The 139,917-nt window shown below is 43.4% G+C and overlaps 5 protein-coding genes and 3 pseudogenes across 9 annotated transcripts; 2 read left to right on the top strand and 6 right to left on the bottom strand.

The window, feature by feature from the left end:
* Positions 1–15,990: 15,990 nt before the first annotated feature.
* Positions 15,991–22,319, bottom strand: LOC107497321 (membrane-spanning 4-domains subfamily A member 15). Of its 2 annotated transcripts, XM_016118998.2 has the most exons (6): positions 22,068–22,319; positions 20,036–20,158; positions 18,486–18,542; positions 17,644–17,736; positions 17,160–17,273; positions 16,057–16,173 (listed from the first exon to the last, which is right to left on the bottom strand). In XM_016118998.2, the coding sequence occupies exons 1-6, from the start codon at positions 22,290–22,292 to the stop codon at positions 16,057–16,059; spliced, it is 729 nt and encodes a 242-aa protein (XP_015974484.2). In that variant the 5' UTR covers positions 22,293–22,319. The 2 variants fall into 2 exon arrangements, with proteins under 2 accessions (XP_015974483.2, XP_015974484.2); XM_016118997.2 differs by lacking the exon at positions 20,036–20,158 and having other exon boundaries at positions 15,991–16,173; positions 22,068–22,318.
* Positions 22,320–22,558: 239 nt separating this feature from the next.
* Positions 22,559–22,677, bottom strand: LOC118603107 (annotated as a pseudogene).
* A 14,301-nt stretch (positions 22,678–36,978) lies between these two features.
* On the bottom strand, positions 36,979–50,267 carry LOC107497318 (membrane-spanning 4-domains subfamily A member 8-like). The gene is made up of 7 exons (XM_016118994.2): positions 50,105–50,267; positions 49,088–49,310; positions 46,771–46,893; positions 43,435–43,491; positions 42,410–42,538; positions 37,554–37,667; positions 36,979–37,380 (listed from the first exon to the last, which is right to left on the bottom strand). The coding sequence occupies exons 2-7, from the start codon at positions 49,304–49,306 to the stop codon at positions 37,276–37,278; spliced, it is 747 nt and encodes a 248-aa protein (XP_015974480.1). The 5' UTR covers positions 49,307–49,310; positions 50,105–50,267; the 3' UTR covers positions 36,979–37,275.
* Positions 47,501–47,619, top strand: LOC118603527 (annotated as a pseudogene).
* A 6,437-nt stretch (positions 50,268–56,704) lies between the features above and the next one.
* Positions 56,705–75,817, bottom strand: LOC107497314 (membrane-spanning 4-domains subfamily A member 12-like). The gene is made up of 7 exons (XM_036221609.1): positions 75,777–75,817; positions 72,808–72,905; positions 70,580–70,720; positions 68,661–68,783; positions 65,566–65,685; positions 62,517–62,637; positions 56,705–56,895 (listed from the first exon to the last, which is right to left on the bottom strand). Exons 2-7 carry the CDS (start codon positions 72,853–72,855, stop codon positions 56,861–56,863), a joined length of 588 nt encoding a protein of 195 aa, XP_036077502.1. The 5' UTR covers positions 72,856–72,905; positions 75,777–75,817; the 3' UTR covers positions 56,705–56,860.
* LOC118603742 lies at positions 61,457–61,575 on the top strand (annotated as a pseudogene).
* An 8,186-nt stretch (positions 75,818–84,003) lies between the features above and the next one.
* LOC118602978 (membrane-spanning 4-domains subfamily A member 12-like) lies at positions 84,004–100,173 on the bottom strand. The gene is made up of 5 exons (XM_036221608.1): positions 100,084–100,173; positions 99,117–99,260; positions 93,483–93,539; positions 86,370–86,489; positions 84,004–84,131 (listed from the first exon to the last, which is right to left on the bottom strand). Exons 1-5 carry the CDS (start codon positions 100,171–100,173, stop codon positions 84,024–84,026), a joined length of 519 nt encoding a protein of 172 aa, XP_036077501.1. The 3' UTR covers positions 84,004–84,023.
* A 10,154-nt stretch (positions 100,174–110,327) lies between these two features.
* MS4A13 (membrane spanning 4-domains A13) lies at positions 110,328–131,359 on the bottom strand. Of its 4 annotated transcripts, XM_016119068.2 has the most exons (7): positions 131,087–131,359; positions 128,809–128,927; positions 126,499–126,639; positions 123,407–123,463; positions 122,310–122,429; positions 118,878–118,973; positions 110,328–111,174 (listed from the first exon to the last, which is right to left on the bottom strand). In XM_016119068.2, exons 2-7 carry the CDS (start codon positions 128,860–128,862, stop codon positions 111,115–111,117), a joined length of 528 nt encoding a protein of 175 aa, XP_015974554.1. In that variant the 5' UTR covers positions 128,863–128,927; positions 131,087–131,359; the 3' UTR covers positions 110,328–111,114. The 4 variants fall into 4 exon arrangements, with proteins under 4 accessions (XP_015974554.1, XP_015974552.2, XP_015974555.2 ...); XM_016119066.2 differs by lacking the exon at positions 110,328–111,174 and having other exon boundaries at positions 118,724–118,973; XM_016119069.2 differs by lacking the exon at positions 110,328–111,174 and having other exon boundaries at positions 118,724–118,973; positions 128,853–128,927.
* Positions 131,360–139,917: the final 8,558 nt, after the last annotated feature.

The following is a 139,917-nucleotide window of genomic DNA, read 5'->3' as shown; positions in this document are numbered from 1 at the left end:
GTGCATTCTGCAGTCTGCTGTCATATGACGCGGGTAGGTAGGTGCCAGGAAGTGAGGCTCTTTGGGACATCTATCAAAAGCACTCTTCTCCAGGGAGATGCAGCTGCCTCGTGCCATCCCACAGTCAGCCTTAGATCTTTCAGAATGGAGGATACACTGAGCGTTAGCATGGCCGGCTCTGGAGCGTGACAGTCTCAGCTCAGCTACAGCCTGGAGGTGCGATTGGGGGTATCACTTTTCCTCTTCAAGCCTTAGTTTCCTCTTGCGTGTTGTGAAGACGGGCTCGAGATGCTCACGGAAAGACTTTTGATGGGGTCGGACACTCAGTGCCGGAGCACGATGCCACTGGCTTTATCAATGACATCACCGACATCATCAGAGCCCCCCAAAGTCCTCAGCATTAAACACACTCGTGTACTCACTGGTGTACTTTTCAGATGTGAGACAGGTGAGCTGAATAAACTTTGGGGCTGTTCCGTTGAAGGATTTGGAGTGTGACTATTTGGGGCAAGAGCTGGCCTTCACCTCTTCTGCAGGTGGAGGACTTTGGGGGTGCCCACAGCTTCCCTTCGGGGAGTCTGCCGAGAGGTGACAGGTCCGTGTGTCCTGGAGGCTTCACACAAACACCCCGTTTGTTCTGTTTCTCTGGAGAACGAGTACAGGTAGGGGCGAGGAAGTGAGAGGGAGGCGACCACGAACACCCCATAGGGACGAGAGATCTGAGCGAATGAGAGACTGGGGAGCTCGGTGGCTACAGTGCGAGACATTGGGGCAAGGGGACGATGCCCCCAGAAAGACTGTGGGGTGCTTTCTGTATGACAGGTTGAGTGAAATCCCAGGGGTGTCCCCTTAAGAAAATATACAAATCCTCGGCGCCTCTCGAGTCCAACTTTTGGCGCGCTGATGCTCGTTTGGGTTATGTTTGCTGAATGAGCGAAGGAACGCACTGCCAGAGTTGGAAGGACCCTCTGGGACCTCGTGTTTCAGAAACCCGAGGAGAGTGGGGCACGTCTACCCAGAGGACAAAAGCTCTTCTGAGAAGCATTCTAAGACTTTCCTTCCCTGTGGGCACGTGTGTGTGTTCAGCAGCATGAGAACTGAGTCTTTTGTTTGCCCTAAAGGCTTTTTTGTCTGTGCTATAACTTTTAGGGTCGCTCAAAGACTTTCCCTGAGCTCCCCGCCACACGTTTGGAAGGTGAGTCAAAATGATGAAGAATGAAGCTTACAAGGAAGGACTTCCTCTCAGCCCTTCTTTGCCCGCTGCTGTCTGAACTCTCTCCTTCCCTTGGTGAGGATAATGAAATAGTATAGTCCCACACAGCATATTTACATCCCGATTGCTTGCTGCCTGTGGACTTGTCTTCACTGGACGTTTTTCTATCGGAGAGTTGCCTGGGGACCTTGGGTTGGGATGGGTGGATGGGTATTCACGTTCATGAACATGTTTTTATTTAATGGCTTGTCACCTAGCGGCAGCGTCTTCGTAAGGGAGTTTGACTCATTAAGTTAGAAACAGGTAGATATTCCTGCCCACTTGTCTACACACGTGGACACAATATGTTCAGGGTCCCCAGATGCCGGAGGAAGAACCGGGACTTGCCTTCAGTTCTCCCAGAAGCCCTTGCGATCCCACGATCCTTTCAGATCCTTCCATCCCTGCTTCCCTGTGACCCAAACGTCCCCCTCGGCAGACCGGGCAGCGGTGGTCTGAGCCCTCAGATCATATCCCTTGGGCCACAGTATTCCCTGGGGAGAAGTTTGCCCAGGATCATACCTGGAGTCTGGGGCTGGCTGTGACCTCAGCCAGGTCACCTCCATTCTCTGGCCTTCACTTGCCTCATCTGCGATATGAGGGGGAGGTCACAACCCCGTCCCTGCTCTCTGAGCGTCAGGAGAATGAGCTGCTGGAAGCCCCTTGCCAAGGCAAGCTGTTGTAACCGTCCTCAATAGCGCCTGCTAAGCTCCAGGCTCCTCCGGGCCCCAGAGGGGCCACGCCTTCACTCTTCCTCTCTGGGGCATCTGATGCCCCCACCGGAGTCCAGCCCGCCCACGTGGTTGTCATCCGCAGAGTTGACACTGGCGCTGAGCTTTCAGCTTTTGTCAACGTCTTCCTCAGCCCCCTGCCTTGTTCATTATGGGGCCCTCCGAGCAGCACCTCCCAGGGAAGGTCCAGCAGGGCTTACCACGGCCACTGCACATGGGGTTCAGGAGGGCAGACTTCTGTCACCTGCCCCGACTCCCATTGCTCTTGTCGTCCCTCCTTTTCTTTGCCTGCCCTGTCCACGCCCTGGGAACAGAGCAAGGGTGTCCCTGTCCTGTCCCACAGAGACCTCGCTGATCCACTCACCCGCCATGTGTAGCAGATGGTGGCCTGGGAGCCCAGGAAGGTGGACGACGAGGCCATGCCGAGCTCCAGGATGGAGAGGATCAGCAGCAGCACTGAGGGGATCTTCTGCGGCACGCGGAAAGCCGGCAGCAGGGAACCCCTCGGTCTGCACCTGCTTGGAGGACAAGGGGTCCCCAGAGTTAGTGAGCAGATCTGACCAGGAGAGCATGCACCAGGTAGTGGGGCGAAAGCTGGTATGAGGATGGATGAAGGAAAGGGATGGATGGGTCAAGGAAGGGCTGGGTCAAGGAGGAGCAGCTTTCAAGGAGGGGCGAGCCATCAGGCCGCCACCGAGCCCCTGCTATGTGCTCAGTTAAATTCCAACATGTTGGTAGGTAGGCACTCTTAACAGCCCCATTTCACAGAGGATGAGACTGAGATTCAGAATAATTACGGTACTCATCCAGAGCCACACAGCCTGGGAGCTAGAGCTGGGATTTAGACACAGCTGTCCGGCTCCAAATCCCATGTGATCAGCCACTCGGCCAGACTGACTTCCCACAGCAGCAAGTACAGAAAGGTCGAGCGAGAGAATGAATGCACGGCGGCGTGTCTAGCGTGTTTGGCAGTGAGCCCCCGGCGACCTCTGCGAGAGGGCTGGGGTGTGGGTGGGGGGTGGGGAGGTGGAGACAGTGAGGGGCTCTTGGCGGTGAAGGAGGAGAGAGAGAAGACTCAGGCAGACCGGGCTGCGGGGTCTTGCAGGCTTCGAGGAGGCAGAGACTTCGGCTTCTGCAGCCGCTGGGGGAAGACGGGGTGGGTGGAGGAGAGCGACGGGACTAGGGTCGTCTAGCAACGACTTGTCCTCTGCCGGCAAGGAAGGCACAGGCTGGGCGGTGTGGAGAGTCAGGAATGTTTGTGGCCACGGGCAGGAAGTCGAGTTTGGGGGCTGCCGGGGACGCCAGGCCGTGCGGGAAGGTCTGGGATGCTGGGCAGCAGGGCTGATGACGTGGGCCAGACAGGACAGCGGTGGGCAGTGCCTCTCACCTCCTGCTCCCTCCCTTAGGACATCGGCAGATGGACCGCCACCTGCTTATTCTTGCCACATCTGGGGTCAGTGCAGTGACTCCACAATGTATTCATACGTCATTCCACAGATCCGAACTGGGCCCCAGCTGGGAGAATACAAGACTCCTGATGAAGTTCATCCCCTCCAGACCCTCCCCTTCTCCTCCTGCTCTGCAGGCTAGTTAACAACACCTGCCTGCACAGCTGGTTCCCACTTACCTGCTGTCTGCAGGTATAGCTCCTGCTTGGTTACCGACATCCCATGACATGGGCAGGGCCGGAGCATCACCTCCCAGTCTGCTCAGGTCAGACAGGATGCAAGTCAGTGGTTCGGCATTTGAACCTCACCTTCTGGTCCCCATAGTCAGTGCTCCTCCCTGAGCAAAAATAGGAGACATTAAAAACAACAACAACAACCTCCACCGCTAAGCACCTCAAACTACAAGTGAACCCAGGAACAGAGCCCTGGGAGCCCCCCCCCGGGGTCTGAGACTCGAGACTTTTGCAGAAGCCTTCACCTGACCGCGGGGCCCAGCAGCCTGGCCACCTCCTAACCTCTCCCCCCATCTCTCCTTCTCTTCCCTGTCCCCCGACGTGCCCTGCTCAGCCCTGCTCCCGAGCCACAAGCCACCCCTACGACCTGCAACCCACGCCCTCTCCCCTTCCCCTAGCTGTGTTTCCCGGTCTCGCTTGATCATAAGAATCATCTGGGTGCTTGATAAACGTGAACAGTTAGGCCTCACTCCCGGCCGTGGGACCCAGACTCTCCAGAAGGCTGTGGGACTCCCTGCCTCTGGCACACCCCCAGGTGGTCCTTCGGGTCAGGCCAGTTTGCAGAAACCTGGCCCAGCCGAGGCCTGGGTCCATGCTGAGTTTCTGAGGTCTCCCGGCTGCCAGCCCTCTGTACTGACTGACTTCTCAGCTCTCACATCTGAACAGGTCAGCTGACGTTTCGGACCCTCCATTTCCCCTTCGAAAGTGGGGAAAATATCTATCCCAGGGGATCTCGTGGGATTAAATGGGAGGCTACATGCAAACTACGTGCCTGGCACAGTTCCGGGCTGCAAACACCCTACCTTCTTTCCTGCCACATGCAAACCAGCTGCAGTAATAATAGACTAGGGTCCCTCTGAGGTTTGAAACTGTACTTAACCTTTGGGTCTCGTTGCCCTGTTGTAAATGGCCTCCCTTCCCAGATGCCCACCTGCCCTTGGCAGAAATGGCTGCATCCCTGCCCCCTCGCCCCCTAAAAGCCTGTGACTTACCTTTTATAAGTCAGGTGATGGGCAGGCCAGCACCCCCACCATCTGCCTGCCGAAGGCATCTAGAGTCCCAGGTTCACTGTCAGACTAAGCCCATTGCAAATGCTGCTGGCTCCCTTCAAAGGACAGCCAGTTTCTAGTGCCGACTTTGACTTACAATTTCTCCTGCCAACTCCTTTCCATTGGGTGGCTCCCTGAGATTGCCAGGGAAGCTGGCACAAACCATTGTCACTTGCAGTTACGCGTCTGTCTGCTTCATGCACCTCTTGACACCGTGCAATCGAGTCGAATTCAGGCCTAACGTGGATGCAGCCGCGACCCCCGCTCCTCGGCTTCAAACGCTGCGCTCGTCCATAGCTGCCTCACGGCCCTCACGGACTCACCTCACGACACACACAGGCTAGAAAACGGCGCTGGTAAAATGCACTTATCGTAATGAAATACCACCTTCCTCTGCTTTAGCTGCATAAGATTTTGCTTTTAAAACGTTCTGCTGCCACCGCATGAAAGACGCTTGCCCGCTTTGTCCTGCCTTCCCAGGTGCTGCCGACGTGGCCGCAGTGCGGGGGCACCGGGCGCCCGCAGACGGCCGTGGTGGCGTGGTTCCAGGGCTTTCGTAGCGTCGCCTTCTAGTCCCCAGACCGGTGATCTCACTGGCCTCGGCGTCCCCGGCTGCGTGAAGGGGAGGGAGACTGGCTGACGTCCTGCGGTGTGGAGGTCATCGGTGCTCGGTTCTAAGGTGTCTGGTCTATTTCCGCAGTCGTTCTTTCAAATGTTCACCGAGCGCCTACTGCAGACAGGCCAGTACCTGGAGGACCTGCACGTGGAGACGGTCCCCCCTCTGCGCACTGACAGCCCGGAGCCAGCGGGCTGGGCTACAGTGACAGTGGGGGGCCAGGATCCCTGCCCGGGAGGAGGCTGTGGAGCCGGGGTAGCGAGTGAGCAGGACTCCACCAGGGACCCAGGGTCGGGAGGGTGCCCTGCAGGGGCTCCTCTCCTCTCCCAGACTGCCCCGGCAGACACTTCGGGCACCGGAGGTGCGTGGCGGCACGCGAAGGCAGCCCGGCTGCGAGGAAGCCTGTGCAGGTGGAGCTGTCCCCGCCTCACGCTTCCCCCCAACTCACGTGTTAGACGAGGGGAGAGCAGGGCCCGGGGCGCTGTCCGGGGGAGGAATTACTGCAGTGAGACCGAGACCGGAGGACGGCAGCAGACAGAGGGGGCCGGAGAAGGCGCTGGGCCAAGGCTCCCCTTCCGTGAACTCTCTCTGCCCTACCCTGCAACCTGTCCCAAACGCCTGGGTCCCCCAGGCCGCCGGGGGGCCCCGCACCCGGCCCATGTTTGGCTCTGGTTCACAGAGGCAGCCCCCCCACCCGCCCCCCGCAAATGGATTCCAGGACCTCAGCACCACCAGGTGAAGGCTCCTGACTGTGGACGCCAGGTAACCCCCCGAGGGACACGGGTAGCAGAGCGATGACAATGTGGAAGTCCTGGGGGTTGGGGGGACGGTGAGCCACAGTCAGGGGACTGGCCCTAAAAGAGATCACTGGTGCCCTGGCCCAGCTGGCTAGCACGAGTCCGCGTCCCGCCTTCTGAGGGGTCCTGGCGGGTCTGCGAGAAGGGGCCGCTCTTCCGGAAGGCAGGCGGGCGAGGTAATTGTCTTACCACCTGCAGCCATGCCTCTGCCCCGAGCTTTGGGGCGGGGGTGGAGGGGCAGTAAGGGAAGAGAAAGGAAAGGGAGGAAACGTCTTCCGTTGAGGACTTCCTACCAGCCGACACTGACCCGTGTGGGCGTAGGCATAGACGGCCTCTCGCCACCTCTCACGGACTTTTCAATTTTAGGGAGAGCGTTAAGCGAGGAAGCTGCAGGCCTTCGTGCAGTCGTCCATCCCTGGGGCTCGCCAGCAGCCTCCGCATGTGCCTCCCTCCTGCCCGCACCCCAGGGCTCCAGGACACTGACCGCCAGCTCCTTGAGAAGGCTGCTCCTTGTCTGGGGCTTCCCCAGGCCTGTCCGGAGGCAGGCAGCTGGGCCGGGTCCCCTTCCGGGGCGGACCTGTCAGGCCCAGCCGGGCTGGGCTCAGTGCCTGCCATGGCGCAAGGCTTCCAGTTCCAGATCTGGGAATCGTTCTGGCCACTCCGGTGGCTTCCGCCGGCATGGGCCCAGGAGAACGGCCGTGGGCCAGGGAGACAGCCTGACTCAGAAGCCGTCTTGTTTCTGGGGCTTGTACATCTGTTCTCCGGGCCATGACCTTCTCCAGAACAGTGGCTGCCCTGGCCAGCCATCCCTGAACTTGAATTGACCTGAAATAAACTGGTCCCCAGGGACGGGGAGAAACTGCCACTTTTAGCCTCTGTGGGGTTCGCAGGAACACAGCTCCTTCTAGGGCAGAAGAACGAGGACCAGACAAACTTCCCAGCCATCCAAAGACAGAACTCACCCAAGCTGGCTGAGCGCAGGCAAGCCCACGGAGGCCGGTGTGGGCAGCGGGGTGAACGGGCCTCGCCTACCGGCCCAGAAGGAGCCCAAAAGGGCAGATGGGAATCAAATAATTGTCCCACCACTTGTGGTGATGGTATTGCCTCCTGGGTGTGGGGCATTGGGGTAGAAAAAGGAAGGAAACTTCTCCTGAGGACTTGCTATGAGCCGACATTGAGCTAAGAAGTCAAATTAAAAAACAAACAAACAAACAAACCAATAAGCCAACGTTTACAAGTACTTTCTCTGTTCCCAGCCGTGGAATGAGTATTTTATATGCATTATCTGATCTGATCTTCAGCTCAACCCTATCAGATAAATTCTAACCTCGGGACCATTGGGAGACGAGGCTCAGAGGGGTTAAGCCACTTGCCCGAGGCCACACCACCCGTGAATGACTGTGCTGGGGCTCAGCCCGACAGCCTGGCTTCAGAGCTTGTGGGCTTACGCCCCTCACGTACAGTACCGTCGCCCCGGTGAGGGGACAGGAGTGTTCCGTGTGTTTTAAAGCGTGCGAAGAAAAGTTTAGGGAAAATCGTAGGAGGCTGAAAGCACCACCGGCCGAGGAGCCTGGCCATTATGTCGTATGTCGATGCCGTCAGGGGTGCGTCTGAACTGGGGGGGCTGCCTGGTGACTTCGTGAAACAAAGCTGGAGTCTTTCTCAGGTGGAGTGGAGCGGGCGGGTTGGAGGAGAGAGAGAGGCGCCCACTGTAGGGGGTCACAGTGGGAGATGGTTCTCCGTGGGGACGGGGCTAATGAGCCAATCTGTTAGAGGGAGTGGGCTGTTTTCACTCTTTCTAGTGAAAGGAATGTGGGGAGCACATGCCCCTCGATTTTAGCTCCCATCGTGTGGATTTAGGAGATGCCGTTTGAGCGTCCACATTCTGCAGTTTTCCTGACACGGAGGAGGTGAAGGCGGAAGGGGAAAAAGCCCCAGGAGGCGAGGAGGGACCAGTGGCCTGGATGACTCAATCCTGACTAGGGTGGAAAGGGAGGGACAGTGTCTGGGAGCCAAAGGGCCAGACGGGGCCTCAGGGTCGGCGAGCACCACCAGCTCTGTGCATGCAGGCGCTGTGCATGCAGGCTCCTCTCCGTCCCTAGGAAGTTGGCTCCGTTCCGTAGAAAATGAAACCAAAGTTCAGGGAGGTCAAGGGCCTTGGCCAAAGTCACAAAGCCAGGAAGCGGCTGGGACCGGGGGAGTGTGTGTGGTCTGGTGCCAGCGCTTTGTGCCTGGACTGCTGGGACCCCTGATCGACATCTCCGTCCCCGCTGGCCTGTAGGGACAGCCCCCGATTTAGTGGAGAGGGTTGAAAGGGGGCCGGGCTGTTCTCCTTCCTGGGCTTCAGAAGCTAAACCCACAGACACATTACTACGCGACTCTCCTGTGACCGGCCCAGCTATGCTTGGGAATTCGTCCCTCTCTCCATTCCCAGCTCTCCGGGGCCCTTCCGACAGAGCTCGCTGGACCGAGGGATGTTGCTGGGCGCGGGGTTCTGTCCCAGTTAGCCGCGGGCTGCCACTGGCCGTCTCCCCTGCACCTGCGAGGACCGAACGTGGACGCCACCGGGGAGCACAAAGGAAGGAGAACGTCTGGGCAGCAGGGTCTTGGACGGACCCGGTTGTCCAGGGGGACGGCGCGTGCCTGGTCCCCAAGGTGTGCCTTCTCCCAGCATTCACATTCCAGAGCTGTGGCAGTGGGGCAGGGGTCCCTTGAGAGGACACAAGGTCATGAGTGATGAGCCTCAGGCCGCACACTGGTACTGGTCCATGGCCAGTTGGGAACCAGGGTGCACAGCAAGGGGCGAGCGGCTGGCGAGCCAGTGAAGCTTCATCTGTACTTGCAGCCGCTCCCCAGCACCAGCATCACCGCCTCAGCTCCGCCTCAGAGCCTCAGGCGTTAGATTCTCCTAAGAGCCCCGCCCCTGGTGCCGAAAAGGTTGGGGATTATCAAGTCGCACAGTGTGACAGAGGAGCCCCGGTGGGGAATGAGATTCAAGAAGCCAGAGTCGCCTTTCTCGAACTATGTTCCGTGGAACGCTGCTCCCGACAGGTCAGCAGCAAAAGGGTTTCGTGATCACGTAAATGTGGGAAACCCCGAATCTCTTCTTGACCCCTTTAGTGGAATTTCTGCAGTGGAGCACTGTTTTCAATGTCAAGGGCATTTCCCAAGCTTCATTGGCCGTGGAACCTCTTTCTCATCGTCCAGCGATTCTACACGCTTGGGGTTCTCTGGGGAACACGTTTAGGCAACATGGCCTTAAGCTTGCAGACCTCTGGTTCGGGGTTTGGGGGCTTCCTCTGCCCTCCTTTTGGTTTTCTCGTGTGCACGTCATGGTGAGGGCAGGGACTGGACTGTGATCTGTAGGGTCACTTCGCACTCTGAACCATTCTCTAAGGGGCTGGAGAGCTGGGGTGAGGGGACCCGGGGGGCGGGGAATTGCGGAGGGTGGGGCTTAGATAACCGGAGGGAACAGTCTGTTTGAGGTGAAGGTCATGAACTCTGAGTCCTTAGAAGGCTTATACCTGAAATAGAGACCTTTGGGAGGAGTGAGGGGAATCTTTTTCAGCCTTGACCGTTCCTCAGTCCCCTCGGCCGGCTCAGGACTTACTGGACCAGCCAGCCTGGCACACCCAAGTAAACCAGCCAGGTCCTTGGTGCTCCCTGCATCCTGCTGTATACCGTTTGTTCCCTCAGCTCCAAGAGGGCAGGGCGGGCAGGGAAAGGGCTGGGCAGGACCCTCCAGCCCCAGCAGAGTGGACGAGGTCATGAGTGATGACCATGAGAGGACACACCTGGCCCAGACCCTGGTTCTCTCCCTGGAGCTTTGACCTGGGGCAGGCTGCTCACATCTCAGCATCTTTGACTCTTCTGCTGTCTCCTGGGGAGCACGTGCTGGGTGGGGGCAGGTGCTGTGGCGACTGGGTGGGACAATGTCTGCAGCCCGCAGGGCCTGGCACCTAGCAAGTGCTCAATAAATGTTAGCCAGCGTTACCGCCAGCCTGCCTCGTGCCTGGAATCCTGCCGACCAGGCGCCATCTAGTCCTCGTCTGGTCCTTGGTTAGCCCTGACACATCCTGTCCTCATCATTCAGAGGGGTGACAACAGGGGAAGAGGGGCATGGGCGCCCCGGGCTCCTGGGGACTGTGGGGGAGGGTGAGGAGAACACAGAGTGTATTGAATAGAGGTCTGAGATTTATCTCTAGAGTTCTGAGCCGAACACTGCAAGGCCTCAGGCGGCAGAGAGTAACATCTGTCACAAGAGCTCTGTGGTCGAGCAGGCGGAGGAAACCTGAGCAGAGGACGCGCTGTGCCGGCCTAGAGGACAGGGCCCTCCTGCAGGTGTGTGCGTGTGCACCTGTGTGCGTGCACATGTGCACGCACGTGTGTGCGTGCATGTCAAGCAGAGAAGGGCGGGAGTTGAGAGGTTGTCGAGTCATGTGATGGAGGGGCAGGCGGGGGACCACAGGTCCCCTTTGAGGATTGGGGCTCAGGAGATGCCGGTTAGAGAATAATGGCGGATGTGCCCGAGCCAGCTGCCCCTAGAGCTTCAGGACGGAGTTCTGAGGTAAAGACAGGGTCACCTGCAGAGAGCTGGGGGCCTGCGGGAAGTGGAGGCCCCCACTCTGGGCCGTCAGGAGGCCTGGATCCAGTCCTGACTCCGAGTGGTCCTGTGCAAGTCCCGTCCCTTCTTTGGGGCTCTTTCCTTAAAACTGTCTTTCTGTAGGCGAGTTTCTGGGATTGGAACGGAAATGGCCGAGGCCCGTCCCAGCTCTAACGGTCAGTGACTGGCAGCAGGACGGAGCTCTGGGCAGTAGATTCCTCCACGAGTAGGTGCCGTTGGTGGTCCCCAACTCCCAGACCCTCTTCCCAGGGTGGGCACCCCTTCTACTGCATTTCTGGCCACTGCAATCGTGCCAAGGGCTCACAGCCGTTGCCTTCACCGTGCTTAAAGGCACGGCCCAGTCGCCTCTGAGCAGCCGCCCACGTAAGGTCAGTGTGAAGCGAGTGTACAGACTAGACCAAATTCATCCTTGGCTCTTTTCACCTGCCCTGTCCTGCTTCTCTTCCCGCAGAGAATTCCCTCAGTTGCACAAAACCCTTGCCTCAGGCTCTGCTTCTGGAAATCCTACCAAAGACACTGCTCTCCTGCTCCTGCCATGGGCGGGGGAGGGGACACTCCCCTGTCCAGGGACCTCCACGTTGAGCTCCTGGCCACGCTCCGCCCTCCGGATCCCCCTGGGCTCCACAGGTGGCACCTGAAGGTCAGAACATCTTCCCAGTGGTGGACTTTGGATCGTTCCCCTCCTGGCTTCGCCTCCTTCGTGTGAGCTGTCAATGTCTCTGTGATTCCCCAAACCCAGAGCCCGGACACATAGGCACTTGATAAACACCTGCTGAATAAAACATTAAATGAAGCCACCACAGCAGATGAGGTCACCTAAGGGTTGTGTAGAGTGCACAGAGGGGGAGCTCAGGAATGGACAAAGTTATTATTATTACGACATGGATTTTAAAAAGCCTGTTGATTTTGGTGACACTGAGGTCAATGACAACAGCTTTTGGAAGGAGGAATTTCAGTGGCGTGGGTGGGAGGTGAGGAGGTGGACTCTACTAAGGAGAGGAAAAAATAAACCCATGGCCATAGGGCTTTAAGGGGTCTAGATACGACTTTTTAAGCCACAGAGAATGAAACACATTGCACGTTCACATTTGCAGAATTTAAATGGGCAAATGTGTAACTGGTGGACAGATTCTGAGGTGCCACCCCCATCACCCTTTCCCTTGGGTGTGGGTGGCATCTATGACATGCTTCTAACTGGTTGGGTGCTGCAAAGACAATGAGATGTCATTTCCATAGTTATGTTGTTACTTAAGATTTTATCTTGCCAACAGGCTAGCTCTAGAGACTCCCTCCCTAGCAGGCTATGAGGAAGTAAATGGTCCAGGTGCTGGAGTCCACATGGCCAGGTGCTGATGGCAGCCTCTGAGGACCGAGGGAAGCTGACAGCTCATAGCCAGAAAGCAATTGGGGCCCTTAGTCCCACGGCTGCAAAGAAATGAATTCTGCCATCAACCAGCATGAGCTCGGAAATGGGTTCATCCCCAGTCAAGCCTCCGGATGAGCACGCAGCCTGTGAGACCCCAAGCAGAGGACGAAGCTGTGCCTGGGTCCTGAGCACAGAACTGTGAGATAATGAATGTGTGTTGCTTCCAGCCGCTAAGTTTGTGGTAATTTGTTACATAGAAATGGTTAATTATTACTGTAACTTTGTTTCTTTTTTTTTTCTAATTTACAAATCGCGAGGTAATCACATAAAGCGTTTAAATATGCACAGCCTGATGAATTTTATGTACACCTGTGTAACCATCACCCAGATCAAGGCATAGGGCATTTTCAAAGTCCCAGAAGGCTGCCTCATGCCCCGCTGGGTCAGTATTGCCACTTTCTGGGCAAAATCGCTGCTGATTTCGTTCACCAGCAGTTTATTTTGCCTGTTCTTGAAATTCGTGTTGATGGAATAATACCAAATGTTCTCTCACTCAGGGATGTATCTGACTGTCAGGTGTATTGGTCGTTTGCTCTTTTTTAAATTTATTCATATTTTATGAGTACATCACAATTTCTTTACCTGTGCTGTTGTGGATGAACATTTGAGATGCTTCAAGTTTTTGCCTGCGATGAGTAAAGCTGCCATTAAAAACTCGGTACCTGTCCTTTGGCGGACATAGTCACTCATTAATCTTGGGTATATATCCAGGAAAAGAATTGTTGGGTTAAATTGTATGCTTTGGTTGGTCCTGCCATTTTCAATTGAGTTGTCTACTTTTCCTTATTTATTTTCAGGAGTGATTTACATATTTCCACACATAACTTTCTGTCAGATATTATGTGTTTCAAAATTTTCCAATCTATGAAGCATTTTCATACTTACGGTGTTTTTTTTTTTTTTGATAAACAGAAGGTCTTAATTTTAATAAACTCTCATGAATCATTTTTTCTTTTGCAAAATATTTGTTTATTTTAAGAAATCTTCGCTTATTCCAATGTACTTAAGAATATTTTTCTAATTTTTTAGAAAATTGTTTTCGTCTTTAAATTTAGGTCTATGACTCATCTTGAATTAAATTTTATGATGGTATAATGTAGGAATTAAAGTTTTTTTCTATCCCAATATCCAATTGCTCAAACACCAGTTATTGAAAAGAACGGCTTCTGTCCTCTGAATTGCAAGGGAGCCTTTGTCGCAAATCGGATGAACTGTCTATGTGAGGGGCTGTCTGTGGGTTCTCTGTTCCATTGATTTTAATGTCTGTTTGGGCACTAACACTATGTTGTCTTGGTTATTATTGCTTTATAGTAAGTTTTGAAATCTGGTAGTTTAAATCCTCCAACTTTGATTTTCTTTAAGGTTTTCTTGGGATATTTTAGATCCTTTGAATGTCCATATGAATTTTAGAATTAGCTTCCCTGCAAATAAATGGTTGGGATTTTGAATGGGATTCTTTTGAATTCATTGATAAATTTTGGAGACAGATGGCATTTAACAAAATTTTGAGCTTTCCAATCCATGAACATTGTATATCTCTTTATTTATTTCGATCCTGTGAATGTCTCTCAGTAACGTTTTGTAATTTTCAGGATTTGTCTTCGTGGTAATTACTTCTCCAGCTCGTGGTAATTACTTTCTCTCAGTGGTAGGAAGCTTAATTTTGCCAAATGCGGATAACCGAGTCACTTCCTGTGACTTCTAATCCACAAGCTCTGATCTGTCCTTGCCGGTCTCCTACTGGCGGCCACTGTCTCCACTCTCACTTGTTATAAAGCTGCCGAATCGTACAGTCCACACTGCACATGGGGCCTCAGCCTTTTGCGCTCCCCTCTTGGAGGAGCAGCGAGCTTTCTGGTGCTTTTGCTTATGTTCACGTGGGAATGTAGGACTCTGTGTCACGCCACCAGGCACGGCCCTCAGCCCTCTCGGCTCCGCGTTCCGGTTCCCTGCTGTCTGGACTTGGGACACCAAGGGCCTTGTGGTCTCCTCAGGTTACAGCCTGGGATGCGAAACTCTGTAATTCCTCTTATTCGATCTGTGGTTTTGGCCCCCACAGCTCCCGAGGGACTCAGTCAACAGGGGACAGACATAACCCCAGCTTGAGGCTAAGCCCTCATTTCCTCCTTGTTCTCCCTCCCCGCTCCCTCTCTCCAAACTTCTCCCCTCTGTTCAAAATGTCTCTGATCTATGAGAAAAACCAGTCTTACATCTGCAAACACATTTTCCCGGACTCCATGCTTTGCCGTCTTAAAAGCTCGGCTCTTAAGTCCTCAAGTCTCCTCTCTTGATTTTGAAAGCCAAAGCTTGTCATAATGCCCACCCCAATTCTGCACTGGCATGAACATGACCCTGGGGGTGAGCACCTCCTTAATGAGGCCTCGTTTGCCCCACCCTCATCCCAGCTCTGTGGCCAATTGGCGCTTAGTTACCTAGCTGACTACCCCTCCTTTGGGAAGACCTTACAGAAGAGGCATCATTAAAATAGGACTTTGAAAGAGGAGCAGGAGTTTGTTAGGTGAAGAAGCTGGGGGGCTGAGGAACGCAGCCCCACCCATATTTGCGATGAAGAAATAGGGGAGGGAGGGGAAGGGGTTGATAGAAGCACTTGTGTTTGGACTGCGGAGCCATGTGGTCAGACCATGGACTCGGATCTCAGCTGGAGCTGGGTTCAGATCCCAGCATTGTCTCTTACTAGCTTGGTGGCCCCAGGCACTTGATTTAACCTTTTTAAGCTCCCATGTCCTCAGCCGTAGAGTGGGGATATGCATGCCTGGTCCAGGTGAGGACAGAACAGGTGTAAGGATCATATCACTCAGAGCTCAGGACCCAGAGATTTTTTTTTTTTTTTTTTTTTTTTTACTCTGACAGTGGGACAGTTACCCAGAAATATGGAACAAACCTTAGAAGCTCCTGAGGTAAAAAAGAAAAAGTCATTGCAATGAGACCAGCTCAAAAGGTAAGCCACACTGTTTATTTCCCTCTGTAGTGTAGACGAGATGAGCCAGCCACCAGGGATTCTGACACCAGGTAGAGGTGTCATCCTAGCCCCAGACCCAGCCCAGCCCAGCTCATGCTAACCTTTAGGGACGGCCTTGCTTCTCAGGCTTGGGGGAGGAGGAGAAGGTACTGAAAGGCACAGGGAGGTCCTGAGCCCCCTGGGGAGGGGCCCCCATCCCTGTGCACTCGTAGATGCTGACAGAGTGCAGTGGGCCGGCTTCGGCCCTCCCTGCAAGCTGTCCGGCCCTAGGAGGTGGGCAGGGCTGGCGTTAACACCCACTCCATCTCACAGACAAGGAGAGGAGCTTTTCTGTAGCAGTCGGGGGGGACAGGGCCTGACTTAGACCAGGAGTTGAGGGAGCCTGGGGAGCTGGGAGGGCCTTATACATCATCGGGGGCAAATTTTTTTTTTTTTCCCCAGGAAAACAGGCTTAATGACATGGCAGGAGATTTCAAAGACAGAACTGGTCCTGGGGCCTGGAGACCTGGAGGTCAGGCCACTGCCAGCTGTGTGGCCTCAGCAGCTGGGCTCAGTACTCCCTTCTGGAGGATTCTGGGCTCTCTGAAAGTAAGGACCTCCCCCAGGCGCTAGGGCCAAGGCAGCCCCCCAACCTGTCTCCCACTGAGGCAGAGAGAAGTACACATCACAGGGGAGCATTTCTGGAGGGTGACAGGCAGGGAGCTGGACATCAACTAGCTCTTCTAGGAAAGAAACCACTGTGGGAAACGTTTGGACATACATGCCCAGGGAAGACCACTCACTCAGGTGCCACATCTTTGAGGATTGGCGGAAATTGGGGGGGAGGGGGATGGGGGTGGGAGTGGGGAGAGGCTGGGCCCAGAGGGGAAAGGCTGGACTCCGACAGGCAGGAGTGACCATCTACTCGGACGACTCCTTGGGCACATATGCCACATTGTCATAGGCAGGGGGCGGAGAGGCCGCGGGGCTGGGGATGTTGAAGTCTGTGCTGAAGGCGCTTGGCAGGAAAATCACAGGCTGCAAAGCAAAAGAAAACTCCGTGACAGTCCCCGGGGCGCCCTCCCCGCAGGGAGGTGTCGCAATAGTGTCCCCTGGTGGGCATTCTGAGAATAGCGCCCTAGGAATGAATTCCGTCGAGTCCGAACCGGCCGACTCAGGGCTGTCATTCGTTCAACTCATATTTCAAAAAATATTTACTGGGGCCAACTATGACCCAGGCGTTGGGAGTACAGAGTTAACAAAACAGAGGGAAAGTGTCATTTCTCGAGAAGCTAAAGTTCTTTCGGGTCGGCCCTGCGCTGATCCAAGTTTTCGTTCCATAGCCCTGGGCTCCCGGCCGCCTCCCCGCCTCCAGCCCGCACCCCTCTGCCCCCTCCACCCGCCTGCATCGGACAAACACTCTTGATCGATTTCCCTGAGCCCTGCCCTGCTCACCCTCCCCTTTGAGTATATCCGTCTCCGCTCTAAGACTTTCAACAGCTTCACCTCTCATTTTGCACCCCTCCCCCCCTCCCCCCCCCAGTTCTCCCGCCTGCATTTTCCTGCTCGGAGCAGCCTTTCTCCTCCAACCAATTCCCCATCCCCTTCCCATCTTCACCGATCTCCAGTGTTTGGGAAACTAAACTCAATTTCCGCCTGAGTCAGGCTGCCCTTTCTCATGCTCCCTGTCTCCTTCACGGGCCGTGTGACCTTCCGGAGGGCCCTAGTCATCTGAGTGCAGAACTCCACCTGGCCCCCTGCGCGCCGGAGCCTGCCATGCTCTGCATCAAGGCTTACAGAGCAGCGGGTCCGTTGGTGCTGGCGCCCCCTTGTGGCCATAAGGAAAATAGTCCCATCTTCCAGCAAAGACTTTCGGGTCCTCTGAGATTTGTAAGAGTGAGCTGCTCATTGCAGCGCAGTCCCTCCAGATTCCTCCCCAGAAGGAAGCGGGGAGGGGCTGGCAGCCGCGACCCTCCGCAGCCACAGCCTTCCTCAAAGGCCCAGGCTGGGGTGGAAGTACTCACTGCGTTGGCTTGGGCGCGGGTCGCTTGGCACCCAAAGTGGGTGACAATGACTGCGATGAAGAACTCCAGGATGGTGAAGATGGTAAGCACAGCCAGGTAGCCCCTGCCCACGTCCTGGGGACCAAAACTCACAGTTAAGGCAAGCTGGGAATTCTAGAATAAAAGAGGAAAGGGGACCCAGATCGAGAATAAGCTGCCCCTGGTCACATAGCCAGTTGGTGGCAGAACGGGACCTGCTGCCCGTCCTGTGCCCTCCCCTCGCTGTATCAGGCTGCCTCCCCATTCCCAACGTGCTCATGCTTGGTGCAGGGTCATGGGGTCAATATAGGTCAGTATACTGATGGGGCCTATTGAGCCCTGCAGGCCCTGCCAGCGCCCAGGGCCCTGGCCCCCTGGTGCTGCGAACTCTCGCCTGCCCCAGCCCCTGGGTTTGCATCTGGGGTCCTCCATGCGTCCCCACTGCCGGGGGCACCCGACGACACACCCAGCTAGTGACGCCAAAATCCATGAGCAGAATGGCCGTCCCGGCAAAGGCCGCCATGGCACTGAGGATGTTTGTCCCCAGGCTGCTCCTCACCTGGACGAGGGAGAGACAGGAGGGGGTGGGGAGCAGGGGGAAGAGATGAGGAGGAGGAGGGAGGGCAGGAGGCAACAGCTGTCCTGGTCTCAAGCCTCCCGCACCCCACCCTCCCACAGCCAGGGGGCAGTGGCCCCGATGACCGGAGTTCTGGTTGACCCCTCTCCTTTCCTCTTATGCTACCCCTGGCCCAGCTCTGCAGTCTCCTGTCCCAAGCCTGGATTGCCTCCCCGTCGCCCGCGGAACGCATCAGAGGCTTCCACTGCGATCTGGACCTAGCACTTCTCGCCATCCGATTTCTTCCCACTTCCCTTCCCAGACCTGGGCCCCGGTCCAGTGGAACCGCGCACGGCACGATTTCCTCGGCAGCCCTGCTCACGGCCCCTGTTGCAGGCTCATGCTTTTCCTTCAGCGTTTCTCCATCCTTCCCGCTCACCAGGGCCCAGCGTAAGCGCCGCCTCCTCCAGGAGGGCTTCCCGCATCTTCCTGTTCTCTGAATGACCGTGAGCGCTTCGCCTGCAGACCCTCACCCCCTGCCCTGTTGTGTATTTTGCAGGCGTGTCTCGGCTCGTCCTCTCCTGTGCATAAGGCTGTCTGGGCTGTCTGGGTGCTGGTCTGCTCCTGGCATTCAGCAGCCCCCCAGGGAATGCTTGTTGAAGGAGCTGAATGAGTGAGTAAATTTGGGGTCCTAGTGGAGTGGAATCCTGCCATCGCCCCACTCTGTCCCTGGGTCCCCTGATCAGACTTACCAGGCAGCTAGTGTGGTTCTTCTCGGCTGCCACTGAGAGGGACCCAGAGATGATGAACTGTGTGGGGAGAGGGAGCCTGGTGAGGCTTTGGCCAGACACCGGGCAGGACGCACTGTGCCTGGGCTATATCGAGGCCACGAGGCCACAGGTACTACGGAGAGGGCAGCAGCCTCTAGGTGGCCACCTTCTCTGCCTCCTGGCCAGACACCTTGGGACCTCTCTGTAAAGGTGTCTCCCGGTTACTGGATAGGGGCCCCTGTCCAGCTGGAGTTTGCAAGATGGTTCTCATCGACATCATAGCATCAGGCACCGTTCCTGCAAACATTCACTCGTCAGACATGTACTGAGCAGCGGGTCTGTGCCAGGAGCATAAAACAGAGTTGCGTGAGACCGGACAAGGTCCCCGCTCTCGTGGGGCTTCTCTTTTAATTGGGGGAGACTGACACTTAGCAAAATAAACCATCGAGAGGTAGGTATGGGTGGTAGTGACAGGAGCTGTCATGAAAGAAATCCCTGGGGGCTACTTGAGGCTGCGTGGTCAGGGAAGGACTCTCTGAGCTAAAATGCAAACGAGAGGACCAGGAAGGTGCCACTATAGCTGTCCGGGGGGTGTGGACCGGGGTGGTGGCAGCGGAGGTGGGGATACGTGGACAATTCCAGGCTCTGCTTGGGAGGGCGAGCTGTCGGGACCTGCTGGCGGGTGGACAGGGAGTGGGAAAACAGGAGAGTCAGGATGACTTGGAAGGTTCTAGCAACTGGACGGATGGAGGTGCCATTTGCTGAGATGAGGAGATTGGAGGGGGGAATAGGGTTGGAAACGGGGTGGGACTCAAGAGATTGATTTTCACTCATCGCCTCTTCAGCATCAAAGGACGTGTCAGGATGGGAGTAGGGACAGAACTAGGGACCTGGTTGTTGGATAAGAAAGTCGAGGCCTGAGACTGAGTGACTTGCCTAAGGGACTTGGTGGGAACACCCAGGGGGCCTGTGATTCCAACTTCACTGTCCTGACCCCAAAGCTCCTGCAATCCCCAGGGGGCCGGGAGGCTCAGGTGCAAACGCTGAAGCGCTTTCTCCATGGGAGATTACGGACGCCCCAGCAGGGGAGGGGGTGCAGGCTGGCGGGGGTACAAGCAGAGAAATGGGCTCAGGGGCTTCCAATTGGTCAGGCCGGAGTCCCGGGGAAGGAGCTAATGATGGGCTGGGCCCCACCACAGGGAGCTGGCGGGTTTCTGCAGGCCAGGGTTTGGTTGTGGGGTGTGAGGCTTAGGATCCAGGTAACACAGGTGATCAGTGTCCTCCTCCCCTCCCCCAGCCCCTTCATCCCATCCTTTTTGGGAAATTTCTCTATGCCAGGCTCTTCGCTGGGAGCTTTGCATACATAGAAGTGGGCTCTGGCTCAGGTTTAGGGTTAGGGTCTGCAGTTAGGAGGTAGGTGTAGGTTCAGGCCCCCACCTAGGGGCGCCTGGCCCCAGGAGAATGTGGGGGGGGCGCAGGGCCAGGGGGACAGGTGAACCTGGGCAGGGTCCCCCAGACGGCCCCGCACTCACGCAGGCTCCTCCCCAGAAGGGGACGCCGCCTTCGATGAAGAGCATCCCCACGTGGCCGCGGCGGACGGCGAGCAGCACGCTGCCGAAGCCCAGGTGGATGAGGCCGATGAGGATCTGGACGGTCTGCGGGGAGCGGGCGGCGGCTCAGCCGGGCTCCACACCGCCCCCTGCCGGCCGCGGAGGGCAGCGCGCAGAGCCCCGTGCTCGCGCGGCCCTCTGCTAGCAACGCAGACATACACACCCCGATTCTGTTATTTTGGGGAGATAACATTATGACAACCACCAACGACAGCTTTACGAGGTCCCCCACAGCCTGCGGGACCCAGCTGCCTGTTCCACGTCCCTACGGGTTTACGTCCTGGTTTGCGGTCTCTCAAGCATGGCTCTGCTGGGCCGCTCCTTGGTTTTCTCCTGCCTGCATTTCAGCGGCACCGCGTTCCCTGCACCGAACGCCTCAGCCCTTCCTTCCTCAGCCCGCTAACGCCTGCTCTGAACATCTCCTTGAGCATCTTTCTCATTTCAGTATCTATCGTTGCTCTATCCAGACGTGAGGCAGAGCTGACCCTACCCGGCTGAAATCTGGACTTTAAAAAAAATTTTTTTTTTTAAGAGGTGGCCTTAAAAAAAGAGGTCTCATTCCCAGAAGAAGTAGGATGGTTTTTCCAAAGATGGGGACGTGTGGGCTTCTGGTTGAGTCCCACCCTATTTCTTTCTAAGTGATTTCCCGTAAGGATTGGATTCTAGAACTGAGTGGAAGAAGACATTGGCGTTTCCCAAATTCAGCCTCTGCCTAATCCAGCAGCCCTTTCCAGGCCTCGACTTCTAAACAGACACCCTCAGTGACCAGGGGCTCACCACCACCCAAACCAGCGTGGTCCTCGTGTGGGCAGCTCTGGCTAGTGACTAGCTAGAATCGTATTCCTGAGGTCACGTGGAAAACAGACGTCTTTCCAACGTAGGATCCTGAATTCCAGCACGTCCGTCCGAGGCAGAGCTCTTGGATGCTACGGAGGTGGTGGGGGGAGGGGGAGTGGGCGGTTGAAAGTAGAGCTTGGCAGTCAGGTCATCCCAGGGCGCAGGATGCCAATGACCAGCCGTGTGGCCTTGGGCCAGGGACCTAGCCTTGGCGAGCCTCGGTCTCCTAATCTGTCCTATGATCCCTGTCTCACAAGGCGGTGATGAGAATCTGAGAAGGCAATGCCTGCGAACTCCTTGGCATAGTGCAGGCACCTCTCGGGGGCACTCAGTGAACAAGAGCTAGCGTCCTCACGATCATCGCCATCGTCGTCATCACCACGACCATGGCTTCAGCGGTATTTTCTTCATTTTCTTCCACTTGGAGCAGTTGAGGCCAAGGGACAGATCGAAGACACTATATATGTAGGTGTAGATGAAAATATGTATCTATCCATCTACCTGTCTAGCTACCTACTGTCTGTTATTTTATTCCCTCCCAGAGACCAATATCTCAAGGCCACCGGAGATCGGAAAAGGTCTTCGAGGCCATCTTCCGCGGCGATCAGCCTGGTGGGGAGCTGGCCCTCGCCCCCCACCTCAGCTTCGTCTCCTCTCGCGCCCTCGCTCATTATATTCCAGCCACGCCGACCTTGGATTTCGTCCTTGAACGAGCCACACTCTTTCTCACTTTAGGGCCTTTGGACTTGTTCCCTCTACCGGGGAGCCCTTGTCCCCAGATCTTCCCCCGGCTGGCGGCTGGCGGCAGCCCAGCAGCTAGGTTTTACCATAAGCGTCATCTCCGCAGAGAGACCTCTCCGGCTGCTCTCGCTAGTGTCTGCCCTCCCCCACCCATCATTTTTACCCCATTACCCAATCTTAGTCAAAATTAGTGTACTGGTTTACGCTCTGTGAACTCCACTGGAGAAAGGTCTTTGTCTGGTCCCCAGCTGAATCTTTCAGACCTCATTGAGTATTTACAGGCCTTCTGCCGCCTCTCCAAGGCATGCGCGGGGAGGCTCCCTCCTGGCCCAGCGCCTCCGCCTCCGCCTCCGCCCTCTGGAGAGGCCGTTCTTACCCCTAAAGCTTTGGGCTCCCCAGTCAGGAATGTCTCCACCGGCCGCAGGTCGGGCGCCTGGGTGGCCCTTGGCGTCTGCGCCCCTAGCGGTGGGTCCTCAAACTGCATGATCCCGGGAGGTTGGCACATGGAGGTGGGCAGAATGGCCGGAGGAGGGCGGAGGCCACCGGCGTTGCTGGGCGGGATGACGACGAATACGCCATTGCTGGCGGGAGCTGCGGACATGGTGCTCAGAGACCCTGGGAGACAAAGGCTGGGGAGACAGTGACAGCGACGATGCTTACCCATTTGCAGAAGCCCGTTGAGTTCATGAAGAATATGCTACTTACCCCTGCTCACTGCAGCCCCCTGAGGGTGTACCCCAAATCTCTAATCGTCAAGGGAGGAGATTCACTGGGAGAAGGGAAGGGAGGTCCTAGGTCAAGGGCCTCTAGAGGAAGCAAGGCCAAGACTTGAATTCTAGAAGCCATGGTCTTTTTTGTTTGTTTTAGCGCCTACAGCACCTGGTCTTCCTTTATGGTCTCCCATCCAAACACTAACCAGGCCTGACCCTGCTTAGCTTCCGAGATCAGCTGAGATCCGGCTCCTTCAGAGTAGCATGGCGGTAGACTAGAACTCACAGTCTTAATCTCTGCTGTGTTACATGGAAAGAACCTTTAGAAGGAGCATGGATTTCAACCTTCTCCTTTCCCCAGAGAGGGCAAGCCACTTGCTCAAGAACACACAGCTTTTACGAGGCAGAGCTGACGCGGCCCTGGTCTCTCCATCTGTGAGGGGAACTCTCGCGCCATTTCCTGTCCCTCAGTCCTCGCTGTAAATAATCCCCTGGGTAATTTCCTGCTGTAGGAGGCTTTCCCTTTGGCCACCCAAGCAATCGCCATTAAAGTAGCTGAAATATGCATGCATTATGGATTATGGAAATGTATATGTGTCCCCCCCCCCCCCCCCCCCCCGCAAACACTGGGAAGACCACCCAGGTGTCAGGCGATGGCTTTCCTAGGAAACAGCAGAGTGATGAATCCGCCAGAGGACACATCCTTCTCACGGGCATTTATCGGTTCGGCACAAGGTTTTGGGAACAGAAGCCGGGGTTTGAATCCTGGTGCCCCTAGTTACTGGGAGGCGTGGGACGAGATGGACACCTCCCCGTGCCTCAGTGTCCTCCCCTGTAAAGTGGGGGTGCCACCTCCTAGGGTTCAGTGGGAATCAGATGGAAGCGACACACAAGCCCGATGGAAGCCCTCCAGGGCAGAGTGACCGTGAACAGGGGTCAGACGCAGAGTCCCCGCCTACGGAGGTGGAGGGGCCCAGATCTAGTCAGAAGAGCAAGAGAAGCTTGCAACTCAGTCCAGCAGACGATTATGGAGTATTTACACTGAGCGCAGGACTTAGGGGCTGGGAATACAAAAAAAACGAATTAAGACCGGATGTCCTGCCCTCACAGGGTGTCTCTGGCAAGGAGGGGCAGGTGGGTGGAGGAAGGGAGTCGGAGCCTGGCTGTGCCGCTCAGCTCAGGGCGGTCATCAGGGAGGCCAGGACCCGCCCTCGCACTCACCTCCCTCGCTCCCCGTTCCTTCGCTCTTCTCTTTCTCTCTCTCTCTCTCTCTCTTCATCTTATTTTCCTTCCCCACCCGTTGGCCATTTCCCTCCCTGCCAGACACACTGGGGATCAGTAAACAGTTGCTGAGGACTGTGCTCAAGATGGCCTGGCCCGAGAGTCCGAGAAAACGGGATGAGAGAGACAGATGACAGCGAGCAGGAGGGTCTGGGCCCAGGAGCGGCCACCTGCCCCCCGGTCTTTGCTTCTTGGGGTGCGACCAATGGACATCTAAGCCCTCATCCCATTGTCAGGGGCAGACGGGCACGGATTATTAACTGTGTGTGGGGACGAGGGATCAGGGGTTCAGAGAAGGTGAGGGCGTCTGCCGTGGTCACACGGCGCCTCGGAGGAAGAGCTGGGACAGGCCCTGGACTGCCGTCTCCCAGAACGAGTGCTGGCGTTATGGGATTCATCCGCTCCTGGGTTCGAATCCTGCCTTGGTCAGGGTGAAGGGCCAAGGCTCGTACTTGGCTCCTTGAGGTAATAATGGTTCTAAAGCGCTCACAGTTCACGGAGCGGTGACTGAAAAGCAAACGGAGACTGCAGGAGTCTGCCGACTGCCCGCTTCCTCAAGCAAAGAAACCGTCCACGGTCTCACCACCATCTCGAAGGGATATTTAACACAGAGAGGGAGGAAGGACGTCGCTTTAGAATAAAAGGACGAAACCTTTAGGTGGAACAAATTTACCTTGGTGAGGCCCTCACCATTTCGCCCAGAGGGTTGGTCTTTCACCGGGGACAGGCGAGGACAGTCCAAGGGCCGTGGCGGTTTGTGGTGTGTTTGGGAGCATTGTCTGGGGCCCGAAGGGCCTGCGCCATGGCTGGACTCCTCCTGGTGTCTTGAGGGGGCCTGAGCAGCCCCAGGAGGGGGCACTTGCGTCATTAACAGCCTCTCTCCTGGGCAGGTGGTAACAAACACACTAAAACCGAGACCTCACCCTCCTTAGGCGGAAACACCTATAAAAATAGCCTCTCCGCGGATGAGGCAGGTTGAGTGACGATCCTGGGCAAGAAAGTGTCACTTCGTTCTCGAGACTCGCCATCTCCTCTCCCAACACAGCCCCCTCCAGCAGCCACCGCCAGCATCTCTGCACCTCGGCCGGGGACCACCCACCCCTTTGCCTATTCCAGAGACCACCGGGCCCAGGGGCCCGGCCTTGTGTCACCAGAAAGAGAATTCCCTAATACCCTATCATCCGGGGACAATGCTACACACGAATGCATGTGCGCCAGCGACAGGCCGGTGGAAAAAAGGAACGCTCAGGGTCCCCAGCTTCCAGGAGCTTCTATAAGATAGCCACCAGGGGGGATGGCTGCCTCTGACAGAGACACGGCAGACACTCACGCATCCGCACCGGGGCATGTGATCAGTAGCCGGGCGGGCCGTGGTAGCTTCGTGCAGTTCATGCGGAGCGTTTCCTCACCACGGCCCTGTGACGTAGATGTCCTGCGGCCATGTGTTGCTGACCGGTAAACAGGGTCCGAAACAGCAGTGTGGTGGGTGGATTAGGCCGTGGGCCTTGACGTGGGGCGTATTTGCCAGAGGTGTTAAAATAGAAGTTTTAGCTGAGACCTGATCCTGGAGTGAGCTGTGCCACGGATGGCCCAGAGGGACTTGCAGAACTCAGGCGGCAGAAACGACTTTGACACCCTTCCCCACATGGTCGGAAGTGGACATGAGAGCAGATTTTGGAAGGGGACACACAGAGCCTGCGGGCTCCGTGCCTGTGGGGGAGGGGCTGCATCCCCGTTCACCTCCCGGCAAGACGGAGAGGCTGCCTTAGGAGATTTAAAGACATTGATATGCATCCTTTGCATCTTGGGGGAGGTGCGCACGAGAGAGACTCGCAGTGAGGGGGGGGGGGGCGTCTCTGCACATCCCATAAGACACCTCTGCAGAGAAGTCAGCTTAAACAACTGCCAGTCTCAGGGAGGCTGGCGACAGCTTACACGAGTAGCCGGCAGGCAAATGCACATTTCCGTCCCCCTCCTCCTCCTTCCTGTGGCCTTGGAGAGGGTGGAACTCGCAGGTAGCCCACCTGGGAGGGGGGAACGCTGCTGAGAAGGGAGGGGAGGCCCACCCAATCCCCTCCTCACCTGCCCTGTGCTGCACTGAGGACCGAGGGAGTCGGGGCCGTTTGCCTGGCCTGAGAGCATCCCGAAAAGCCACGGGACTGCCCAGTTTCATCCTGACACAGGCGCTGTGAGTTTTGAAAGGGAGAAAGCCCAGCCAGTGCCCAGCACAGGGCCAGGCACGCGGGAGGCATGCAGTGCCTTTTAGCTTCTCCTGTTAATGACCTCAGGAGGCAGGTACTAGTATTCTCATTTGAGGAAACTGAACTCAGACATGTTAAGCGAGGTGTATGATCTCAGGCCAGTCGTTCACTCTCCATGAGCCTCAGTTTCCCCATCCACAAGATGAGGCAGAGGCATGGTCACGGTGGGTCCCCGTGTCTGCCGTGTCTCTGTCAGAGGCAGCCATCCCCCCTGGTGGGTCCCCGAAATCACCCCCAGCAGCTCCCAGTTTCTCTAGAACTTAGGTGAGGTGAATGTGCTTTTCCTGGGAGTGCCTCTCCAGGGCCCTCCTGGGCAGGCAGAGACATGGTAGTCAGCCCACTGCATCCGGGAGAGAGGGCTCATAGCCTGTCACCTTGAAGATGAACAAGGTGACCCGCCCAGGGTCGCACGGTCAAGGTAAGGGATAGAGCTGGGATGCAAACCTAGATGCTCTGACTCCAACGGCTGCTTTTCCCTAGCTCCCTGTGGCCCCGCAGATCCAGGGGCCACACAGCTGGGACACCGGAGCTGCACCAGGTGACCTCTGCAAGTCCCCGGACGCTGACCCCACTGGCTTCCCTGGACTGATCTGAGGTCACCTGGTTCTTCGCTAACTCACGAACCTCACGGCCTCTGGCCGGGCAGAGCCCTTTCACGGGCCACCCAGAGTCGGAGGCTGAGCAGCCCCTGAGCAGCCAGGAGTGAGCATCCCTGGGCATCGTCTTCGTGGAGAAGCAGCCATGTTCATTTGCAGTTTGGGCATTGCGATGTGTTACCAGCTGGAGCAGGGAGGCTCTAAGGAGCATGGCTTGGATGACACACAGGGAACCACATCTGGGGGTGGGTGCAGGGTGGGGGAGCGCAGGGGTGGGGGGGGCTGCCCATCTGCACATCTGGGAGGCGGCAGCTTCGCTTAGTGGCTGAGGTCGTAGGCTTTGGGGTTAGCCTGGGAGGGATTCACCCCACCACTCTGCGAGCTTAACCACCTGCGTGACCTCTCTGGGCCTCAGTTTCCCCATCTGGCAAATGGGCGGCTGTGACGTTGGAGGGAGGAGGGTTGCTCCAGGCTTCCCAGGTCACAGCTTGCCTCTGCCCCCCCCCCCCCCCCCCGTGCATTGTCAACAAGGCAAGAATTTGCTCTTTCTATCAAAGTCTGACCCTGTGGCATTGGGCTGGTGGCCAGCCATCCAGGTTCCTCTAGTTCAGCCCTCCTAGGACTGCCTGGACCTGTACCACTAGCGTCGAGGGGATGCAGATTACGCAAACACATGGTGGGGGGTGGGGGGAGCAGGCCTCCCACGCCCACACCCATGAGGCTGGACCACGCCCACCACCTGGCCCTCCGCAGGGCTCCACTCAGCTCTGCTGCCCACCCCCCACCGAGGGCCTGGGGGTGCGGGGGTGGCACAGCCCCTCCCCCTCGCTGGGCTTCCGTTTCCCAACCTATAAATGAAGGGCGAGACAATAATGTCCCTGTGTCTGTTTGCAGCTCAGGATCCCTGGCAGGCCCTTCTCTTTTCCTCGGAGAGGGAGAGAGCGGGGTGCCTGTGTCTGGGTCGGAGTCACACCTGAGGGGGGGGGGCAGGGGGTGGAGAGGAAGACTCCATCTCCCCGGGGTGGGGGGAGAGGGTTAGGGTTCTGGGGTCTCTGCGGAATACCCGAGTCATCTCAGTGACTGGATGAGGAGACAGGGCAGGCGCCCCTCCTTCAGCACCCCGTCGCCCGTGCGCTGGGGCCCGGGGTCCTGGGCTGGCTTGTCCCTGTCTGTGGGCGGCCAGCTCTCTCCGTGCCCGGTGGGGGCAAGACCCTCGGGCCGTCCCCTCCTCTGGCCCGGTCTCTGCCTCTGCCCTTGTCCGCGACCGGACGCGCCCCGGCCCGCTGCCCCCCGTTCGGGCCCCGGGACTGGGCAGCCGGTCGGGCGGCGGGTACTCACCGGGCCGCCGCCGCTGTGCCCGCCGCTCGCTCCCCGCTGCCTCTGCTCTCCCGCGGCTGCCTCCCCTGAGTTCACACATATTCATGTGAAAGCCTTGCTGTTCGTGTGGGGCTTGGGGCTCCGCTCTGCTGTGAGCTGCTGCCTCTGGAAAGTTCTCAAGTCCCGCCCGGCTCGAAGGCCTCCAACCCCTCTGGTCCCACCGAGGGGCTGAGGAAGCCGCTGGTGCGATCGTTGGCCTCCAGCCAGGACCCCCGCATGAGAGGGTCTAGTTCCTGCCTTCAACCTACAGAATGGGAGACTGAGGCCCAGAGGGGCAAGTGGCCTGCCGGGGTCCCACTGTTAGTGTCAGAGCTGGGAGCGGCACCCACACGGGCCCACACCCTCACGGCGCTGAGGAAGGACAGAAACTCGGGGGCTAGTGAGGTGGGGGCAGGGAGCTGCCCGACTCCTCCACCCAAACTTGTCTGACATTAGATAAGAGGAGCCTGGTGTTAGAGGCAGGGGCAGAGTGAGTGTGTGCAGGTGTGAGCATGCGTGTGAGGGTGTGTCAGTGAGGACATGTGTGTGAGTGTGAACACATGTGAGCACGTGTGAGTGTGTGACTATGTATGTGACTGTATGCCAATGTGGGTGCATGAGGTGTGAACACGTGTTTGTGGATGTGCATGTGAGTGTGTCTGAGTGTGTGCATGTGCGAGTGTGAGTATGCATGTATGCACACAAAGCGGTATTCGCGTGGCATATGCACAGATAATTCGTGCATCAGTTTCTGGATTCAGTGTCTTACCAGAATAGCCCCTGAGGCCTGTGTGCAAAGGCAGGAAGGCGGCCCGCACCTGTGGGCTCAGGATGGTGGCGGGGGCTGCTCAGGAGCAGCCTGGGCGGGTCTCAGCTAAACCAGGGGTAGAACCGTGTGGCAAGCAGACTACGAAAATGACCCTAGCCCTGCCCCCCTCCATGTACCCACACCCACTGCAGCTAGAGCTGGAGTCCGTCCTTCCAAACTCTTGAAACTGGGCTGCCTCGGGACTTCCTCTGCCAACAGAATGTGGCGGAAGTGGCCATGTGCCAGTTCTGACCTGAGGCCTCCGGAGGCCTCTCCTGCTTCTGTCCAGCGCTTCCTGCAGTGAGGAAGTGTCATCTCTAACCCCTGCGAGCCTCAGTCTTCTCAACTGGCAAATAGGCACGAGATAACAACCCCTGTCCTCTCCACCTGCAAGTGGGTCATGCAGGTCTAATGGGCAAATAAGGGTGGGGTTACAAGTGGGTGGGATGGGAAGTGCAGGAGCCTTGCTAGCACCCTTGAAGCTACCTCCAAAGGAAGTCACTTCCTATGCCATTGGGGAGGCTAGAAGGCATAAGGTCGGAGTCCCAAGGGCAGGTGTGGGGCTCCATGGGACGCCACCATCGGGCTCTCGGAGAGGACAAGAAGCATGACAGATGCTCGTCCTCCCATGAGGCTGATCCGGTTATGACATCGCCTCCTGAAAGCAACCCTCGGCCTCCCAGCTGAGACGACACTCTTCACAGATGGGACTTGTTTATGTTCAAGGTGTTGACCCAAAGGGTAGGTGTTTCTGTCACCACTGGAACAAAGTCATGAAGGTGATAAGCTCGTCTGAGACCCAACGCTGTGTCCTAAGGGCAAGGGCGATGTTGAGAACTCTAAGTTTGTAGTTAGGGGAAAAGCAGGTTTTATTGAATGAATCTGAATTTTTCTTATGGTGAACTTGTTTTTTTTTTTTTTTTTTACTCAACTCAGCATGCAATCATCAATTCAGGCTGGTCACATTTCAAAAATGCCAAGTTAAAAAAAAAACACCCAGTGGATTAAAGAAATAAATTAATAAGTTCTTTGACACGTCCGATGATCTCATGACAGTGCTGGAGATACCAGCTCAGAAAAAATAATGACACGGGTGGATCTGGAAAGTCACCCCCTCCAGGGACAGTCCTGCTTTCTAGCCAGACGATGTCTCTGAATAATCGTTTAGCTGCTTCGATTTCATCATCTGTAAAATGACCACTGTCATAGTTCCTACTTGATAATCGCTTTTTGTCATCATCATCAAGATGCTGTCTGAGAAATACTTATAAATAATAAAGTGCTCTAAAAACGTTTACTGTGACTGATCCTTGTAACTGTGGAGGGAGGCTTTGAACTGGATAATCGGAAAACCCAAAAATTATAACCTAGTTCCAGACGTTTTAGTTCAGGAACTAAAACCTAAAACAGCTGAAATCTAAGAATGCAGGAAGGAGGCACTGGTCAGTACGGTAAGACGTAGAAAATAAATGAAAACGTAGAAGGATTGAAGGAAAGAAACAGTGTCGTTATTAGAGGTTCTGCACAGAAATTCCAAAAATATCCTACATGTAAATTACGTGAACTAATAGGGAAGTTTAGCAACTTAACTACCTATAAGATCAATATGCAAAAGTCAGGTGTCTGTCCATACACTAGGAAATGAGCAGTTTAAAAATGTAGTTCTAAATTTTAGTTACACGAGAAAAGTAAAATTTACTTAAGCACGGAAAATAAACAAATATATATTTAGAAAAACAACCTAAGAAAAGATATGTAAATTTTTTTTCTAGAGAAGTTGCTCAAACCTTATGGAAAGACGTGAAAGATGACTTTGTTAACGGGAGTGGTGTGCCAATTTCGTGGGTCAGAATTCACGTCAAAGAGTCGTGAAGTCTTCTGAGATCGATGTGCAGATTCAGAATAAGTTAAATCGAAACCTCAACCGAGTTTTTCATGGAATAGAAAATCGAGATGGCTGATCGAAAGCGAAGATTAGTTAAGACACCCCTGAAACGAAGGAATTCAGGGCAATTCTAGACACAGATTTTCCTGCTGTCGGAAGATAGAGCGCTCCTGTGAAACCTCTCGTCTGCTGAAACGCTGTAAAAGTGAAGAAGCAGCTAGCTACCTTAGGACACGTCTTGCTGACAGATGTGCAGATAAACCCAGATAAAGCACAGACACGCACAGACCTGGTTCGGAGCTATGGGGGTTGATGCTGGGATGCTGAGTACGGTTCTCCGGGAAGAAGCTGGGTGGGGTCCCTCTCTCTGCTGGGGGTGCTGCTGCCTCTGTAACGATTCCGCTCCTAGCAGAACGAACACCGGATGCTAGCTGTTTTTGCCTTTCACCTCTTATTGTGAGAGTGAAAGTTTTCTCGGGATTTCTTTTGGTTCACGGAAACAGGTACTAAGGTAGGTCTTTTGTAAAAGCAAAGTGGCGTAGAGTGAACTTTCGACAAGTGGGGGGTACCGGCATTCAGGTTTACTATAAAGCCGTAGTAATTAACACAGTGCAATATATAAGTGAAGAGCAGACAAGGAGACACATCGACCCTATTAGAGATCCCGGAAACAGATCCATATGTGTACAGTTATCTAATATGGGTGGTTGGCTTTATAGTTAAGTGGAGAAAGGAGAATCTGGTGAATAAATGGTGCTGGAACAATTAATTATCCACAGATAATAAAATCAAATTGACTCTCACTTTATGACATAAACCAGAATTAATCCCCTATAGGAAAAAGAATTTAAGTGTAAAAGGGAAACTTTAAAAATTTTAGAAGAAAATATAGAAGAATCTCTTTATGACCTTGGAAAGGAAATTAGTTCTTAAGCAAGGCACAAAACGCAAGAACCATAAAAGTTTTGACAAATCAGATCACATTAAAATTAAGATCTTTTGTTCACCAGAGAAAGCAAAAGCCAAAAAATTGTATTTGCAACTTAACTAACAAAGGGGGAACATGCAGAATATACAAAGACTCCCCACAAAATCAAACAGATATAGACGGGCAACCAATAGAAAAATAAGCAAAAGAAATGAACTGGCGTTTGATAGAAGAGCAAACTGGCCAATGAATGACATGAAAAGCTTCTTGTATAGTCAGAGACAAAAAATCAAATCACGGTGACAGGTGGTACTATGTCTGCCACAATGGCAGGACTTTCAAAACTGGACGCTATCAGATTTGAGAGATGTCATGCAGCACAGGAGCTCATTGCTGGTGGAAATGTTGATTGCTGTGACTTCTCTACCTAGCAAAGCTGAACTTTGAGTTCAAACATCGTGCCCAGTCATTTTACTCCTAAGCGTCTAATGCAGTACTTCTCAAACTTTAATGCACACATGAATCTCCTGGAGAGAGTGTTAAAATGCAGATTCAATAGGAAAGATTCTGCATTTCTAACAAGTTCTCAGCTGATGCTGCTGGTTCAAGGACCGTAATTTGAGCAGCGAGCATTGGTTGAATTTTACTTCAACCAAATGGCAATATCTTTCAGTAGCCCTCAGAGGAGTCCCTGGGGAAGACTTGGTGCAGTCAGAGGCACCTGACCAGGGAGTTCTGGTCTCCTCACGCTTTCCTTGGCTGTGAGGCAACATCTCAGGGCATACCTGGACCACTTCACAGACAGCTACCTTGGGGGGGGTGTTCCGCCATGTGTACCCAGAAGCATGCATAAGCGCGGTCACAGTGGCATAGTTTGTACTGCACAAAACTGAAGACAACCTAAATGTCCATCGACAGTAGAATGCACAAACAAATTAACTAGTATATTTGTATGTTAGATACTATACATTACTGCAAACTATAGCTGTCTATGACACAGATGAATCTCCCACAACAAAATGTCCTGTGGAAAAAATCTGTGGCATTTATGCTAGGACAGAGTCATCAGCATAAAGATGGGATTTAAAGCCCGGGGACTGGATGACATCACCAAGGATGTGAATATAGCAAAAGAGAAGAGACCGAAGGACTGAGTCCTGGGAAATTCCAATACTAGAATTTGGGGAGAAGAGAAGGATTCTGGGGAGGAGAAGATAGCCAAGGAAGGGGAACCCCCAAAAGATTTTGTGAATGTGGGTCCCTCACAATAAGGGCAGAAAGGTTTAAAGGAAAGGCATGACCAAATGAATTAATGCTGCTGGAAGATCAAGTAGGTTGAGGACTGAGCACCTGCTAGTGGAGTTAGCAACATGGAGCCGTTGGGACTTCGACAAGAGCAGTTTTAGGGACCAGGTGGAACCACGTGACTAGGGTGAATTCAAGAGAGATGGGAAGAGAGAAATTGGAGGCAACAAGCAGAAATTGTTTGGAGGAGATTTTTTTTCTGTCAAGGGGCGTAGAGAAATAGGGCGGCGGCATCTCTAGGTGGTTCTGGGATTAGAAGGGGGTTTCATTTTCCAGAAAGGAGACATGACGACATGTTTGGGTGCTGCTGGGAGTAATTCAGTGGGCCATGAAAAGCTATGGTGTGGGAAAGAGTGAATACACAAGAGGAAAGGAGTCTGGTGCCAGGTAGAAGAGCCTGGAAACTTCCTTTGTAGTAACCAGTGGGAAGGCAGACCATGGGTACAGAAATATGTCTCCCGAATATATCTTGGGGAAACAGGAAGCAAACTCATTGTGTGAGGGCACGAATTAGGGAGCAGGTATTGAGATTTCTATAAGGGGGATAAGGAAGGAAATAGTTGTTTAGAGTTTGGGAGAGAGTATAGACTAGGGAAATGAAACACAACTGCTAGACCATTACTTCTGGCTCTAGACAGACAGCTGGTTGGATTAGATTAGGGTTTGGATTTTGTCAGATGGTACCCCAAGGCGGAGGGAGCAAGGGGACTGAGAGTGATTTGAACGATGAGCCGTGGAGTCTAAGATGAGTAATGGAGGGAAGGCGGTAGCAGCCAGTGAAAAGGCAGGAGATTGATGCATTGTAAGTCCTGTTGGAGTTGAGAATTATAGGACTTGGGGCCACGAGCTGGAAAGGTAGGAGGTGGAAGTTGGAGAAACAGACATTGAAACTGAGGTTCTTGGGGTGGGAGGTGTAGTTGTGAAAATGACCAGGTAAAGGTATGACCATGGAAGTGGGTGGCCGAAGTGGGGTGGTAGCAGGAATCATTGAGGGAGAGGAGGATTCATTTCCTTACATTCGGAGAAAAAGGAGGTTGCAGAGGGTGACTCTCACAGGCATTTTTCTGTTCTCCTTCCTCTTCCTTATTTGTGTTTTTCCTTCTTTGTGTGGGGCTGGTGGTCGAAGGAGGAAAAGCTCTTTATTGCCTGGTTGTATCTTTCCATCTAGTTTATTTCCTCTTGGTTTGGGTTTGTGTTTTGTTGAGTAATATTTGCTAAAGGCTGCATGTAACCCAGTCCCATTAGAGACTGGTGGGTGCACCACTGTTGACACTTACTTACTGTACCCTTTCAAGTTGCCCTTCCTTTGGCCATGGTCATGTGTTTATAGCTCGCATCACCAGGGGAACCTCCCCTGATGTTCAAGGGCAAGACGGGGTGGGTGGATCACAGCCAATTCATTCTCATCATGAGCAAGTAGCTTGGAACAGTATGTTTCTAGGACACCAAGGACACTGCCATCGTCACCTGCTTTATTTCTGTCCTGGGGCCAGCAGTGCGGACATGACAGGGTGGGGCACTCAAAGGACAGGGGACAGGGATTCAAATCCAGCTCCGCCAGTTCCTAATGGTATGGACTCAGGCCAATTATGTGACCTGTCTGAGTCCCAGATGATTCAGACAGCTCGTTCTTAAAACATAGATTAATGCCACTCTGTACTATTAGACTATAAAACGAGATAATGCAGGCGAAAGGTCATTAAGCAGAATAACCTGATAGACATGAAGGACTCAATAAATGTTAACTTCTTCTTTTTTCTCCCAGAAGATTGAGTCCATTCAAAAGATATTTGTGGAGCACCTACATCCCATAGTGGAGGGTGGGGGGTATCTTTGGATGGCGGGATGACTTCTGGCTTGGGGCTGGGGAAGAGTCCTCTGTGGAGTTATCATGGTCTCTTACCCAGGTGAAGTGTAAGCTGGGCTGGTCTTGCCTTCATTGCCCTTTGCATTGGTATAGCTCCTTTCTGTTGATTCCTGGTTGGCAATTAACTTTATGAGGCATAAAAAGTGTACTCGACAATACTTTCACTTGGGTTTGAAGGCGGGAGAAAGGATGACCAAAGGAAAGGGTGAGACCTGGGCCTCCAAGAGGCCTCAACGGGAAATAGACGTACTGGGACTGAGTCTTATCCAGTACTCCAATGGCTCGACTCTGAGGGGGAAGGGCCATTTCTTTATCTCCCAGGTGATAACTTGGGGCGGGAGGGTCTGATCTGGATTTCCACTTAGGCTTGGTTCATTCTTTAGAAGAGGTTCTCAGTAGAGTTGTCTAAGGATAATTCTTTCATAAGAAATCCCAAATTAGGCAACGATGAGTCCCAGGACCCAGGGACTGACTGGAAAGTGGTGTAAACATGTGGCAGCACTTTTGAGCACTGACGGGCGCTTCCGAATCTCACCATGTCACCCGGGACGGGTTTGAGTGCATAGACCGAGAAGAGGGCAGAGGGCAGTGCCACGTTGGGGAGCAACGCTCCAGGTACAAGGGGAGGAAGAGGAGTGGGTGCCGGAGAGTGAGGAGGGCATCTGGAGAAGCGGAAGCGGAACCCGGGGACGGCGGTTTTGAGGAGAGAGTGGATTATTAGGCCAAATCCTGCAGAGATCGAGAAGGCTAAGGATGGAAACAGAACCACAGACCTTGGCGTTCAGGAGGCGTCGGTGACTTTGGTGGTGAGAGCAGTCTCGTCCCTGGATGGGAAGTGGGGAGGAGAAGCCAGGCGGAAAGTGATGGGAGTTAAGGAGCAGAGACACCGTCTGCTGGCCTTAGTCACCCTGCTTCCCCACCACGCATGCCTGCTTCTGCAAGGAGCGCTGGACCGATCATCTGGAGTTCTGGTCTCGCCTGAGCTCTCAGCTGCGCCAATGACCGTGGGAAAGGTTCTGCCCTCTCTGGCTATGTGCTTCCCTCTATCCATAGATCTCCAAGGTCTCATCCAGTTTTTACGCATCATAGCTCTGGAGGGGGTGGGAGCGGATGGAGGTGTGCAGAGAGAGGCAACAATAAAGTACAAGATGGAGAAAGGGCCAGACTCGTTCTGACCATCCAGCCCTCCGAGAAGAGTCCAAAAGGCCAGCTCCTTTTGGGGGGCCCAAAATGCTAACATCTCAACTTACCAAACAGATAGGTGAAGGGTTGGTCTAGAATCAGGATATTACATGCCCCATATTCCGTTTGTTTTGTCTGTGATTTCCTAAGGCCCACTCAGTTCCGGCAAATGGAAACTCACTGGAGGGCTTGACCCTCAGCCATTTCCAACTAGCTGATGGGCACCCAAAGGCTCCATGGTCAGAGAAGATGCAGGTGCAGGAGACAGAAGTCTGAACAGAAAGCCATTCAGAGGAAACTTCTTAGATAAAGTCAGAGCCTAAAAACATTTAGGAGTGTAAAATCATGTTCATCATGTAGTAACCAAATGATCTATCTATCTACCTTATCTATCTATCTGTATGTATGTATGTATGTATGTATGATTGCAGGGCTTCTGTAGCAAAGGAAAACTTGATGGCCCCTGGACTTTAGAGATTATTGGTATCTGTTGGCCTGTGACCTTTTGAAAGCCAATTGGCCGTCACGGATAATAATATTTAACTTAATGTCTGTCAATCTAGGTTAGAGACATAGCCATTTACCTTTGAACTGGTCCCTGTCCTTTTATAAAGGTCCACTAGCCTCATAACTTTGGGAGCTATCTTTAGATAATGTTTGTTCATGAGTACGGTTGCGTCAGTGGAAATAGTATATAAAAGATATAAAAGAACTGATGATTTTAGTGGATGACTCACTCTCTAAAGATATTTTCAACAGTGTGGTCTCTTACTGCACTAAAATAAACGAAACCAAATCAGACCGAACCAAACCAAACCAAACATCGCTTCCTCAACCAGGCTTGCCCTCCGCTTTCCTCATCAGTGCTAGAAGAAATCAAATCCCTCTCAGTTCTCCCTCCGGCTATCCCCGCATCCTGCCCCGTGTTAGAGAGAATTGCTTGCGCATTGTTCTTTCTGTGAGGCCGGACATTCCCCAAAGTCAAGGACTTCTTGTGTTCACAAGTGTTTACCCTCCTCCTGCTGTGAATGGAGCCTTGAACATATCAAATGCTCGGTACGTATTTATTCAATGAGTGAATAGTTGAAAGAAGGAAGCTCTGGTTGCTTAGACAACAGGTTTCTCTAACACAAGTTCATGCAGGGAAGTGTACGAACATCTGCATACAGAATCTCTACTCGTGGCTACCTTAGGGAGGTTAAAATCCAGTTTAAGTCCCTGTCTTCTTTTTGATAGAGGAATAGCATGATTTTCATGGTGAATTGAAGGACGTCCAGGTTGCAGGCAGCCGGAGAGACATTTCCCTTAAATTGTCGGGGAGGAAAAAAGTGAGTTTCAGAAGCCCAGGAAAGGGAGGTCTTCTGCTGGTCCCAGTGAAAGATGCTTCTAGAACCTTTAGCTTTGCTTATTTGTAGGCTTGCGCCACAGTGGAATAAGCCGGTGGCGGGTTCGCTGCTTCTGGGATGACGACGGAGTGTGTCACAAGGACACTGGGTACGGCCACGGGCACCTGGAAAATATGGACACAAGAGGCTCAGTAGTAGGGGTGCAGGAAGGACCAGGGATGCTCGAGGCCGTCAGACTTCTCCCACTCCTGGGCAAGAGTGGGAGGCATGAAGACCGCTCTCGTCTCCACCCTCTTTGGGGCATCTTTCCACCCACTGAGGAGCCTCCGGCACTCACGTTGTCGTGTGAATAGCAGGCCAGTCGGCAGCCAAAGTGGGTAGTCGTGCACGCAATGCAGAACTCCAGGAAGGAGAAGATGAGCAGCATGCTGGAAACAGCCATTCCAGGGGTCTGGAATCGGAACGAGTAGGGTGGTCATGAGCACTGCTCCGGGAGTCCGGGGTCGGGCTCAGAGGTATGGCTCTGCAGCGGACCACGGCGACGGCTTTGAGGAAGTCCCTTAACCTTGTCTCAGCCTCGTGGAGAAAACAGCTCGCCAGGTTTTTGTGAGGGTCAAGTGTGTTTGTAAAAGAGTTGTCGTTTTAATGCGAACTACGAGTGTTCCTCTCAGGGGTAGTAGGATGGTCACTGTTCAGGGAAACACCTCAATGACTGGTTTCAGGTATGGTGGGGGAGACCTGAGGGTGGGGGCTGGAGTTGGACCGTTGGTCAGTGAAACTGTTCTGTGTCAGAGGTGGCTAGGGGGTGTGGGCAAGCCACAGGAAGGGAAGTGAGACGATTAGTAGGGTAAGATGGGCCTGATCAACATGGCGGGAAGGTGGAGCCCGCAGAAAAAGGCATCCTGTGAGAAACTGCAACTTTACAAAACAAGGACATCTAAACTGCAGTCATCAGTAGTTTCCTGGAATCTGATATAAACCTTCACCATCCCTCTGAACCCATACAGAGCTGAGACAACCTTCCTAGCTTGTGACAATGGCATTTTGCGGACAGGAATAATTGGGGCTGTCTTTAGCTTGGGAAACGGGTCAGTGAAAGGATCCCCAAATTGAACGAATTCAGCAGTGGTAGATTTCACCTCAGCACCGGGAGATATCTAAGACCCCCTCGCTATTGTCCAAGGAGGAGGGGGTTTCCCACTGTATCTGGGGAGAGAGTTTGGGTAGAATCCATTTTAATCTTAAAGGACAAGGAATGAATAACCTTAATTACCATTTGGATTCCGATTACATGAGATAACAAATATGAAAGTAAAAGTGAATGGCACATGGTAGGTACCAAACAAATGTTTGTCAATTATTTTTTAAATGCCATTGGTGTTATAGTTGGACACTCGTAGAATTCTCTCTTTTGGAGAGACTTTCCGCTCTTCCCTCTCACCTAAGCAAGCAATCATTTAACATCTGTTTGGTACAAGTGGCTGATAAAGGACCCTGACAGGCACCAACTAGCGAGGGAGGCAGCTAGGGATGCTGATAATGATAATTCACATCGCTCCTAGCAAGAGCTAGAGACGAATCAAAAAAAGTACCTCAGGGGCACTAAGGAGAGACAGAGATTCGTTTCTACTAAAAGATTTAGAAAGGACAGGGGTCGGACAGAGTGTCCCAGGCAAAGGGAAAGGCAGGATGATGATGTCTCGGCAAATCATAGGGATGGCCTTTATAAATGACGCCAGTCCTTCTCCAATGTGTTTATAAATAAAACCTTCTGATGGGAGGGAGGGGGGGAGGATGGGTGAAAAAGGGGAAAGGGTTAAGAAGTACGAATTGGCAGTTATAAAAATAGTCACCAGAATGCGAAGTACAGTGTAGGCAATGTAGTGGATAATACTGTAATAACTGTGTACGGTGTCAGATGGGTACTAGGCTTTTGGAGTGATCATAAGTTATAGAAATGTCTCACCATTACGTTACACACCTGAAATAAATATAATATTGTCTGACAATTGTAATTTTGAAATTAAAAAGGGTCCCTCGAGCAGCGTAGGCATTCATTATTTGACGGGCATTAATTCCTGCTTGTTGCACTCCTGGAGCACCCCAGCCTTGGGAACAGTCATTTGCAAAGCTGTGAAGCCCAGCCCTCCATGTCCTGATGGGGTGCTGAGGCCAGAGGTGGGGCGGGAGGCTGGGACGAGGGGGTTCTCTCTCCAAGGTCAGACACTGGCAGAGCTGAGATCGGAAGCCAAGTTTTCTGACTCGGAGGTTACTGCTCTCTGCATGCCAGGACCCTGGCTGTGCTTCTGGGGTTCATTCTTTTCTGAGTCTCTCTCCATCTTCCTCTCTTAGCACTTAGTTCCTCCGCCAGCGTTTGCTTCCTAATTTCTTACACTGGGCAATCTGTGCCTCCCCGGTAGGCTCCTCTCCAGCAGGAAAAAAATACCTAAATCTTCAGCGTCTGCCTCTCTCAGTGGGTGGGAGTAACCGGAGTTCGGGGTGACTGAGGGATCCAAATGGACATGAGCTGTGGGACACGAGGCGCTGGAGCCAGATCTCTGGGGAGCAGCAGGCAGCTGCCGGCTGAGGACTCTGGACTTCAAACCTCAAGCAACCAGAAGTCATAAAATATTCTTGGGGAGGAAAGAACTCGAAGTACTTTCGGTAAATGATATGGGCTTGGTAGAGAACGAGTTCTCTGAGAGAGGCTTTTCTTAGGAATCTTGGAAAGAAAAGTCCTGGGAAGGCCCGTCTGACTGAATACAAACAGCAGTTAACAGCTACTGTTTGCCAAGTATAGACCATACCTGGTGCATTCGCTTATCCATTTGACAAGTGGTTCTAGAGTGCCAAATACATGCCAGGCACGGTTCTAGGGATTTGAGATATGGCAGTGAACAAAACAGAAAAATATTCCTGTCATTATGAAGCGTCTATTCCAGTGGGAGGAGACAGACAGGAAGCATCAAACATAACAGATCAGCAAATCGTAGAGCTCATTAGGAGGAGTTTTAGGCCACGGGCTAAGTAGATCGGGGGCAAACGTGGGTGGACGCTTGCGACTTTAGGTACAGCTGTTCAGGGGCATCACTGAGAAAGTGATTACTGAGCAATGACCTGAAGGGAGGGAAGGAAGGAGGGAGCTTTGGGGTAACTGGAGGCAAAAGCATTCCGGGCAGGGGAACACTTCAGGCCCCAACGTGGCGACAGGCCGCGTGGTTTGGGGGAAAGTCAAGGAGGTGAGTGTGCCTGCAGGAGAGAGAGCCAGAGGGCACGAGAGGGCTGGAGTCTGCAGGCCAGGGCAGGGGAGTTGGGAGCAGTGAAGGTTCTGAGCAGAGAAGTGATCAAAAAAGACCCCTGGCTGCTGTTGTGATAAGTGTGGGCGCAGGGAGGGCAGTTAGGGGGCTGCTGCAGAGGCTGAGCCGGCAGGTGGTGGTGGTTTGGGCCAGTGTGATCGTGGAGGAACTGATGAAAATGGCTGGATTCTGGATGCAAGTTGAAGGTCAAACCAGCAGGATTCCCTGGGGAGTTGGTTGGGAGGTGCGGGAGGAGGGAGAAGGGGGGCGCCGATGATTTTACTAAGGTTTTGTCCTGAGCAACCGGAAGGATGCAGTTGTCATTGACCAGGATAAGGAAACCTGAGGGAAGGTTTGGGAAGTAAAATCTGGAGGTCAGAGTTGGATATTTTAATTTCAAGACGATGAGCAGATAACTGGAGACCAGAGACCAGAGTTGGGGAGAGAGGTCTTGGCAGGGGCTGTGCATCTCCGGGAGTCACTGTCATTAGAGGTGTTTCGAGTCGCCAGACTGGACAAGATGGCCAAGGCAATGAGCACAGAGAGAAAAGGAAGAAGACCAAGGACTGAGCCTAAGAGATGGGGGAAAAGAGAAGAACCAGAGGAGACAGAGAAGGAAATAGAGAAAAGAGGAACCGGGTGGTTGGATGGGACTCGCCGCAGGGCAGAGTCTGCGAGCCACAGAACGCCCATCAAAGAGAAAGATGACTGACTGGGGACCTTGAGCAGAGGGAGGTTTTTGGAGGAGGGAGGCTGGGAGTATGGTTAGCGTGGGCTCAAGGGAGATGATGAGAGGAGAGAACTGGGGAATTCTTTGAAGAATTTTTCTGTAGAGAGGACCAGAGAGATAGGATGGTGGCCGACGCAGGATGGAGAGAAGGTTTTCTTGTTTGTTTGTTTTTTTTAAGACAAAAGAAATGAAAACGTGTTTAGATGCCGATGGAAAAGCTTGAGAAAGGGGGGGGACATCGATGTAGAAGGCGGGGTGGGGGAGGGGAGAGCGGAGAACTTAGAGCGCCAGCCTCGAGTGGGCGGGCTCTGTTGTGCAGATGGAGAGATTGGGTTTATTGGGACTCATCTACAGCTACACTTTTCAGTGTGGCAGTCACGAGTCCCCTGTGGCCCGTTGAGGACTTGAGGTGTGGCTAATCCCAAATTTAGATGTGCTGTTAAATGCAAAATAAACACTGATATATCAAAGGTGTGACGCCCAAGAGGCAAAATACTGAATTAACAAATTTTTACATGAATTACATATTGAAATAATATTTTGGATCTATTGGGTTAAATAAAATGTATTATTAAAATTAATTTCATTTTTTTTTTTCAATGGACTCTGCTGGTCTATAGCACAGGATGGCAAATTATGGTCTGTGGGCCAAGTCTTCTCTGCTGCTTGTTTTCGTAAATAAAGTTTTATTAGAACACAGCCACGCCCGTTCATTTTCGTGTTTTCTCTGGCTGCTTTCCTACGACAGGATAGGGTTCAATAGTTGCAACCGAGACCAAGCGGCCTGCAGAGCCTTACATATTTCCTCTCCGGCCCTTTGCAGAAAAGCTTTGCTGACTGCTTTGTCTACAGCAGAGGGCAGGAAGGGGAACACTTGAGCAGGGGCGTGGATTGGTGGGTACGTGAGCATTCTGCACATAACCGCATTTAATCCTCTCAATGGTGCTGTGAGGTAGGCACTGTTTTACGAAGGCAGAAACTAAGACTAAGGGAAGTCACGTACTTAAGAGTATCACAGCAGTGAAGCTGCTGGTCAGGGACTTTAAACTCTGCCTTGGTTCTGCCGGCGCTACCCACAGCGCCTGGCGGTCAGTCAAGCCCTTTTTGGTGATTTTGTAAACTAGCTAACCTGAACCCAGAGGAGGGATGGCTGAGAGAGATACTCACCACACCCCAGTGGGTATAGTAGTCAGTGTAGATATCTTCGGCATTAATAGCTATGTCTATGATGCAGAGTATCACTCCTGTCACAGAAGAGAGTGCGCTGACGATGTTGAAGCCCAAGCTGCAATTCACCTGAAGAAGACACAGAAGGTCAGGGTGAGAGAGGAAAACCATTGTCGCCGAGATAAGCAGAGACTCAACGAGTGTCCCTTAACGTGAATCCCCCAGAACCCTAGTTCTGCAGCAAATAAAGAGAGATGTTCTGTTCAAAAAAAGGGTTTGGGAGTAAATTAACTTTGGAAAAAAACCTGAGTCGAACAAAGTTAAACAGCCTTTGGTGCGGGACTTCTCAGAGCCTTTAGCATGGATTATGGAATAGAATATTCCATAATTATTCTATTCCAAGTGCTCCCAAAAATAACCTTTGGAGATTTTCAAATCGATCTGGCCTGGTGGAGGGACCTGGCGGTCCTGGGGCTCCTTGCCCGAGACCAGCTGCTTGTGAGAGAAAAACAAAGAGACTTTCTTGGATCATTGCTAGGGGATCACAAAGCCTGGTCCATGTTGATGTGCAATGTTGGTTGGCTGGATTCCTCAGGGAAGCTGGTACCCGAGGCTCCTTTGGCTTCTCTGCAGGAATGGCTGGAGGCCAGCTCTGTGAGCTGCAGCTACTCTCAGGAGCTACCCTCCTGCTGGAGGGCTGCCCTGGACACTGGGCAGCTTCCTGCCTCCTCCAGGAAGAGCCTCTTAGAAAAGCTATTGTCTCTCTGTCTCTACACTCCGATGCCTTAACTAAGGTGTAGCTGTGCTGACCTCCTTTCTCCCGAATCCTCTAGACTCTTTCTTCCTTGTGACTCTGGCCACGTTCACATGGTCCTCTACGTGAGTGTGAATGAGTGTGGGTGTCAGCACCCCGCGTCTGGTTATAAGCAGGTGCAAGGATGAGGGAAGGAAAGACTTCTTTTCCCCCTCATATGTCTCTCCAGTAAGTCCCCAGTGGGGATAGCCCATCCCAGCATGTGACTTACCAGACAAGATTTGGACTGTTTTTCTGCTGCCACCGAGAGGGATCCCGAAATGATAAACTAGCGCAGAAAAGAGGGAGTTTAGAAAGAGGTCAGAGGTTAGGGCCCCCATCCTCAGGCTTCCATGATTCTGGTCACATACACACACACACACAAGCACACACCTTCCGTCACACATGCTGGACTCCTCTACTGGGACCGTCAGCTCGACATGAGGAAAAGAACAAACGAATGAATGAATGAATGAATGAGCCGTTTTGTACCACATGCCGGGGATAAATAGAGAATTCAGGATTCAGCTGACCTGGTTTTAAATTCTGGCTCGAAACTCACGTGATCTTGGGTAAGTTATTAATTTCTCTAAGTCTCTATTTCCTCATCCGAAAAATAGAAAAACAAAACAAAAACCAAAAGCCAACAGCTATGTCTCGCTAAGAGTCATCGTCGTGAGATAATCCGTGCCTCGCGCCTGGCGTTGGGCAGATCTCGCACGTAGCAGATCCTGAACATGGTAAACACCGGAAGTTGCTTCTTTCCTTGTCTTGTATTTTCCCACGTGCACACCTCGTTGGTTTCTCGCGTTCACCTCAGGAGTCAGGCATGGGACTCTGAGGGGAGACGGGGTGGGGGTCCCCAGTCTCTCTGCTGCCCAACACCAGTCCTGGCCCGTCTACACATCTGGGCGAGCACCTTTCCGTTACTCGGAAAATGTTGCATCTCTACAGCGCTGAACGTCGGCTATGAGGAGGATGGGGCAGATCGCGCGTGTTTATTTCAACACCGGCATCCTGCAGGCGGAGCGGCTGCTAGGGCGACCTGCTGTCCGTGTAACTGGTCTGAGATGGTATTGGTTACGGTTTAGTCAAAGCTTCACTGAGCGCTAGGCGAGATGCAGTTTGGACCTTGCCTTGCTTAACTGCATGATGGCTTACCATGCACTACTTTTAGTCCTATTGTACAGGTGGGCAGACTGAGGCTTAGCAATTTTAAATAATTCACCTAAGTCCATCTAGCAAATAGCAGAGCTGGGAATCAAATCCAGGTAGTTGACTCCAGATCCCACGTTCTTTTTCAGTTTTGCAATGAATCATGCTACACTGAGCTTTGATTTAAGACTTTCCCAATCATGTCACCCATGTCCTTAACCCGCGCCTTACACTCCCTCCCACTCACGGTAGATGCACGTGAATGGGTATTTATGATGAAAACTCATGCCGGCTGCCTCCGCCTTCTAAGGGGGATGCCATTTTTCCTACGAGTGGAAAAATAAATCTCAATCTCACGCCCCTCTGTTTACAGAGACTTGAAGGGAGAGGAAGGGAACAGAAGGCTGGACTTCCGACGTCCCTTCCGGTCTTTCTGAGGTCCTTCTGGTTGAAGGAGGACATGAATGATCTTCAGAAAAGGAAAGGATAGTCCTGGAGTCAAGAAGGCAACAAAGAGCAAAACTGCCCTGTAGGAAGAAAGGGGGAGCGTCGTGAGGGCTGACGGGGGAGCCGAGCAACCTGGTGAAGGGAAGCCAGCCAGCAGGGCCTTCGAGGCGCCAGGGCAGCCACCAGGCACTGACGAGTGTCCAAGAGAACCTAACACCGAACAGCAGTTATTTTGTGGCTGTGGTGTTAACCCTCTGCACGGCCCCGAACGCCACCGAGGTCTGTTAGACAGACACGGGAACCCATGGTGGAGGGGAGACATGGGGGCCAAATTCCAAGTCTGGGTCTGTGTGGAACACAGAGAAGACCTCGGCCCTGGAAGATGAGACACGAATGGGAACAAGAAGAGAGCAGCCACTGAGACCAAAAGCGCTCCCGAGAGCATCTGCCACTGTGCGGGAGTTGCGCGTGGACGAGGGTGGGGGATGGCTCCAGGCTATTTTGTTGAAATCTCATGGGATAGCGTGACTTGACCGACATCCAGGTTACTCGGAAGTTTTGCCACGTGTGAGAAAAGTTGCATTTGAGTCACAGGTAGGTGTGCGAGTCAAGAGGCAGACCGTGTAAGAGCAGGGAGCAAAAGGAGATGGGGGTGGAGAGGGGAGGAGGCGGTACCGTGTGCGTGCGTGTGTGTGTGTGTGCGCGCGCGCGCGCACGTGCGTGCGTGCAGGCAGGAAGACACTAAGGGGAACGCCATGCGAAAGAGTCATAGAGGCGACATTGGAGAAGAGAAAGGACCTTTAATGGAGTCACGGGTCACTCCTGGACTTTTCCGGGAAAAACAAAACAAAAAACACACCTAACATACCAAATATTTTGTCCAAATGGGGACTCTGAAGCTCATCCGGGTCCCCTCTGCCTAATGGCTGTTCTGTGTGTGGCCGGGCAGCCACTCTTCACCACAGGCGGAAGTGTTTTCCTGCTGAAGCTCAGGCCGCGGGCCCACTTTGGACACTTGAGGGCTATTCTGAACGCATCCTTCTGGGTGGATGAACTAGAAAAACTTTTCCTGGCCTGAGTTGGGCCGGATAGAAAAGGGGGGTGGCAGGCAGCTTGCAGGGCTGTCCTTTGGTGTCATGAGTTCAATTGTGTTCTTTCAGAATTCACCTTTTGAAGTCCTCAACCCCAGTACCTCAGAACGTGACTGTGTGGACAATTCCTGACTTACGATGGTTTGGCTTATGATTTTTCGATGTTACGAAGGTATGAAAGCAATACGCATTCGGTCGAGACTGGATTTTGAGTTCTGGCCTTTTCCTGGGCTGGCGGTGAGCAGTAGGGCACTCTCCCATCATGCTGGACAGCGGCAGCTCCAGGTCAGCCAGGCGACCCCGAAGGTAAACAAGCCACACTCCACAGTGCAGTATGGAATGCATTTTCGACATGATCTTTTCAATTGACTGTGGGTTTATCGGGATGTAATCTCCTCACACGCTGAAGGGTGATGCATTTGGAGACAGGGCCTTTAAGGAGGGGGTTCATGTGATTAAGATGAAATGGGGTCACATGGGTGGGCCCTAATCCAACACAACTAGTGTTCGTAAAAGGAGAGAGATTAGGATTAGGGCACAGACACACGGAGGTCATGTGAAGATGCAGGGGAGGCAACGGCCATATGCAAGCCGCGGAGAGAGGCCGCGGAAGAAAAAACCATGCCAACTCCTTGATCTTGGACTTCTTGCCTCCCGATCTGTGCGATAACAAACGTCTGTTGTTTAGCTACCCAGTCTGTGATGGCCCAAGCCGACTTATAGGCTTGGTGACCGAGGCCTGAGCTAGAGTCACACCCTGCATGCTGTCTCGGCTGTAAGACTTCTGTGGCTAACAGCACAACTTGACAAGGTGGTCCTGAGTGTGTGTTGACACTTTCTGGGAACTCGCTTGCAGAGGGACTCACGTTACTTACCCAGATGCTTCCCCAGAAGGGAAAGCCTCCGACGAACGAGACGGCTATGTAGTACCCGGGGAGGATGCTCGCCATGACAAAGCCCAGGCCAATGTGTAACAGGCCTATCAGGATCTGGATGGCCTGCCAGAAAGAGCCACAAGCTGAGACCTTTGTTTCTAAGGCTGGATCCGCCTGTCCCTGCTCCTTCCCCCCCTCCCCTGCTGCCCCCGCCCCCCCCCCCGCCAGCTTTGTGCCTCCTTTTAATTTTAATAAATATTTTGTTTTTCTGGTCTACAAAATAATATGGAAAATAAAAAACATGAAACGAAACTTCCTGTAATTTACTTCCACTCAGAGAAATCAACTGCTTAACATTTGGGTGTTTAACCTTCCATTGTTATTTTCAAACATGCACTGATAATATGAAATGGCTCTGCAAATTTAGCTTAGTATTTCATCGCGAATATGTCCTCATGGTATTGAGCATTGCCCTGATTCCATCGCGTGGATGCTCTACAGAGTAGTTGGAACAGACATATCAGGCAGGTAAGATTGTTTTTGTGTTTTCATATTATAAAATAACACTGCAATGAATATCCTCGTAGATAAGTATTCGTGCTCATCTCTTATCTCTTTGGGATATTGTCATCCCAAAGAATTGTGTCTGACTCTACCCCATCGAATTAATATGCTCAAGGGCTAGCCCCCAGTCCCCGAGGAAGTGGTCTTACTTGAAAATAGGGTTGCAACCTACGGCCATGCTACCCTGAAGAAGCCCAACTCTGTCTGATTTTGGAAGCTAAGCAGGGTTGGGCCTGGTTAGTACTTGGATGGAAGACCACCTAGGAGGACCAGGTGCCGTAGGTGTAAAAAAGAAAAAAAAAAATAAGGGATTGTATACTGATAAGGTCCTTGCAATCTGTGAGTTCAACAAAGGGTTGCCTTGCTTAAAAAAAAAAATAAAAAGATAAGAAAATAGGGTTGCAGCAGATGTAATTAGGTAATATGAAATGTACTGGAGTCAGGTGGTCCCTAATCCTATGTGACTACTGTCCTTGTAAAGAGGATGCCCTACGAAGACACTCATGCACACTGGAGAATGCCCAGATCGGAGAGATGCTGCCACAAGCCTTGGCCGACCAGAAGCGGGGAGAGAGGCCTGGAACACATCCTCCCCTAACGCCTTCAGAGAACATGGACCCGTGGACAGCCTTGATTACAAACCTTTGGCCTCCAGAAGTGCGAGACAATAAATTTCTGTTGTTCTAAGCCACCCAAATTATGGCACTTTGTTTTGGCACCTCTCCAAAACTTATATTCTTTCCCAAATTATACACACACACACACACACACACATACACATCCATATACATATATGTATATACTACAAACATGGCAGTGAACACAAATATATTATTTCTTTAAATTTGCACAAGTGGTGGTAAGTTATACCGACTGTCTGCCCTTATTCCTCCCCCCCATTAATGATATATCTTGGGGTTATGTCCATATCATTATATAAGGAGCTTTCTTTTTATATCCCCACCGTTCATTCTTTGGATGTATAATGTATTGATTTAACCAGTATTATATTGATGGGGATTTTGGCTGTTTCCATCCTTCGTTGTCAAGCATCCAGCTGAAACAAATAAATTCACACACGTTTTACGTGTGCACACCTGCAGGACAAAGTCTCAGAGATGGGATTATCGGATATTTTTAAATTTGGCAAATAGGAGTTGCCTTCCATGCAGGCTGCCTCCGAGGACTCGCCCACGAGCCACATGCGGGGGCGGAGCTAGGGTCTCAGCTCCGGGCCAGGCCTCCGGGGTCAGAGCCCATGCTTGCCCTCATTAGGCTATGCAATGAACCGGGCCTCCCTTGTCCTACTCAAGACAGCCTTTCAGGGGAGAGATGACCGCAAACTTTTATGTTGATTGTCTAACCTGCTTTTGTTCTTATCGGAGGAAGACTCCATTCAAACACATGGGGTTTAGACTCTGCGGATCGGGGCGGGGCAGGGCGGTGGGGGGCGGTGGAACCCGCTTCTTCCCAGAGACCACATGAATCAGCAAGGATGCTGGCAGGATCAGTGTTCCAGTTTACTGATTTTTGTTGTTGTTATTGTTGCTGCTTTTCTTTCTCTTTTCTAAAATGCCTAAGTCAGAAAATACCAGGCGCCGTACGGAGGCCCTGGCTGCACAACGCGGCTTTCTGATAAATCGGGGTCTGGCAAGGCCCGGGCTGCCCATCCTCCTTGCCGGATCTAGAGTTCCTGTGTTTCTAAATCTCCGCCCCCCTCGGACTCTGGCCTGCGGTATGCAGTCCCACTTACCCCTAGGACTTTGCCTTCTTTCAAGGCTCTCTGGGCAGGTCGCACGATCGCGGTCGGCTGCGGACCAGGAAGGTTTCCGGGAATTTGGTGGACTTGGGGTTGGTTGCGTGGATACAAGGGTTGCTGAGACACGGCCCCCGGCATTGTGGGATATGGGTTTTGGGGTGTCACCACAAACACAGAGTTGGCCGGGGAGCCTGCTGAAGTCATCGGATTCATGGTGCTAAAAAAAACAAATGGGATACAGTCACACTTGTGCTAATGTTTACGCTGATAAAGGACTTTTGTTTTTGTTAACTCGTTTGAGCATCTTATCCCCCTGAGAGATTATGAATCCCGTTTTAGAGATATTAGGGACCAGTTACGGGACAGTTACTAAGTGCCACGTGGTCACTGCTTTATAAATACATTTCTTTCCATCCTCACCCTTGCCCAGTTTGACAGATGAGAAAAGGCAAGGCCCAGACAAGTCAAGCACTGCAGAGGGCAAGGGCTGTGTCTTTTTTCATTTTTGTATCTCTCGTCGTGCTTAGCTTGGCACTTTTGCATACAGTAGCACTATCTGATAACGGAATTTCAGAGCCAGAAAGTCTCTTGGAGGATACCAAGTCCAATGCTCTCAATTTCTGAAAAAGGAAACTGAGGCTGGGAGAGTGGACATGAATTCTCCCAGGCCCCAGTCATATAAATACCAGTTCAATGGAGGTCATTGTCCTCAAAGACGCCCATCGCATTACAGTATATATTTATTGGATGTCTCAGGCTGCTCAATTTTCTAGGGTGCTTTTGAATTCTGGTCTGGTTTTAAAATTTTCCTCTCTCTCTCTTTCTCTCTCTCTCTCTCCCTCCCCTCCCCCCTCTCTCCCTTTAAGCAGACCCCAAAAAACTAGTACATTAAACCCCGCCATGAGCTTTATTTACGCCACACCCAGATTTTATCACTAGTCTCATCTGGTAGAAGAACTTTATCAGCATCCCTCGGTTACCCGTAGTAACCATTAGATTAAACGTACTCACTTTGCTCCGCCAGCAGCTAAGTCTTTCTTGCTTCTCTTCCCTGTGCTTCGCTGTAAGCAACTGGCTTTTCTCGAGACAAGGGATGCACTAGGTTCAATAGGTTGGGCGATGCATTAAGAAAAATCCAAAGTCCTCTCCACTTCCTCCTCGGTGCCCCGGGGCTCAGCTTCCCCACCTTTATTTACTTCCCGATTTGGCCAAAGAGCCAATTAAATGCAAATCAGTTGGGTAGGTATTTAATGGTATCAGTGTGCAGAAGAAAGGGTTGTGCTTGGTGCTCTGGGAGACACAGGAATACACTGGTCTCTCAGGGATAAGGAACATAGCTAGGTATGTCGCAAGACGGAAGGATGTCAATGGCAAAGGAGAGAAACAAGAGCTCCACCCCCCGACCCCGCCCCGCCCCGCAGGAGAGCAGAGGAGAAGCTGAGTTATTGGATTTGAAGAGATTAGGGAAGACTTCAAACAGAAGGTGGAATTTTGAGCTTGATAAGCCAGCCATATGAGAAAAGGAGAGTCAAAGCGTGTGACATGAGAATTGCAATCAACTTAAGTCTATTTTTTACCTAAGTTGGAGCCTGTGGAAAATCAGAAAACACTCATGGGTGGGCATATGGGCTGCGCAGGTATCGCTGTTCTAGGTAATAAGTGTCTCGACTCACCTTTGCATCCCTGTTGGCGTATGATTGGCACGACACCAATTTCAGTGAATAAACAGGTGAAGCCGATGGGATGAACTTTGTGAAACGGTTAACAGAAAGAATATAATTACAGGCAGAGAGAATGGAAGCGGGTAAAAGCGTGAAGGAGAGAAGGCATAGAATATATTTCGGGTGTGGTGAGTAGTGTTTGAAACACTTTGCGGGTGAGGACAATGAGACAAATGAGGATGAAAAGGTAAATGGAGCCAACCCCTATGTCTTTACCTATCTTTTTGGTTTCAATTTCTGGACCTTTGTCCCTCAATTTTTAAAAGTTCTTTATATATCAGGGATGTTAGGTCTTCGTCTGTGCTATATCTTCTCCAAGTTTGACAATGTCTTTTGATTTTGTTTTGGGTTTTTTTTTTTTAGTGTGCAAATTAAAAAAAAACAATTTTTATATAGTAAAATGTACCAATGTTTTTGCTACTGTTACAGACTGAATGTTTGTGGTCCCCCTCCCCTAATTCCTACGTTGAGACCTAATACTCCAGTGAGATGGTATTTGGAGAAGGGGCCTTTGGGAGGTGATTAGGTCATGAGGGCGGGGTGCTCATAAATGGGATGAGTGTCCTTATAAAACACCCTAGGGAGCTCTCCTGCCCCTTCTGCCAGGTGAAGACACAGCAAGATGGCCCTCCATGAACAAGGAAGTAGGCCTTTGCCAGACACCACATCTGCTGGTGACTTGACCTTGAACTTTCCAGTTTTCCAACCTGTGAGAAATTGTGGTGGCTGAAAAATTGACTCTTACCGGAAATTACTGTTTGACTATCGCTATGGGTACGTAGGCCTTTAATTATAGGGACATAACATTCTAAACAAGCTTTCTGCTTCTGTAGCCCCGCTTACGCACCTGACCTGTGAGTTGACAGGTAATGAATAGAAGAAAGATAGCCCTTTGTGTTTTTCCATATAAACTTGTCTTAATTTGTAGACCTCCATAAAATAGCGTGACAACGTTTTGAAAAGATGACTCATGCAAACCCATCTGCATTGAAGGAAGTAATAAGAGGCATCTTAATGGGGCCTTATTGGTGACTAAACCGGAGTCCTTTGGAGACCAGCCTTAACTAAACATTGTAGAAGACAGAACTGTCCATTTTCTAAATTGTAAAAGTGGAAAATTCTCCAGTAAGCTAGTCACAAGAAAAGACAGGGAGTGATATTTTCAAGAGCTAGCTCCCTAGAAAAAAAATCAAACAACATCACCGTCAGGATGCAGATAACAGAACTGTCTACCAGGCCCCGTTTGCTATAAGATTTAAGAGTCCCCCAGAAACAATATATCTTTGTAGTAGACGATAACAGCCAACTTCTGCTTCTACAATCTGCTTAACGTTTAACTATGGTGTAGTTCTAGGAGATGTCTTGTGCAAACATGTGCTAATGTCTAACTTCTGCTTCTGTAAACCTGCTTGCTTGTTTGATGTGGTTTTAGGCTTTATAAGCTGCCTCCTCTGGAAGCTCGGGGCTGATTCTCTAGTGGGGAGAGTCAGTCGCCGGCCGGCTAATAAAGGCTCATAATTAATCTCAATTGGCTCTGTGGGTCTCAGATTTAAATGCGCCGCAACATAAATGAGTTCTCATTCATGGTACCAACTTCCCGGGAGGAAGTGAAGACGCACGGGAGAGGACCGTTACCCAAACTTACTGTAGCAAATGCAAACGTACTCCCTTGGCCCACTCTGCAAGTCACCTTCAGTTTCCATACCTCCTGACAATTCCTGCCTCTCTCTTCCTGGGGGTGCCTGGGTGTGGGCAGGCCAAATGCGCTGGGAGCTTCATACCTCAAGAATTTCTCTTAACAAAGGAAAACTTCTTTATCCCCCCCCCCCCCCCAGAGGGATAATCCTGAAACTAATTCAACGTTACGGAAAGTCCTTGAAAAGACTGAGCCCAGTTCCCAGTTGCCCGTAACAGGAACCCATTCGTGAATGCTTCCTTTATTGGCTTTCCTCCCTTCCTGGTTCACTTCACCACCCTCTCACCATATCCCAAACCCCCACATCAGTGTCTGCTTTTGTGGGAACCCAAAATAAGGTCCGTATTGCCTTGGTTTTTGAAATAACTGCCAAGAATAAGAGAATATGAGTTTCTAAAGACTGAAATGGTTTATGGAGGCCATATATCTAGTTTAATCCTCCCCATCCCCCAGATGATGGCATCCCTGCCAATGCTGGATGCTTCTAGGAGTGGAGGACTTGTTGCTACTCTCAGTTCTCTTTATACAGACAAGGAGTGAATGGGTTATCATCCCCCTTCGACCTAGAGGGACATGAGTATATTCCTAAAAGATTCAGTCCCTTGACACTGATGACAGCCACCCTGGGTATGCTGACGGCTTATGTATACTTTCATGCAGTTTGGTATCACTCAGCAGTGTCAGAGTGTTTACTTGAAAGAAGACTGATGAAGAAACTGTTTATAGAGATGTGGGCAGGGTCATGGGGACCAAAAGAGATGTCGACATACTTGCGAACTAATAACAGAAAAATGCCACTCCTCTAAGAGTTAAGGGACGAGGGGCATGAACCATGTTACCACAGTTACTATAGCAGCAGGAGCTGTAGCCAAGGATGTGAGCTGCTTAAGGAGAGCTGAGGCCTTAGACGGGGCCGCTCAGCTACAGCTAACACGGCGTCCAGGAAAGGGAGAGTGAACCCTGACTTCCCTCTCTGACTTCCAGCTTTATTGGCTGAATACCGCCAGAAGGATCAGAACAAAGGAATGGAGCCGATGCAGTCCACACAGGCTACACAGTACAGGGTGCAGAACAGGATAGGGAGGGCTGGCTGGCTATGCTCCACCTGCCTCTCCCGACCTCCTCTCCATCTTTCTCAGGTTTATTTTGTCCCTCAGGACTGAGATTTATATGGGTTTTATTAACAAGAGCCCTTGCCCTCTGGCTTCCAATCAATTTCAAACAACAGCACACTCCGTCAGGAGACTGGAGGAAAGAAAGGGCAAATTACTTAGTCTCCCAGTTTCTTCCCTGTGCTGTTGCCAAAGGCTGGCCAGTCCCTTGACCAAAGAGTCACCACATGACTCTCTTCTTCTGAGATCTGGGGGACCACTTTTCACTTGCCTCTTCAAGCTGGGAGGATTATGATTTGCTTCTGCTCTTAACTTTGGGATATTATTCTCTCACTTGTGATTTCTCTGCACCCTGACCACATTTTATAGAAAACTCTTGTGTTAAATGTCCCTCCAGGGATCCCATCTGAGTGCTCCATCTCAATCTTACCCGTTACCTGACTGCTCTAAGGGCAGAAAATAGATCTGAATGGGCAAGTGGAGACCTGTCTCTCTTACCCTGAGTCAAATAAAAGCAAACGTGACACCTATGACCCTATTTTTTATTTAAAGGAAGAACGTGGAGGCCTGATCACAGTAAATATATGACAACCTGTCATCCTCTAAAAAAGGCCTGGCTTATAGAAAGCTCGTGACAACTGTGTGAATATGACATTTTTCTATTGAATGGATATATTTTTCCACTTTCTCTCTGGATAAGAAAGAGTGCATACAATCTTCAACTTGCCCAATAATTAAAAAAATATATATTTTTTCGTTGTGAAAGCTCTCATGAACTGAGAGTTGGGAGTGGGGAATCCATGAAGATGCTAATATGACAAGTAGAGACTGCGGTCTTTTGATTGGAAGTATTATATCTGCAGGACCTGCATATTTTCCAAAAAAAGAACATTGAAGAGAACCAAGGTGTATAGTGCTATATCGGTTTTGGTTCTAGAATTCTCAAATCTGAATGCTTACGGTCTCCTGTTCGCCAAATAAATGCAAGAGTTTCTTATCTCTAGTTCTAAGATGAAGATGGATTTATGAGGGTTGGGAAAGGAAACATTTCCTGTAGATGGAGCTGGATGGCTGGTTCATCCTTGGAGAGCATGAAAGGATAAAGGCTGTAAAGTCTCCCAGAGCAGGGGAGCTGCATTGTGATGGATTTCAAGAAACTATTTAGCTCTTACATGCAAATATAAGGCAAAGGCTTTCAAAATCTCCTAAGAAGAGAAAGAATAAGGAATTACATAAGAAAGTTTCTTCATGCTGGAATAAAATTAAAATATGGGTTCTGTAGTCACTGTTAACAGAGAGAACCACATAGTGAATTACACTCTGTAATTTATACAAATACGTTAAACAGGTTAAAAAATTGATTGTTAGATGACGGAATCTTGTAATGATTTTCTACTTCGAAAGGATGCTCCCTAGTGAAAACCTAAATAGTAAAGCTGTAGTTTAGAAGTAAAGATTACACTTCCAAATTGTAAAATAAAATAATATGTAAATATTATATGGAAGGACAGTTTAAACAGGGTCCAGTTTTTAAAAGCATAACCCCCCTTATTTGCCTAACAATTTTTTTTTTTTAAAAGAGACAATTTAACTTTGTCTATGATGGTCTCAGTTTCTCTGCCTACTCATAACATAAAGAACAAAAACTTGCAAATTGACAACAAACTAACAATTAATAATAATAAAGATGAGATTAAAAAAATAAGACAAATATATACAGATGATTGCAGTATATTTTTTTTTATTGAGCTCAGTTTTATTACATGAAATATTGAGTTTCATAGTTAATTCAGTTTTTTCATATTCTTGAAAACAACAATGGACTTTTTCTTGCCCTGTTAACTCCCAAAGATATTCTTGATTTAGAATGCTAGCTCTTGTCCCCGTTGCCCAACCTGAGTCTCAAAGACTTATCAGTGGGGAAAGAGATCCTTCCCATCCCCCAAAGTCTAGACACCCACAGACTTTACAGCTGCTTTTCTTCTCCCACAGCTTCGGAGAGTAGAACGATTCAAATGCCACATGCTCCTACTGCAGAATGCTGAGACGAGAAGATAACACCCTCTCATGATCTGACCATCCTTCAGGGAGTGGGGAGAACGTAGGGTTAGTTTTCTAGGCCTGTTGCAACGAAGCATCACAACGTGGGTCACTTAGAACAACCTGCCTCATTGATCTGAAGGCCGAAATGTCAAAATCAAGGTGTTAACAGAGTCACGCTCCCTCCGAAACCCGTAGGAGAAGGAGGCTTCTCTGCCCCTTCCTAGTTTCTGGTGGTTTGCTGACGGTCCTTAGCATTTCTTGGCTTGTGGATGTATCGATCCATTCTCCATGTTGACTCATATGTTTCCCCATGTGTCTTCACACCATCTTCCCTCTGTGTCCAAATTTCCCCTTTTTTGTTAGGACACTAGTTACATGAGAATTGGGCCCACCCTAATGACCTAATTTTAACTTGTTACCTATATAAAGACCTCATTTTCAAGCAAGGTCACTTTCAGAGGTACTGGGGATTAGGATGCTAATATATCTTTTTTTGAGAGACACCTTTCTACCCCTAACAGCAAGCTCTCCAGTGGTTTTTTGGACTTAGAGTGTTAAGTCCATCTTCTGCTTTCAGAAGTGGACTCTGGTCACCGATTCTTGGGAATCAGGAAATATTCCACTTGCCTCCTCTATCATCACGCTACAGATATAATGGCAAGAGCTAATAAACAATAAATGTTAATAATTTATTGAAGGATTCCCATGAGCTGCGTAAGTCCTTTTATTGATATATCCTCATTTAATTCTTGCATTTACTCTGTGGGCTACGGACTATTACTTCTGTTTTATAAATGAGGAAATAGAAGCGCAGAGAGATCAAGAGTCTTGCTATTGCTACTTCGACCTTATGCCCGATTCCAAAGTCAGAGTATTTCCTTCTTTCGGACAAAGGAGTCCCTTCACTCAGGCCAATTTCCTCCAACTCGAGATAAAGTGGGCATTCACCTTGACATTCCAACCTCTCTCCTGATTAGCTATCTTTATTCGTGTCAACTCAGAATAGTTTTTAAATAAGGAAGAGTCAACTTGTGGTCAAATCGCATCCTTTATTGAAGGAGTAGGAAAAAGGAGTACCGGAAGGACTTCCTTACAATGCATTTCCCGTGAGGCCTCTTGAAAACATTACGGAGTTCTTCACTAATTCACAATTAATCTTTCGTTCTTGATTGGAGTCACACTGGTTCTTTGCAAGTTATGAACTGCCAGAGTAGTTCGACAGCGAAAGACCTGGAGGGAATCAAGTCACAGCAAATTGATCGTGATAATACTCTAAAACAAGAGCCTCTTCCTCAGCCACAGAGTTAAAACGAGACAAAATAACAGCACAAAACAGACAAACAGTGTAAACCTAGAATATGACCATAATGAGAAGAAGCACTTACTCTGTCTTGGGACACAGTCTAAGGCTTGTTAGATCTGTGGTCCATCAGAAACTAGAGGTTTTAGTGAATTGCAATGACCATATAAAACTAAAATATTACTCTTCACAAAGTGACTAACTTTCAGCTAAACTCTGGGTGTAGGGTGAGGTAGTTCTTTGACTTCATGTCCTAGATCGGAAGGTAGAATATCTGAATAACCAATGAAATGGAGACTTATCCGGCTCATATACGGGATCTAGGGGAGTTATCACAGAAGACATTCTAATGGACACGGTTTCATTTTTTTTTTCTTGTGTTTTTTCTTTTTTTGTGTTTTGTTTTTAAGTTCATAGCAGAATAGCCTGTTGTATTAGCACAGGCACACACACACACACACACACACACACACACACACACAACCCTGAAAATACATTGACATTTTGAAGAGTTTTATAATCAAGTGAGATACAGATCAGTATTTAAAGCTAAGCTTAATAGTTGCTGAGCAGTATGAAGATTAGAAAAAAAGAATAGGTAGTTTATACAGTTAATTTTAGTGGAACTAAGACCTAAGTTATCCAGCAACGTTGGGCGTGAAACTAATCTATAAATAACATCAATAAACTTCCTGAATATCTTTCAAATTTATCCTCTTCCCTTTATGCTCTGTGGTTCAAGTTCAGGTATCATCACTTGGCTGTAATGTGGCCCGTTGGAGCAACCTTCTAATTTTCCCTGTCTCTAGCCTTGTTCTCCAATTTTATCCCTGCTCTTCTGCTAAATGACTGAGGACACCATGATAGACTCTCTCAAAATTACTACATGTTTATCTCAATCCTCATGGCAGCCCTGCCCCTTTTACCACTATCCAGTTCAGAGATGGGCCGGCCTCTGTCAGCTGGACCCATGGGAGGTAACGAGAGGCCTCATTTTGACTTCTTAGAAAGAGAAGCCAGTTTCCCCTGGTCCATGGGAACCAGGAAATGCTGCCCTAGCCTTCTTATGGTCACCAGAATAAAGCTGAGGACAGTAGAGGAAGAAAGAACGAACCTGGGTCACTGATAAGTCACTCAGCAGATGAATCAATTGGGCATGGAATCTCCTCTATTCGTAGACTCACTGCTACAAGACATAACGTATTTCCTGGTTAATTAAGCAGCTTGAGTTGGGGAACCTGTAATTTGCTGCAAAAAATATTGTAATGGGAACAATTATGCAGCCCCGGAGTCTGATCAAGAAACACTGCTGTTAAAAATGCTTTGAAAGCACCTTGATACTTACTAAATTCTTCAGTAAGGTGATTTGAGTCCTACTAGGATTTGGCTGCGATTTGCCCTCCACCCTCATTTTCCAGCATTCTCCTCCACATACTACCCTATAGGAATTTCACAAACATGGTATCAGGGTAATACTAGCCTTGTATATGTTAGAAAGTATTTTCTTCTTCTATGTTTCGGGACGAATTTGTGAAAGATTAGTATGACTTCTCTAAATGTTTGGTAGAACTTATGACGTAGCCATCTGGTACTTTGGTATTCTTTGCAGAACTTTTTTTCTTATTAGATCAATCTCTTAACTTGTGATGAATCTCTCCAGATTTTTATTACTTCACTTTCAGTAGTTGGTGTGTTTTAAGGAATTTGTCCATTTCATGTTGGTTATCTAACTTTTCGACAAATTATTCATTTTTTTAAAAAAAATTTCTGTAAGGATTTTAGTCATGTTCCTTCCCTCTTTCAATCATAATTTTAGTGATTTAACTCTTCTCTCTTTTCCTTTTAGTCAGTGTAGCTAATAATTTGTCTTTTTGTGATACTTAAAAAAATCAACTTTTCATTTGTTTTTTCTCTGTTGGTTTTCAATTATTTTATTTTTCCCACTTCAGTCTTTATTATTTCCATTTTTCTCACTTTGGATTTAGTTTTCTCATATTTTCGTTACATAAGGTGTAAAGTTAGGTTTTTGCTTTGAGACATTTCTTCTGTTTTTCAATATAGTATTTACAGCTATAAATTTTCCTCTAAATGCTACTTTAGATGTATCCAATCAGCTTTGCTATGTTGCATGTTTTCATTCACCTTAAACATTTTCTAATTTTTTTTATTTCTTCTTTGACATTTTGATGATTTAGGAATATGTTGTTTCACGTATATTATGATATTTTCAAATTTTCTTATTTTATTGATTTCTAATTAAATTCCACTGTGGACAGAGAACATATTTTGTATGGTTTTCATGATTTTAAATTTATTGAGACTTGTTTTATAGCTTAAAATATGGTCTATCCTGGAGAATATTCTATGTGCACATGAGAAGAATGTGTACTCTGCTGTTGCTGGATAGAGTGTTCTATAGATGTCTAGATGGTTAGAAGTTTTGTTCAAGTCTCTCGTATTCCTTTTACTTTTGAATAGCTGTTCTATAAATCATGGAATGTAAGGTACTGACATGCCCAACTATTATTTTTAAAATTTTGTGTATCTTCTGTCAAATCCGTCAATTTTTGCTTCATGTATTTTGGGACTCTGTCGTTACGTACATATATGATTGACTTTTTTTGTCATTATGAAAATTTATTTATCTCTAGTAACAATTTTTGTCTTAAAGTCTCTTTTGTCTGACATCACTAGAGCCACTCCAGTTCCCTTTTGGTTTCTGTTTATATGGTATATATTTTTCCATATTTATATTTAACCTGTTTGTGTCTTTGAATTTAAAGAAGAAAGGGTTTCAAAAATAATACATTTATACTTATATTTATATTTACCTAGGTAGTTATCTTCAGTGGTGACTTCTGTTTCTTCTTGTCAATTCTACTTACTTTCTGGAATCCTATTATTTCAGTCTAAAGGACTACCTCTAGAAGTTCCCGTAGGAGATATCTGCTATAGCAACACATTCTTAGTTTTTCTTCTCTGAGAATGATTTAATTTCTACTTCGTTTTAAAAGGACAGCTTTGTCGATTATGTAGCTCTTGGCTGACAGTACGTTTCTTTCAGTGCTTTGAAGATGTCATCTCGTTCTCTGCCTTCAGGCCTCCGTGGTTTCTGGGGAGAAATAAGCTGCTGATTTTCTTGAAGATCCCCCTTTCAGGATGGATTCCTTGTCTCTCGTGGACGTCAAGATTTTTCCTTTGTCTATCTTTATGGCATTTTGTTTGTGTTATGTCTAGGCTTGAATCTCTTCTAGTTTATTCTGCTTGCAGTTTGTTGAGGTCCTTGGATATTAATTAATGTTTTTTTTTAAATCAAATATTTGAAGTTTTTCAGTATATTTTCAAGAAGTCCTTATGCTATGTTTCCCGTTTTCTCTCTCTCTTCTTACGTGACTCCTCATTATGACATTTTGGCGTGATTGATGGTGTATCAAAGATGTCTGAAGCTGTACATTTTTCATTCTCTTTCACAGCCTAGATAATTTCAATTGATCTGTTTTTAAGTTTGTGAGTTATTTCTTTTGTTAGGTAAAATATTTGGTGGAGCCTCTTGAGTGAATTTTTCATTTTAGTTATTATAGTTTTCTGCTCCAGGATTTCTATTTGGTTTTTTTTTATTGTTCTTATAAATTTATTGGTATTTTCTTTATCATGAGACATTGCTCTCACATCTTCCTTTAGATTTTTTAGACATGGTTTCTTTAGTTCTTTTAGCACGCTTTAGTTAACCAATTGGAACTTATTTTTTCTACTAAGTCTAACATCTAGACTTCTTCAGATACAATTTCTACTCATTGCTTTTTTCCTTGTGTTTAGGTTATACTTTTCCATTTCTTTGCATATCTCATAATTTCTTTTGTTAAAAACTACATATTTAAAATAATACAATGTGGCGATATTGGAAAGTAGATCATCTCAGGGGTTGGTTCTGTTGTTTTTGTTCTGTTTAGTGATGTCTCTGAACTAATCATATAAAGTCTTCATATTTGTCACGTGTGGACATTTCTGTAACTGTTTTGTTAGCTTAGTTGTTATTAAATAATTGGACATGGGTTTCCTTAACTGCCTTGAACCAAAACATTTCCCGGTCTTTCCCGAGAAGCTATATGTGTGCATGTTGGGGGTGCCGTAAGCTTTAAGGCTCTGAGAGGCAGTTTACACCTCTGCCTCAGCCATCACTGCCTGCTTGCAGACAGCTTCAGGTCAACCAGAGCTGGGAGGTTAGGGAATTCTCAGGCCTTTTTTTTAGCATGCACACATCCCTGCATGTGCACACGGCCTTTTTTATTTCCAGCTATTGTCACAGTTTCAAAGTTCCCTATGAACATCTTTCTCCCCAGTTTTTCCCAACTTGTTTTCCCCGACTCGTATGCCTTCTTTAGGCAGATGTAATGCTAAATGCCATCGGTTGTTCTGACAAATGTTCCAGGAAAAAAAAAGCTGTTCCCAGTGACCGAGCTTTGAGTAAGGTCAAGTAAAGAAGAGCCTTGTGTCTATGGCCATGCCACCCCGAACAAGCTCGATCCCATCTGATCTCAGAAGCTAGGCAGGGTCGGGCCTGGTGAGTACTTGGATGGGAAACTGCCTAGGAAGACCAGGAACTGTAGGCATAAAAAGTAAAAAATAAGGGATTTTAAGCTGACAAGGTTCTTGCAATCTGCGAGGTCAACCAAGGATTGCCTTGTCTAAGAAAATATTAAAAAAATAAAAGGTGAAAAAAAAAAAAAAAAAAAAAGATGAGCCTTGCCAGTGAGGATTTCTGGGGAGCTGCCAGACAAATTAGTAACAATTCTCTGGGAATGGGGCTTTTCTGGGAGCTCCAATCCCATTTCTCCCCGTTTTGTGGTTAGTAGGCCGGTGTTTTTCACAGGTACTGTGGTTATAAGTTTGTTTCGTATAAAGACTATGAAACAGACCATGGGGAGTGGAGTAATGGGGATGGGAAGAGGGCAAATTACAACACAAAAAGACTCTCACTGTTCTCGCCAAGATTCAGCCGTTTTTCTTAAGTGCTCCTTGAATTGTTTCAAGTTTTTGACTAATTTGCAGAATTCTAAAAAAGTTGATTTTGACAACTTTTGCCAGTGTTCCCATTTATATAATGGAGGAACGGCTTTTTAGAGATTGGTACTCTTAGATTCCAGAACTGCTCTCCTTAGGGTCCTCTAAAATCTTTATTTTCTGAAGGCATTTGAAGATCCCAAACATTGGAAACCAACATTTCATAACTAACTTTGAATTAGCCTTCAGTTTCCCCATCTTACTGGTATGACCAGCGACACTTTTCAGTCTATATAGTTCCTCTATTAATCCCCTGGGAGATGTAAGTCTAAAAGACATAATTCTCTCACATAGTTTTGCCCAAGATAAGTTGTTTGACTTAAATTTGACACAGGATGCAGCAAGAGACATTTCTGCATATTTTCAGGTTACTTTAGTTGAGAAGTAATACTTTTCCCCCCAATTCTAGCTAAATGTTAGTTCCTTAAGAGAAGCTTCTTAGTAGAAGCTGTTTTATCCTGATCTGAGAGCCAGAAACAAAATTACTCACCCTCTTCATCATTTGGTACTTGAGTCACTGCTGTCACAAACCAGTCGATGACTATGTTTGTAATGACCAGTTCTGTGATGGCACTGAAGAGTAAAAACTGCAAAAGCATACTACCAGCTAGCTGAATTGAAAAGGAAAGAAATATTCCTGGTATTAATCAACCATTTAAAAATTATACAAGAACGACATTTAAAAAAACAGGGACTAAATATCATTCATCTCATCAGTCTCACACAACTATGGTTATTTTTGGGTATTTTCCATAACAACAAAACGTGTTTTAATTTAATTTACTGAGTACTTGTGTAAGTACCATTTGTTATGCTAAGCACTATTAATTCTAACAACCACCTTACAAGTAGGATACTTTTACTTCCGTCTTATACATGACAAGACCGAGAAGTACAGAGATGACCTATTATACCAGGAGCTGCTGAAATTCTTCAGGGGTTGACATTGGGTGTCCATCCTTTTTGCTCCTTACACTCTCTCTCTCTGTTTTATGCTTTTCTATTCCGTGCACATATAATTTGCATGTTTTATTTTCTTTTAACTGATATATTGTAAGCATTACTAAATGTATTAGCTAGAACCATTCTCTCTCTCTTTCCACATTTCTACCATGCCCCAAAGGAGGAGTTTCTGTCTTCTTAGAAATAGGCGAAGAGTGACTTCTGGTGTTTCCTAAAACTCTTCACTTTAAATTCTCCATGCGAGAAGCAGGGATTTATCTCATTGGTGATTTTGAGAGAAAGAACCCAGGTTCTTCTGGGTTCTCTTTTTTTTCAGAATGGTTTGTGTTTATCACCACAATTCTCTCTTTAAGATATGATCATTGTCTCCTCCTAACACAGGGAGGCCCATAGTCTATTTGTAACTAAGTGGATGAGATTAATTAATGAAAGGAAGTACCAGCAAGCTCATTTGACCAAAGATTTAAAACTCGTTCTCCAGCTACGACAACCAACAGTAAAGCTGATAGTTTTATCTACATCTTCTTGATTCTTGTGTCTTACATCGGTTGGTTCCGAACATGAGAGGAGAAGACTGGATGGCTATTTATTGGCTTCCTGTACTAGTTTTCTAGGGCCAGTGTAATAAACTATTATAATTGGGTGGCTTAACAAAACTGAAATGTATCACAGTCTGGAAGTTAAAAGTCCAAAAGGAATGCATTGGCAGGACAATGCTCCTTCCAAAAGCTTTTATCAGGGAATTCTTCTTTGCCTCTTCTAGCTTTTGGTAGAAGCCCCCAGGTGTTCCTTGGCTAGTAGCAGCATCTTTCTTATAAGAGCACCAGTTATGTTGGATTAACGGCTCACCCTTCTCCAGTATGACCTCATCTTAGCTGATTACATCTGCAAAGACCTCATTCCCAAGTAACATCACATTCTGAGGTACTGTGGGTTAGGACTTCAACAAATCCTTTTTGGAGACACTATTTAACCTATAATAATCTCTCTCTGCCCTCCCCCTCTCCAATATTCACCTGATCTCAACGTCTCCAGAAGTTTTGACCCATTCCAACATCAACTCTAAGTCCAAAATTTGATCTAAATATCAAATCAAAAAAGCCCCAAAACTCGTCATCTAAATTATCTAACTCAGTTATGGATGGGACTCCTAAATTGGTCCATCCTCGGATCAAATTCTTCTCTATCTGTAGACCTGTGAAACCAGAAAATAAGTTATCTACTTCTAGGACGTATGGTGGGACAGGCAGAGAATAGATATCCCCACTCCAAAAGGGGGAAATAAGGAGGGAAAAAAAGGGGTCGTGGGCCCTAAGCAAGTCCAAAACACAACAGGGCAAATTTCTTTAGATTCCAAGGCCTGAGAATGACCCCATGTGGCTCAATGTTCTGTCCGCTGTCCTACCCTCCCCGCCCGTGGGGTCACTGGCCTTACTCTTTAGGCTCCTGTTGTCTCAGCCTGTACTATATCAAAAATGAAAATATTTGCGCAATAAAATGTCTCTTTTTCTCTTTAATTCTTGATTTTCTTTCCTGCCTTTATAAGTAATATACTAATTTTATACTTTATGCTATTTTTTAGTAGTTTTTATGACCATTCGTTTAATCTGCAGTTTCTTGTTATACATGGGGCAAGTAGGCACCCATTATGATTTTCTTTGAAATGGATAGCTCCTTGACTTAATACTATTTATTTAAGTTTCATCTTTTCCATACGGACTAATAAAGTTATTTTCTCCTAAATTAATGTTTCTGACTGCACTTGAATTTATTTCTCAACTCTATTGTGTTCTTTGATCAATTTTTCTTATAATGTATAAATACTATACCATTTTTATTATAATAGCCTAGTAACATGTTTTACTCTCTGGTGTAGCAAATTGTTTGGCCCATTGTTATGTGGCTTCTAGACTTTTCTGGCAATTTTCACACAATTATTCTTCCACTCATATGCATTTTAGAGTAATTTTATTGCATTCTCTCTCAAAACTTTGTTGAGATTTTACATGGAATTACATCACACTTACGTATATTAATTTGTAGACTCTTGTGATTTTATGATATTGAAAATTTGCATTCAAGAATATAGTTTCTCAAAGTATTTAGTTCCTTTTTAATGCACTTATTATGTTTTCATAGTTTTGCTGTTATTTTGATTGGGCTATTTATTATGTTTTTCACTTCAGTATCTAAGTGATTATTTATGTATTAATTTTTTGTAAGTTTTTCTTTTACTTGGCTGCTTTATTAAACTGCTTTTCTTGTTTTGGTAGTTTTCCAGGCGAGTCTTCAGGGTTTTTCTAGGTATCCTATCACTTTATTTTCAAGTGATGATAATTTTGATCTCTTAGAGGTTGCCAGTGTTTCTAAATTTGGGGAAAAAACTGATTCTTTTAATAGTCTCATGGCAAAAATGTGGAGGAAATACAGTTAGTTTTTATATTTCTGTGCCAAAGATGGTTTACGAGTTTGTTTGCCTTTTCCATACCCCACCCACCACAACACACATCACTCATCATAGATTTTCCATTTATATCTAAAGTTTTGATCTAGTTATTATTAAGCTTGGTACTTACATGTGACCAATCATAGTCATCCGCTATTGACTCGTAAGTTATAGAAAAAATGCTTAACGAAATTGTGCCAAGTGTAGCAAGGCAGGTACTTATGATGTTCATAACAATGGCAGCAATCAACTGTAATAGACATGCAAACAACTCGTCATGGGCAGCATAAACGATTTTGATGAAACAATCAGTCTGTTGTATTGACTAGTTGAAATTATGTAATTTGATTTTCTGGAATATTACTGTGGTTGATAGCAGGTCACTGCCCTCAACTTTGTCTAAAAGTCAAGAGGACGAAAAAATTTTCAGGCGAGATATTTATTTATTCATTCAACCAATAATTATATAGTTCCTACAACATGCTAAACATTGTGCTCAGGATTAAGCTAAACTTTCTACTCAAATATTTTACAATCTAATGGAGGAGACAAAATGACAAATTTAATTTAATAAAATTTAATAAATATATCATGATGCAGATAAGCTTCAAGTCTAAGATTTGTCAGTGGCATTCCTGCTCCAGGAATGTCACTTTACTACTTAAAGCTACCTTCCCTGACGACAACATCCAAACTCTTGAATGGCACTGAGGGCCTTGCCTAAGCTGTGAAGAAGGGGCAATATGCATTTTGTATGTATGTGAGGGATAGTTAAAGAATTTTATTATTATTATTATTATTATTATTTATTATTATTATTATTTTAGTAATGGGAAGGAGGATGCGATTCGATACTGGTCAACCAAAAGAAAGGACTTTGGTGGACATACTAATTTTTGGTTGTCTATCAGGCAGCCCCCTTTTTATTCAGGGAGCTCTCCTTATTGCGTTAGTCTTTATGAAAGGAGTTCATCAAACCTGTGCTATGAAGTCCGGATGAGGGAGGTCAGAATGATCCTTTGAACACACTCTTCATCACGTCACTTCTCAAAATACTCTCCTATTTTCCTAAGAGCAGAAGCCGGTCTAAAAGCCCTTACGTGACCTGGTGCCCATAGCGCACAGACCCCACTTCCTGCTGCCTTCCCTCAGCTGCTCTGCTGAGACCACACTGGCCCTCTAACCCGGCCTCGCCAGACACTTTTCCGACGCTGCTCCCTTTGCTTGGGATGCCGTTCCCTCCGATATCTGCGTGGCTATCCTCTTCCCTCAAGCTTCGCTCAGTAAGACTGATTTGGATCATTTTCCTTAAACGTACAGCCCATCAACGGCAGCCCCTTTCACATTCTTTTTCCCACCACAGCTATCACCTTCTAATACGCTATGTGATCTTTTATTTGTCATGTTTATTGTCTTTATCCCCCAAGGAGAATATAAACTCCACAGGGGCAATAACTCTTTGTTCGCTGATGCATCCTACATACCCAGAACATGCCTCGCACTCAATAAATACTTTTTGAATTGAATTGTTGGAATTTAGGGACAGGAAGTATGTTACAGTACCTAAGTATGCTAGAATATTATGCCAGCACTTTTTCATGACTTGAGAAATAATTGTAATGGGTTTCTTTTTGTGGCGGTTGAGCTGCCACATTGGTTAAAAAAGTTCCTGGACAGGCATTCTTGGTGCGAATGAATCTGTGTGTTTTCTGTGAGGGATGATGTCAAGTATTTCTAGAGAAAAAAATAGAACTGCTCTGTATGAGACACAAAGAGAGCTCTATCTTTCCTCGAGGTGCAATGAGGAGGAGGGAAAGAAGGCAGATGACAGAGCGATGCTGGAGGTTGCGGGGAGAATTACGAGGGGAGCAAGATCATGCCTCGACCTTGGAAATTAGTCATCATCTTCCCTCGCCGTCCCTCAAGCAAAAGTCCAAAACGTTTTTTGTGAGTTTTTGTACAAACCGGTAAAGGGGCCAAGTCTATTCACACCTGCTTTTTTTTTTTCCGGATGCTGTGAAGCAAAATTGGGATTGCGTGTGCAAATACAGAAAATGAACTATGTGAATGTCAGTTCCAGGAATTTGCAGAGTCACAAGGGGGCTTCATGGGCTTTGAGGTCAATTGTACGTTTATGTCTGGGGAAAAGGCAACACCAGATAATGTCTGGGTCACATGTACCCCATGTTTGTAAATACGTTGGAGAAACAAGCGTAGGGAAAGGAGTAGAATGGAAAATAATGTTATTAGTGTCTACCTTGGTTATGGTAGAAGTAACAACAACAAAAAAAAGCATAAAAACTTAATGCCCATTAATTACAGCCACCGAGCTGCTGCTGAGCAAAACAGCCTCTTGTGCCTCTTTGACCCTATCCTTTTGGGAAAAGAAAAGGCAGACGTTTAGTTAAGTTAAATTAAACAAAATTTCTTCGGTTTCTTCTTTCGCCAATTCCTGAAAGCACCTCGTTTTCTTCATAGGTTCTGATATGCAGAACTAACGTTTATTGAGAACTCACTGAGTGCCAGGGATGGTTCTTTATGCTTATTTACTCATTTAATCTTCACAACACCCTTTGAGGTAGATACTATTATTAGCCACATTTCCCTTCAGTTGGGGAGAAGGAAGCACAGAGCAACGTAATTTGCCCAAGTTCACATAGCCAGTAGTAGGGGAGTCAGAATTTGAATTCTCTGGAGCTGTGATCCTAGCCACGAGGGGAGAGGTTCTAAGGAGAAAGTCACTGTCATTTGTCGGATGTAACTTAATAATATCTGATTTATATTCTAACGATATTTTCTAGACCTGGGTTTGCTGAGGGCAAGTCTCTTTTCAAACATTATCTTGTCATAATTAAATGCTATTATCTTAAGCTTACCCTATTTACTGTCTTGCTTTGACTCGCAGGTCAGTTTTATGTAGTTACATATACCCCTTTGGATAGCTTAAAATGAATTATTCCATCAAAACCCTCATAGCTGACACCTTATAAAACCAGTTCCTCACACTGTAACCTCAACACCCGTTTACAAAAGATGCACTGGAGTGCATACTTATAAAAACTAAATGATTCTCCCTCTCCACCCCCAACCCCCACTGCCATCCAAACATTTGGAAAAGCTTTATGTCCCCTAAAAAAAGTTAGTTCAGAAATAATCATTTCTTCTCCTGAGTTTGTGTCAGGTAATCTTTTTATCTTTGGCACTGCTCCAAGCATTCCACCATACCTTGTGATGGGTAGGTTTCCTCTGTGTTTCTACGCTGACGGATCCTGAAGTGATGAACTGTGGATAGAAACAGGCACTTGTAAACACCCATTCTTGTTGATGGTCCCCTAGATAATGCTTTTCCTAACACCAGTGGCATTCATGAGATCGGAACGGTCAGTGAATTCTCTGAAGAACACAGCTTTAACTATTTCGTTTCTGTGGCAATCACTATGAGGAACGAGCTATAGACACTTCACTTGTTTTGACTGCCACTTGTAAAGCTCATGACCTAAATTATTAGAAAGTAATCCTGAGTGGCTAGTGGGGTAGCTTCATTTGCAAGAGCTTCTCACCTATTATATTACAGAAAAAATATTTCACTGATAGAAAATAGCTTCACAAAGCATTTGATCTGAAGAGTTACTGGTAAACTTCCACACACGTCAGGTCCTAAGTACTATCATTACCTGCCGGCACCAGTTAAAACGATGATTGCTCCTTGTATGTCAAGAATTCAATTTTTCCCGCCAATAGTGTGTGTATCTTATACCCACCTTCAATCTGCCTACAGCGGTAACAAAAGATAACTCATTCGAAGGGCACTGAGAATCTTGCCATCCAGGAAAATGAGATCCTGTCACGGAAGCAGAAGCACTCTTGCCTAAATTTTTCAAAATCTCGGACACTTTGCTGGGTCACTCTGGGAAAGTTACTTACTTTTTCTCAGTCTTGGTTACCTTATCCGTAAAATGAGGACCAGTTATTGCTATCTCATGGGGTTGTTGTGGCAATTTTATAAAACAGACTGAGGCAGTTTTGGAAGGCACCCGATACACAGTAGAAATAAAATGGAGTAATTAATGTTTGTGGCTAATTTCGGCTATAAGCTTCTCTTCTACCTTGGACCAAGGCTCATTTCTAGATGCCTTATAATGGTGATTCACTGTATTCTTTTCAGTTCAAAGCATTTCTCTTAATGACATACGGGCTTTTCCAGAATGTTCTCCGTGCTGGTAAATGCCCTCCAACTGGGTGGGATAGGAAAGCCTCTGAGGAAATGTGTCTCATCCGGCCCACCAATCACCAGGTCCCTCCCTAGGGGAAGCCACGGTAGGTAGCTGTGGTAGCTGCGTGTGTCTCAGAAGCCTTCTCGCAAAGCACAGGGCCACGGGGTCACCTTCAGATCTTCTCTCCCTTGAAGCCTTGTTTTTTGGAGTGAGGAGTTCAAAAGTGTGGCTAAGGAGTTAATGAAACCCTTTCTCTTCTCAGGAGAAATTTGGCCTTGAATTAACTTTCTGTTCAGCTGGAAACTTGATACAATTGGAGTATCAGTTGTGTTATGAGGCCATGTTGCTTATGAATAAAATGGGCCCTGACTGATAAAATTGCTTCTTCGATTAGTTGTACCTGTGAGCTTAAAATAACTTGTGGGAAGCTGCACTATGTCTCCCATAGGGCCTTTGGAAACTATACTCATGGAATTATTACAATATCCTTATTCAAAACATCCACGTTAGAAATCTCTGTTTAATTTCCCTAAACTTCTCTTGGCCCTCCTCCCAACTCCCATGTTTCTTCTTTTCTCTTTCCTTATATAACCTCTCTAAAATTCAAGTTATAGCCTCAGACATTTTTGCTCTGCCAAAGAAAAACCTTAGAGTTATCCAAACAGCCACTCTCTTTATTATTCTTCAAGCATATCCCTTCAATATCTATTCTGTTCTCAAGGAACTTATCAAAACATGCAGCAAACATAAACATTTTCCCATGGACATACTCTCCACCACCGTTTTGTAAAGGCTGTTTCCACAGTAAAATTAGCTCCTTAGAGTTTAGAGATTGGGTCTTTAGCCTTTGCTTGATCTCTTGAGTAATTTGCTTGATACAGTAGAAAAAAAAAGTAAATGAGTTGAATAATAATACTATGGTTTACTCACAAATGGTGTAGAGCAAAATGCGTAAGTTAGTACAATAAGTACAGGCAAAGAACCAATTCCTGCGTTGCCATCTTCTAAAAACAATTGAGAACAGAGAATCCCCAGGGCAAAGTGGAACAGGCCAACAATTATTTGTACAGCCTGTGAGAAGAGAGAGCCATTGTTATTACTCAGGTCAAACCTAACACAGACAATTACGGTTTGGGTGACTGACAGGTAATGGAAATGTCCAGCTTGCCTGGGTGTTTCTGAAGCAGTGGTGAAAAGGTTGCGTGTCAGGGGGGACCCTAAGTGGATAAAGAAAGGGTGGCCCCAGTAGGGTGTTAAGATCTCTGTGTTTATTTTAACAAGGAGTGTTTTTTTTTTTTTTTACAGTAATCTTCAGAGGTAATTAATATTTCATATCGTGGTTAGTTCTAGCTAACTAACAAGCAGAGGCCCATTTGTCTGTTTGATCCACGCAGCTGAAAAGGGAGCTGTTGCTTTGGGAATCTGGACACCCCTCTCCTTCCTGTGGCTGGTTCTATGAAGCCGACTCCACCTGGCAGGTTTCGTTCTTATTCGCTTCCACCAACCCAAACCAAGTACTCTGTGACCTTGTTTTCCTCTTCCCTTCCTCTTTTGTCTGGGATTTGGACTTTAGTTTCCTTTTGCTCTGCCCACTCCCATCCTCAGGGCTGACTTTTGCAACCACGGCCCTAGGCTTTGTTCAAGAAAGCAGGAAGGAAGGCTCTCTAATAATCCCTGGCTTTCTATAACCCTCAAGTGCTGTGTTCTCAGAAGCTGTGCCTAGAGCTGAGCCTTGTTTTCCAGCTGGACTAGAGCCATGCAAACACACCAGTGACCAGGGTGCTGCAACCACTGAAGCAGGCCGGGAAGGTCAATCTTTTGTTCTCATCGGGCCTTCAACTGATTGGATGAGGCCCACCCACATGATGGAGGGCAATCTGCCTTATTCATGCTTAATGATTTAAATGTTAACCTCATTCAAAAAACACTCTCAAAGAAACACCCAAAATAATGCGACCGAGTATCTGGGTGCCCTGTGGCCCGGGTAAGTTGACACATGAAATTAACCATCACAGAAAGTCAAGAAGTGGCTTTCGGTGGGTTATATTACTCTCCCTTGAAGATCACCCTGACTTTGAGGCAACACAAAACTATGCATGTATTGACAACTTCTTTCTCGATCTGACACAGGATGGAGGGCAATTTGGGATGAGATTAAATGGACTTGCCCGCTACTGCCACATTCTTCAGTTTTGGCTCCTTTCTGAGCCATGAATCCACTTACCTACTCTTACTTCAATGAAGGACCCAAAGGGATTTAGTAGGAGAAACTCGTAGAATATCCTAAATGACTCATCCTCTCTGAGGTGGTAGATCTTCCTGGGCAGGTCAGTGGGTGGCCAGTGACAAGGCTGTTCCTTCTCACATACATTGCCATCACCACCATCCAGGCCAGATAAGGAAATAGAAAGCAAGCAGCCTGGACCTAAAGCGCCATGGTAATAGGAGATTGGGTAGCTGGTTGACCCTGCTCTATATGAGGCCTTGCTGCATGAAGGTGTCCCCTGCATTCTCGTAGTGGGCCAGCTAGCAACCAATCAGCTGGAGAGAATCACAGATTTGATATGTTTGGAATTTTTCTAGGACAAGGTTTAATTTTTCTGCCTTACATCAAAATGTGCATGGAGGCCCCTCGAATGTTGGCGGATAATACAAAAGGGGAAGCATTTTAAGGTTGAGGAGAAGTGAGAGGGAGAACAGCGGTGCAGGATGTGACCTCTTTGAGCTAAATGTCGGGGAGCATGCTGAGAGCATGATGTTATCAAACAGTCACTGGCCACAGAGCCACAGTGTCTACAGCCCCTTCTGGTTTCGAGCCCATTGCCTGACCACCTCATTTATGATCTATAAACTTGTTTCATACTGTGTATAAACAAAGGTATAAAATGGACCTTCAATGCATAAGATTGCTTATGCAATGCATAAGATTGCTAGAACCCTGGGTAGGTTGTGATGATGTTGAACCTTTCAGTTATGATTTGTGGATTTATAATTTGCATCCAATTTGCTCTAGCCTGACTGGGATCACCTCAGAATGCTGTCATCGACTTTCCTTCCTTTGGGAAGTTCCCTGTAGATGTGGTCCACAGCTCTTCCCTTTTATATTGGGAAGATGCAACACTCATCGTTTATCAACCCAAGTAGCACTTAATCCTTACCCCCAGTGCTCTGCTCTCCTTTCTTGGGTTGCTATATCTTCTTGGCATTTTAATGAAGATATGATACGTAAATTATGGAGAAATAATGGATTCCTTGTCTGTGGAGAAATATAGAGAAAAAGCAAAACTAATTACATCTGAGAAGCACTTAATATCACAGATGCTGGTTTTCTACTATTTTCCTTGAGAAGCTTTTTGCATCAACCTGATGATATTACTCTCTACTACATAACTAAAAACTTCCTGTCAAAAACCAAGAGCTACTTCTCATATTTATGCTTCCATCATGGTCTTTAAATGAGACTAAGTAGATAACTTTAGATGTAGGTATCCAGCTCGCATTATTTTCACTTCTTCTAGGAATTCCCCCACTGCCTTAGATCCACAGGATCATCCAGGTTTGGGTTCCTGGTTGCCATGTTTGGTCTTTGCAAAAGCGTCTCCCAATCTAGCCATAGTTGATTGGAGAAGTCGTCGGAATCCGACTAACTGAGCCAATCATAGTTCCCTTCCCAAGAAATTATATATAGCACTAAGACAATACAGTCCTAATCCGGGCTTGCCTAATCTTAAACAAGAAGTGATAGTATTGACAAAATGTTCCACCTTTTGGAAAGAGTGGGAGAATACCCAGACTAAAGAGATGGAGGGAGAATACTCCCTAAAAATTCTGATGGTTCTCACTTCCCTCATCTCAGGGTTTATTTATTTTTATTTTTTTATTTTTGCCTGCCATGTGATACACCTGCGTCTTTAAAATAAATTCTCCATTAGTTTTTTAAAACTCATGTAAGAGGAAGTACATGAAGTGAGAGTTCTCATAGTGTTTCGGAATAAGTTTGGGGCAAAAGGCAACCTTTTGCACGTTAAGTTCATTAAGTTGCCAGAGGCTGTGGCTAGTGGTTTTCCTTGAGGGCTTATGGGTAGGAGATGGTTCAGAGAAGTAGCTATGGTCTACTGAATTACTGTCCCCAATTATTCTTTTCCCTTTTTCCCTTTTAGCGAGTTATATCCCTCACATTTTGCCTTGTGACCTGCAGTGTGGCTCCTCTACTCCAGGGAAAGACTACTTCCCTACCTCGCCGGAATTGGATTTGACCTTGTAACATGCTTTGACTGATGCAGCGTGAGAGACATGACACATGCCATGTCTGAGCCAAAACCTTATGAGGTATCCTAAGTTTCTCTCGGTCTTCTTGCTCATTTACCTCTCTTGTGAAACTGTCACTTCCCAGGATATCGCTGTATTCTACTTAACGTGGATCCCAGCATGAAGGCACATGGGATAGACAGACCCACAGCCTACCGTAGTATTGAACAAACTTGGTATTTGTGACCCGGATGAACCCAAAAGGCATTATGCCTTCCAGAGAAAACAAATACCATGTGTTATCACTGTTATGTGGGGTCTAAAACAGAAGTCAAACTCATAGAAACAGAGTAAAGTGGTACCTCCCAGGGGCCGTGCGGGCAAGGGAAATGGGGTCATATTTAAGAAGCCTATTTCTAATCTAAGGTCATGAAGATTTATACTTATTTTTAGCTCTTACATTTTTAGGTCTTTGATCCATTTTGAGTTAGTTTTTCTATATGGTGTGTGTGGTATGGGTTGAAATTAATTCTTTTGAATATGGATATTCAGTTTTTCCAGCACCATTTATTGAAAAGACATTCCCCGCCCCCCACTAAATGGTCTTGTTCTTCATCTAAAATCAATTGGCCATAGATGCCTGGATTTATTTAAATTTTCAAATTCTATTCTATTAACCTATGCGTCTTTCTTTATGCCAGTACTATACTGTTTTGATAGCTTCATAGTAGGTTTTGAAGTTAAAAAGTATGTCTTTCACTTTGTACTTTTTTTCAAGTACGAAGATTGTTTTGGCTAATCAGGATCCCTTGCCGTCCGTATGAATTTTAGGACGAGCTTGTCAATTTCTTCAAGAAAAACCATTTGGGATTTTGATAAGGATTCCATCGACTCCAGATCAGTCTGAAAGTATCGCAACCTTACTCTGTTAAATTTTCCATTGCACTGAACACGGGAAATCTTTTCATTTATGTAGCTCTTCTTAACTTTCTGTCAACAATATGTTAAGTGTATAAGTCTTGCAGTTGTATAAATTTATTCTTAAGTCTTTTATTCTTTTGGTTGTTATTGTAAATGGAATTGTTTCTTAATTTTATTATTGGATTGTTGATTGCTAGTGTACATAAATACAACTAAGACTTGTGTATCGATCTTATATACAGAGACCTATTGAATTTATTCATAAACTGATTTGTGTGTGTGTGCGTGTGTGTGTGTGTATATGTGTGTGTGTATTCTTTAGGGTTTTATCTACATAAGATCATGTCATATGTTCATAGGTATAGTTTTACTTCTTATTATCTACGTGGGTGCATGTTATTTATTTTTATTGTCCACCTGCCCTTGGTAGACCTCCCAGTACAATGTTAAATAGAAGAGAGTAGATATCTTGTCTTATTCCTGATCTTGGCAAGAAAGCTTCCAGTGTTTCACCATTACGTATGATGTTAGCTGTAATTTGTCATACACATCATTTATCATGTTGAGGAAGTCTCTTTCTAGTCCTGGTTTGTTGAGTATTTTTTTTATCATGTAAGGAGCATCAGATTTTGCCAAATGCTTTTTCTGCATCAATTGAAATGATCAGCTGTTTTTTCCCCTTTCGGTCTCTTAATACAGTGTATTACATTGGCGATTTTCATATATTTGGCCACCCTTGCATTACAGGGAATAATCCTATTTGGTGATGGTGTATTATTCTTTTAGTACACTGCTAGATTTTGTTTGGTATCGTAGCCCTGGGATAGTCCTGAGTTAGGTGAGACAAAGGTGGGTCCTTTGAGCAGATCCTCCAGGAAACCACCCGACAAAGAGGCCAAAGCAACAGCCCAGGTTCTTTGAGGATAGGATTTGTTCTGCTCCCTCTAGTACTTGGTACCTGTGCTGGGAACGCGGGCTGTTTTCTTCAAGGCCATCGATGAGCTGGGGAGTGGAAAAAGAGATAAGCTAAGTTCAAATTCCACAAAACTTTCTTACCAACAAGATTCAGTTGTGTGTGTGTGTGTGTGTGTGTGTGTGTGTGTGTGTGTGTGTTTGATTAGGCATTCCTTTCTTACAAGTTTCAATTAATTTCCAGAGCTGGGAGACAGTTAATTCTGACCATCTTTGCCAATTTACACATTGCTTGGTGGTCCCCACTCTGCCATTTTCACTGATGTTACCTCCGTCCACGTCTTTTTAAATTAGTCCCATTGTCATAAGTCTCATATCCAGAAACAGCCTTGTGGGTTTCCACATGCTCACTATAATACAGCTTTCCTCTAAGCTCTGTGCCCTCTCCATTGGTTGGACTGGACTTTTGCCTCATTTCTAACATTATCTGCCATTTCTCAGTGAAATGAAAATGGTTCTCAGAAACGTTAAACTCAGGTATGCTCAGTGCTCCTTTTCAACTTCCTCTCCTTCGCCCTTCTCCCCTCAAAGCCAGCCCAACCTGACCAAATCGACCAACCAACTAAGATACGGAGAAGCCCCGCACCGAATCCATTCCTGTGTTGAGGGGTCGGCGCAGAGCTAGAAATGGGAGACAAAGCTAAGATGTCAGTAGCTGAGCTGACATGGGATTCATTTTTGGCTTGGGTTATTGCAAAGTCCTCTCGTTTGGTCTTCTCTCCTGCAATCTGTCATTCCTCCTTTCTTTGCCCCTTCAGTGTATTCTCCATATCTCGGTCACGGTAATCTTTTCAAGTCGGATCATATCACTTAGGAGGCTCCCCAGTGTCTTCAAAATAGAGCCCAAACGTACAACAACCTTTCATGAAGTGCCCTCTGGTTTATTTTCATGGCGGGTGCCCGCCATGTCTGATTCTTTGCAGTTCCGCTGATGGGCCATATTTTTGTGTGGGTTTGTGCCATGCTTTATTATTATTATTTTTTAAAACTGTAGACTTTAAGCATTGCATATGGCACAGTGTTGGAGCTCAGTGATTGTTGAGTAACTGTATAAATATAAAGAATCTCTGTGTTCCTGCAGCTTGCCAACAACTGAACTGGCTTTCGCTTCGTGGTATTTTAGGTGACAGGTCTTAGCATATGGGCTCATGCCATTTGTAAAATTAATATTAAAGAGAAAAAATTAGAAAAGTGTTTGGTAACCTAGTAAGGGCACAATAAATATAGTCATCGTTTATTATTATCACTACTCTCCTAAAGAACAAGCTGAAACTTGTTAACTTTTCATCACATTTGGACGATGTGGAATGGAATGACTTAAGTCTAAGCTATGCGAATATACAGAATTCCCTTTAGGGACCCCGGAGACACACCTCCAGGTGATAAACAAGGATCCTGTAAAAGAGTTGAAACCCAGACTCCAGAGGACCTCATATGGAGACCAGAAGAATCAGGACAGTAAGGAAAAGCGCTTTCAAACAGGAACGCAATCGTGTGGGTGTCGAGAACTGCAGGCCTTGGTTTATAACTGTGCCGCAATTCACAAGGTCAACTGTCCCGCAGGGGTTTACTTACTTAAAAACGCTGGATGATTCCCCCAGGCAATGCGTGCGCCGCCACCTAGCCCTCTGAGTGAGGCCGAAGTGCGCTCAGGTTGAGTGAGCATGGAGCTTCTCACTTTAACTGCTGTTACCAGCGAAACATTCCTAGCGATGGGAGAAGCCAGGACGAGAGAGTCCCAAGGCGCCGGGGCCTGGCAACCTCTGATCTCGGGGTAACCGGGTCTAAGTCCTAGAGGGAGCCCGGCCACCGCTCCCTCCGCTCAAGTCATGCCCTGAGAGCAGGGCCAGAGGGGGTGTGACGCCACCGGCGGCGCCCCCAGTGCCAGGCCTCCCAGCCGCGAAGAGGCGGCGGGGATCTGTTTCCTCGGTTAGGCGCCGCATCCCGCCTCGCGCGGCACGGGTGCTGCGGTTGCGGGCAAGAGCGCAGCTGCGCGGGGCGCTGCACGCGGAGACCCGCGGGACCCCGTGGTGCAGTGGAACTCCCGCCGCTCCGCTGTCTGCAGGCCCCCACGGTGAGGGTGGAGTAGCGGCGCCGGCACGGAGGCCGTCCTGGCCTGGGCTGTGTCAGCATCTTACTGTCCTTGGACCTGGATGCTCCCAGGGACGAGACGCTGTGTTTGACTCCACCTGCTGGCTGACAACTCTGCAGAGACAGCCCTTTGAAGCTGCGTCACCACGCAAGCTCCCTGCAGCCGAGAATCTTCTATATGTTGCGGCGGGTGCAACGCCTGGAAGAATAATTAGCTTCTTTGGTCTTCCATTAACTCTGTAGAGTGGAGATAATAATACCTGCTGAGGTACCTCACAGGCGCATGCTACAGAACTTTGACATAAGCTATTACTGTTATTATTACTATTTTATTTATTTTATTTTTATTTTATTTATTTATTTATTTTTATTTTATTTTATTATTTAATTTAATTTTATTTATTTTTTATTTATTTTATTTTATTTATTTTATTCTAATTAAGTAAATACCATGAGTCAAATAGTTAGAATCCTCCTAGAGGTGATTTTTATGAGGGCAGAGACCCTGTCTGACTTCTTTACTTCTGCGCCGTCCCCCTCTATCCCCCCCGCCCATAATCCCTTAGTCCCCTTAAACCCTCTGGCAGTCAGCTATTACCAGCGTATACTGCTGTGTCTGGCACATAGTAGGAATGAATGAATGAGTGAACGAATAAATGAACAAACCATAGAGCCCCTTTTCTGATCTTTCCTGGGGTGTTGATTGCTGAAAGATGTTTGTTCATATTTTCTTTCTTCTGTCCTTTGGAATCTGGTGGTGTCTTCTAAATGCAACTTGTCCAGAGAGGTCTGCTTTTCTTGGGACCTTTTTTTGCGGGAAGAAGATGCTTCCTGGGTAATGGTGGTGATGTCAGCCCCTCTGGGGTTTTCTTGAGTGAAATAATTCGGTAGCTTAAGACAACCAGATCTGAACTGAGAAAACTTTACACTCAACATGCCCCCTATAGAAATGTAAACCAGAGTCATCCATTTTAATTTTTATTTACAGAATGGGAGAAAATAAACATTGGGACGAACGTTAATGCATTTCTAGAAAGCCACGTGAACAAAACGATGATGTTCTTCCTTTATTCTTCATTACACTTTTTCATTCTGGACTGAGGCCACGATGGTTCTATTCTTTAATATGTAATAAACGGATCCTTTTGTATCACAAACCTGAAATAAGTGGAGTTAGTAAACTGAGTTAGTTAGAACATGAGTTAGTAAACTGATCATTAATACATTCTAAAAAGCAGCTTTATTTTTCTAATAAATGACTTTGAAAATTCTTCCCAATTGAATATCTATTCTGACATGGTAGGGTAATTCAGAGACGTTGCATACAGGGGCTCAGAGAAAGGACACAATGGTGCTAAAATAAATATTACCCATTTCAGTATATTCTTTTCAGCTTATTCTTGAATGAGAATATTAATTCTTACTGGAACTCTCAGAGTTTCTAAACTTCTTCTTGAGTCATCTTCTCTCTTAGCAGATAAATCATATCTAAAAAGCTGGGAAGAGAGGACTGTCCACGTCAGACCGCAGGATTTTTGGTGGTTTCTTTGGAAGCGATGATAACGGGACTGTTCTCACCAGTCAGCTTCTCCCCACCCCCAGAATCAACACATCTAATTTTGATGTTTTTCTTTCTTTCTTTTTTCATGTAGGTTAGAAACTAAAAACCATGCTTCATAAACACTAAAAACACAGGCTAAACATACACAAATATTTAGTTTTCTAGCCAAACTAATCGAATTTAAACTGTTAACAGTTTAATGCTATGCTTAATTGTTAATATGCGATGATAGAATTTGGAATGTAGTTTATTACACCATTGTAGTTAACATAAAATTGTATTTTATCCATAAAACATAACATAACATTCAAAATTTTCTTCATGATTCTGTTTCCAAATTCCATTCTCTATTGGTGTTCTTCTTCCATAAGATCAACCCTCCAGAAGGGGGTCAAGATTTAGAAACCCAGGGACTGAAATTACCTTGTAGACTGAGGCAGTTTGTTGGTGCTCTGCTTTGTTTTTGGCCAGGACCAGGATTTCTGTTTCTATTTGAGTGTCTATACCTAGGTCTTACCCCCACTTCCAGTTCATTACTTCCTAATGTCCCAAACCTGGCCCTTTACCAAAGTATTAATCTCATGTTCTTTTGTCATATGGGTCCCCACTGCGTCCCTTGATTTTTCCATCTGTGGTTCTATAGTCTCTTCATGGGCAATGCTTTTTGCAGCTAGAGGTTAATCTATTACCTGTAAGTTCTGAACTCTCTTGATGAACTTGAGCTTATTTATTTATGAATGACAAAATGATTAACGTTTGAGAGAAATTTGGATAAAATACCAAAATTCCTATGTAGCACCTGGAAAAATCACCCAGTAATAAGTCCTATGAATTTTTTTTTTTTATTATAGAGATGGGGAGAGGAGACCATTACTAGACTACTGTTATGCTTGTATTTAGAATGGAATAAAGGGATATTTTTAGCCCGATTTTTTGGCATGGAGGGTAAATAAAATTTTGTTGGCTTCATTTAATAACTTCTCATTGAATCCATGACCTTTATTACTAAAAAACATGCAATTAGAATTTAATGAGTCCACTTGCAAGGATGTTTAATATCATGTTATTAAAAACTATTTTATTGAACAGAAAAGAGCATTTAAAGACATTTAATCTACAGTTTAAATTTTAAATGTAAGAATCACACATTACCTTCCAAAAGCAGCCTTCTTGAATATTTTATTATTTTCTGGCATAAATTGGAAAGACTGTTGTTTCTGGTGCATCAAAAATTGATTAGTTTTGTACTGGTATAAACAGCATGCAACTTTTCTACCGCATTGAAATGACAGTTCACAGTCTGTAAGGAAGGGAGCATTTACTATATTACCCCATCAATATTCGATCTAAAACCCACTCCGGAAATGTGTACACATTCTTAGAATTTCTCTTGTGTGGAAGAATCCCTTAATTTAGGATGACCAGATTTAACCTGAAATAAATTTATACTTACCTCCCCACACAGAAAAAAATAATCATATTTATCCAATTAAATTTTTATTAATGAAATGGGGGAAAGAAAATACCGAGGCCTTCATTAAAATGCATTTTCAAAGAAGCCTCTTGGACTAAGTGAAGTTCTTCATTTGCCACTAAACTTTCCTCCTCGATTGAAGTCATGATGGTTCTTTGTGTAGGAAAATGAATCCATTCTGCCAAGGACCTAAAGTAAGCTGAGTGTTAGATAATTGATCATGAACACACTCTAAAAGAACTACAGGATTCGGGGTAGAATTTTGGAATAGTCTCATCTTTGAGATTTTTAAATTAAACCATGTGCTTTTGATGCTTTTTAGTTCCTTCTCCTTTTCCTTTTTTTCCCACTCCCTCTGTCCCTCCCTCCCTTCCTTTTTCTTTCTTTGTACTGAAAGCCAAATGCTACATGAATAGATCCCAAAACACAGATTGATTGTATAAGAACATAAAGTTTTCTGCTTAAACTACATGTATTATTATCTGTTATGGTATTGAATACCTATCAGTTTAAATTCAATCTAGCTGAATAGAAAACTACACATTCTTATATATTCATGTTTTTTTTTTTCCCCTCTATTCAGAGGAGAATTAAGAATTAGGGGTGTGTGTTTGTGTTTGTGTGTGTGTGTTCCCTTTGGCTAGAACCATTTCTCTTTTAAATTCTGAGTTCGAATGCCTTTAGATGGAATTTCAGCCCCTCATTTTACTACTTGGTCACTATTGTCTTTTATTCTCACAAACTTGACATTTTAACATGGCTTTTTATGTGGACCTTAATCTCCTTAGGCTGCTATCTTGTCCCTCGACTCTTCCAGCTATATAGTCTACAAATAGACTCACATATAAATTTACATATATAGCTCACATATAAATTTACAACAATCTTAATGCTGAATTTTTATCCTAGACCTCTCTAGCTCTAGGCTCATAATCCCAACTTCTTACAAGAGGTTTCAACCCAGATGACTCCAAAGCACCTCAAATTAAATATGTTTCAAACTGAACTCATTGCCTCATGTACAAAATCATTTCCTTGTCTTTTTTCCCCTGTAAGAGCACCCTTATCACTGAGCGCTCTGGCCGGGGAGCTAAGAAGCACTTTCAAGTGTAGAAACCCTGACGATCCTTTAGATATGATCTGGACATATATAAATTATGTCTTCATTTCCTCTGTCTCTTACAATTAAACCTTAGATAGGCAACATTTACAGCATGAGAACCTGATAATATAGTACGATATTGATTTCCGTAATAATTTAGCCCAAATCTAGTTTCTTGGCCCCAATTTCCTACCACTTGACCCCATAAAGACTGCTCCAGCTGCCTTAATTTACTTACCACTCCGTAAATATGCCTCGTTTAATTTACCATCTTAATATGCAGGTCGCTTGCTTAAATAATCTCTATTTTGAATTAATCTGATAAAATTAATTAAGAATAAGAGAAAATCATGAGAAAAAATTTTTTTCCTTTAGATTTTCCACTTTCTTTTGCTATGTGGAGGCTGCATCTCCATTTGTACTGCAAAAGGCATTTCCTTTGGAAAAGATGTGCCCTAGATGTCAATCCAAAGAAATTAGGGTACTGAAAGCCTGTGTCTGGATCTCTCATTGCTTTTCAATAAATTTCCTATCAGTTGTTTCCTTGCCATTGTTACTTTCGAGATCCTAAAAAACATGTCATTTCAGGATGTTTTCTTTCTTTCTTTCTTTCTTTCTTTTTTTTTTTTTTTTTTTTTAAGGCAAGGCAACCCTTGGTCAGCCTCACAGATTGCAAGGACCTTGTCAGCTTACAATCCCTTATTTTTTTTTCACATCTACGGTACCTGGTCTTCCTAGGTGGTCTCCCATCCAGGTACTAACCAGGCCTGACCCTGCTTAGCTTTGAGGAAGTTTTCCCATAGTCTGGTGTTCTATGTTTCCTAACATCATACGTTCTACACGATGACACTTTGGCTAGGAACAAAACCGAATAATCTTGGGCGTAGCTTTTAAATGCTGGGATTTAACCACGTCATTCTTGCCCCACCTCACAGTTTAGACACAAATTTTCCTTGGGCTTCTTCCATTTCTTTGTGTTTTTAGGCATTTCGCTCTCATTCCCATTCTCTTATCAGAAAGATGGTTGACTTCATCTCGGTCATTTGTACTTCAGTATGAATGAGTTTCAATGAGTATTCCTAACAGATACTTGAAATGGAGGAAAATATTATCAGGGTACAGATGGCTTTGCTCAAGTCCACATGAAGCCCTAGAACCAGGAATATTTGAGAACAGGATCTGTCAGCATCTCCTTCCATCTTTTGTCTCAATTCTCCTTTTCCTTCTTCTGTTCCAAGACTCCCAGACACTAGGCATTCTGAGTCTTTCTTATTATTTCCTAAATCTCCCTATGTATCTGATCTAGGACATATAGACAAGTGACTCTCTCCTTTCTGTTAACTTTGTGCTCCTTCTAAGTTGTTCTTATGATCACATCGATCCTTAAGGCTGGGCCTGTTGTGGAGTACTGGGGAAGATGTATTGTTCACCAAAGTTCCTTGATTTAGTGACGTTAAGGTCAATTGGAGATAAAATTCCTTTAGACATGAAGTAGCAGATGTGGAGGAAATGGTTTTGAAATTTTTTTTTTTTTACTATCTTTTCTAGCTTCTCAGTTACTACTTCAAAATTTTGGTTTCTGAAAACACTAAATGTCCTACACTTTGATATTCCACTTTTTCTCTCAAATTTTGAGAATTAAAGGCATGAGACTTCAGCATTCTCTAATCCCTGTGTCTGGCAACAACCTCCATAGGTTTCATTTCCAGGGGAATATCTGCTGAGCCAGAAAAATCATATATCTTCTATCTTATTCTCTCATGAGGTGTGAATATAAAAACATCTTGAAATAAAAACCACCTTTGTCTAGGGCTAATTATTTACTTTCTTGTATAGAAAGCCATATACTACACAATAATACAGATTGTTTTCAACTTCCTATAATCACAGCTTACAGAAGCACTATTTATACTTAATTCTTATCAAAATTTTCAAACAGGTTCAAAATAGAAGCCAATAGCTTCTGATTAACCAAAGGAGAAATGAGATACTTACCACATCTTTATTACCTTCTATATTTTGCTTTGTACACCCAATGGATCACCGTACACGCCACAAACAACTCCACCAAGATGAATAGGAACAAATATTGTGAAAGTATGAGACCACTTCTCTGTTTCCAAAAAGAAAACATACATTCCTTTGAGATCTTTGCATATTAACACTTTAAAAATAAAGGTATATAAAAATTGCAATAAGATAAAAAATAGAAGAGAAAAACTACTCAATATATCTCTACCCTCAACAACTATGGTTATTCATACATATTTTTCTTGATCATAAGGATGACCAATAATTATTGTGGATGATTATAAACAGATAAATTTCTGCCAAATGGATAATGAGACTCATTGATTGTTTTTCCGGTTTGTTGTTGTGGATAAGGTCAGCAAATTTTCACCGAGGCCAACAAACCTCTGGGGATGATGGAATTGGAACAACCTTGAGATTCAGTGTTATGAAACTTATTTAATAGAACTCGTTTAAAATTAGGCCTGTTGTTAGAAGGTGGGCGGTTCCCTGTTGGGATTGTGCCTCTGACTATAAGCCCCAAACAGACCCATATCCTTGCAGGATAGTGGAGTAGTGGAGTTGTGTATAAGAATACAAAGTCCGTAATTGGAAACCCAAGCCTGAAGGACCTAACGCACCTTTGTGACAAGGCCACCATGAGCTATTGGGATCGGTTTTCAATATTAATACCATTTAATAGTAACTGAAGCCATGGCAGTGGAAATTATGGGCATGTTGGTGGACCACTGAGACTCTCCAGAGTTCTGTCAAGTACAGGTTTGGAGTCGGTATTGAACTTTTGACTCCCGATATTCCTGAATAATTTGAGGGAGTCATCATGGCAGGGGGCTCAAGAGGAACATCCTGCATTTCTTGCTAATATAAACATTGGTGGTTCAAGAGATGAACTGGAAAAATGAGTTAAGATTATAATTGTACTCCAATCCAGTAAAATGAGACATTCCTGTTAGGCAAATGAAATCTTAAGTAATATCTGGAGGTTTATATTTATTTTAGATTTTAGTTAAAGGTATCCTTCGGGGTACGTGTCGTAAAATATTAGCATTTCCTATAGCAATAAGATGGTTCTTTGATGTGCCATTTAATTGATATCTGTTAGTTTTCAATTTTGTGTAGAGAAATAACTTGAAATTTAGACCATCTTCAATTAAAATAAATATTCTGCACGCGAATAGCCCTTTGACCCTGAGCAAGTAGCTTAACATTTCTGAGCATGTTTCTTTAATTGAATCAGAGATATAAATAATTCCCTAAGGAGATCTGCAGTCTCAGCTGCTGTAAAATCCCTTCCAAAGCCATGTAGAAATAAGAGAAACTCAGCAAAATGCAAATCAACATGTGCTTTGGAACGAGCTTATTAACCAAGAGTTTGGGATGTTGGAAGTAAAGAGAGCTTACTGACGGAGGCTAGGAATTTAAAAATGGGCAACATCCAAAGAGCTCAATTAAGAAAAGTCAGTTTCTAGGTCTTGGCCAAAGGGCCAGCTCTTTTGACGTCTGTCAAGCCCTGGGTCAATGGGATACAGGAAGAGGGATGCATAAAGAAGGCTTTGGAATCTGTGGCTTCCATTCCTACCCAACTCGTTTAGCAATGACTCCCATCTCCTTGACTTCCTAGCTCCTTCTCCTCTCGTACCAACAAGCCTATGTAGGTAAGTGCACATATATCCATAGTCCCATGTGCACAGAAACACATGTACACAGATTCTGAAGCACAAACACGAACACACTTAAACAGACTCACATAGACCTGCTGACAGACAGCCAGACACAAGCAGGCAGTGCAAAGATGTCCACGTAGTCATGTGCATACCGAACTGAGTACCCATGTGTTCCAGATTACATACAAGTACAGAATTTAGCTTTATTTTGTCTCTACAGCCCTGACATTTATCACAAGTGCATAAAGATGCCTTCTTATTTCCTCCTTTGAAGATCAAATCCTGCTATAATAAACTTTTATAATTAACCTAGGAAAACTGGCTTCAGAGATGCTGGTACCTGGAAACCGAGCTATCATAAAAATATCGTGGCTACCAGGTGGGGCCAGAATTGAATACAATGCTAAATCACTCAAAATACATCTATTATTGTTTATTATACATTCCATTCAGTTTAGGTTTTGGGTGATCCTAGGTTTAGGAAAATAACCTGTAGTTTGAACCACATTTGTAGTAGGTATATATGACAGAGTAAATTAAAGATGAAGGTCACTGCTATATCTTGCATAATACTTAAATATTTTGATTACTCCCCAAAGAATTTAATATGTAGTTCTAAATTTATGATGAAATTCTCATAGAAACATGGTACTTACGTGTGGCCAGATAGAAACGGTTGAACTTAACTGGAATAGTGAAAACTCAAGTAATAGTAAAAACAGACCAACCACTGCAATACAGGCACTTATGATGTTTACTATTATAGTATAGTGTATCTGAAAGAGATAAAAAGAATCACCAGGTCACTGAAAGTTATCCATATGCATCACTGGCAAGTATATTCAAATAGTGGATTTATATAAATTCTGATCTTTTCAGAATAGTAAGGTCATTAAAAGGATTGTCAAAACTTCAGATCTGTCAGGATCCCAATCAGACTGGACAATTTTGGAGAAAATAAAACTTTTGATGTATTCCTTCACTGACAAATGATTGTTGAACGTCGATTGCGCACCATACAAACTATCTGCGTTAGTAGATAAGAAACGGTCTCTGCCCTCCAGGAGATTCCAGACTGTTGGGGAAGGCCAACAAGTGCATATTCTATGTCAATAGAGTGTAAAAAAGAAGGTGAACGCTTGGGCAAATTCATAGTGCCATACAGGGTCAGATAACGGAAGAGCTAACATTCAAGGAGTTTACTGCGGTTCATTTTAGAGTGCAGGCAGAGGAGAGGCGGGGAATTTTGTTGGAGAGACAGGTGCCATCGAGATAGATATTTAGGATTTCACCTCGAAGACGCTGCTGGGGGATTACACTGCCGAAAGCGCCTAGTCTGTTTTCAGACAACACGCTTGTCCGACCATGTACTCCAGACAACGCATATGCATACTGTTGATGGATAATTACATTGCGTCCATGTATGAGGTCAGAGAGATGATAAGCTATAGGATATTACTGTTTGAAAAATCCTTATACTTCCTTGTTCTCATTTTCTCCGGTAAAATTCTATCTCATATAAATCAGATAATAAATAGGAAAACTTCAACTACTGGATTCTGAGATCTAGTTCACTGGATTTATGAAATCTATTTCACATCATATATTTATCTAAATTGCTCTTCAGTAATTTTCATTTATTCTTTTGGAACACATCTCCCTTAAAGAAAGAAAACCGTGTTAAAATGAAACACTCGCTAATTCATTCGCATGACCTAAGCTTTGGTAAAAAGAGTGTGAGGCATGGAATCAGCTACACCCTGTGACCCTGTCATGTACTACAAATTTTTTTTTTAAGTAATGTTTAAAAACAGAGAATGTGTAAATATTAATATATTAAGAAACACTTTTATACTTTCATTATATCCACTGAAAATTTATTTATTTTTTTAAATTGAAGTGAAACCTGAAGTTTTAGTTTTGTATTTTCTTAAGTACTAATGATGTCAAGTGACTTTTCCTTTGTTTGTTAATTATTCTTTGTGAAGAATCTGATCAAATCTTTGCTCGTTTTTAACTGGGTTGTTTGTCTTATTACTGAGCTGTAAGAATTTCTTTTAAACATTTTGGGTACATATTCTCTGTCAGATATATAAGTTGCATATATTTTCTCCCAGTCTGTGGCTTGTCTTTTTATTTTCTTGACAATGTCTTTTAAAAAGCAGAATTTTGATGTCCAGTTAATCAACTTTTCTTTCATGAATTATGCTTTTTAGGTTCTTTTTAAGAAGTCTTTGCCTACCACAAGGTCACAGAGAATATCTTCTATTGCTTCTAGAAATTTTATAATTTTAGTTTTAATGTTTAGATTTATGATCTATCTCAAATTAATGCTTTATATGATATGAGGTAAAGTCCAAGGTTACCTTATTCCATCTATATATTCAGTTGCTTCAGCACCATTTGCCTAAATGACCATTCATTCCCTATCGAATTACACTGGTGCCTTTGTCAAAAATCAGTTGATCAAATATGTGTGACAAGACTAGGAATATATATAGTTATAAATACATTCATATACATGAATACACACACTAATGTCTTGATTATGGTGGTTATATGTGAAATCAAGTAGTGTTAGTCCTATTTTATTGTTGGCTATTTCCATATAGAGCTTGACGTGAGTATCAAGATCTAGAATAAAATCATTTTAGCATTTTAATTGGAGTCACTTTGGGTGCATAACATGATTTGAGGAAAAATTGACATCTTAAAAACCTTTATGCCTTTCCATCCATGACCATATTTATTTATTTAGATATCGGTTAATTTCTCTCTGCAATGGTTTACAAATTTCTGTGTAGAGGTCTTGAAAATATTTCATTAACACTTAATATTTCCTAAGTGTTTTGTTTTTGTTTTCAGTTATAACTGATGTTATTAAAAATTTTACCTCCAATATATAGAAATACAACTGAGTTTTTTTACATAGTGAACTTGTATTCTGCAATGTTAATAAATTATTAGTTGATTTTTTTGGGTAGACTTCTTAGGATGTTTTAGGATATCTTAGGATGCCTGAGAATAAAGCAAGTATTACTTCTAACTGTTCAAATTTTATGCCTTTTATTTCTTTTTGACTTGTTACAGTGGACAAGAACTCCTATACAATATTAAAATCATTTGATAAAATGGTACTTAACTTGCAATGTTTCTGAACTTATGGGAAAGCTCTCAGTCTTTCACCATTAAGTATATTAACTATAGGTTTTTATAGGTGCCCTTGAGCAAGCTGGGGGAATTACCTTCTACTACGAGTTTAATGAGAGTTTTTTTTTTTTTTTTTAAATCTCAAGTACTTTTTCTTCATCTCTTTAATTACTCTAAAATGTTGAATTACATTGAGTGATTTTTGAATGCTAAATCAAGCTTACATTCCTGGAATAAATTAAACTCCATTATGATTTTAAAAATATGTCACTCAATATGATTTATGATATTTTAAACATTTTAGTATCAGCATTCATTAAAGATTTTGGTCTCCTATTGGTGTTAGAATTATATTGGGCTCCAGAAAAATCAGTTAGGAAATATTCTTTTGTTTATGCTTTCTGAAATATTTTGTGTACTGTGGGATATTATTTGTTCACTAAATCCTTGATAAATTAACCATTTAAATCATTGTGTGTCTGGAGTTTACTTTATGAAAAATTTTTAATGATTAATACAATTCCTTTACCAGTACAGTAATATTCAGTTTTCTATTTTTTATTGTTTCTGTTTGGGTAAATTGCATTTTTCACAATTTATTGGCATAATGTTGTTCACAGGATTTCCTTGTTATTCCTTGTTACTTCTTTTATTCCTGATACAGACAATTTGTGTTTTCTCTTACCGATCAGTCTTAACAGGGGATTATCATTTTCATTAACATTTTCAAAGAACACATTTTCAGCTTTACTAGTTTTCTAGTTGTTGTTTATCTATTTTCTATGTCTGTTTTTATATCGTCATTATACTGTTTCAATTAGTATCACTTTGCAGTACAGTTTGAAATCTCCTCATTGGAATTTTTATAGGGATTGCACTGAATCTATATATGGCTTTGTGTATTATGGACATTTTAACAATATTAATTTCTTGAAGTCCACAAACATGGAATATCTTTCCATTAATTTGTGTCTTCTTCAATTTCTTTCATTAATGTCTTAAAGGTTTCCTCATACAGATCTTTCACCTCCTGGTTTAAATTTATTCTTAAGAATTTTCTTTTTGATGCTGTCATAAATGAAATCCTTTGCTTTATATCTCTTTCAGATAGTTTGTTGTTAGTGTATAGAAGTGTAATAAAGTTTTGAATATTAATTTAGTATTTTACAATTTTATTGAATTGGTCTATTAATCTAACAGCTTTGTGTGTGTGTGTGTGTGTGTGTGTGTGTGTGTGGCATCTTTAGGGCTTTCTATACACAAGATCATATCATCTGCAAACAGAGACAATTTAATATTTTCCTTTCTAATTTGGATGCCTTTTTTCTTTTTCTTGCCTAATCATTTTGGCTAGGATTTTCAATACTATGTTGGATAGTAGGGGACAACCTTGTCTTGTTTTCAATCTTAGAGGAAAAGCTTTCAAATTTTCACCATTGAATATGATGTTAGCTGTGGGTTTGTTGTATAAAGCCTTTATTATGTTGAAGTATGTTCCTTCTATACCCAATTTGTTGAGGGTCTTCATCATGAAAGGGTGTTGAATTTTGTCAAATGCTTTTTCTGCATCTATTGAGATGATTATAGGATTTCAATCTTTCATTCTACTAATGCGGTGTATCACATTTATTGATTAGCATATGTTAAACAACCTTGCATTCCAGGGCTAAATCCCACTTTATCATGGTGTAGGATCCTTTTAATGTGGTGTTAAATTTAGTTTGCTAGCATTTTTTTGAGAATTTTCACATCCATATTCATCAAGGATATTGGTCTATAGTTTTTCTCTTATTATAGTGACCTTTTCCAGCTTTGGTATCAGGATAATGCCTGCCTCATAAAATGAGTTTGGGAGTGTTTTCTCCTCTTGAATTTTGGAAAGATTGTGAGAAGGATTAGTATTAATTCTTTAAATGTTTGGTAGAATTCATCTGGACCTGGGCTTTTCAGTGGTGAGAGGTTTTAAATTAAATTAAATTAAATTAAATTAAATTAAATGTTGTTATTACTGATTCAATCTCCTTACTCATCGGTATGTTCAGATTTTCTATTTCTTCATGATTCAGTCTTAGATAGTTGTATGTTTCTAAGAATTTATCCATTTATTCTAGGTTATCCAATTTGTTAGCATATAATTGTTCATAGTAGCTTCCTTTGGTTTTATGTATTTCTGTGGTATGTTTTAATGTTTCCTCTTTTGTTTCTGATCTATTTGAGTCCTTTCTCTTTTTCTCTTAGTATGGATAAAGGTGTATCAATGTTATTTATCTTTTCAAAAAGCCGGCCCTTAGTTTCATTACTTTTCTAAATTGTTTTTCTGGCCTCTATTTCATTTATTTCCACTCTGATCTTTGTTATTTCCCCCTTTACCTAACTTTGAGCTTAGTTTGTTCTTCTCCTAATTCCTTGGTATGTAAAGTTAAGTTGTTTATTTAATATCTTTTTCTTTTCTTAATATAGCCATTTCTTGCTTTAAACTTTTTAAAGAACTGCTTTTGTTGCAGTGCGTAGGTTTTGACGTGTTGTTTTTCTATTTCATTTGTTTGTGTTATATTTTGATCTCCCTTTTTATTTCTTCTTTGGGCCATTGGATGTTCAGGAGTGTGTTACTAGTTTCCACACATTTGTAAAATTTCCAGCTTTCCTCTTGTTTTCTTTATCTAGTTTCATACCATTGTGGAAAAGACACTGGTATAATTTCGGTCTTCTTAAATTTGCTAAGACTTGTTTTGTCACCTGTAATATGATCCATCCTGGAGAATGTTCTGTGTGCGCAAGAGAAGAATGTATATTTTTTAGCTGCTGAATGGACTATAATCTGTACATGTCTATTAGGTCCATTTAGTCTAAAGTATAGAGTTTTGTTCCGATATTATTTTCCTGACTTTGTTGTGTTTTTTACATGATAATTTTTAGGTATTAAAACCTGTTAAGACCTCAAAAAATTACGTTTGGTCACATTGTTCCCATGAAGTTCCTTACCAGGCCTTCTGTAATTGCTCTCTCACTGGCCTCCCTGCTTCTCCTCTTGGTTCCCTCCACTTTACTTTCTACAAGGTAGAGTAATCCTTTCAAAAGTAACCCTTTTAAAGCAGAAATTCTGATTATATCACTCTCTTCCTCTAATGAGGCTTCCAATCACACTTAGAATAAAACTCGGAGTCCTTATAAATACTGTGCTTGACATGGTCATCTGATACCCTTTTTAAAAGTTTAAAAACTATATACTGGCTTCCTACGGGTTACCATCAGGCCGATATATTTTAATGCTGGTCAATAATCTTTTGCCAGGGGAATCTTTGTGAGAATACACACCTTACAACTTCAGTCAATTCACAAAGCAAGCTTAGCTTTCATTTCTTGATTGCCTAGGGCCTCGCTGTCAGCCAGAGGTGAATGAGTGGGGTCCTTATGCTTTGCCAGATCTTTCCTGGGCATGCATAGAGGCTTCCACATGTAGACCATTTTCGATCCCTAAGAATATGTTGGAGCTTCTCAAAGATCTCTAGGGTTTTCTAGTTATCCAGAATTTCCTTTTAAATTTCTGGCCGGGCCTTTGTTCACCCCAACTGAAATCACAGCTTTATCCAGAAGCACAGTTGCCAGCAGATTGATATTGTTACTGTAAATTTTCTGGTGGTAGGGCTTTGTGTTCACTGAGATGAGGTCTGTATCCAAACAAATAGCTATGGCACCCTGGGGATAGAGATACTGCAGAGTGATGCAAGTTTAAACAAATGTTGACTGTGCTCAGAGGATGCTGATTTTAAGAGAGCATCAAAGGATGTCAGTGCTCTTAGTTGGCTCTAAGACGCTGCAGTTTTATGGTTACCATGCCAATAAGCTGGAGATCAAGGGGAAATGGGAATAGCTCCAAGTCGAAATATTACAAATCCCTCTGATTCTGATGTTTAATAGTTATCTCTTGGATCGACAATGTTCAGTCTTTCCTGTGACTTTGGTTAATTTCCAGTGTTCTGAAATCATGAATTTTAGCTGTTTTGCTGATATTTTCCTTGTTTTTTTTTTTTTTTTTGTGGAAGAATGATGAGCTCATTGAGCAGCTTACTCTGCCAGTCCAAAAGTCAATTTCTTAGAATTGACAATCAAAATTCCTACAATTACTTATTATCCTCTTTCACTGTAAGCATAAAACTCAACGTCCTCTAAAGGAAATCAACATAATGCAGACTCTACAATATCTCACATCCATTGTTCATCATACAATCAAAGTTCCTAGACATGTGAAGAGGGAAGAAAGAGGGTAATAACAGATACCGGGTCATTTCAAGATATCATAACTTACATGCCATAACCAACATTTTAATTTGCATTAACTGATTTGTGATATAAAACTTTAACTCCATGATTAATTTCATACATTCTGAATGATTTTTATGGTTAATGAAATATAACAAAAAGTTGAGTAATTGGAGTGCATCTGCTTTTTAAATAAAAATTTAGTAGAAACTTAAATTTCTCATATTTTTAAAATTTACCCTCTAAAAATTTGGGTAAGTTTCTAGTAACTCAGAGACAATGCTACCTCCTTACTAATTCTCCTTCTTTTGGTATATAATACTGTTGTCTCTAGAATTGCTACAGACGTTCTGACTTACCAATAACCTTGAACGCCTCTTCTCGAATACTACTGTGAAGACTCCTGTCAGGATAAACTAGAGACAAAAAACACATTTATTAGTAGCCAGTCATTATGTTTATATTCTTGAAGAGAAAAAACTCTGGAATGCTGAAATGTGAAGAATATATGTTAATGTTTTAGTGGAACCACTGAGAAAATCACCCAGGCAATAATTCAAGGGTTCTCTATTACAGAGATGGGAGAGGCATGAAATCTCTGGTCACTAATGTAACACGTGTGTTGGAAACAGAATCTCAGGGCACCTTGAGGTGACTGTGGGGCAAAAAGAGTGTCAAGTTTTCTTTAATTTAGCCCATAAAGTAAATTATAAGAAAATATATCCAGTTAAAGAATTTACTGCTAGACAATGTTATATTTTGGTGATTTCGCATGTCAGTATTTTTAACATAATGCTAAAATATTTCATTAACAGAAAACATCATTCGGAAAACATTAAAGCTTCATTTTTCCTATTTAAATATAAGAACTACATAATGTCTTCCATGAGTAGCTTGTCCTGAGACCTTCCATTATTTTCTAAAACTTGTTAGGAAGATGGTAGTTATGGTGTATCATAAATTTATTTTTTCATTGGTGCGACTTTTACGCATGCATGGAAACTTCCCATTGCATTAAAAAATTAACTATTCAGTTAATAGTAGAGAGAAGGAATGTTCTTTCCCCAGAAAATTGGGGTCACTAACATCAATACTAAATAGCATTTTGAGGTCAGAAGGTCCGAATTTGAATTCTTGGTGCTTTGCTTTTCATGTGACTCAAGAGAAATTCCTTAACCTCTCATCAGGTTTTGCTTTTTTCATTGGTAGAGTGGAGAATATTTTCTATGTTGCCGTGTTACTGTGTTTTTTTTTGTTGTTGTTGTAATAGTTGTAAATAAAGCAAGTCACTGAATTATTTATAGTCAACTTGGTCCTATAGTTTCCTCCTGAAGCTCAGAACTATGTTTTCCAGAATTTGTTTCCTGCGTGGCCAAGAGAAAAATCTCAATGTTCGGAATGGAAAAGAGAAGCAGAAACTACTACTCCTAGAAAGTCATAGTGACCATGGTAACTGTGGCCTAATTTTTTTTCCTTCTCATCTGTTACATTTCCATTTTATGTTCCAGAGGCAACAGTTTCCAGACTTCTTCCTGACCTTCCCTTAATCTCACTCTGGCGGCCAGGAGCCCATGTTTTCCTAGATTTAATTCAACTTCTCACTCATCCCAGTGTCCGAGGCAGGAGCAGTCAGTGAGTCTATGATTCTCTGTCCCTCCTGGCCACGCCTTCTCATCCCTAGGAATCCCCACATTTATGAAGGCTCCAATTCTCATACTAGTTTCTGTATGCCCATAAATCTTGCAGTGGCCCCGTTTTCTCTGCAAAACCCTGTACTGAACTAAGCACCTACCACAGGGCCCAAAATTTGGACAAATGGCAAATTATATTGACTTTTTATTACTTTCTGTTATTTTTCTACTTTCGCATATCTTACTTGGAATTCTTCCTAAACTTTTGAAATGGGTGTGTCTTTAGTCTTTCAGCTACTTATCTTGGACATTCTACATATAGCAAGAGAAGGTTCTGTTTCTCCTTAGCATCCTGGACTTCCTCACTTGAGGTCCTCATTCTAGCAAAATGTCCCAGAAAACCAAAACATAAAACGAAATCATCAAAAAGAACACTACCACCAGAACAATGTTTTTTTTCCTTTCATCTCAGGCAAAATTATGATCATTAATAAAATTCTCGTAGTTATTTATTGCATGTTGCAGAGGCCTCTTCACAAAGTGCAGAGGCACATGCATTCATTCTCTCTTGTAGCTCTATTTCTTTCTGACTGATAATCCATCAAAGGGGTATAAGAGCAACAGTGAATTTCAAATGATTGATTAACTGTTTCACAGGTGTGAATTCCCGATTTATGTAGGACTCTGAAGGAGGGTTTGGGACATGGAGCCCAGTTCATGGGATGCAGTGTGGCGAGAGGAAGACCTTGATTTTATGGGATCTAACTGATTTATTATATTCCCATCTTCTCCATTTGTACATTTATATTTGTCAGGCTGGGGCTGGTGATATGTGGGAGAATACTTGGGGGGCATTTTTAAATAGGTGAGTCAAAGGAAGCCTCTTGAGAGAGTAACATGAAAGCTGAGCTCATATGTCAAGAGTGGCCTGAAGTCTGGGAGACTAGAGAGAAGAATTTTCCAGAAAGAGAATACGCACGCACTTACAGAGGCGAAATCTTTAAGGACCAGTGTAATTGGAACGTAAAGAATGAGGGACCATCAATCACCCCATAGAATATTTCTCGAGGATAATTGCTATCCTTTAGGAGAGTATGCTATTTATTTTCTTCGTAACATTTAAAATTAGAACATTTTAAATATTTTCTTGATTGTTTACTCTTTATCTCAACTAAGAAAGCGAGGGTTATGAAAGTAGAGACATTTTTATCTTAAACTTATTGTATGTCTGGTTCATTGTTTTCTTACAGTCCCTACAACAGTTGTTGCGAATAGTGGCTCTCCAACATATTTCTTTACTGAATAAAAATTTAAACAACATAATTCATGTTAGAAATTAAGTCAAACTTTCTTGATTGGTTACATATTGCTCCCTCAACCGGAAATACTTTCAAGGGCCCTTTCTCCCCTCTCCCCCACAATCTCTGTCAATGAACCCCATACACTTAAAAAAAAATACAAGAATGTCCCTTGTCTGAAGTGTAAATTTGTTGAGATTAAGTAATATATTATTTATTTTGCTTTCGATTTTCACATCCAGAAAAATGCCAACACAAATTAAATGGTAAATAAATGTTTCTTTTTTTCATAAGAAGTCTCAGACCTTTTTATTAGATGTGAGTTTCATAAATGTTTCTTGAATAAAACTAAAATATATATTAACAGAGGAAATAGTAGTGTCCAAAAAATTGAGTTAAAAAAAATCCTCAAATAACTTTGAATATAACTTTCATGTCATAAATATAAATACATGTGGTAATTTTTACAATGGCAACTTGGTTTTTGACCATAATATTATTTGAGATGTTAAAACAATTGACTCATCTGTTCTTCTCTTAGAACTCATATGTTTGAATTAAGGCTCTCATTTTTCATGGCTGAATTGCAGTGGTCTCCTAGCTTTCTCAAATCTAATCTCTTAATAATAGAATGATAGTATTAAAACAATCTAACCATGGCATCATCCTCAGCCAGATGCTATTGTCCAGGGCTTGCCAATAGAAATATCATGCAAAGACTAGCTATAATTTTAAATTTTCCAGTATTGCAATAAGAAAAGATAAAAGAAATATGTGAAATTAATTTTAATAATATATTTTATATAATCCTATATATCCAAAATAGTATCATTTCAACACAAAATTGATATAAAATTAAATTTTACATTATTTTTGCTCATACTAAGTTTTTGAAATTTGGTATATATTTTACATGTACAGCACTTCTCAGTGTGGTTTAGCCATATTTTGGATGCTCAATAGTTACATGTGACCAGTGACTACTGTACTGGACAGTCCCTGGTCATGTTCTCTTTATTTTCACTCACTTCCTCAATGATCACATCCAGTCTCATGGCTTTCAAATCTACCTGCAGGGACTCCCAGACCTGTATCTTAAACCTAGCTCTCTCTCTTCAACTCTAGATTCTATATCAAACAGGGTACCTGACCTCTCCAATTGAAGATTAAATAGACATTTCAAGCTCGACAGGTTCAAAACAAACTCATTATCTTCCCTGGTAATCTACCCCCAGCCATCCTTGTATCCGTCGAGGACAAGTCATCCCTTCTGTTAGCTTAAACCAAAACGCTGGCATTATCTGTAACATCTCTCTTTCTTTTACATTCCACCCTCAATCCATCCAGATGGTCAATGAACTCTCCCTCAACATGTATGTAAAATGATGTTACTTTCCATCACCTTCATCAGCCTTGTCTGAGTCTCACTCGGATTTCTTCGGTAGCTTTCTGAAAGCCCTTGGTCTCCTTCATCATCTTTTCAACATAGCAGCCAAAGCGACCCATTTAAAACTTAAACCAGATTATTTAATCCTGTTCGCAGAACATTAGAACAACTCCAATTTCCCTTACGATAAAAGCCAACGTCCTTACGATGACTCGTAAAGTCCCACATTACCTGGCCCCCCTGCTATGCTTCAGACCTCTTTCCTGCTTCTCTTGCTCTTTCTTGCTCTCCTTCCGCCCTGCTGACCATACCTTCCTACGAACGCTGCAGGCACACCAGACGCTGAAGACTTTGCTCTAGCTGTTTCTTGACCTGGACGTTCTTTCTCCACGTTTGGCCAAACCTCTAACTTTTCCAAGTCTTTACTCAAACGTTACCGGTCATTTGAACTGTTGGTCACGATCCTTACTTCCAGGTAATGACATTATACTTCCATACTCTTGCCATGGTCTCATGGTGTTTGGACTACGCTTCTTTGCCCCTCAATTTAGGACCTGGTTATTTTGTTTGCTTTGGCTGAGATGTTAGCAGACATGAGCCAAGCCAAGGCTTGTAATATTCTTAGGTGATTAGACTTGACCTTTTGTGTTGTTGCCTTTCATTGTGAGAAGACTATCTCTTCAGTAGCTACTAGTCTAAGCAGGATATGGAGCAGATCTATACCTGATCTGTAGCTTAAAGCCACATCTGGCTGGTCCCAGCCTAGATCAGCCAAATCTCAGCCAACTCATAGATGTGTGAGTAAGAAATAAATACCTGTAGAGACCTGCCTCTGCCGTAGAATTTAAAACGTTAACCAGTATCCCTTTTGCTACTTTCCCAGAAATTCCATTCCCCCTTCATCCTACTCTGCGTTTTCCGTTTTGACTTCTATAACCTTATCATCTTCTAACATACTACCCTCTGATAGAGTAAATCTCCATCGGGGCTTAGGTCTTTGTTTTGCTGCTGATATACTTCTGACACCTAGAATAAGCATCTGACACATAGTGGGTACTCAGTAAGTATTGGTTGAGTGATCAAATTTCAAACGTGTATTATTATTATTATTATTATTATTATCATTATTAGTTTAAAAGTTTCACTTGAGATTTTGTGAGGACAATGGCACATCACCACCATCTGTCAAACATAACAACATTTACTTTAGAAATGTCTGCAAAATTCTACCAAATTCTTTTGGGACCAACAGAACAAAAAGCCTTCATTTTTCTTTTCCTACACGAGTTTTATATATCCCACTAATTCTTTAACATTTATGCCCTCTCATCTCACCTAGCCCACTGGCAAAATAAATGGCCTTGTGGGCAGCTGAATAGTCACCAACCATTTTCTGTTTTCCTAAAATGCCCCTTGTGCCTCGTACCACTTTTTTTTTTTTTTTTGCCACATCCGAGGACTATGTAAAAAGTGGACCTTTAACAAAAAACAGATTCCTATTATGAAAAAGCCTTAACGATTAGAATCTAAGTGCAGATATCAACTAGACAGAAGATGAGTTTCTTGAGAACAGGGACTGTGTGTTCCATCCATGGCACACTACTCGGCTCAGACACAGTCATCGAATGGAACAAATAATTTAATGAATAACAACGAGGAAGCAGATTATTTACTCACAGAGAAAGATGACCAAAATGGGTATCCTGTCAATGCCGAAAGAGGCAGATATGATTTTCCAAATACGAGAAGTTGTGTGACTAACAAATATGTCCAGATCATTCCCAGCCAGTGAAGAATCAGACCAGTCATGATTTGTATGGCCTGGGAGAAAAGAACACCATTAATCGCTTACCATTATTTCAGTCTCACCATTGAAAGAAATACACATCAAGAAAACGCCAAGGTGGAGAAGAAAGGGGACAACCTAACAGAATTTGAGGATTCTCAGCATTTCGGAGAAGTTTGCAGAAACAATGACTATTTACACGTCCAATTAAATTGTACCAGGAGCCTGTTAATCTACATGGCTTGAGAGGTCGCATGGCATGAGCCCTGGAGCCCTGAAAGAATTGATGTCCCTCAATACCATGCAGCCCACAGTCCTTACTTGCAGACACAGCTCCTATATTCTACGGGCTGGCAGACTTGGTGTTTCTGACTGTACCTGCCCTGCTCTCATCCTCTCAAAACTGAGATTTGGACTTTGATTCCTTCTGTTCTGCCCACCCCTATGCCCATCTGTATTGCTTCCACAACCTGATCATCTCATCTGGGATCATGTCATCATCCCCTTAGCTTGAGATAATTTATAGATGCCCGCCCCCCCCCCCAAAGGACTTTCCACCCACTTATAAAGTCAGAGTATATTTTTTAGGAGTATGACTAGGTTGTAATAGTTTTGAGTTATTTAAATGTAGTCGATAGAGTCATAATTTCTGCTTTATTTAAGTTCTAGCCTGATATACATTTTATGTGTTTAGACTGCATGTGGAGAATGCAGATATTACGTATCCATTTCAGGATACTTTCATGAACACTCTTCCATTTGGGGAGTCCATAATAGAGGTGATTAAAGTCTCCTTTCTGTATTTAGAAATTGCAATACTGTAGTCATTTATTCACTCAAGGAGCATTTAGTTCTTACCCCCAGCATTCTGGTTTCCTTTCGTATCCGTATCCGCAGACGACTTCTTGGACTTCTTCGACTTCTTGGACTTCTTCGATTTCTTCGCATTTTTCACTAAGATACAATAGAAATATAGAGGATAAATGTGTTTCTTTTCTGTAGGAAAACAAGGAGATGAATTAATACTAATTTACTTCCTGGGTTAGGTACTTAAAATTGAGAGGGAAATTTAATCCTAGAGCTACTGATTTTTCACTTAAAACATGAAAACATCAATATTTTCATCGAAACATCAAATTTTTCATCAAAACATCAATATTACTATCTTGAAAAAATTCAAAAATTATTTCTCAAATAGGTTTGTTCTTTTGCCAAACTTAAATTGAACTGTATTAAATAGCGTGTGGGAGGTGCCCCATCCATCAGTTCCCGTAAGCCGTTACCCTTATCCTACCTTTACAGGGTCAAGAAAATTGAGCTTTTGCTTGTTATGGTTGATTCTCTTACCGCATGTCATTTCCCTCCAAACTAAAGTCTGGTACAGGGGCGCTCGACTGGCAGAAACCAAGTCACATGCCCGTAACAGCTTCACAGGAAGATGAAAAATAAAGTAGTATATATTCTCCTTTGGCAAGGTGGTCCTCACAAGTTAGGGACCTATATTAATGTACAGAAGGCGTTCAATAGATAAGACCATTGAAATTCACAGATAACGATGATTAATATTGTGGGTAACCTTTGGGATTTCTGTAGAAATCATACGAGTCCTCCCTAGACTCCATATTTAATATCCATGAGAATTAGGTTTTTTCTTGGAGCCTCGCCAACTGGGACAAAAGTGAGCATCTAACTCAAGGTAGGCCCACAACATGCTCTTGTTTGGGCTGGCCTCCACGTTATTGCATTCTACCCTAATGGGCAGAGTTATAGAGAAAGTGAGTTTTGAGAGCGAGAAGAACAGAGAAGGACGCCCAGAGGAAAGCAGGGACGAGAAGCAGCAGAACTTCCTGAGTTTCTGATGGTTTTCGATGTCTTTTGGGAATCATCAGACTTCTTGCCCTTATATTATGTAAACACATCTGGTCATATATTACAATAATATATCTTTACTTCACAAAAACTAGTAAGAGGTAGTAGTAGTCTCTGTTTCTTGTAACCAAAATGTCTCCTCCCCCGCCCCTTCTTCTTGACTTCTAACTTTTCTCAGGTGGCTTTGACAGTCTCCTCTATGGAAACTCCGATATGTGATGGGTCTTCTCCTTTTTTCAACCTCTTACCTACAGCCAAATATGAAGTCTGAGACCTTGTCCTCAAAACGTGCACCTAAAAACTTTTCCTTCCATTTACACAAACCACGAACTCTTGAGGTTTGAGTTGCCCCTGAGCTGGCCTAGTGACGCTTGAAACTGAGAAAACGTAGAAAGATACAGTGGAAAAGTCAAACTCGAGTTCAAATGATGTACTTACCAGTTACTATGTGACTTTGCCCATATCCTTTATTCTTTCAAAGGCTGCCGACAAAAAAGCCCGTAGGAGCGTATTGGGGAGCAGATAAAAATTGGTTCAAAACTGACACTCCAACGAGAATCACCGGCGCTGGGAACGCCTGCCCTCAGCGTGGTCCGCACCGACCAGGGATCCCTATAGTCACATGATCGCAGGGCTAGAGGCACATCGTGGGGCTGCTGGAGCCCTTAGCTGCAGACCTTTCTGCTGGGGGAGTCCTGGCGGCGGCGCCTGCCGGGTGGTGGTGGCCCCCATCCCTTCTCGCGCGGTTCCAACGCCGCTTGGGGGGGAGGGGGTGCTGCGCGAGGAGCCCCGCGTGGACCTCGGAGCTCTGCGGAGTCTGCAGGCTCCTGGGACAAGGATGGAGAAGGAGAGGTGGGCGAGAGAGCGCACGCTGAACCCTTCCCTGCCTGTGCTAGCGTCTCACTCTGACCGCCCTTCCCCTCGGGTCATCACTATATGTTGTCTGTGTCTAGGAGTTTGTTTGTTCGTTTGTTACTCTCCCTTTTATATATCACGTAGGAGTGAAATCATATGATTCTTGTCCTTTTCCATCTGACTTAATTCACTTAGCATGATACTCTCAAGATCCACCCATGATGTTGCAAATGGCAATACTTCGTCCTTTTTGTGGCTTGGTAGTATTTTTTTCCCTCCCTCCCTCCCTCCCTCCCTCCCTCCCCTCCCTCCCTCCCTCCCTCCCTCCCTTCCCTTCCTTCCTTCCTTCCTTCCTTCCTTCCTTCCTTCCTTCCTTCCAGTATTTCATTGTATATACATACATCTTTGTCTAATCATCCACCACAGGACACTTAGATTTTTTCCCATAACTTTTTTTCTATTAGTTTCTGGTATATAGTACATTGGTTAGACATTTATATAGTTTATGAAATGATCCCCCCAATTACTCTAGCACCCATCTGGCACTACACACAGAGCCAATACCATTACAATACTATTGATTATAGTCCCTGTGCTGTACTCTACACCCCTGTGACTATTTTTAACTACTAATGTGTACTTCAACCCTTTACCTTTTTTCCCCGCTAGCCTCTCAACCTCACTTTCCCTCTGGCAATCACAAATTGTCCTCTGTATCTGTGAGTCTGTTTTTGTTTAGTTTGTTCCTTAGATTCTACATATAAGTGAAATTATATGGTATTTATCTTTCTCTGTCTATTTCACTCAGCATAATAACTTCTAGGTCCAGTCATGTCATTGCAAGTGATAGGATTTCATTTTTCATGGCTGAGTAATATTCCATTATATATATATAAGTTGCTTTCATATTTTGGCTACTGTGAATAATGCTGCAATGTCTATTCAGGTCCTCTGATCGCTTTTAATCAGACTATTTGCTTTTATTGCTATTGAGTTATATAAGTTCTTTATATAGTTTGGATATTAACTCTTATAAGATATATGATTTGCAAATATTTTCTCCTATTCTGTAGCTTGCCTTTCATTTTGTTGATGGTTTCCTTTACTGTGCAGAAGAGCTTCAGTTTGATGTAGTCCCATTTGTTTATTTTAGCTTTTCTTGCCTGTGTGTTTGGAGTCTTAGTCAAGAAATCATTGCCAAGACCAATGCCAAGGATCTTTTCCCCTGTGTTTTCTTCTAGGAGATTTATGGTTTTAGGTCTTACTTTTAAGTCTTTGATCCATTTTGAGTTATTTTTTGTGAGTGGTATATGGTAGGAGTCCAGTTTTATTTTTTGCATGTAGATATACTGTTTCCTCCCTGCCTCCTCCAAAAAACATTTATTAAAGAGACTGTCATTTTCCCACTGTATATTCTTGGTGCCTCTATTTAAAAATTAGTTGACTGAATATAGGCTTATGCCTGGGCTCTGTATTTTAATCCACTTGTCTACGTGCCTGTATAAATGCCAATACCATATTGTTTTGATAACAATATCTTTGTAATATAATTTAAAATCAGGAAGTGTGATGCCTCCAGCTTTGTCCTTCTTTCTCAAGATTACTTTGGCTATTTGGGGTCTTTTGTGGTTTTATACAAATTTCAGAATAGTTTTTTTCCTATTTCTTAGAGAAATGCCATTGAAATTTTGATATATAGCATTGAATCCACAGATTGCTTTGGGTAGTATGGATATTTTCAACACTATTAATTCTTCCGTTCCAAGAACATTGGGTAGCTTTTCATTTTTTTTTTCAATTTATTTCATCAATGTGCTAAAGTTTTTAGTGTATAGATCTTTTACCAGCTTGGTTAAATTTATTCCTAAGTATTTATTGTTTTCTATGCTATCTACTAAAATAATCATGTGATTTTTATCCTTCATTATGTTAATGTGGTATATCTCATTTATTTATTTGTGTATGTTGAACCATTCTTGCATCCCAAGGATAATCCCGATTGATCAGAGTGTACAATCCTTTTAATGTACCATTGAATTCTGTTGGCTAATATTTTTTTGAGGATTTTTGCATCTATGTTCATCAGGGACATTGGACTACAATTTATTTTCTTGCAATGTATCTGTCTGGTTTTTGTAGCAGGGAAATGGTGGACTTGAAATGAGTTTGGAAATGTTCCTTCCTCTTCAATTTTTTTAGGAAGAGTATGAGAAGGATTGGTAATAATTCTTCTTTAAATGTTTGGTAGAATTTACCAGTGAAGCTATCTGGTTCTGATCTTTTATTTGTTGGGAAATTTTTGATTGCTGATTTAAGTAGTCTCTTATGATTCTTCATTATTGTTTGGTATCAGTTGTAATGTCTCCTCTTTTATAATTTTGTTAATTTGAGTCATCTATTGTTTTTTCTTAGTCTAGCTAAAGGTTTGCCAGTATTATCTTTTCAAAAATTCAACTCTTAGTTTCATTGACCTTTTTTGTTGTTTTTCCAGTCTCAATTTCATTTATTTCTGCTCTAATCTTCATTATATCTTTCCTTGTACTAACTTTTGGTTTAGTTAGTTCTAGTTCCTTGAGGTGTAAGGTTAGGTTGTTTGAAATCTATCTTGTTCCTGTATGTAGGTATTTATTGATACAAATGTCCCTCTTAGAACTGCTTTTACCGCATTCCATAAGTTTAAATATGTTGCATTTCCATTTCCATTGTCTCAAGACATTTTTTGATTTATTTTTTGGTTTATCCTTTGGTTGTTCAGAAGTGTGTTAATTTCCATATTTTTGTGAATTTTATAGCTTTCCTCATGTTATTGATTTGTTGTTTAATACCACTATGATTGGAAAAGATACTTGGTATGGTTTTCCTAACTTTGTGAAGATTTGTTTTGTGACTTTTTTATATGATCCTGGAAAATGTCTCATTCACCTTAAGGAGAATGTGTATTTTGCTGCTGTTGGATGGAATGTTCTACATATACATCTGTTAGGTCCATTTGTTCTAAAGTATAGCTCAAGTCCATTATTTCCTTATAGACTTTCTGTCTGGATAATCTATCTTTATTTCTATTTATATTATCTCACTGCTGTCTGTTATTGCCTTCATATTGGTTAATAATTGTTTTATTTAGGACCTTCAAAGCTACATCTCAAAGGGGCTGTGAAGAATTTGTGACCATTGTGTGGTCTACAAGTTATCAATTCTCTGTACTCTCTCCTTTCTCTGGGCCTATATGCAAACTTGTTTCTCCTAACCTTGAGTGTATAAATAGCATACTTAGTATATACTCTTGTCTGTATTTTCATAGCCTGTTAAAGCCTTTTAACCTTCTGCAATTTGGCCCAACATGTAAACACCAACGACTTATTATTTGACATTTCCCTTATTTGACCCACTTGAATACCCAACTTTTTTTTTTTTTTTTTTTGGTAGGTGAGGCAACCCTTGGTTGACCTCACAGATTACAAGGAACTTATCAGTTTACAATCCCTTGTTTTTTACTTTTTATGCCTACAGCACCTGGTCTTCCTAGGTGGTCTCCCATCCGAGTACTTGAATCCCCTACTTTGAAACTCACGCCTTTGGCTTTCCTGATACCATAACTCCCTAATTTGCTTTTCTTTCTATGACCACTCCCCAGACTCTGTTGCATATTCTTTCCTGTCGTGAATCTTAAAATTAGGTTTCTTTAGAGTTCTTCCCTCAGTATGCTTTACTGTTCATTCAGTACTTTCATCCTAGCTGGTTTCGCCCATTCTCATATTTAAAGAATAATTGGGTTGAATAAATGCACAGAGGCTGTACATATCAAGTATACAGCTAGATGAGTTAACCAAAGTGAGAATCCATGTAACCTCCACCCAGTTTAAAAAATAAAAATTACCATCTCTTGGAAGCACCCCTCGCCTCCCGGCCCTATGATATCACAAGCACTATTCGTTTTGGTTTTTAACTTATTTTATATTAATTATAGCTTCACAAAGCTTTAAAAAGTAGTACAGAGAGGTCCTATGTATGTAGCCTTCATTCCCAATGGTTACATCTTACATCATTATAGTACAATATACAAACTAGGAATTCGATATGGTACTGTATGTTTGTGTCATCTTATTATGTCATTTTATTATATATATAGATTTATGTAATCTTGTAATCTTTACCACAGTCGAGACAAAGATCTACTTCATACTACTCCTGTGTAGCCATATCCATCCCCTTCTTTTCCACAATCCTTGAACACTGGAAATCAGTAATCTGTTTTCCATTTCTACATGTTTGTCATTCGAGAATGTTTATATAAATGGAATTATACAGTATGTGACTATTTTGAGATTGGCTTTTTCCCCCCATTCAGAATAATATTCTTGAGATCCATCAGGTTATTATGTTTGTTAATATTTTCGTAAAGGATTTTTACATTTGTATTCATGAGGGTAGTTTCTTTTAATGTACTGCCTTTGTATTGTCTTGCCATCAGAGACTGGCTTCCTAAAATGAGATGGGAAGTATTTCGTCTTATTTTAAGAGAGATTGTGTAGAATTGGTGTTAATTTTTCTTAAAACACTCGGTATAATTCTCTAGTGAAATCATGCAGACTTGGAAATTTCTTTTGTAGGAGGCTTTGAATTATAAAAACAGCTATATGGCTATTCAAATGGCCTATTTCACGTTAGTGAGTTGTGGTAGCTTGTACTTTTCAAGGAATTGATCCATTTCATGTAAATTGTCAACGGTATGCATATAGAGTTGTTTTAGTATTTCCTTATTGCTCTTTTGATGTTTGTAAGTCTTGGTGGAGTTTTGTCAAGTCTGTCAGTCTTTTCAAGAACGAGTTTTTCGTTTCGTTTTCTCTATTTTTGTCTTTTCAGTTTCATTGCTGCTGCTGTTTTTTTTTTTTTTTTACTTCCTTCTGCTTGCTTTAGGATCATTTTTCTTTTTTTTTTCCTATTTTCTTAAGGTCAGAGCTTAAATTATTGATTTAAGTCTTTTTTTATTTCCTAATGTAAATGTTAAATACTATACACTTCGCTGTTCAAGCTAGTCACAGAATTTGATATGCTGCATTTTCATTGTCATGTAGTTCAGTACACTCTAAAAATTCCCCTTGAAACTTCCTGTTTGATCTGTGGATTATTTAGAACTGTGTTAATTTTCACTCTTTCTTTTGAAAAGTTACCGCTCTCTTGACTTTCAACAAGTATTTTGCTTTTCGATATTCAAGCAAATTGAATCTAAAGTATGTGATACTTTGTGTTTGGTATTTTTGATCAATATTAAATTTGTGAAATCCATTCTACTTTTCAGCATTTGGATTTGCAATTTTAGACTTTTTTCCTGTTAGGGTTTGGAATACTGACTTTGGCACTATTCTATGAATATTCTTTTCTTTTCTCAAACATATGCACTAATTTTTTAGGCTATAAATCTAGGAATGGAGTTTCTAGTATTGGATGTTTTCAAACTATTAAAGTGGTTTTAGCAATTTATATGTTTATACCCGCAGGGTATGTAAGTCACAGGTTCTCCACATGATCCCCAAAAGTTGGTATTATTATTCTTTTTAAGTTTTTGTCATTCAGGGGGGTGAGTAGTGTTATGTTTTATTCAAATTTTCCATATTCTTATTTTTTTGGCTGCTTGTTCCATCACTTATTGAGAAAAGTTGCTAAAAATTTCCCAGTATAGTCGTGGATGGTCTATTCCTCATTTTAGTTCTCTCGATTTTTGCTTTATGTATTTTAATGATATGTTGGTGTTATGAACAAATGTAGAAATAAATCTTCCTGGTCGATTGCTAATTTCATTTGATGAAATTTCTTCATCTCAAGAATTTCCCTTGCTATAACATTTGCTCTAATACTAGTTTGTCTATCTTTATTCTATTTCTTTCCTTTCTTGCTTTTTTTTGGAATTCTCATGTAGTTTTATTTCATTTTATGAACTAGTGGGTTATTATACAGTCTTTTATTATTCTTTTAGTGGTAAATTTAGAGATTAGAACATGCACTCTAAACTTACTAAAGGCTGTTATAAATTAGCTCTTTATTGCTTTCTAGACAAGGCAAGAATCCTAGAACACTTTAACCTCATTTATCACCTGACTTGTGCTATTTTCTGTTCTCTTTTGAAGATATTTTACTGTGCTTAGAAATTGTTTACATGGTTGTTATTCATTAACATTTACTCAGAAATGTATCCTTTTTCATTTTACTTTTCCTTCCTTCTTCAAGTTTCCATCTGGATCTTTCTTCCTTTTGTGTCTGAAAATACTAAAATTTCAATCCAATGCTGATGATTTTTGGCTCTTATTGTTTTTCTTAACGAGTCAGCTGCCATTCTTTTCATTGATCTTTGAAGGTAAAATGTCTTTTTTCCTTGGCTACTTTTAAGATGTTTCTCTTTGTGGCTGGTTTTATGCTGTTTTACTATGATGTACTTAGATGTGGGTTTCTTTTTATTTACTTGGTTTAGGATTGTAATCCTTCTTGAATCTATGATTCGTCATTCTTTTTATCATGTTGGGAGAATTCTCAGACATAATCTCTTTAAATCTTACTTATTTGCTTTTATCTCTGCTCTTCTGAAATTCAACATTCATAGTATTGGAACTTTTCATCAACCCATCTCTTACTCTCTCCACCTTCCACATTGCATTTTCTATCATTTTGTCAATGCTTCGCTCTTTTCCTTCTGCCTTTTCTTCTAGTTCACTATTTTCTCATTGTTGATACCTAAATGTTGTTACATTCATACATTTAAATCTTAATTTGTTACTGTTATTTTTCATGTCCATTTGATTTTTATAATTTTCACTTCTCCGCTGAAATCTCGTCATTTAAGATTTTATGATTCTGTCATTGGAATATGTTGCAGACCTGTATTTTTCTCGGATTTCAGTTAATTCTTGTTTTACTTTTATAGAATGCCAGACACTGTGTATAAAAACCGTAGTGATAAGCTGATGCTTGGGATAATGTTATCTTCCTCTTGAAATAATTTATTTTGCTTTGGTAGAACGTTAAATTTGGGGGAAGTTTATTTTACTACAATCCATAATTAAACTGATTTGGGTCTGAGCATCAGTCTATGAGAGGGATGATCTATTTTTACTTACCTTTACGAATAGGATATATAGACCCTCTGGGAATCACCACTGCAAGTACTGAGTGTTTATTAACGTCTCACCATTTATTGGATCTGAGCTCCAATTATTGTCGTAACAACCCTATAAGAATACTGGGAGCTCTTCTTTGCTTTTTATCCTCTCATCCGCTGTTTGTGACTCAGAAAATATGTCTATGAGAAAAGCTGTGCCAAAAGCCTAGATTGTCTCTTGGTTTCAACTCTGGGTTCTCGGCTTCTTAAATCCCAGATCCCTTAAATCCTAGATCTCCAATAACTTCAAACAGATGATGTTTTAAAAATTTGGCTTGCTTTTGTTATGTTCTCTGTAGGATGCTTGGGCTGTAAGACTTAGTCCTTAATTGCTGGAAATGGAAAGCCCCTCACATTTTTAACTGCCATCAAAATCAGTCTCTCTCTAGACAGCTAACTTTTCTCCAATCATCAGCTATGTATTTCTATGTAATAGACATCTCTAATGTCTCGCGGTTATCTCAAACTCAACTTATCTAAAACAGAATGTATCATTTTGTCCAATCCTACTGCGTCTTCTACATTTTGTATCAATGCAGATGTCACCTAATCCAGAAACTGGAAGTTATTTTAGATTCTTTTCTTCCTTCGTACCTTAAGTTTAATTAGTTAACAAAGCTAAAACTCACCCTTTTTCACCGAATGTCTGAATCATTGAGATAATTATCCATTACTCTTTTACACTCTAGTTGTTCTTATCAAATTTGTCCCTTCTAATGCCTTCCCCCTATTGAATACTTTTTCTTCAAAGGTAAATCTAAGCCTAAAAACTCTTCAATGGCTTATCACTCACTGTCTGCAAGATATAGTGCAATACTTTAGTCATTGATCTTTCATGATTTGACTTATCATGGCCTTGTGCTACCTCTCCAACTTTCACTCTTGACCTACTCCTCCTTGTCATAACGCCAAGCTTCACAAAGCTTTATTCCCTCTTATTTCTCAACAGAAGGATCATTACCTCTTCTGTGTTCAGTTTTTTTATGCTTCTGTTAATACATGTATCACACTGCATAGCCTTGATGTGCTACTTGTTTCCTCCCTTAAAATAGCAACTTTTTTGGGTGAGGTACTGTGTTAATCTTTAATAAACATGATTTTATTAGTCATTGGCACATAGTAGACAATTAATATGTGTTGAGCTGATAGACCTGAGCTAAGCACGGAAATTATTAGAACTACGAAATCTAAATTTATAATATTAAGATAACAATTGATGGAGCTTCTTGAGATGAGGTAGAAAGCAAAGGAAAACCAGCAGCATGTTTAAAAGAGAGCCACACGTACTCACTGGCGTGATTACTACCGCTGGGCTCAGCTTTCTCAAGTTCTGTTCCATGTGAAAGAGGGTGTGTGAATCTGAATTCAGGACTTAGCCTTGGAAAATTCTCATTGTGGAAAAACAGATGGCTTGCTTCGAAAAGCAATTGAACAGACGATCCAAGCAATGGTAAGAAGTAAGAAGCAAGGGGAATGGAAGGGAAGGAATACAGCAGAGACTTTCAGGACAGAAAGGAACTTTAATGAGAGGAGGAGTCAACGAGGAGACTAGAAATTGGATGCCTTTTGAGTCACACTTGGTTCAGGTAGAAGCTGGTCTAGGTGAAAGAACTCAGACTGAAATGTACTCTTGCGGGGACATTAAGTTATTTAAAGACTTCCTGAGAATTGTACAACATCATGCTCCAGGTCTTCATAGCCTGTACTCCGGAGACGATTACAAATCTTTTTTATGGTCTCTTACAAAAGCTCCATTAGGGAGAGTTGACAGCTATTCAGACAGAGTATCTAGAAAATTAATTCTTCCCTGTCATAATATCGTATTTAAACAGGGAAAAGCTTTCCACTGGGAGCCTACGAAAATATATGCAGAGAAATTTCTTGAATATTGAGAAGAGAAATCCGTCTTCTTTTGTTATTTTCTTTTGCTGAAATTCCATGGGCTTTGTAGCAGCCGTGTTGTACAGAGATATCATTAGGCTTGCACCAGGAAAAAGCTCACATTGCTAAGGTTTTTAAAAAGCGCTCTCAGCCTCCTCTGTAATAGTCGTAAGAGCCTCTTCATTACGACGACTCTGAAAAAAATGAACCTCTTATAAATCATGTTTCTTAAACTCATACATGTAACAAGTACTTAGTTTTTAAAAATATGTAATACTGATGTTTATAGAATAAAAGGTTAAAGTGCCATTTGTCCTCTGTCTTATCTCTACTGCAACCCACACCCTGAATTCCTACTGGACCACTTATGACTTTTATAATAAAAATATTCATGGTCTTCTTGAACAAAAACAGTTGCCAGCAACCCAGAAATCACCCTGTCGTGACATCTCCCAATTAGTACCTATTCCTTCCCTTCCAAAGGAACTGCCTTTTTGACTGTTAGAAGATTTAGCCTTTCTTTTCTTCCCTGTTTCACCAGCTAGCTTGCATCCTTCCCTACCAATAATAGTTCAGCTTTTGTTTTGCCTGGTTTCAAACTTCATATGAATTTGGAATCATAAAAGTGTGCATTCTTTTGAGTCTGCCTTTCTATACATAACATGAAACATCTAAGATTCATCTACGTTGTTAAATGGAGGTATAGTTCATTTTATTACCATGCAATATCTCATTAGAGTTATATGCCTCAATATATTCACCACTCGCCCCTTCGTATTGTTTCTATTTGGGGGCTATTAGGAGTAATGCCGAAATGTACATAGATATGTATGTAATCCTGGTAATGTGTACACACATTTCTGTTGGATGTACACTAAGGAACTAAGGTCTGAAATTACTAATAGGGTATCCACGTTTTAACTTCTAGTAGATAATCCCAATGTCGTTGCATAATTTATATTCCACCTGGGAGTGTGTGACAGGTTTCTTTTATCCATAGTCATTGCCATCACTTAGAATCGTATTTTAAAATTTAGTTATTCTGTTAGGCGCTTGATATCTCACTGTAGTTTTATTTTAATGTTTTTATTAAAAGAGTTGGGTTTATGTCTAATGCTTTGCTATTTGTTTTCTGTTTCATATCTTTTATGTTCATCCTTTATCTGCTTTTTTTAAAAAAAATTAAATACTTTATGTGTACCATAATTTCTTCATTGATTTTTATTATAATTAAAACTTTTTTCTTAGTCATTGGTTTAGGAATTACAATATACATCTTAATCTACAACAATCTGCTTCAGATGAATGCCTATTTAATTCAAGTAAAATATAGGAACTTCATTTTCATATAGCTCTATTTCTTTCCCTTCATTTATGCTATTATTGTCATATACGTTATACCTACACATGTTATACATCCAAAAAATATAGTGTTATAATTATTGCTTTTATATCTTATCTCTTTTAAAATTTCATAGAGAAAAGGAGAAAATACATTATGTGTACAACAGGGGTTGGCAAGCTATGGCACACGGACCAAATCTGGACCCCCACTTTACCTGTTTGGTAAAGTTTTACTTGGAATAAAGCCATATCCATTAATTTATGTGTTGTCTGTGACTGCTTTCATGTGATACGGTGGAATCTTAAGGGTGATAATAACAGGACCTTCAGATAAGGAGATATCTTGGATTATCCGGGTGGGCCCAGGGCAGTTGTGCAACTGTCATTTAAAGCAGTTAAGAGAAGCAAGCACGAAAGATACATTTATACTGGTTTTCGTAGCCATCTAGATACACTGCCTTCCCCGATGCTCTTTACGTCTTCCTGTGTCTTCGAGTTCCATCTGCCATCACTTCCTTTCGTTTTAAAGAAGTTCCTTTAGTGTTTCTTGTAAGGCAGTTCTGCTAGCCACACACACATATATATTTTTTCATCTGTGTGTCTTTATTTCACCTTCACTTTTAAAGGACAGTTTTAAAGGACATAGATTTCATGCTTGATTGTTTCTTCCCTCCAAGACTGTGCCATCCCACTACCTTGAGGCCTCTACTGTTTGTGATGAAAGACAGCGTTAACCTTACTGTGGCTGCAACAATTGTACACAGAGTCCTTTTTCTTATGCTGCTTTCAAGATTTTCCTTTTTTATCAGTTTGGCTCTGAGGTGTCTAGGAGTGAATCTCTTTGTGTTTATTCTAATCTGGGATCATTAAGTTTCTTGTATGTATAGAATAATATTTTTCATTAAATTTTGGAAAGTTTTGGCCATCATTTCTTCAAGTTTTTTTTTTTTTTTTCCTGTTCTGCCATTTTCTGGGACTCTCGTTATGTCTATGTTGGCACACTAGATGGTGTCCCAGAGACTTCTGAGGCTCTTTTCATTTTTCTTCTTTTTTTCCCTTCCGTCCTTCAGACTGGATAGTCTGTATTGTTCTAGTATATTTGCTGATTTCGTCTTCTGTTGGCTGCTCTTAAGCCCCTCTAATGACTTTTTCATCCCAGTAACTATTTTTAAACTCCATCCAGGATTTCCATTTAGTTCTTTTTAATAATTTTTTTATTGATATTTTTATTTGATGAGTCATTATTATCATCTGTTATCTTTAAACATGTTTTCCTTTAGTTCCTCAGAGGCTTTCTTGTGAAGTCCAACATTTGCCTTCCCCTCCCCATAGCAGACTATATCTATTCCTTTCCTTTTTTGAGTATACGGGTCACTATTCCCTGTTCCTTGCATGTCATATTTTGCTGTTGTTGAAAAATAGATATTTTAAGATAATGTATTATAGTGACTTTGGATTCTGATTGCTTCATCTTCCCCCAGGACTGGTTGTTATTGCTATCTTCTGTGACTTGCCTGTACTAATTTTGCGTAGTCTGTGTCCCTCGCGGTATGTGGCCTCTGACTTCTACCCGTTGTCAAGGAATCAGTGTAGTTTAACGAATGTATTAAAAGTTTAGGCCATCTGTAGATCTGCCCCAGTTTTTGCTTTGTAAGGCTTCTTATTGCACCAGATGTGCCTGGCTTACCAGGAATCTCTCCAGTCTCCTTAGTGCACATTTATAATCTTCCAGACCACAGGGAATAGGTAGGATATCATCAAGGACCACTTAGGCTTTCTTGTTCTCAGAATCTCCCCGTTACATTTTCAGATGATTGCCAGTCAATTTCTTGCCCTAACAAGTATTGCAATCTCAGTTATATTGGCTTTTTCAGATTGTTTGCCACTGAGATCACTGTTGTTATATAAACACCCCTGGATGTGGAACTTTCTGTGTTCTGCTCCAAGTAAATCAGCCCTCTCTCACAGTGAGGCTGCTGCTCCTCATGGTGTGGCCTGCCCAGACAAACTGCTGCAAATGGAACCTGGGGGCAGAGGCTGGGCAAAACTGGAGTGGCAGCGAGCTAACATGTCGCAGACATCCACTGTTCCTATCGAGGTTCAGTACATTTTCTCAAATGCTTCTCAATTTGTTGTACGCTTTGGTCAAGGCTAGAATGTTTAAAAGGTTGTTTATTGACAGTTTAGTCCTGGTTGATTATTTCTTTTTAGGGATATTATGCCATATCCTTGCTCAGGCATTCTCAGGCCCACCTGTTCCCTGTTCTTAGAAAACTCTTTTCTCATGTAGTCTTGTTACTGCTGTACGTCAGCCAGTCCCTGTTTAGAGGGGTTTTCCGTTACAATGCTACGGGAAATAATCTTTGCCTTATTGCCCTACTCCATTTTATTTTACTCCACAACACTTTTCCATATCCTAAAATTATTATGTGTGTGTGTGTGTATAAACTTTCTCCCCCTTGAAATGCAAGCTCCTTGATTATCTTATTAAACACTGCATCCTTAATGCTTATTACAATGCTTAGTAAATAGTAGCTCCTCTAAAAATATTTGTGAAAGAATGTATAAATGGTAGATATCTCATTTTAAGCTTGTGAGAAAATAATCATTCTTATAAACTTTTGTGGTACTGTGAATTATTACAGCATTTTGGATTAAACTTGCAATTACAGTTGACCCTTGAACAACATGGGCGTGAACCGTGTTGGTCTACTTATATTCAGATTTTTTAAAAATAAATTTATTGGGAAATTTTTTGGAGATATGCAATAGTTTGAAAAAAAATTGCAGGTGAACTGCATAGCCTAGAAATAGTGAAAAAGTTAAGAAAAAGTTAGGTGTGTCATGAATGCATAAAATACAGATAAATGTTATCATTTAGTACCACAAAATATATAGAAACATATTATAAAAAATGAAAATTTATCGAAAGTTATGCATACAAACTTATATACTGTATGTGGCACCATTCACAAAGATGCAGTATGAAATCATAACTGCATAAAATTAACCACAGTGCATACTGTACCACTGTAATAACTTTGTAGCCGCCTCTGTTGCTATTGCAGTGAGCTCAAGTGTTGCAAGTATCTGCTTAAAGCACCGTGTGATGCTAGTCATCCCCAAGTGAGAAGTTCATTGCTCCAGTGAGATGTGTATCGCAGTAAAACGTGATCTCTTATAGTTCTTGGGCATTTTTCATCATGTTTAATGCAATACTGTGAACTATAAATACCACCGTGGGACCCATACGAAGTGCCACTAGCAATGCTGGAAGCTCTCCCGAGAAGCAGAGAAACCATGACATTACAAGAAAAAGGCGAATTGCTTGATATGCACCATAGACTGAGGTCTCCGGCTGCGGCTGCCCATCATTTCGAAACAAATGAATTCAGCAGAAGGATGTCATGAGAAAAGGGAAGGAAATTCACGAAGTGGTAGCTGCAGCTACGCCAGCAGGTGCAAAACCTTGCGCTCTCTGTGAAATTACCTTTTTATCTTGTATTGAAACTGTAACTTTTATGTGGGTGCAGGATTGCTATAAGAAAGATGTCCCTATAGACTCGAATATGATTCAAGAAAAAGTGAAGTCATTATATGACAACTTAAAGCAAAAAAGAAGGTAAAGGATCTAAAGCTGGAGAATTTAACGCCAGTAAAGAATGGTTGAATAATTTGAGAAAGAGGTTTGGCTTAAAACATGTCAGATAACAGCTTCTGCTAACAGAGGCCAATGAATTCTCAGATGCTATTAAGAAAATCATTGAGGAGAAAGGATATCTGCCTGAACAGGTTTTGAATACAGATAAAAGTGCTCTATTCTGTTAAAAAAAATCCATAAAGGTCATTTATTAGTAAGATAATTGAGCCCCAGGATTTAAGGCAGGAGGGACAGGCTAACTCTACTGTTTTGTGCAAATGCAGTCACGTTTATGATCAGGACGACCCTTCCTATTAAAGCTGCTAATCCCGGGGCCTTGAAGGGACAAGGTAAACACCAGCTGCCAGCCTTTTGCTTGTACGACAAGAAGGCCTGGACAACGAGAGCCCCTGCTCTGGACTGGTTCCACTGATGCTTTTCCTTAAAGTCAGGGAGTACCCTGCCAGTAAGTGACTGCCTCTTAAAATCCTTTTGATATTGGCCAGTGACCCCGGCCACGCTGAGCCCCGTGAGTTCAACACCGAAGGCGTCAAAGTAGTCCACTTGCCCCCGAACATGACTAATTCTCTAATTCAGCCTCTAGATTGGGGGGTCATAAGGACCTTTAAGGATCGTTACACATGGTCTCTGTGGAAAGGATGGTCAACATTATGGAGGAGAGCCCGACAGAGAGACCATTGTAGCGTCTGGAAGGATCACACCATCGACGATGCCATTGTTGTTACAAGGAGCCATCAAGTCGAAGCAGAAATTCCTGCTGTGTCCAGATGTTGTGCATGACTCCACAGGATTTATGATGAAGCCAATCAAGGAAAAAAACGAAAGAGATCAAGGACATAGCAAAAAAGGTGAGGGTGAAGGGTTGCAAGATAGGGATCATGGAGAAACTCAAGAGCTAATAGCGCACTAGAGGAATGAACAGAAGATAGCTGGATAGAGGTGAATGCCTACAAACCAGTGCCAGACGATGGGGAAGAGGACATAGAAGACGCGGTGCGGGAAGACAAACCGACATCAGACAGGCTGGCAGAAGGGGTCCGATGATCTGAGAATGCTTTTGACTTCTTTTACGACATGACCCCTTCTGTGATATGGGCACCGAAACTCAAGCAAATGGCAGGAGCAAGATTGGGACCTTATGGAAACTTTTTTAGAGACACGAAAAAGCAAAATAAATCAGACATAAATCACGACATACTTCCATAAACTTACACGGACTGCGCCCGCCTCGCCTGCCTCCCCTCCCACTTCCTCCACCGCTTGGGCCTCTGCCATGCCTGAGACAGGAAGACCAACCCCTCCTGCCCCTCCCCCTGCCCTGCAACCTCGATGTGAGGACAATGCGGATGAGACCTTCGTGATGATCCGTTTCCCTTCAACGAATAGCAAATAACCATCATGCCATACACACAGCTAATCTACTCACCTGCTGCACGGGTGTCTTCATGTGCAAATCTAATAACTGTATGAGATGTTTTCATCATCATCGCCTAAGTATTCACCATGCAGAACATCGTGTGCGAGACTCATGTGGAAGCGGACAGCCGGTCCTTCCACAGGCATGAGGCGAGTGGTGGTGAACATCAAGTTAATGTGTTATTTTTCTTACTGTTTTACAACTTTGCTTTCAAAGAATTACATTACTGTAATAGTATGTCTCTCTCATAATCAGAGGAACTGTGTATCAGCCTATCATCGCAGGCAAGTGGTTTAAAAAAATGTAAAAATGTTTCCAATACTGTATTATGCACATGGCTGTAGTACTGTATGCCATTTGTTAGTGTACAGGCTAGGCTGCTGTGAAGCAATTGTACCAATTACACTGAGCTCCCATAATGCAATCATATTGCTGCTTTTTGTCGTCATACCTATAAATATTTTCTTTGTTATACTGTCTTTTCATTTTCGATGTCCAGTGTTAGTAATACGTGTAATGCCTACAGTAGTTTATATTATAAAAGACAATATTGATGCAGGTGCATATGGACCATTCATCTTGTAAATGGATGACCCAACTTACAGTATTGATAAATACAGTGCAGTACTGTAAATGTATTTTCTCTTCCTTATGATTTTATTAACGTTTTCTTTTTTCCATCTTCCTTTATTGTAAGAATACAGTATGTAATACATGTAACATACAAAATATGTGTTAATCGACTTCATGTTATTGGTAAGGCTTCTGGTCAACCGTAGTCTATTAGTAGTTAAGTTTTGGAAGAGTCGAAAGCTATGTGAAGATTTTCCACTGTGCATATGTGTGTGTGTGTGGGGGGGGTGGTCAGCACCCCTCACTCTTGCGTTGTTCATGGGTCAACTGTACACTTCTAGAAATCGACTACCTACAGAAATACTCGTCTTACATGTAAAGTTATATGTATTGGGATGTTTATTGCATTTCTGTTTATAATTTTTAAAAAATTGGAAAAAAGCTAAATATGCAGCAATAAAGGAATGTTAAAATAAATTCTAAGGAAAAATATGATGCCATTAAAAGGCATTGTTTACATATGTTTTATAATGGAAAGATTTTTATGATAGTTGAGAAAAATGCAGCATGTGACTGAACGATGTATTATCACACAAGTAGTAAAAATGAAAACTCTGTGTGTCTTTTTGTGTAGATTTGCACATGTGGGTATGACAAGGACAACATTAAGAGGACAATAACTTTTGACTCTATAATTGTTTCCTTTTTTTTTGCTTACAGTTTCATGTATTACTTTTGTAATTTTATAAATAAAGAAAAAATAAAAAAGTAAAGGGAGTATTACGACATATTCCATTTTCACTGATTCTAAACGTATTGTATCAGCGCGCTTCACGTCCTCCTAGAGCATGCGTACGAGACATCAACATCTCTCGACGGGCCGGAGAGAGATAAACACTTACCAAATCGATGCAGCCGAAGATGGAGTACGTAAATGCAAGAGCCAATTCCAGAGGGTAGGAGAACAGTAAGACGCGTGACACTTCCCTCCCGAGTTTCTGAAACCAGAAAATAGGGCGAGATCTTGCATTACTGCTTCAGCATGTGCAAACACGTGCAAGGGAGGAGCTCCTAGTGTGAGAGAGGGGAAAAGAAGGAAAACGGGAAGTAGAAATAAGCCTCTTTGGCCGCGTGATCTCCCGAGGCGTACCGACTCCTTTGCCTCCTGCTTGCCTTCCACTCCTTCCTCGTCCATAGGTTCCAGTCTCGATCACTCACCATTCACTCTCGTCTCACTTCTTACGACTCTTCATTTTCATTATTCCCTTCACTACAGGTCACTATCTAAACCCTTCGCTCAGTAAGATTTGACTTTCCTGTCTCCAGTTATAAGATGGCTACCAAGAGATTTTATCGAGCAATCCTCAGGTATCGAAACAGCTATTATCAAAAAATAAAATAAAATAAAATAAAATAAAAATAAAAACAGCTATTATTAAGTACAGACTTATTTAAATTTACACATGTGGTGACAAAAACCTCACATAGAAATTGCTAATGGAAGGATAAGTAAATTAAAAGAGTTCAAAGCACAACATTACATTATAAGGTGACTGCAATGCTGGAATAAAGAAGGTATTTCCTTCTTAAATTATGAAAACATCTGAAAGATACTTTCAACTTTATTTCAAGATGAGTGATATTGGTACTACTCCTGAAAATCAATGTAGTTTTTGTGCTGGGTATGGAGAGATAAAAATGATATTCAGACCTAGAATAATAATACCATAATGCTCTCTCCTTCAATTCCTTCTCTTCTTCTTTTTATTGGGTTTATTTAATATCATATAGATGAAATAAACTATGAGGTAGTAGGAATAAGATGGTAAGAATGAAATGGCAAAAAAAAATTCTCGTTTTCTCAAGGTTTACATTCAAGTAGAAAAGACAAAGATAATATAAGGTAACATATAATAGGGTTAAATGTGTCAAAATGGATAAAAAAAACTTGTTCAATAATTATAGGGGACAGGAGGTTCACCTAAGCCATTTATATCCAGGAGGGCTCTGTAAAGAGCTAGAACCATTGAAACAAGAGTAGGACTGAGAAAAGCAAAGTGGGGAAGCCACATTCTAGGCAGCTTTAACTTATTTGGTTTCTGTAACCTTGCTGGTTCCAGAAAGAAGAGCATCAATTAAAAGTGTGACCAAATAATTAAGAAATGAAGACATAAAATAGAACAAATAGTAAAGCTAAAATACATATCACATGATCTGTGGTTTGAAATGTGAGCAAAAAACTGAATGCATGACATATTTGAGAAAATGATAAAACAAGTTTAACTCAGGTATAGTGTTCATTCATGAATATTAACAGTAAGATAAAGAAAAGACTGTAGAAGGTCCGAAATAACAAAGTAAAGAATTCTGATTTGATTTTGTTCGCAGAAACGTGATTGTAACATTTTAGCTGGAGAGTACTTGTGACCTCTTAGCTGGCAAGACTGTATAGTAGTTTTGCCCACTTCCTTCCTTCCCTCTCTCCCTCCCTCCCTTCTTTTTTTTTTCCCTCCCTCCCTCCCTTCCATCTTTCTTTCTTTCTTTCTTGATGATATTGGTTAACAAAATCCAGTAAGTTTCAGCTGTACATGTTAACAGTAAGGCATATATATATTTATAACGTGTGTTCACCTCCCATAGATTTCTATCACCACATATCTGATACCCTTTACCTCAGCTACCTCCCCCCATTCCCCTACCCCCACCCTCTGGTACCCTATTCTTTCATTTAGGTGTTAGAGTTACTCTCAGTCCAACTCTCCCCTGAAAGTGGCGAGATGCGTGCCAGAGACATTCAAACAGGAGAATAGCGGAGAGAGTGAGTAAGTTATCGGTATGCGGTTTCAAGCCTCTGAAACCAGGTTAAGTCATTAAATGCCCCTTTTTTGTCTGCTTAAGTCCATTTGGATTGCATTTCCTGTCACTTACAACCAAGAATCCCAATTAATAAAAATTTAAGTAAATAATAAACAGTATTTGGTAATTGGGAAGACAGTGGAAAGAGAAGGGTGAAGGGTTACATCAAATAAGGAAGCCTTTAGGAAAAGAAGGGGGGTTAGAGATGTAGGTCTGATGTACAAGTTCATTATGTGTAACTAATCACAGCAAACAAAGCTGAAGCACGTGTTTGGGAGATCGTGAAACTGATCATTAATACTGAGTTCAGGTCAGATAAATACAGTTTACACTGGTTTGTGATAGTGTTTGCAAAAGGCAGGTCTTGGCGATTATGCCCTATTATCTTAAACTGATGGTTATAAGCTTATGAACGAGAGTGGGAAGCTAAAATAACTTTAATAACTGTACACTTAGTAATTTATTCCCCCTTCCTGTCGTTGGCCCCTGAATTAGAAGTTTTCTAGATTGAATTTCCAGGGCGAGTGGAGAATTTTCTTACAATTTATAGGGAAAATGTGATGCATGCGTATTTAAATCAATGCATAATTCATTACACACAATCTGTTTTGGGGCACTGGTGCGTCTTCTCATCATCTCGTTGTTCTCCACGCTTTTTTTTTTTTCTTCCATGCTTGTATTCCTACCCTGTACAATATACTTGCAGCTATGGAGTTGGGGGATATGAGGGGGTGCAGTGAGCAGGAAGTTCATCCCTCGCCTACAATGACTCTTCTACTAATTAGAATCATATTTGAATTAACGCTTTCAAATGGTTATTTATTTTGTTCTGTTGTTCAGTAACAGAGGGGCTCCACTCCGATCTGATCTTGTTTTAAATGGAAGACTTTTGTTAAGTGTTGCTAGTCTTTTGCAGCATTAATAATGTGCAATTCTGAATTTAAAGCCAACACAAGTGAAATAAATCTATCCTGATATCAGTAAAGATATTCACATTTATTATTTGAGGAATTAAAGCAAAATTCATGTGAAACACGAAAATAGGCTGTGTATGGAAAACTATGTACTAAACCAGAAATTTCTAGATATCTACAATTTCAACTGTATGCATCAACAGCAGAATTCTTTTGTTGACCTTGGCAATGGTTTTAAGGTCTAAGATTACACTTTACTTCCATTAAGAGAATCATCAGTGATCCTATGCCTAATGCAGATACTTTTACCACCGAAGCCTTCAAATTATTTACTTGCTTTATTTTAATTAAGCATGTCAAGAATTTAAACATTCTATTAATATTTACAAAAATCATGTTAGAATTATTTTTTGAATTAGAACTTTCAATTGAGAGCCTACTATTAAATCAAAGAATGTTGTGAGGACCAATAGCATTATTTTTTTTCCCCACCTCCTAAGGCTTCAAAACCTCTGAAAAGAATCATTATGAAATTAAGACGTTCCTATAGAATTGGCCACTTACCGCTTGCCCATAATTCTTATATGACACAGAATGAAATTTGGACAACTCGATTACTGTCAAAACTACTGCAATAAATGCAGTGATTACACAGAAGATGTTCGTGATCAATGCCAGTACCACCTATAAAGAAGATATAGGGTAAATTAATTACATTCAGAATAAACACTTTGATTAGACAGTTTGCATTGCTGAAAAAAAAAAAAAAACACCTGTTTAAAACTCTGATCCAGTTTCTGAAACTTTAGAAGTCTTGGTATGCTTGCCATAGAGTAAAATATTTTTTCTGGTTTACATGATATCCAATTAAGTCTGGAGAAAGCTCTAAAATATCATCATACCAATAAATGTATATCTTCCATTTGGCTCAAAATTATTGTAATTTACAATTTTCTGAGTCAGCTGGAAGAAGCCTTGTAAGATATAATTTGAACAAACGAAGTGCCACTGAGAAAGAAAAAAGAAAAAGATGGAAAATGACCATTTGTAGAAATAAGCGAAGTAGGAATTAATGATTTTTAATCCTGGGTTTTCACTTTCTAGGAAAAATTCATCGATACCTTTAGACCAGGTTTTTTATCTGTACAACTATGAGATAAGATGAATTAATTTCTAAGACATCATTTGGCTCTAAGATTCTAAGATTTTTTTCTTCCTAATATCTTCCCACCTATATCATAGATGGGTCTTTATTCCAGATCTGTCCTCTATTTCATTACAAGATACAATCCAGTTCCTGAACTGGATAGTTATGAAAATGAGTTTTACAGCTGTAGTACGTCTGTATATAAAGGCATTAGGTCCTATTACAGTTTTTCCTAACAGTAAAGTTTATATACCTATATTAAAAGAAGGTAGAATACTAAACCATAAAAAGCTATATTTAAATTTAGAAACCTTTACATAATCATAGTTCTAACTAAAATAGTGTGTCTGTCTACATTTAATTATGTGCTTCTGCATTTTTTCACTTAATTCCTTCATTTATTCTACAGGTGGGGTAGAGTCATTTATTGTTTAAATCCTCACCATCTTTTCATTAAAACCTATTTAGCTTTGCGACAAGTGGTCTTGAGGCTACCCTGAACATTGCAACTTACCAGGCGCTGAGATGGATGCTTTGCTACTCTTATTAGGAAGACTCCTGAAATGATAAACTGGGTATAAAAACATATATTTATAAATAGTTATCGATAATGCTTAGCAACTTAAAATGTGTTTTTAACAGACCCCTCTTTACAATAGCAAGAGTAACAAAATACAAAAAAAAATTTTCATTGAAGGAGTCACGACAAGTTTCTATCATATAGTAACAAACTGAAAGGTCATAGTAGGGTCACTAACAACAGATATACATATATATATATATGGGACAGTGGGTGGAATTCGGGTCGTGGTATATGCCAAAGATGACTTCCACAGTTCTGAATCAGGGGCCGAGTTTGCTTATATCTCTGTGTGCTTTCTGCACTCACTCGATTACTACTTCTAATGCTGTCCTTCCTAATGAAATGATGCCACGGATTATAATTACTGTGTACACATCTAGATGGAGAAATGTGGTCTGTGAGTCTCTCCAAGTTGTGTTTGTACAAAATATATTTCTTAAATGAGACTGTAGCAGAATTAAGGCAACAGGTGCTATACATGTTTTTGTCTTTGTCTTTGTTTTTAAAGTTCTGCGATTTCGTACCAGGCTACTTTGTCTATTTCCCAGAAGTATAAAGCGATGCCGTATTTTCTGAAGGTTGCCTGCACAATTCCCTGACATATTTCTTTTGTCTTATCAGTTTTAGTGACTTTGATGAAGATCCAAGTCAAAGGCTAATTGGTGAAAAAATAGGATTCATGATCTAAATGAGAAGTTTTGGACTGGATTAAATTTAATAGAATTTTTAGGTAATTGATTCTAGGAGCTAAATATGCTGTTTTTATTATATGAACGATTAAACACTGAGGGACATGAATCATTTATCTGGATTTTGTATGCACATTCGCTATTTTTCTCCTATTGTTTTCCAAAACAATGCTTTGACATTTGTGAGCCAATGGACAAAGGAAGGGTCTCTCCTAGGGGCCACTGCTTTCGCTGCAGTCCCCACACGTGGTGGCCATCTTATCCCCTACGGCCCTCCGACCGTTAGTTGTAAGCATGGGTAAGTGGTCTCCTTGCTGCTATTATTAGTGCCAATCATTCTCTCTCCTCCGGCTTTGAATCAAATGTCATCAGATTCTGTCACCCACTGACCCTCCCGGCTGAAGTCATCTATTGATCCCTTGCTCGCTGCTCTCTTTCCAGGCGATTCTAATTCCTGTCTCTTTTAACTCTCTAACATTTCTTAATCCTTGGTAATTTCGACATATCCATGCGCGATTCTTGGACCCTGGGCTTGTGGATCTTTATCTCCTCCAAGCCTCGGACTCCGTCCTATCGCAGTCGCTCGCTCCCATATGCATTCTCTGGTCCTTGTTTCTGACAGTAAGTATAACACCTTTCAAATTGCAATTTCAGGCATCCCCCTCTGACCTTCTACCTTTCTAGCCCATACCCTATAGGATCATAACTCTAACAATCCTTTAAGCCCACCTGGATCTATCATCTGAGCTCCTCGCCTCCCTGTTATAGTCTCTCCTTCACTAGCTTAAATTCCATGGTCAACCACTACACTTACTTATATAGACTTTCAACTCCTTTGCGCCTTTCTCATTTGATCACAGTTCCATGGTTAAACCAAACTCCTGAGTAAATGCGGTTGTTCTTGCTGCGTGCCTGCACCCAGGCAGCCAGTCGTGGCCTGAGAAAAATAAACAGCCATCTCGACCCATCTCACTGCAAGCCGAAGTGAGCCCTTAATGCTGTGTGAAAGCCAAACTACTTTTCCACAATACACACACGCCCTTCTCCTAGGTGACTACTTCATATCCTCTCTCCTCAACCAACCCATTCTCCCATTCTCACCCTCAGCTCGTGATCTTGCCTTCTAGTTCACTGAGATATTTGAAGCCATTGGAAGAAAAGTTCCACGAGCTCCCAATATCCCATCTACTTACCCATCAGAATTTGTCTTCTCTCTCTGCTCCTCTGCCTTTCTCTCCTGTTGCCTACCTTGACACTATTTACATTAAAGGCGATGATTCTTCGTTGTGGTGGCTGTCCTATGCATTGTAGGATGCTTAGCAGCATCTGTAGTCTCTGCCCACTAGATGCACACCCCTGGCTCCCAGCTGTGAAAACCGAAATCGTCTCAGACATTACCAAATGTCCTCCCAAGTGGCAAAATCATCTCTAGTTGAGAACCGTTGCTAAAGATGAACTGTCCATGCTCTTAACTATTTGTGGTTTAAAATTCATCATCTTGCCTACACAAGTACATGATTCTAACAATCCCTCCCTCCCACCATTTATCTCATATCGAATTTCTCTCTTCTGATTCAGTCACCTCAACGAAAGACATGATACTTCCAACTTACTGAAACAAACAAACTCTCTCTTAACCCTAATTTCCCTAGCTACCATCTCACTAAAGTTCTTCAAGGAGTTGTCTGTATTTGCCATCAATACTTCCTCTTCTCTCATTATCTCTTAAACCGACTCCAGGCAGCCTTTCGCCCTCACCGTTCCATTGAAACTACTCATCAAGTTTACTGTCGGCTTCCGTATTGTTAAATCCAATGGTGGGCCCTTGCCTTATTTGACAAAGTAACAGAATTTAACATAGTTCATCTTTCCCTAATTTTTTGTTCACTTGGTTTCCAGGATGCTACGTTCTTTAGATTTTCCTACTACCTTATGGCTATGTAGAAACTGCAGAAGAGTGCAAATGATGATAAATTTAGAAAATGTGTGAGTATAGACTTATTGTGTGAGGAAGCCGAGGTAAGGACCCTAAATATGCTAATGGATATTAGAGTTACGATTCTTAATTCTTCACATACCTAAGGACAATCTAACTTATGGTTGTCACTGTGTATTTACTCTTCTAGCTACATCTTTTGTGATAGTGCTAACAAATTAAAAGTGCTCAAAAAGTATTTGTTGAAAAAAAGAAACTTGATTTTAAATAAATTATCAACATGGGATTTTGTTACATGATTCTCCTGAAAACGTTGTTTAGAAACTGATCCCTATCTTCTATTAGCGGGATGTACATTATTTACCGAATGATTAGATCACATAAATGCATCTACTCACAACAATTCCCCATAAAGTACATCCTGTTCTGTAAGTTATAGGTTCATATATCCCAAAGGTTCCTTTAATCTGTCCCATATACAAAACCAATATGAAATACCACATAAAGATGTGAAAGATGCCAATCAAAATCTGGAGAGCCTGTGAGAAGAAGAGAATGCTATTAGTACTGAAACCATATAATTTATTTATAACATAATTCCAATAAGTGTTGTTATAAGAAACATTTAATACTTTTACAAAAGTAAAACAGCAACACACTTAACCATATATCCAGGATTGGTTCACTCTCAAAGAAAGACCTAAACAGGAAATACTGAGGCTTACCACGTAGGAATCAGCCATACTTGGAGTATCAGACCGTCCAAATATAATTCTGGCCCATTTTCCCATAGGAAAGCTGACACTCTGACTCTACTACTGGCTATTCTCCCTCCCTATTATGGAATGGCATAAGAGAAGAATACCGAGGGCACTTGAGGGAAAATGTGGTTATTAATCTACTTGGATGCAGATAGCCATGTATCCAATATTTTCCTGTATATTAGTAATTTATTAAGAATGAATCACTTTTCAAAGCTTATTAAAGTTTAATTTATCATTTCCTTCATGTATACTTGGTATGGATTTTTTCATAAGCATGACGGGTGAGGTACAGTCCAACACAGAGACACAAAGAATACCCAAGGTATACTTGCTTACATGAAGTCTTCTTATGGATAGTGGAGTGGGCTAGGGTAGGGGAATCATTACTCAACTTTAATGTGTAAGAAGATAATTATAATCCCAGTAAATATGTCCCAGTAATTTATTTCTGAAATAGTATATAAACTATTTCATATACTAAAGCACATTTTAATTACTCTTTAAAATTTGCAGAGTGTACATTATTTTCATTTTTGTATATACTTTAATAGGAAGCTATGTGTTTTAACTTTAATAGTTCCAACTCTTTGTAAAGCACATAAATGCAATGGTCTAATATTAAAAATGCATTTTACGGAAGTTTTTTTTTTTTTTGTATAGAGAGACCTATCTTGTGTATTTTTATAGGTTTAGAACTTAAGATTTCCTTTCCATCAAATTTGGAAGAATAGCATTATTTTTAGAGGTTCTTTGGATTCATTGGGGAAAAACTCCTCTACTAGATCACAAAATCCTTGAGGGCCTGGACATTAGCTGTCTCACTGCTGTCATCAGCCTCCAATATGGTGCCCAATGAACAGCAAGCATCCGGAAAATATAAACACATCAGTGTCAAGAACATAAATTCTACATGACTTTTCCCATTGTTAAAAGGAGTGACTGGGTTTGGAAAATAGTGTCTCCTTTCATATGATTGGCAATTGTTCTATGTAAAACCATGACCTACCGATTTAGCCAAAGCTTGTCAAGAACTCCACAAGGAAGTAAGTAAGGCTGCTAGTGTGTGGAGAAGCACAAGATGGGTTTTCTTATTTTAAAATGATCTTTCAATAGACTAGTGGCTACCAGATGGTAGTGGGGAAGGGGGAGGTAGACAGGAGGAGAAAAATTTAAATCATTTCTTCAATTAAAAAAACCAAATAAATAAAAATAAAAAATAAAATAAAATGGTCCTTAACCTAAAGCCAATGAATGGGTTCCAAAAGGACATTGTCCTCCCCCAGAAAAAAAAAAAATGAGTGCAAAAGATTATGATATAGACATGAGTCTGAGGAGAATGTTCAGAGCTTTTTTCCTATGTTGAAAGGGGTTTGTGACGTCAAAGAGGTTAAGAACCTCTGTTGGACAGTCAGGCAGGCGACAGTGGAAACTGGTCTGCACAGTAGCCAAATTCAAAGGAAAAGTTCACATCCAGTGGAAACGTTTTTCTCCTTCAAATGGGAAAGAGCATGATAGTCATTAATTCCTTAGTGTTTTTATTAAGTGAGCTGCATTAACTGTTTATGGCTTAGTAAAAGAGACCAATTAATAATCATTCTACTGCATAGACATCAATACAGAGATTAAAAGGGATCAGCAATAGATATCTCTCATTTAAAAATACTCTTTTTTAATTCCTCTTTTGAATTTATCTCTTACCCTGTGTATGCTGGTTTAGTTGGTATGCTTATATCTAAGCAGATATTAGTTTATGAAGGGGCATGAGATGAGTCAAAATTTGAAGATTTAAAGAACATTAAAAAACAAAACAAAACAATTTTTACCCTTTCTACTTAACCCAATCTGCCCATTTCCAGATCTGCCTCTTTCTAGATCCAAGAATGTTCCTTACTAAGTTGAAATAGTGCATGATCCTGAATTTAGCAGAAGTGAAGTATTACTTACCCCTAACACGAGCGCATCTGCTGAAGAGATTTTCGAACACGCACCTGGAGCCATACTGCCAGCATTTCCTTTAGATGATTATGTCTCTAATCTTTAGTGATATCTGTATTAGCGAACTTCTGCAAAACAATACAAACCACGTATACACGCTTAGCTCAAAAGAAAATACTTAAGTTTGATTCTTTCCTTATTATTTTGCAACTACCTTCCCAAACTCAGAAACAATGGCTCTCATCTTTCCATGCTTTCGTTTTAAGCGGCATCGACTTGCGTCCGCCTGTCCTAAGTAAGAGTCTCCATAACTGAAAAGCCTTTCTATGACTAAAAATATTGGTATATTATAGAGATTTTCTGTGAGTAGTGAACAGTGTATGCCTGGATGATAAAGTAGAAAGAATACCTAGGGAACAGTGTTAGAAAATTTTCTGTAAAGCTTTCAACAATTCATTCACAATTAATAACTAATTCAACGCAATTCATAATGCCACGTTTGCATTTTCAAAACCAAATTCTTGCTCTTAAGTTCATCATGGGCTTGTAATTTTTTTTCTGACATATACCTGCTACCTAGTTCCTCTTTCTACATGAAATAACTTTTTCTTCCATTAGACAGCTTATCAAAGTTGCTTCCACAATCCTAAAGGCTTCTACTGTTTCTCCCCCCCCCCCCCAAGTATTTCTCCCTGGTGTTTAGATCATCTTCTTAATTATATTAAGATAAAAACCAGATTAATAATTGTATCCGCTTATGGGAATTTATCCTCTCATAGATCAGAACTCATACTGTTCTGCATCTTCTAACATGTAATATTTAGCTCAGTAACATGAGTGATGCCACTTAGCCAGGTGATCATCTGATGGAGAATCTTAAAACTTGAGCCTTGGTCCTTTCAGAAAGGAGGGAGTTTGACTAACTGACCTTTCATTCCCTGTAACCTTAAAATCTCATGACTTGATTATTTTCGTGAATCTTCGGTTTCTAAAATTGACTTTCTGAATGTCTCTTAATTCTATAAAGTATAGAGATAGAAAAAGCTAGGTAAGAATACAAGAGATACTGACAGCAAATAGAGAAAATATGTTAACAACAAGTATAAATAGTAAGCTTTATATATTCACACACTACCTTTGAGAAATACCAAAGGCCTATACGTAATCAATCACTCTGTTATGCTTAAATGAAAGACGTAGAATTACAGAATTCATATAGAGGGTAATGAGGAAAAGTCATATCTAGATTGCTATTATTTCACTTCTCAGATAAAAGGAAAATAATCAAAATACACAGAAAAATTATTTTCACATTCACGGTTGATAGTAAAAGCAGAACGAGAGACTTGGGAAGTAGAATAATTATCAACCCCACCAAAACCACCTGGTATTCATTAATATGCTAAGAAAAAGAAAAAGTGTGTGTATTAAAAACCTTCAGCTTAATTGGTGGAAGGAGAAAACTAAAGAATGCTATACAATATATTCCTGGAATAAAACATTGTTAGAATTGAAAAAAAAAAATTCTACATGTGGTCACTCTACGACCCAGATAAGCATCTCATTTTTGTGAAATAAATAAATAAATAATAATAATAATATAAAAATAAAATTAATTATTTGTTTTTTGGTACTTTCTGGAGATCCCATCAGTAATGCAAAAAGCGGCTGCAGGACAGGCCCGTGGTCCTTATTCCCGACCCTACCCTCAATCGCTAACCTTGCGTTACATAGAAATTCTGGAACAGTCAAGTTTCTCACATATAGAAACCACTTTTCCATCTTTAGCATCTTTAGTAGCGATACAGCGCCTGTCTTCAAATTCTTTAGCAGGGCGCACACAGCCCTGCAGGAACTGCTCCCTGCCCACCATCTAGCCTCATCCCGGCCACACCCTCGGTTTCGGCCCTAACAGCCCCAACAGCAGCCTGTCCTTCAGATGCCTCCTCTCCCGGTTCCCTGCGCGTTCTGGACGTGCATGCCTATCTCCGTGTACTCTTAACTTCTGATTTTCAGGACTGGCTGGCTCCCAAGGCCATGTGAGCTCCCAGAAGTAAAGGAATTCATTTCTGTACGTCCACAGCCAGTCCTGGGCTGTAACCCAGAGACTTGATGAGATAAAGCCTGGGCCGGCATTGGGGGTGTATGAGGCCCAGCTTCTGCAGGGGTGGGGGTGGGAGGAAGGAGGAGGCAGGAGAAGGGGGACCGGGGTCACTGAACCCTGTCTTCATCCTCCCTTATGGCTTTTAGCACTTAAGAAATCCCATAAGCAAAGCGACATCATCACCTCTCATTTTACTTGTTCAACGTCCTGAAGATCGAGTGTCTCCCGCTCAGGTCCAGGCCCAACCTAAGCGGGGTCTCCGTGGGGCTGGTCACCCTGCCAGCCAGGCTGAAGAGGCAGATCTCAGCTGGCGGGACCCTCACGGCCAGGTCCCCACACCTTGCCCAGAGGTCATCACTTAGGTAGCAAGGAGCCCAGGACCCAGCTGGCCCTCAGGCTCCACAGGCTGCTCGGGTCTCCAACGGCAGCGGGAGCCGGAGTGGCAGCAGCGTGGTCCTCGTGCGCCTGCGCGCCCACTCCCAGCGCGGCAGGCGCGTGCGCGCAGACTCACTAGGGCCGGCTAGGTCACGTGGTCCGGTCCGCGCCAACTGCGACGTGATGCTCCGTGACTCTCGAAGTGGCTTCTCCAAACCTCCGTTTCTGATCTTGGCCGTTCTGGTGCGTTTCTTGTACATACACATCTGCCCCTGCCAAGTGACCAGGATCGCTGATGAAAAGTAAGTCGTTCACCTTTTCTGTCCTCAAATTTTGGCCACAAATGCACTTTCGAAGCTATGAATAATGAAAAGGCGGGTAACTAAGTCAATGACTCACTTTTTAAAAAGGAGCATAAGTAGCCAAAGAAGAAGATTAGTGAAGGAAATATTTAGCAAGACACCGGAATGACTTTTTCATCCACCCGCTGAGGTGAGCTTACCTTTCATGTTACACCTGGCATCAGTTTTCTATTTGATATGAATAGCAGTTAAAACAATGTTTATGAAGAGATATGTAAAGAAGTAGAGGTAGCAGCTAGAAGATATACAAGAATCAGATCTGAGGTAGATGAGGAAATGGAAAAAACATAGGAACAAACTCAAGCCAACAACATAGTCTTAAATTAACTGACAAGTACAGATTGTCCTATCATGCAACTACCATGATTTATGAGGCATTAAAATACCTGGGGAACAGACATTCTTGAAACTACTGAATGTTATACACTCTCATTTATTCAAGGGTAATTTATATTGGTATTTTGGAAAAGTTAAGATTAAGGCTCGTGATTTAAATATTTAGCGAATGATAGCTAGTGAGCAAAACATTCAGAAAGAGAGACTAACTTTTCTTTAAGAAAATGGCTTAGTGCCACTAACCCCTGTCTTTGCCAAAGCTAAATTACAAGTATGTTTTAAAGCTGCTAGGATCTTTCATAATCATTTTATAGCCTGAAAATCAATTATTAACAATAAATTTACTTTTGCTGCTCAGCCAGCTTCCTTATATTGTGACTTGAAAGCCCCCTGGCGTCTGAGAGAGCTAATAACCCGTGTAGTCAGACCCAGCATTTATCACTTGCGTGTGAAAAAAGTCATGTGTTCGTTGGCATTTAGATAAAGTCCACTCCCCCCCCAATAAAAATATATAAACCCTAAAATTTGTGTAATAGTTTAGCACAGTGTTTAGTCACAAAGTAGTGGTATAATACATTTCTTTTGAGCAGATGAATGAATAAATGAATAAGTTTTTAGGTATTTCAGAATGAAATATCACAAGACCTATAAATAGTGACACATTAGTAAGAAGCATATGACCTCTAAGTTGGGATATAAAATTTCTATTCCTATCACTTTCCCAGGTCTCAGATCACAGGTGCACTTTTAGAAAGCTTAGTGGATTTAAACCTTAAAATTAAATTTACTTGATTTTATTTTTCACAGGAAATTTAACACTTAGATAATATAGAATTCCAAAAACCAGAATCTTTATCTGTTTTTATCAAGAGTACAGTAAAGTCCCCTGTACAGAGTAGGTGCTCAGTAAATATTGATACGTGAATGTGTGAATGAATATTTTCCCCAGTTGCATAGAAACATGATTGCATTGTTTAAAACGAATCCACTATATAAGATTGTATGCTTGCAGCATTGTTAAAAATGAGTAGTCAGTGTTATTTTTCACACTCCAAAAAGCCTCAGCTTAAATACAAATTTGAGATGATGAAGACCCAAATTTATTAGCATCTTTTGACTATCCAGAAAAAAGAGGGGCAAATCAATTGATGCTCTAGATATTGAGTTAGGGGACTCTTGGATGTGATTAAAAGGCAAAAGAGTAATGTTCAGGAAACATTGAAAGTAGTAGTTTTATATAACTAACCCCTTCTCTCCCATTGGAGAGTCAGGTAGCTCCTTCCTAATTTACTACAGGTTTACTGTAGGGAAATGTTTTTGTTTGTTTTGGAACCTCAGATCTCTGATTCTGTCCAAGATAAGAAGAGTGGGAATAGTGGTTAGGAATACTACCTGGCCTTGGGGGCCAGACTGCCTGGGTTCAAATCCAAGCTTCACTATTTGCTAGCTCTCTCTCTCTATATATATCTTACTGGCAAATTTTTAACCACTCTGCCACAGTTTTCTCATGCAAATTGTATGCTAATTATAGTACCTACCTTGCAGGGTCGTTGTGTGCACTAATTGCATTTAGTTTATATATTTAGGATGTAACTGTCACATACAGTGGACTAAATATTTGCTATTTTTATTATTGCTGTTGCTGAAGTCAAATTAAAAATAGAATATGTTAGATGAAAATTTATTTAAAAAATCGAATTAGAGGGAAATGCAAGTGTTAGTTTTAAAGTTGATTGTATGGATATGCAATATATCACCCGTCTAGACATTTTTGGGGGTGCTGTTTAGTTCCCAGGCCCTTAGGCCATGGAGAGCTTGTCTTTACTTTCACTGAGCTATTTGAGCTTCCTGCTGAAGGACACAGTGTTACTGTTCACCCAAACTGCTAAATAGTTGGAACGCAGGGCAAGAAATTTGTAACTATGCGACTGTCACCTGAGATAATACATCTGTTTTCCTAGATGCAAAAATACTATTCTTATCTGCATCTTCTTTGATTTTGATTTCTCTGCCTCCTCTTTCCCTATATATTTTGTTCCCTCTGGCTTTTTAAATAATTTTAAAGCTTCAAAAAGGGGTATACTTTGCTATTTTCGAACCATTTTCACATAACATTATCTCGTTTGGTCTTCACTACGGCTCTACTGGAGGAAGCAGACACCCCAATTTTTGATCGATCCATCTGTCCTTTTCTTTAATTCCCTCCTTATCAAGTTCAGATTCCACAGTCCAATATTTTAATACTACTTCGACAATATCCTGAGGTTTTTTTTTTTTTTTCCTTTTTGTTATTTTATCATCCTCTCTAGCAAAATCCCAACCCTGGATGACATAAAACAGGTTCTTTATCTGAATCACATCCAAGCAGCCAAGCCTCGCTGAAGCAGTTTCTTTGTATGCGTTTGTGACCGCCCCCTCCGGATGGGCCCTCAGTGCAGCTAGCAGGCTTCCTCTGTTTCTCTGATTGTGAATTTTTTTCCCCATGACTTTTTCCCTATTTCCATGACCTTCCCAGCATTATTACCCTTTCTGTTCAGTATTTCGACTCGACCCGTTCCCCTCCTCGGCCATGTTCTCACTTCTGCTTTGACAAGGATGACACCAGCTACCATAATGGAGCCTCCTACATACTCGTTACCATCACTGCAAACCTGTTGGTATCTGAAACAACGACATCTTTTGTTTTTTCTGTCACGGTCATGTCTTTCATACACACTTTTGATTCTTAAAACTGACAATATCATTCATACCTTAGCTCTAATATAGTCACCATCTCTGTCTGTTATCTGGATTGTTCTCATCGGCTTTTAAATGTGTCCATGTTTCTCCCATTTCAAAAACAAAAAAGCCAAAACCAAATAAAAACCCCTCAATTTACCATCCTGGTCTTACTGTTACCCCAATTACAAATGAGTTTAATGTACATGAAAACGCTCTGTAAAGAGTAAGGCTTTGTAGACATCCGGAAGGTAAAATGTTTAGTGATATTAATGTACAACAAGGGCACTTGGGCAGTTGCTTTTGAGCAGAAAGGAGAAGAGGGACTGAGTAAGGGAACTCCAGTGAGTTGGGCTCCCTTCGGATCATCATCAAAGAAATGTTGTCAGTCCGCTTTGAAGTGTTTTGTCAGATCTGCTCTAGAACCAATATCGAACCCAAATGAATTTTAAAAGAATGCCAAAAAAGGGGTTATGTTCCCAGTAATATTTTATTGAGGAAAGGTTAACATCGACAGGAAATTTTCTAACTGGAAGACCGTTGCAGAGTTACTGTCAGTCGTCTGGCCCTTCTCTGGTGCCAGCTTGTGTAGTGGCCTCCAGGAAGGCGCAGTGGCAAGCAGACACGTTCAGTTATCATTGGCAGCAGTGAAGAACCCACCCCAAACACAGCGTTTGAAGATGAGCGGTCATCGCGGACAGTAGGGCAGCTTCTTGGGAGTGTTCTGCAGAGTCATTTTACCCCTATGAGATTGCACGATGCTCTTTTTTCTTTTCATACCTAGCGGCATAAGCCGTCGATTCTTGCAGGCGCTATGGAAGACCGCGGTGCCGAGGGACTGGTTGCATACACATTTAGAATAGCCGGGACAGACAGGGAAAGATGAATAAAACAAGCAATGATGTTAGTATAGTCCTATCCAGCCCCCGCCCCATCTCCACCCCTGCCTGGTCCCATCAGGGTCAAGGACAAAGAGCTCTCTCTTTACTAAACCCAGAGTTGCATTTAGCTGACATTTCAGTCTGCATTTCTCCTATACATATTTAGATCACTTTACAGAGAAGAGGCCCCACTCACCTTGTTGATGCTGGTGATGGCTTGGCTAGCCAAATGGGATGAGCTAGCTACTAGCTATGCAGAACTCCGAGAGAGAGGAAATAGTAGCATGGCTGAAATTCCTTTCCCAGAAAGCTGAAATCGGGAATAAACATGCCGAAATTTTGACTAATCAGGAGGGCCTCGAACAGGCTTCGAAAAGTTACTGACTCATCAAATGTGCGGTTGCTCATATGAACTTGTTCATGATTATTTGTCTGTTACCATCAAATGCTTATTTCAGGGGAATGTGAATTAATTTTGGATTTTCTTCTTGCAGAAGACTATTTTGTTCATCAGTAGACTCTATTATTTAGAACCATTAGAAAAGGGGTATATTTTTCTTTACAATGGTTTCTTGTTTTATTGAAATGTTGCCAGTTCAAACAAACAAAAACAAAAAACAAGCACTATAGAAAAGAACCAATCATCCCAAATTCCAGTGCCTAGAAATAAGCAAAATTAACATTAGATGCCCATTATTCTAGATCTCTGTGTGTAGGCAAAAGGGAAATAGAAAAATGGATGAATGGAGAGGCAGCGAGACGGAGGGAAAAAGGGAGGACGAGTGAGAAGCACCATTCTTCAGGAAAGGAATTATTTTGTATTTACTGTTTTGACATAAAAGTATTACTTCATTTAAAAAAAATATTAAAAAATTAAGCAAATTAAATCTGATAAAATTAAAAAGTGTTTATGAAATTCACGAAGAAGTCGTTTTAAACCTCCGGGTTTCAACTTTAAGAGTGTTAGATGATGTTTACCGTGATTAGCACTTTTATTTTACATATCTCTCATTTTACCTCTCCTCTCTTCATCTCCCAGTGTTTTCTAATCTTGTCATTTTCACTTTTTTTGAGTGAAACATTTATATTCAGCTCTGTAGTTAACATTTGCCCGTTTGTTCAGTCCTACAGTCTTAGGTGAATATTTAAAAGGTTTAGTGCTATTTACTAATCTCTCTACACAGCTTTTCCCTGGCTTATCAGGAGTAGACTTATTTTATTATCTAGTCTAGTCTGTCTACACTAGCATGAGCAACATGATTCTATGTTCCCATTTTTTCATTCTTTCCTCTTGTACTGGATTAAATATAATCTTGAAACCACCTCTGCTCTACTTGTGTCTAGTTCTTGGCAAATCATTTTCTTTCTCCTGTTTCAAAAGTAGACCAGGAAATTGCAAAAGGTGGAATGCTGTGACCAAGACATTGGAAAGACCTATCTCAGTGGTTATTTTTTTGAACTCCTCTTATGTACCGAGCTAGTTTTCTGGAGTGACTCTCAGAGATTATGTTTTTTTGACTTTCTTTTTTCCTCTTAAGTTTCTTGCTTATAAAGAACACAATCCCTCGTAAGCATTCCTTAGAAATAATATCATGTGCCATTTTTTTTGGACACTATTTAGTTCTTCATTAACCTCCTTTATTTAATTTTTACAAAATATTCTGGAATAGATTTAGCTGCCATCTTATCGGTAGAGAAACTGAGCATGCTTGAGATCTGATTGAGAGCATACAGCTGGGAAGTGGCAGAGGGTTTGTGTGCAGGTGTGCAGATGGGCAGGTGTGTCTGAACTCAAACCCTGTACTGAAGCAGGGCACCTGCAGGAAACGGTCTGACTGAGTCTCTGGGTCACGATGAGCCGGCCAGGCAGTCGAGTCTGACAGGGGCAGAGCGCACTCACGAATGCATGCGTGGGCCTTCCATGACACCACTTTTTGCAAGGCTTCAACACTCCGTGGGGCAGCTGAGCTTGAGCAGCGGCCTCTGGTGGCAGGTGTGGTACAGAGAAGCAGTTGTAACAACATGGTGACGGATTTCACCACCAGGTGTCCCTCATGGTTTTAACCTTTCTTTGCCTTTTCTCTTTTTCTTTAAATTTTGTGCATGTTTTGGGCAATTACCCATTTTATTCTTTTTTTCTGCAATAGCAGGGAGTTAGCTCGGAACCTTGGAGAGGCAAGAAAACGTGTCCCTCTGCTTCTCCCCGGACACCGAGCAACCCTAGAAAGTGACACATGGTTGGGACTCTTAGTGCTTATACGGAGTGTCTACTTGGGTCAAGGACCTTGAACCTAAAGAAAGTGTTTGTCTGCTGAAGACCTCGAATTCACTAGTTAAGGATGAATTGGTTTTGTGACTCAGGTTAGCACCAGGAAAGTGTGAAAGAACAGCACATTTTAGAATTCACTAAATATTTGCTGAGGGCCAGCTCTGTGCCAGGCACCACCCTGGGCTCTGATGAGTCAATGTGACAGAAAGTACTTATCACAGCCGCGGGTCCTGTGTCCTTTAGTACTCTTTTACCTCTTCTTCTGCATGAAAACTATGACTGAGCAGGTAAGCCGAGCTTCCTAAGTTAGGATCCTGTCATTAGAGCCCTTCAAGTTCATGGATAGATGAAAGATCTGGTCTTAGTTTAGAGCATAAGAGTAAAGTCTACAGACGTTAGATATTTATATCCTGTTCATGCAAGCGTAGGAGATATTTCTAAACTATTAATACCTTTAATTTCACCAATGGGAACCCATTCTAACATGCTTATGTTTTGTAGGAAGCACCTCATTTCCGAAAATAATCTCCGACATTTAGTCTAATCAGCAAACGGTCTGATATTTTGCAGTAGCACTGATTGCCTCTGGAGAACAGATTTTATAATTAGAATGTCAGTTAATCCTCACCATTCCTCACTTAAGTGGTAGCTGCATGCGTTTCTATCTTAATGCAACTAAAAAGTAACCAACGTTACACTGTCTACATTGAAGCATGTATATGAACTACAGATATTTTAACCCTAGGCCCCATCCACAGATACTCATATCGAATGGATCTGAGATGGGGTCCAGATTTCTGCACTTTTAATAAGTTGAAGGAAGACCTTCAGCTATATTTTGAGAATCACTGGATTATTCTGGTAGAAGAAATGTAAGAGACTAGTAGAAAATATAGCGGTAGGTAAACAAACTGTGTACTCATACAGTGGGTTACTACTCAACAATAGAAAGTAACCAACAGATAGCAACCGATGGATCTCAAGGGTATTATGTTGAGTGAAAAAGGCTCATCTCAGAAGGTCACACACTATATGACTCTATAGGATATTCTTAATGACAAAATATATGATGGTAAATGGACCAGTGGTTAGGGGCTGGGAGTGTGACCGTGGGGATAACGGCGTGTTTCCCTGTGGTTACGGGACAGTCGTATATTCTCAAGGGTGTGTTTTTGGGATGGTAGAACTGTTCTGAATTCTGAACTCTGAATTCATTACATGAATCTACACATGTGACAAATAAACTATACACACACAAAAAATAATGTACGTAAAAACTGGTGAAATCCGAGTAAGTTTTAAGGTTTAGCTAATAGTATTTACAAACGTCAATTCCCCGGGTTTGGTAATTGTACTCTGATTATGTAAACGATGAGCATGGGGGAAGCTGGGTACCCAGGTGCTTTTGTACTATTTTAGCAACTTCTGTATGAATCTAAAATTATTTCAGAGTAAAAAGTAAAAACAAAACAAACAATAACAAAACAGACCTGGGTGGATGTGGAGTTGTAAGGGTAGGGGATTAATGATGGCGAAATGAATTATGTATACAAAACAGTACAGTGTTTCATGCATAGGAGAGTCAGGGAAGAACCGTGAAGACTTGAGTCGAAGGGGCCGTGGGAGCAAGGGCAAGTGCATGATGGGAGAAGCGACAGAATCGTCATGGAGAGACTGGGTAGGAGAGGAGGATAACCTGGTGTGCAGAACACACCAACAGGGCTCCTCTGCTGGCTGGGGGGTGGGAGGACAGGGCATTAGGAAGCTAGAGATAAGAGGATTAGCTACTAATAGCAATTCGAACTCCTCTCCCCTCTCAGAAAACTTGAGCCAAGAAAACAAAAACTGAAGTGCTTGGAACTAATCTCTGGAATATCTAAAGGGAAATAAAGTGTTGAAGACAAAGACCTGTTTACTGTGTTCTAACCCGAGTGCCTTGAGAGGTCAATTGCTGATATGAACCTGTTCCAGAGATGATTTTTCACTAGGTCTCAAAGAATGAAGTTTTAACATAATCATTCAAAAAGTATTGATAGAGCAGGAACTGGAGATGCTGAGGTGAGTAAAAGAATA

Source organism: Rousettus aegyptiacus, unplaced genomic scaffold (genome assembly GCF_014176215.1).
Source record: "Rousettus aegyptiacus isolate mRouAeg1 unplaced genomic scaffold, mRouAeg1.p scaffold_m13_p_5, whole genome shotgun sequence".
Classification (NCBI taxonomy): Eukaryota; Metazoa; Chordata; class Mammalia; order Chiroptera; family Pteropodidae; genus Rousettus; species Rousettus aegyptiacus.
This window is presented reverse-complemented; position numbering and strand designations above follow the sequence as displayed.

Excerpts from the sequence above, each read along its gene's own strand:
- LOC118602978 (XM_036221608.1), bottom strand. The coding sequence starts at position 100,173 with ATGCGAAGAAATCGAAGAAGTCCAAGAAGTCGAAGAAGTCCAAGAAGT. Across the intron at positions 99,261-100,083 it reads AGGAAACCAGAATGCTGGGG|GCCATACAAATCATGACTGG; the intron begins GTAAGAACTAAA and ends CTTTTCTCCCAG. Across the intron at positions 86,490-93,482 it reads AGAGGCGTTCAAGGTTATTG|ATACACTATACTATAATAGT; the intron begins GTAAGTCAGAAC and ends TATCTCTTTCAG.
- MS4A13 (XM_016119066.2), bottom strand. The coding sequence starts at position 128,862 with ATGGCTCCAGGTGCGTGTTCGAAAATCTCTTCAGCAGATGCGCTCGTG. Across the intron at positions 126,640-128,808 it reads CAGATGCGCTCGTGTTAGGG|GCTCTCCAGATTTTGATTGG; the intron begins GTAAGTAATACT and ends TTCTTCTCACAG. Across the intron at positions 123,464-126,498 it reads GTACTTTATGGGGAATTGTT|TTTATCATTTCAGGAGTCTT; the intron begins GTGAGTAGATGC and ends TTTTATACCCAG.
- LOC107497314 (XM_036221609.1), bottom strand. The coding sequence starts at position 72,855 with ATGCCAAGAAGATATAGCAACCCAAGAAAGGAGAGCAGAGCACTGGGG. Across the intron at positions 70,721-72,807 it reads AGGAGAGCAGAGCACTGGGG|GCTGTACAAATAATTGTTGG; the intron begins GTAAGGATTAAG and ends CTCTTCTCACAG. Across the intron at positions 62,638-65,565 it reads ATGACTATGATTGGTCACAT|CTAGCTGGTAGTATGCTTTT; the intron begins GTAAGTACCAAG and ends TTTTCAATTCAG.
- LOC107497318 (XM_016118994.2), bottom strand. The coding sequence starts at position 49,306 with ATGAATCCGATGACTTCAGCAGGCTCCCCGGCCAACTCTGTGTTTGTG. Across the intron at positions 46,894-49,087 it reads AAGAAGGCAAAGTCCTAGGG|GCCATCCAGATCCTGATAGG; the intron begins GTAAGTGGGACT and ends TCTTTCTGGCAG. Across the intron at positions 37,668-42,409 it reads ACTATACCCACTGGGGTGTG|ACCCCTGGAATGGCTGTTTC; the intron begins GTGAGTATCTCT and ends TTCCGATTCCAG.
- LOC107497321 (XM_016118998.2), bottom strand. The coding sequence starts at position 22,292 with ATGTCCGCAGCTCCCGCCAGCAATGGCGTATTCGTCGTCATCCCGCCC. Across the intron at positions 20,159-22,067 it reads GGGAGCCCAAAGCTTTAGGG|ACCGTCCAGATCCTCATCGG; the intron begins GTAAGAACGGCC and ends CGCTCCCCGCAG. Across the intron at positions 17,737-18,485 it reads AGAACCACACTAGCTGCCTG|GTGAGGAGCAGCCTGGGGAC; the intron begins GTAAGTCTGATC and ends TCCCTCGTCCAG.